General features: G+C 51.6%; 3 protein-coding genes across 4 annotated transcripts; 2 read left to right on the top strand and 1 right to left on the bottom strand.

Annotated features, from left to right (window-relative positions):
- Nucleotides 1-2,443: 2,443 nt before the first annotated feature.
- On the bottom strand, nucleotides 2,444-13,121 carry CFAP410 (cilia and flagella associated protein 410). Of its 2 annotated transcripts, none has more exons than XM_084639338.1 (7): nucleotides 12,894-13,121; nucleotides 10,536-10,554; nucleotides 9,483-9,529; nucleotides 6,160-6,389; nucleotides 5,125-5,296; nucleotides 4,529-4,556; nucleotides 2,444-3,680 (listed from the first exon to the last, which is right to left on the bottom strand). In XM_084639338.1, the coding sequence occupies exons 1-7, from the start codon at nucleotides 13,055-13,057 to the stop codon at nucleotides 3,552-3,554; spliced, it is 789 nt and encodes a 262-aa protein (XP_084495464.1). In that variant the 5' UTR covers nucleotides 13,058-13,121; the 3' UTR covers nucleotides 2,444-3,551. The 2 variants fall into 2 exon arrangements, with proteins under 2 accessions (XP_084495464.1, XP_084495463.1); XM_084639337.1 differs by having other exon boundaries at nucleotides 4,529-4,622; nucleotides 12,894-13,120.
- A 14,740-nt stretch (nucleotides 13,122-27,861) lies between these two features.
- On the top strand, nucleotides 27,862-85,818 carry TRPM2 (transient receptor potential cation channel subfamily M member 2). Its single transcript, XM_084639846.1, has 33 exons — nucleotides 27,862-27,909; nucleotides 36,747-36,996; nucleotides 37,894-37,979; nucleotides 40,739-40,907; nucleotides 41,678-41,858; nucleotides 47,105-47,271; nucleotides 48,645-48,825; nucleotides 49,623-49,684; nucleotides 50,104-50,304; nucleotides 51,061-51,163; nucleotides 53,135-53,256; nucleotides 57,332-57,682; nucleotides 58,815-58,952; nucleotides 60,317-60,446; nucleotides 61,393-61,538; nucleotides 62,279-62,391; nucleotides 63,532-63,745; nucleotides 68,079-68,197; nucleotides 68,561-68,693; nucleotides 68,869-69,040; nucleotides 70,661-70,841; nucleotides 71,732-71,913; nucleotides 72,202-72,334; nucleotides 75,140-75,227; nucleotides 75,859-75,946; nucleotides 76,887-77,038; nucleotides 77,616-77,692; nucleotides 77,934-78,035; nucleotides 79,719-79,805; nucleotides 80,543-80,648; nucleotides 81,349-81,450; nucleotides 82,166-82,282; nucleotides 84,008-85,818. Exons 2-33 carry the CDS (start codon nucleotides 36,832-36,834, stop codon nucleotides 84,131-84,133), a joined length of 4,494 nt encoding a protein of 1,497 aa, XP_084495972.1. The 5' UTR covers nucleotides 27,862-27,909; nucleotides 36,747-36,831; the 3' UTR covers nucleotides 84,134-85,818.
- Nucleotides 85,819-93,634: 7,816 nt separating this feature from the next.
- Nucleotides 93,635-97,669, top strand: LRRC3 (leucine rich repeat containing 3). Its single transcript, XM_084638082.1, has 2 exons — nucleotides 93,635-93,659; nucleotides 96,715-97,669. Exon 2 carries the CDS (start codon nucleotides 96,856-96,858, stop codon nucleotides 97,636-97,638), a length of 783 nt encoding a protein of 260 aa, XP_084494208.1. The 5' UTR covers nucleotides 93,635-93,659; nucleotides 96,715-96,855; the 3' UTR covers nucleotides 97,639-97,669.
- Nucleotides 97,670-112,188: the final 14,519 nt, after the last annotated feature.

Below are 112,188 nucleotides of genomic sequence, written 5' to 3'. Positions count from 1 at the left end.
CCATATGATTGACCTGTCCTTGTCATCATTTCACTCCCCCAATCTTTATATCATTTGCAAACTCTATCAGTGATGAGCTTGTTTTCTTCCAGGCCATTGACAAAAAAGTTAACATAGGATAGGGCCAAGAACAGGGCTCTATGAGACCTCACAAGAAACATACCCACCTGATTCCCCATTTAGAGTTATATTTTGAGACCGAGCAGTTAGACAGTCTTTAACCCACTTAATGTGTGTCATGTTGATTCTGTATTACTTATTTTTTTAAATTAAAATGTCTTACCATCCAAGTCAAATGCTTTACAGAAGTCTAAGCACATTACATCAATACTATTACCTTTATCAACCAAACTTGTAATCTCATCAAAAAGTTAGTTCGACAGCATCTATTTTTCATAAACCCATATTGATTGGCATTATATTAGCCTCCTTTAATTCTTTATTTATTGATTCTTGTATCAGCCACTCCATTATATTGCCCAGGATCTATGTCAGAGTGACAGACCTATAGTTACCCAGGTCATCCTGTTTACAATTTTTTAAATATTGGCCCAACTTTAGTTCTCCTCCAGTTTTCTAGAACTTCTTTAGTGTTCCAAAAGTTATTAAAATCAACCTTAATAATCCAGCAAGCTCCTTGGCCAGCTCTTTTAAAACTCATATGGAAATTATCGGGACCTGACAAGACAAACTCGGGCTGGGGAAAAACAGAGGCACAGAGAAGCAAAGTGATTTGCCCAAGCAGAGCTAGGAATAGACCCCGTCTCCAGACTTGCCCTGTACATTACTGCTCAGGGCTATTTGCTGTCAGAGTTCATTGGGGAGGAAAATAGGTGGAGATAAGCAAAGCTAGATCATCATTCCACTTACTCTCATCACCCAATTGCTAAGACAGGTAGAATAGATTGGCCTGAGGAGAAAGGTCAGTGCATTAATCCCCATACACCATTCAACCCCATGGCACAAAGGACTCCTCTTTGAAAATTGTTCCTAAACCAGATGGAAAAATGCCACTGCCTTTTGAACACAGTGCATGCCATAGTAAGAGTTTTGTCAAATTCTGCAGAGCACTGGGCAATTTCATTAAAGTACAGCATTCTGCACAGTAAGGCCCTTCTGGGCTTCCAGTATCCCATGCACACATGCCCCAATTCAGCAGTATCATCTGCCAAAGCAGCTGAGCAGTAAGCCGCACAGAGCAGTGAGCTGGAAAGGGGTGGGTGACACTGGCTTACTGGAAAGTTTTTATTGCAGAGCTGTGGACTTTCTTTTTTGAAAAGCACCATTAACACTAGGCTCCACAGAACAGGCAATTATATATTTATGAACAGCAGTAATTAGAAAAGAGAATTTAATCTTTTTGGCTACTTAGAGAATTACAAAAAAGACAATAGCATCATTTTATGGCTCAGGAGCTCTGACCCGTAGCTATTTCAGACTCCCCTAGTGCTGGGAGAGAAATAACAGAACTAATTTCAGTTGCATAGATTACAGGACAGTTGTGAAGTAGATTGAGAAATGCTGTTCAGCTCTGCAGGAAAAAGCACAGAAAAAAAGGAAATGAGGGATTGGAGCCTTTGGAATGGACCCTGAGAACAGAGTGCAGGAGTGTGGACTAAAGACCTAGATCCTTGAAGGCATTTAGGGGCCTAACCTCCACTGAAATCTAAATTAGCAAAGTCAAATGCTATTCTCCTATTCAAAGGCCAGGTTAATGGGCCATGTGCAAGGGACCTCCCAACGCTGGGCACCAGAATCCTCCCCTGAGGCCTGGCAATGACAGGGAAGGACATCCGTGCTACATCTCCTGTGGTAACGTCTGGCCAGTGGAACAATGCAGTATGTAGACCCCCAACCCTGCTGTGGAGAGGGGCACTGAGGAGCAGAGTGGTATTAGTGAAGCCCGCACTGCAGGTGTTGTGCTAGTCTGTAATCAATTCAGCATTCAGCGCCCTGCGCTGTGTATCCCACAGAGTGGGTACCCATGTGGCACCAGGGCTGACATCGCACTTGGAAGAACATATGTTTATATTAAGTCAGCCCCTCACTCCATTGGGTGGCATCCCTGGCACAATGTAGAAGAACACAACTGCTGCCTTGAGCTCTGTGTTAGAGGAGACGAAGAGCCTCAGCTTTTTTCCAGCCAGACAATTAGAGTGAGTTGCAGCACTTGGTTTTAAAGCAGGATTCTCTGCTCCAACCCTGAGAACGGATCAAAGCAGCTCAGCACTATAAAGATGTAATAGGTGCATGCGATATTTGCAACAACAGGGTTAGCTATTTATATAGTCAAGTTAATAGGGCAGAGCTGAAGCTGCCTGGATCCTCTCCCCTTCACAGGTGCAGAGTGAGGTTAGTAAGTGTGATGCTTAACAGAATCACTTTGATCACCTCTATTCCAAGTACCCTTAATAGCACCAGACATGATTTGACAGACTCCATCTAATAGGGACAGCATTTTATTTAGCATTTAACAGTTCTGTACACTTTTAAGAAGTTCAGTCTTGTCAGTAAAGAACAGTTCCACCCTCCTATCTAAGCAGATCTCCCAGCAAACATCCCCAGCTTGTTTCTGTCTCAATTGCTACCACCTGGGCTATCTTTCTCTGCACTTGTTGTAAATTTTTCTTAGCTGCTTTGAAGACTGAAGGAGTGAGTGGTGATGGAAAGCAGAGAAATTTCAGCATACAGGAGAGAGTCATTTACCACCCGGAATCTTGAATTTAGGCTCAGTTGCAACAAGATAATATTTGGAGTTACCCCTTTGACTGGGTAAGAAGCTGCTGACTAAGAAATGGTAGGAGTTGAAAATAAACTAACACTTTGACACTGAGCTTCAAAAACTGCACCAAAAATTTAAGAGTTAGTGATTCTTTTTAGCACGTCTGTTCAGAAGTCTGTTTTTGTGAAACCTCATCTTTATTGGCAGAAGTTGCCTTCAAGAGTGGGAGGAGACGGAAAGCATGGCATAAACGCTTGCTGCGATACTACACTCCCAGAGAGGCAGAGGAAAGGAACTATAGGGCTTTGCCCAAGCATTACTCTGATTAAAGCCACTCTTGGAACAAACCTAATAGCAATGGTATTTGTAGCTGCTGGGCAGGTCTCTCCTCCACTCCATTTCATCAGCACAAGCAGAGTTATCTTTCTCCTCCCTTCTTCACCGGTTGCTTTACCCCCGCTCACCTTTGTTTTCTGACTCCCTTGTGAGTCCTAGGGGAGCACCGAGTTAGACTGCATGGATTCAGCTATGTGAGTTATGAGCATAATAGAACCTGTCGTGTGGGATGAAAGCATGCTGCAAGATTTGCTTGGCAGCTCCCAACACAGGCCTGGCATGCACAGCCAAGGGGGATGTCATGTGTTGCAAGAGTTAGTTTCTTCCTATGGTCAGTACTGCCCGCTCCCAGTCCACCCCAGGTAAAGTGCGCAGGCTATAGAGAGGATTTTACTGTCGCCTGAAGTGCGTGTGGGCAGAACTGGTGCTGCCAGTCTGGTTCCATTTCTGTGAGCCCAGAAAGTGGCTGCTTTGGAGAATTCTGCAATGGGCACTATCGCTCTTCCAGAAGCTCCTTCTTCTGTAAGGCTTGGAGTCTCTTCCCCACTGTTTGGTGGATGATTTCCAGGCCCTCTGTGTCCAGCTCTTTCATGAGCAGCAGGATAGCGTTGAGGATGTTGTTCTGTCAAGACATGACAGACGTTATTTCTACTATAGATGTACGGACTCTGACCCAGCAAGGTGATGGGTCATTTAGGGGCTGGTTTTCAAAGGTTACTAGATAGTGTTTTTCACCCTTCTAGATTCTCTACTCCTCTGCCTGATTATAGGAAGACAGTGCCCTTCTACTGAGAAGGCCACTCCCTATGGGTGCCGAATCCAAGGCCTGCGGAATAGACACCTGCAGCTCTGTGGACAAGTACCGCAGCTGGCTGCAGGGGGAGAAACAAAATAGACCAAGACTGGTCTAGACCACATTCTGACCTTCCTTTATTTACTGAGGTGATGGCGGTGGGCCCAAGCCACACTCCAAGTCCCATCCAGGCCAGATACACGTTCTGTGAAACTTACTCCCATAGAGTAGCATTGCCACACACTGGCCACAGCTGCTGAGAGGAGAATCAAGACCATATTTTCTATAGGAAAGATGGCTATTAAATTGGTAGTAGAGATTAACCTATGATTATCTGATGGGATCAATCCTGACCCCTTTTCTTATTAAAGGCAATACAGTATCATAGATTCACAGGCTAATCTCCACTGTATGCTCCCCAACACCTAAGGATGGATCTCAGGGACTAACTAGCCACTTAGCTCAACAGTGCTTCTGCCACAAATAAACAGCCTGCAAGACACTTACCCCAAAGGCACGTAACCAGCACCCACTTCCCACCTGGAAAGTTCTATGCAGCTTTGGGTGCACCCAAATCTGGTAGTATAAAGTTGTACATTTTCTGGATCCAGAGATTTATTCTTTAAACTTGCCTGACACATTAGAAGGTAGCAACTTTAGCCTTTAAATACACTCACCCTCTTCTTCCTGCTGCCATCAGTCTCCCTGGGCAAAAAGGAGGAAAATTTATCTCTGGGAACAGGCTTCATGCCAAGTTGCTCTCGAATCTTGCTGTGGGGGGGTGGGGGGGGAGAAAGGCAGTACACAAAATGAGAGCACCCAACGCCAGAAGGAGCCTGCTCCCAGCACTGTCTGAAATGACAGAATCCAATTCTCAGTGCTGGAACTACAGGAGTGATGCTAACTGGGACCACAGAGCTGAGTCTACATCGCACATTTGGATAACAGGTGGCACATTTAAAAAGGATAAGTGAGAAGAACCATAATTCAATATGAAGATCCCTTCCCTTTCACGCACACACATAGCTGTTGTACTGCAAAATAGGAAGCAACCTATGGAAGGACCTACTCTGTATGCACAAGGCCAGGTTCTCAGCTGGTGTAAAATCAGCATAGCTCCATTGTCTTCAGTGGTGCTATGTGGATTTGATCAGCTGCGGCTGTGGCCCATGGTATGTTGGGGTTGGTTGTCAGGAGTATTTTTGGTAGGATCCCCCCATGTGACATACAAGTTTAGCAAAGGAATCCCAACAATTAATAACCGAGCCCTCACTTTGTCTCCTCCAGGGTGAAATTCAGATGTTCACTCTTTGGCTCCATTGTGCACTCAGTGGTACTCGATTCATTGGCCTCTGGACAGCCGTTCTCCAGATTTCGCTTAGCTGGAGGTGCAGTGATCTCTTCCCCATCTACCAGGGCCTGTGACAATTCTTCTTCTGTCACAGCTTCCAAAAACATACAAACACATGTTAGGAGCCCAGTCTGATGCTCTAGGGAATTCTGTCAACATGGAATACAGACCATCGTTCTAATTTGGAATATATTACTGCAACAAGTAGTGTAACAAACTACAGACGAGACAGCAGGTACAGTCAGCTTGTACGAGAGCAGGGACATAAGGGATACCCCCTAACTATCAGCGGTCCTCATATCCCACTTTGTTCTGCAGCAAAGCCTAAGGGGGAAGTCTCTGGCAGCCCTACCTCCTCCAAATAAAGAGGGATACTAAAGGAGAGGTTTCACAGAGGTCTCTTGGAGCCCTCCTCCTTTTTCCCAGCAGCAGGATCTGCAGATACTGTGGGATACATAAGCTCTTGTTTTGACAGCAGAAAATCCTTTTACCAAACAGAACGACATGTCCTACTTTCTTTGACAGTAGGAGCAGAGCCAGTTACAGCATCTGCGTTTTGCAAGAACAAACAAGAGTCCCGTAACAAACTAACTGGTGGCACAGTATCTGAGATAATGACTGTGAAGATATTGGTCATACATTCCCTGTGTGGTATTGTTAACTACTGCTGTACGGAGAGGGTAAAGGATAGGACAGTTTGAAAACACTGGCTGACAACATAGGCAGATCTACCTGCACCATTCTGCACAGAGCACAGCTGAGTGGGTTACTGTTGTGCTGTCTTAGCCCACACAAGAGCCAAGAGAGAGAGTTTTATTACGTAAAGTATTCAGCTGTTCTAGGGTGTGTACGTTGAATTTCCAACAAACCCAAACAAGACTCCCTAAGGGTCGGGGCAGTTCAGAACCCTGGTTTTTCTGAAGCTTTCTGCCACTGACTCTATTCTCAGATTCCCACCTTGGTTGTCAAGCTTCTGAAGGTTGGGGAGGTTGCGCAGCACAGTCTTTCTGTACCGGTGGGGGTCTGGACCACAACAGGGATTCTCAGACAACCACAGGACCCTCAGCCGGGGCAGGTTTTTCAGATGAAAGAGCTCGTTCAGACTCGGGATGCTGTTCTTCCTCAGATAGAGCTCACTCAGGTTCTGGCACTGACTCATTGGCTCCAGGCTGGAGATACTGTTCACACTGGACAGAGATTACACGGACATCAGAAATGAGTCTCTGGCCCTAAAAATTACCAGCTCCACCCTCAATATGACTTTCAGGCAGAAGCAGGACCCCTGCAACACTGCAGCTCTTCAGTCCCAGTTTCTGTATCGTTCCTATAGTGGGAGCCTGAAAGCCTCCTCCAAGATGGTGCAGTGCATTCTGGGTGCCCAGCTGCCAAACACAAATAGGTTGAGATAGCATTTGGTAACAAAAAACACTGACCAGAGAGAGGCCAATTGTGCTACTTTTAGGGCCCTAAAAATACTATCCAGCAGTCAGCTGGCAGAAACAGGTTTACATAAACACAGCCAGCTTGCTTTGCCCTTCTGAATGCTCCACTTCATCACACTGCCTCTGGAACTCCTCCCCTCCTCTCCATCCAGTATTTTTCTTTTAATTTTAGCACTGTCACTCACATCTCTTGGTCTTGAAAAGACATTTTTGCTGAGACAGCACTCCTGGGCATGGAGGCTCAGATGGGCCCCACAGGCTCCTGCTGCCAAGGGACAGCTCAGTGGGAAAGAGAAAAGCAGTTTCCAAGAAGGATCTATATTCATCCTGCTCTTATTTCTCTTTATAACTTCTCCCCTGAGCCATGGCAGCAGGCATCTTCAATGCATGGAATGCTTCAGGACCCAAGCACTAACTGGGGTGGCTATGGAGCTATGCAGACACTCCAAAGCAGTAGTGGGCACCGTGTGGCCCTTCAGGGTAATCTACTGGTGGGCTGTGAGACAGTGTGTTTACACTGACTGTCTACAGGCATGGCCACCCGCAGCTCCCAGTGGCCATGGTTTGCCGTTCCCAGCCAATGGGAGCTGCAGGAAGCAGCATGGGCCACAGGGACATGCTGGCCGCCGCCGCTTCCCGCAGCTCCCATTGGCCGGGAACGGCAAACCATGGCCACTGGGAGCTGCGGGCAGCCGTGCCTGCGGATGGTCAGTGTAAATAAACGGTCTTGCCGCCCACCAGTGAATTACCCTGATGGGCCACGTGCGGCCCATGGGCTACAGGTTGCCCACCACTGCTCCAAGGTATGGCTGAGACCCAAAGGCAGGGGCTAATTTGGCAGGAGCCAGAGACCTGTTTTGCAGGAGAAGGCAGGTATGTCAGTGGGAGAGGGGGAAAGCAACAATAAGCAGCTAATGTTAACGACACACTTTGAATTAAAATGCCAAGAGGTTTTTCTTTTTTAAATAGCGAAAGGGGCTCAGGGTTACAGAGATGAGCAGATTCCTGGCTCTTTGCTAATTCTGTAAACAGCTCTTGCTCACTACAACCATTTATTGGCTGTTATATCCTCTTTCTGCAGATGCTCCTCATACACACCCAAGAGCAGGTCTTGCATGCTCCACAAACCAAATGGCTTTAAGGTTAAGATTTTAGAAGCTTCACAGATTTTTCAGTATAGTTTGCAAGATCTATATTCCAAGATGCCATAAGAAGCTAAGAAAGAATCCAGAAGAACTTCAACACAAACATTCTCCAACCTGATACAAGTTTCATGACACTGTGTGGGGCCAGCAGACCTACAGAACCCAGTCAGGAACATGGAATAGCATTTATGTATAAGGGAGAATGTGACGTTGCACTCCATATGTTTATGGAAATATCCTTATGAATGTGAATATAACGTAACTGGAATATGCTTTATGCAAAAGGTCTCTTGTAAGGTATCATTACAAAGCTTATAATCTACTGAGTGTGTTCAACCTATTTGTATGAATGTATCATTCCTGTATCTGAAGCTAGAAATATGAAGTATTACTCTGAAGTCCTATTGTAATTATGCAAAGTGTGGGCCATTAATGGTGGCTTGGAATCTTGATGGCTCCCATGGACTAGGACAATTGGTTGTGAATGGCTCTGTTTACTCGCAAACCTTCCTGGGGACTTGCAGGCCAGCCCTGGAAGAATGATGGCTAGGGTCTCACAGGACATGTGACCATGTCACATGCTACTGGATTCCATCTTAAATCTGGTGCTTTTTCATTTAGGAGGGGTGGGAACCCAGAGAGAGACAAAAGATTCCTGCCTTGGGCCAAAGATATAAAACGGGGTGGAACAGAACAAAAGTGGCTGCCAGTCATGAGAAATCCCCTAGTTACCACCAGAGCTGGAAATAACAAGGACTGTACCGGGAAAAGGACTGGGCCCAGACTAGGAAGGAGTCTAGCCTGTGAAAGAAGCTTATTGGAATATCTCTGAAGGTGAGATATTACTTGTATCAGTTTCTTAATGTATTAGGCTTAGACTTGCATGTTTTTGCTTTGTTTTACTTGGTGACTTACTTTGTTCTGTCTGTTATTACTTGAAACCACTTAAATCCTACTTTTTATACTTAATAAAATCATTTTTGTTTATTAATTAACCCAGAGTAAGTGATTAATACCTGGGGGAGCAAACAGCTGGTCATATCTTTCTATCAGTGTTATAGGGGGCGGACAATTTGAGTTTACCCTGTATAAGCTTTATACTGAATAAAACGGATTTATTTGGGGTTTAGAACCCATTGGGAGCTGGGTGTCTGGGTGCTGGAGATAGGTGACTTGCTAAGCAGTTTTTGGTTAAAGTCTCCAGCTTTGGGGCGTGGACCAGACCTGGGTGTGTGTTGCAGAAGGCTAGCGTGTCGGGCTCAACAAGGTAGGGTTCTGAAGTCCCAAGTTGGCAGGGAAAACTGGCTCAAAGGTAATCTCAGCACATCAGGTGACAGTCCAAGGGGGTCTCTGTGACCGAACCCGTCACAGAGAATATGAAGTTTTACACTGCACCTCAGAGTTATTTCTCCCCCAAAATGAACACCCCCCATTCCCCACCAATACAGAATGCAGGTTTACATAATGCCAGGAGAGACTCAGATAGCCTTGGAAATAAATGCACTCTGCATCTCTGCCCCCAAGGGAACACAGCCTGACTCAGTACTGGAGATCAGGCAGACAGAGGCACGGTGACAAGGTCAGTAAGGAGTAAAGTACCAAAAGCATAGTGCTAGATTGTAGTCATCTGCCCGACACAGGATTTCCTCTGTTCTATCAGCTGCTGCTCTCAGGCTGCTAGTTTGACACCCACCTGAATGTGATCACTTCAATGTTTGGTAGTTCACGGCATATTGAAATCTAGACAGAGAAAGATGCAATAAAGAACTGTACTTTTTCTAAAGATATCTGTCTATAATCAGGTGCTTATTCAGATAAACCCATTAGAATATCAAATCAACTAGCACGTTAGTGGGGCTAAGTCAATGTCAGTCTAACCTGACTGTACACAGGGGGAGTTTCCTGGACCCAGCCACTCCCCTTTTTCAGTCCCCAAGCACAGTGTAGCCAGTATCTATTCCATTTTCTTCCACCATGCCCAGAAACACAGATAATCAGACACTCATTGTGCATGGAAAATAAGACCTGGTTCTGTTCCTCTCCTCCAAATGCTCAGAACATGTGACAAGTGCTCACTGTACTGGTACACTTTTGGTGCTGTAAGATCCCCAACCAATACACATACAAAGGGCTCAGCTCTCCTCACACATGACCTTCCCAACTAAGAAGAGGATCTGTACCCTCAGAGTATGTCAGGTGGGAGGTTCTCCTGTAGACAGACACGCACTAGCTCTGCTCAAGCTAGCATGCTAAAAATAGCAATGTGGCTCTGCTGGCCTGGGCTAGCCACCCAAAGGCAACCCAGCACATTGGATGGGTTTGTACTCGGGCTGCTAGCTTGAGTCACTGTGGCCACACTGCTATTTTTAGTGAGCTAGCTCAAGCAGAGCTAACACATGTGTGTCTACCCATGCTAGGAAGCATGCTCCCAGCTGCAGTGTAGATGTACCCTAAATCAGTCCCCAAGATCTCACAGCCGCAGAGAGGTGTAAGACTAGCGAGCTTTCTTACTCCCAAGCACTCCAAAGGGATACTTGGCTCCCTCTATTCCCAAGTGAGGCAGCAATTTGCTATGCACTGTATCAATGGCCAGTGCTCTACCGTTGGGACTAACTGCCAACAAAAGGGGCCTAGATCTCAAGGAACGTGTCTTAATCATACCTGGCTTTAGGGAAACGTTAGATATTTGTTTGGGAAAGGGGTCCTGGAAAAGGCTGATTTTAAGAATTGCAAGAATAGTACTTACATCTGTGAGGCAGCTGCCCCTGCAAGAGAAAAATAAACCACTTTGAATAGTGACAAGAAAGCAGAGAATTAATTTAGAAATATTTTAAAAAGAGGACTTACACCGAGTGAAAAGATGCAATGTATGGAAAAAGCCATGGCTGAGGTCAATAGTGTGTTTTTAAAAATCTACGTTATCTTAAAGAACTGGATTCTCAGAAGTGTCTTTTCATTTTTTTGAGCGACAGGGGTTGCCAGGTATCAGAGCATGTCCTGTCCCTCCTCCCAACTCTGACCCTTAAGGAACCTTTGCCACCCCAACTGCCCTTCAACCACATAGGATGTAAGCTCAAATGGTGCTTTCTTCCATAAGGCACTAATTAAAGATTCTGCAACAGCCCAAATGGGGCATGACAGTTTTATGCAGCTGAGACTACAGGGGAAAGTGGAAGCAATAAAACTATGATTTCCCACACTCAGTAGATACTCCATCTCCTTATGAGCATACCACGTGGCTGGAAGGTAAATGCACTCCTTCTCAACTGCTAAGACAATTCAGAACCATCTGTCATGTCAGCAAGTGTGAACCCTGCCTGCTCTGACCATACAGCCATGTTTAAACTGTTTTCTGTAGATCATTTTGTAATACAGTTTGATCAGCTGATGTGGATAGGACCAAGCTGCATTCATCATGATTTGGTCCTATCCTCAGCAGCTGGCCAGAGTTCAGTGGGGACTGTGTTTAATTACTGTTAGGAGATCAATGTAGGAGGCACTTTTCCCCTCCTCCCCCACATACAATAACAACTGGGCAGCATGCATTGAACCGAGTATGAGTTTCATTTCATGTGTGGGATAATTGCACCAGCTAAGGCAACACTAAATACAGACATAGAAACCCAAGAATTCTAAATGCAAAACTCCATGTTTAACTCTTAATCTTTAAAAATTGTATTAAATACCCAAAGTCAGGAAAATTTAAAGTTAAGGTTTAATTCTCTCAGCAATGTTGATTCAGCCACATTGTCAGCCAAAGGTAGCATTTCTTGATTACTCACTGTGCTGTTATGCTGGGAATTTAATACATTTAAAAAACCTCAAAGGCAATTTGTCCAAGGAAAATCTGGGTCTCAGATTTGAGAGTCTGACAAACTATGATTGTCCCAAATAAGACCTGCCCTCATATGTAATTCTGCACTTTCAGGAGAACACATGCACTCTCTCCACAGTACAGAATAGGATGCAATTGGTCTAGTAGAGCCAGAGGAGAATTTTCACTGCCCTGCTCACATTTTGCTAAAGATTAATTTTTCTGTCATTGGTTGAATTTAAACAAAAATAAGCAACACACACCTCATCCTCTGTTTTAACTTACCAGGCGGTCAATGCACCCAGGATTATTTAATTACAGAACAGCAGTTAGTTTCAGTGACAGTAAATCCTTTCATTTCACATATTTGATTTGAGCTTTTGCTCATCCGGCACTGGTAAGCAACAGTTTCCCTAGACTGACCGTTGTGTGTCTCTTTAGACAGCATGGGAACATGGCTAACATTGCTATGGAATTTTTTTTAATTCACATCTTCCTAATTCCAAGGCCAGAAGTGACCAGTGTGATCCGCTACTCTGACCTCCTGTATAACACAGGTCACTGAACTTCACCCCAAAAATTCCTAGACCACAATTCTTTTACTCGCAAGCAATGACATACTCAAGCTTAAGACTGAATATATATAATCTATGGTGACAGAAGAGTATGATGCATTTATTGAACTATTCTATTGAAGATAAATAAGAATGCCAGTGTGAGCGAACGAAATGTGTATATCCTCCTGGGTCTGTACCCTATGAGGAAATAAATGCCAAACTGGGCTCAGTAACTACTGGTAGCCAGCCAAGCAAGCATGATCATTCCCATAATACCGATTGTATTACACATGTTTATCTTCAACATGTTTTATAAACATTGCCGGGTAAATGTTAGCCTCTTGGGTGCAAGGTCGCCCTGGGGAGAGAGGCTGGCTGGTGCATGGGAGGGGTTTGACAGCACTGGCAAGCGCGGGTTCTGAATGAGACCCCATTTGGTCAGGACACCGAATCACCCGCACCCCGGCAGAGAGCGCGCGTGGGGGGCTGGGGTTGCTGCGGGGCCTCTCCAATGCCCCACAGTAACCAGCCAGAGACACCCACCTAATGGAGTCCGCTGGCTTCAGGGTCAGCCAACACACCACGAGGGGCAACGAACGGCCCTCGGGCCCGGGCCCGGGCCCTCCCGCAGCCTGGTACCCCACCCCCCGCTCAGTCTATTGTCCCCATCCCATGGGCCCCTTCCCGAGTTACCCCGCTCCCCACAGCGGGGCCGAGCCGCCCGGCCCCTCACCAGCAGTTGAGCTTGCGGACGTTGTCCAGCTCGGCGGCCTTGGCGCGGGCCAGCACCGCCTTGCGCGTCAGCTTCATGGCCCCGGCCCGGCCGCGCCGCGTCTCCAGGGGCGGGGGCAACGCGGCGGACGCGTCTCCAGGGGCGGGGCCCGGCGCGGCCGCCATCCCAACACCTCCCCGCTTCCGGCTCCAGGACGAGCGGCCGCCGTGCGGCCTGTGGTGCCCCGCCCCTGACGGGGGCCGCAGAGGATCATACGGAACGCGGGCCAGAACCAGCGTCTCCAGGGGCGGGGCCAACGCTGCTAATCTCTAGGGGCGGGGCTACGGCTGCCTCCAAGGGGGGGGCTGCTGCGAGGCAGGGGTAGCAGTGTATGGGGTGCCCCCTCGTATAGCGGGGAGGGGCTGCCCGGTGCAGGGGGTGTTGGGGTGCCCCCTGTGAAGTTCCCCTGGTGTTATGAGTGATCTGCTAGGTCTCTCCAGTCCTCCACTCTGGGAGCCAGCCTTACCCTGCTGTGCTGTGAGAGCCCCCACTCCCGGGCTGCTCACGCACAGCCTCTGGCATGTAAGCTGCTCCCAGGTATGTGGATGAGCACTTTTGGCCAGCCGCTGCTTGGATCGTGCAACTGAATGACACTAGCCAATATCTCTGGTACCAGACTCAACCCTAGGAACCTCCATCTTGCCATGGTCAGTGATCCCCTCTGGATGCTGCAAGCTTATATGAGTTCGTCAATTTAACAAAGAAATTGATACGTTCTAGGCTTGTTATCCCAAGGGGAGTCTCTGACACACTTCAAACCAAACACACTGCTTCAGGTAGAATAAACAGACAGATTTATTAACTCCAAAAGATAGATTTTAAGTCAAAACACAAGTCTGATTTGGTCAAATGAAATAAAAGCAAAACGCATTCTAAGCTGATCTTAATACTTTTAGTGCCCTTACAAATTTAGATGCTTCTCACCACAGGCTGGCTGGTTGCCCTTCAGCCAGGCTCTCCCCTTTGATCAGCGCTTCAGTTGCTTGGTGGTGGTGTCTGTAGATGCAGGTGGAAGAGAGAGAGCATGGAAAACGTCTCTCCCTTTTATCATGTTCTTTCTTCCCTCTTTGCTTTGCCCCCTAACCCTTTCTGAGTCATGTGAGCATTACCTCATTGTAGTCCTAAACTGACCAAGGGAAGGGGGGTGACTCACTTGAGAGTCCAACAGATCCTTTGTTGCTACCTTGGCCTTTGTTCCTGTGAGGCTGAGCTGGGTTTCATAGAATCATAGAATATCAGGGTTGGAAGAGACCTCTGGAGGTCATCTCGTCCAACCCCCTGCTCAAAGCAGGACCAATCCCCAGTTTTTGCCCCAGATCCCTAAATGGCCCCCTCAAGGATTGAACTCACAACCCTGGGTTTAGCAGGCCAATGCTCAAACCACTGAGCTATCCCTCCCCCCACACATACATGCCCTGATGAGATGTGAACTGCCCCTCTGCTTCTGGAGAGTTTTGCCTGTGCTTGTTTTAAGCCATGTGGAGGCAGTTTCAGCCTCATACCTATATACATGAAATTACAACCTATAACATTACTATAACAGCAATGCTCAGTGCACCATGAGCCTTCCGAAGACATCCAACATGACAAACTTTTGCATGGATACCACAGAACCATTTTATAAAGATGAACAAGGGGGTGCAGGGTGTTTCCCCGAGGTACAGAATGTCACACTCCCATTATGGGGGGAGGGATTGCCTGGTGCAGGGGATGGAGGTGTTGGGGTGCCCCCATTATAGGGGAAAGGGGTGGCCCCAGTGCAGGGGATGGGGGTGTTTGGGTGCCCCTAGTACAGCAGGGAGGGGCTGCCCAGTGCAAAGGTGGTGGTGTATGGGATGCCCCCAGTACAGTGTGGAGGGGCTGCCTGGTTCAGGGTATGGAGGACCCCCACTATGTCCCTCCCCCCACTGTAGGGGGTGCTCCCCAGAAGCCTCGAGTTTGGAAAAATGAAGGTCACTGCTCAGTTCTGTATGAGAGTTTAGCAAAAGCAATTGTCAAACATCAGTGCAATTCTCACTGCTGTCAGCTGGCGTAAACAATGTTTACTGCAGGGCCTCACATCATATCTAAGCACTTAGCTAACTTCTATTCTGCTTCGTTTAACAGGGTGCAAGTGGACATCACAATTAACTGTAGCAGCAGTAGATGAATCTAATTATCTGGGATCATATATCTCCAGCCAAGGAGGCTGTTTGAAGGAAATCAGAAGACTAGGGATTGCTCACTCAGCTGTGACCTTCCTTAACAAATGTGGGGAAACTGTGGCATCTTATAATATGTGAAGGTGTGACTGATGCAAAGCCTAGTTTTTTCCATAGCTATTTATGGATGTGAATCACCAGAAGTTAGTGCTGCTGGCAAAAAGAAAATTGAAGCTTTTGAAATATGGTGCTGGTGAAGACTCTTGCATATTTCCTGGATGGAAGAAAAGACCAATGCCTATGTTGGAAATATTACTGGAGAGAAGCAGCTCCTGATGTCAGAAATCAAAAGATGCAAACTTACATACTTTAGTCATATTAGGCATAAAGCTGGAAATAATTTTAAGAAAGTTATTATTGAAGGAATGGTGAAGCAACATAGTAGAGGACAACCGGCAAGGAGATGATGGATGGTGTGCAGCAAGGTCATTGCAAAGTTAGCTGTTGAGCGTTTGAAGTTAGCGATGGCTTGCAAAGGCTTCAGAAAATTGTGTTATGGTGTCACTGATATTCAGCCATGAATAAATGGATTTCACTTTGTTTCTCCCTGCTTGCCTAGTATATGATGTGTAAACTATAAAATAGCTATATTTCTCATATCTTAACTGCAATTCTTATTTTAGTGTCCCGTGCAAATGTAATAATTTGTACATATTGTATTTGTTTATAAAGCATTGATCAATATAATTTAAAATACCACTCCCAGCAGAAAGCGCCAAGACACTCCACTCGCTAGCTGCCATGAATAGCACCTACCCTAATTCTAACCCTCTTCTTTCTACCTACGAGCCCTTTTATTTGTCCAGGTTTTTAAGGTCAGGCTTGACAAAGCCCTGGCTGGGATGATTTAGTTGAGGATTGGTCCTGCTTTGAGCAGGGGATTGGACTAGATGACCTCCTGAGGTCCCTTCCAACCCTGATATTCTATGATTCTATTATCTCAATTTACTACCTAAAACATGTTGAGGGAGTTTGTCGTAACTCCATGAAGCTGTAAGCTTCACACAGAATGGGGGGGCTGGCTTGACAGCCCTGTAGGCTGAAGTTTTCTGTTGATCTATAGAACAACGACAGCACAAGCAGCAGCAGTGTTGCAAGCTTCGCACAGAATGGGAAGGGAAAGCTGATCAGAGGAAAGTCCTGCTGGTAGCAGCGTACAGAGAGTTCTGATGGGTGGGAGAGGGTTTCTTTGGGAGCACAGGAAAAGCCAGCAAATTCAATTCCACTTTTCCCTTCAAAAAATGCAAGAACTTTTGAAATCTGCATATTCCTGTTTATTGAAGCAGTGCAGTCGCATGACCTCACAGCTCAGCCTGGAGGAGATGACTAGACCAGACACTCACTGCTAGCCCTGATAAAAGAAGATAATTAATATAAGACTCAGGCAGAAATAAGATTTGCCAAAGTGATCGTTTTCCAAATGCACTCTACAGATTCTGAGCTGAGCTGAGGGCTGTTCCTCCCAACTTTGTGCTTGATACCAAACTCTTCGTGTTGCTTTCTTTCGTTAGGACCCTGGATAACGCCCTTTCGGTTCTGGTATCTCTCATAATAGCCAACAGAGGCAGATTACTGATCACTTTGACCTTGGCTTTGCGTGACTTGGGTGTTTAGGAATAATGTACTTTCCATTTTTTCTAAAGTATGTTAAAAATAATTACACTTACATTTTCCTGTCCCTGAGCTGTAACGACTTCTCAAAACAATCTTATTGATGTTCACGTAGGGTCTGACCCAAAGTTAATTAAAGTCAGTGGAAAAACTCCTATGGGTATCAGTGATGTTTGGCTCAAACCTGTGGTGTTTCTGTTGTAGCTATTTTCTACATTTGAGGAGTGTGTTGATAACATGAGCAGACAAGTTCCTAGTTGTTCCTATTCTCTGCTAGTTTTTTCTTCAGGAACATATCAGGACTTCACTTCCCTAGGGTGAAGGAGACCTGTAGGCTAGTTTAGGACTGGGTTGCCTCTTGTCAGAGCGCGCGAGATTTTGGTGGGAGAGTTTGGGCTGAGCACTCTCAGACTCAGTTGTTCCCTTTAGATTAGGTCTGTGGTTTTAATGGGCACCCTTGTAAGGTCTGCCCAGCTTGCATGTGGCTGTTAATTGCACTGTTCTTCTGTTACTGTTAATCTTATAAAATATTTACATGATGCAATATACCAGAACTTCAGTCAGAGACGACTCCCATGCCATCAGTGACCACACAGAACAGAGTGCTGCCAGGGAAGGGCCTTTAAATGGAAGAATGCGAAGGAGCGCTGTGGGGGACAGAGTCCATTCTAAGCATATTGAAATCTTTCAAGAAATTAAATCCTAGCCTGTAGCTCTCAGCCACTGAGAAGAATGGAAAAACACAGAAAAGAATGGAAAGCTTTCTATCCTGTGGGAAAGTATGACAGAGTCTACAAGTGGGTAGGGTCTGCTCTCCCTCTGATACTGGACTCCTACTGTCACAAACCAGGGAGTGGGCGGTCAGGCCTGGAGTCAGGTTCCCTCCCCACTCTGAACTCTAGGGTACAGATGTGGGGACCCGCATGAAAGACCCCCTAAGCTTATTTTTACCAGCTTAGGTTAAAAACTTTCCCAAGGTACAAAATTTCGCCTTGTCCAGGAACAGTATGCTACCATCACCAAGCGATTTAGACAAAGAACAGGGAAAGGACCACTTGGAGTTCCTATTTCCCCAAAATATCCCCCCAAGCCCTTACTCCCCCTTTCCTGGGGAGGCTTGAGAATAAACAAGATGAGCAAAAACCAGCCTTGGATTTTTAAGACCCAAAAAATCCAATCAGATTCCTAAAAAAACAGAACTTTATTAGAAGAACAAAAAAAGATAAGAGAACAACTCTGTAAAATCAGAATGGAAGATAATCTTACGGGCAGTCAGATTAAAAAAATAGAGAATCCCTGTAGGCAAAACCTTAAGTTACAAAAAGACACAGAACCAGGAATACACATTTCCTCCAGCACAGCAACTTTCACAAGCCAAAACGAAGAAACCTAACACATTTTCTAGCTAGATTACTTACTAACTTTCCAGGAGTTGGAGGGCTTGCATCCTTGATCTGTTCCCGGCAAAGGTATCACACAGACAGACAAAAGCCTTTCCCCCCCTCCAGATTTGAAAGTATCTTGTCCCCTCATTGGTCATTTTGGGTCAGGTGCCAGCCAGGTTACCTGAGTTTCTTCACCCTTTACAGGTAAAAGGACTTTGCCTCTGGCCAGGAGGGATTTTACAGCACTATATACAGAAAGGTGGTTACCCTTCCCTTTATATTTATGACACCTGGTGACTGGGACAGGAGGAAGTCAAAGCCAGAGTCAGGAACCAGGAGTCAGGCCAAGGATCAGGCAAGGGAACAGGACAGGAACAAGGAAGGTACAGGAGCAATCACAGCTAGGGGAAATAAGCATTGAACAGCCACTGACCTAGTGCTGAGGCTGGGTTTAAAAGCACATGAGGTGATGCCTCTCAGTCAGTCAGGGAGTCTGGTTGATCAGGGTGTTGAGCTGCAGCTCACCGAGCAGGTCCCAGGATCACCTGCAGGCCCTGATTCCACCCTGGCTTCCAGCTCCTCAGAAGCCATACTAAACATGCTGCACAGTGTGGTGTAATGACAGCTGTGTAAAAATTGTGATCTATCTTGTTAAATTCAATGGGGATTTCCTCGTCCTGCTAGTAGGCAGGGGACTTAGCAGGGACCTGTGAAACTGGAGTCAGTTTGCAGCCAGCCTAGGGTAAGCTGGGGAGAGTTGTGCCTCTGTTTTAGGGAGCAGCCTTTGTTTCTATTTTTGGGTCTTTTGTGTTATCTGAATTCAATGTAACAAAATAGTGTTATGGTGCAACCTTCCAGCGAGAGTATTTATGTTTCTATCTAACTTCTCCGTGTGTGTGCTGTGAACATAGCACAGTGCTCTCCTCTCACTCTACTCTGAACTCATATGTGTCCTCACACCTCTCCCCAGGCTTCCTTTGAATTAGTTTATTGACACAGGAATAAGAACAGCCACACTGGGTCAGACCTGTGGTCCATCTAGCCCAGTATCTTGTCTTCTGACAATGGCCAGTGCCAATGCTTCAGAGAGAATGAACAGAATAGGGCAATTATTGAGTGATCCATCCCTGCCATCCAGTCCCAGCTTCTGGCATTTCGAAGTTCAGGAACACTAGAGCATGGGGTTTCATCCCTTGACCATCTTAGCTGACAGCCATTGATATCCACCATGAACTTATCTAACTCTTTTTTGAACTCAGTTATACTTTTGGCCATCACAACATGCCCTGGCAACGAGTTGCAAAGGTTAATCGTTGCATTGTATGAAAAATATTTCCTTTTGTTTTTATTAAACCTGCTGCCTATTAATTTCATTGGGTGACCCCTGGTTCTTGTATTGTGGGAAAAGGTAAATAACACTTTTTTTCTACACCATTCATGATTTTACAGATCTTTAGCATATCCCTCTTAATCATCTCTTTTCTAAGCTCAACAGCCCTAATCTTTTTAGTCTCTCCTTGTATGGAAGCCATTCCATCCCCTTGATCATGTTTGTTGCCCTTCTCTGAACCTTTTTGAGATGGGGCAATTAGACCCGTATGAAGTATTCCAGATGTGGGCGTGTCATGGATTTATATAGTGGCATTATGATATTTTCTGTCTTATTATCTATCACTTTCCTAACGGTTCCTAACATTCTGTTAGCTTTTTTGACTGCCGCTGCGCATTGAGCTGAAGTTTTCAGAGAACTATTCATGGTGACTCCAAGATCTCTTCCTTGAGTGGTAACAGCTAATTTAAACCCCATCATTTTGTATGTATTATTTAGTGAGATCTCTTTGTAACTCTTCATGGTCAGCTTTGGATTTAACTATCTTGAATAATTCTGTATCATCTGCAGACTTTGTCACTTCAATATTCACCTGCTTTTCCAGGTCATTAATGAACAGCACAGGTCCCAGTTCAGATTTTTGGAGGACCCCATTGTTTACCTCTCTCCATTGTGAAAACTAACCATTTATTCCTACTCTTTGTTTCCTATCTTTTAATCCATTACTGATCCATGAGAATTCAACCACTCTATATCATCTGAAACACCCTTGTCCACATGCTTGTTGACCCTCTGAAAGAAATTGACTAGACTGGTGAGGCATGACTTCCTTTTATAAAAGCTGTGCTGATGCTTCCCCAACAATAGGTTCATCTATGTGTCTGATCATTCTGTTCTTTTCTATAATTTCAACCGATTTGCCAGGTACTGAATTTAGGGTCATTGGTCTATAATTGCCAGGATCATATCTAGAGCCCTTTTTAAAAATCGGTGTTACATTAGCTATCCTCCAGTCATCTGGTACAGAGTATAGTTTCAGTAATAGCTTACATACAACACGTAGTAGTTTTGCAATTTCATATCTGAATTCCTTCAGAACTCTTGAGTGAATATCATCTGGTCCTGGTGACTTATTACTGTTTAATTTATCAATTTGTTCTAAAACCTCCTCTATTGGCACATCAATGTAGGAAAATACTTGGGATTTGTCACCGGAAGAGAATAGCTTTGATGTGGGGACCTCCCCCACATCCTCTGCAGTGAAGACTGATGCAAATAATTAATTTAGTTTCTCAGCAATGGCCTTCCCTTCCCTAAGTGCTCCTTTAGCACCTTTGTTGTCTAGTGCCCCCACTGTCTGTCTGGCAGGCTTCCTGCTTCTGATGTACTTAAAAAATTCTTACAGTTAGTTTTTGCATCTTTAGCAAGTTGCTTCTTAAATTCTTTCTTATTGTTATTTCTTATTCTTCCTTATTTCACTTTAACACTTCACCTGCCAGAGTTTGTGCTCCTTGCTATTAGCCTTACTAGGTTTTGAATTCCAGTTTCTTTCTGGTAATGATTATTATTGATATTATTGTTTTATTAAGTCAGGGGTCTCACATTTCATAGCTTGTGTAGCTGAGCCCATTGCATATACCAGGGCTCCTTGTATCCCCGCCCCGCAACTCCCCCCAACATTCCTCTTGCCTGGGGATCTAGGGTTGCCAACTTTCTAATTTCTGAAAACTGGACACTGCAGCACGAGTGCTGGAACCTCCCCCCTCCCAGCCTCTTCCCCTGAGGCCCTGCCCCCAGCTCGGTCCTCTCCACCCCTCCCCTGACACTTGCTGCTCTCCCCTCTCCTCCTTCTTTGTTGCTCCCTGTCTCCACCTCTCTCCCACCACCAGCTGGCCTCCCTCTGCTCTGGGGCTGGGATGGGAACTGCAGCCACTGACATGGAGCCTCCCTGCCCATGAGATGCAGGTAGGAGGTGGTCCCGGCTGAGCAGGGGCTGGTGCGGGTTGATGACTCACATCTTCTCCTCCCCACACACACAACAGTAACCAGACTTTTGGTGTCCGGTCAGTACATCTGTACAGGTTCCTGTTTGACTGGACTTTCTGGTCAAAAACTGGACACCTGGCAATCCTAGTCTGTGTGTCTCCTCATTCCCTCCTCTCCCGCCCACACTGAGGTCCTTCATTCTCCCTCCCTGCCTAGGCCAGGGGCTGTGTGCATTCACCCTTTGCTCCCCAACCTGGGTGATAAATCATTCAGAGTATTAATGTAATAAATGCTACTAGGAGGATGAAACTCTATTCGGAATATTGTTATGCTGGAAGGTGTCAATTGGTGCCATTAGTTTATCTATAGACAATTGCAGAGGTGTTTGTAGCTGTGACTATGCTAATCAGATGGCAGGGGCCCCATTTCCCCCCCCTTTTGTTTTTCTGATTTCCCCCCAGATCAGTTGGATTCTGCCCAGTTATGCCTAGAACATTCTCTGAAATTTTGGCATTGATTGGATGTGGTGTTCCAAAGTTACCACATTATAGATGGACGCCCAGATAGAGAAATGCCGTCAAGTTGTGAGTAAGGCCTTCACCAGATCGGCCAGAGAGATGCACAGAACCATGATAACAATAAACTCTCAGTTCTTATGCTTCATGAGAGCTAAGAAAGGAACCGAATATTCCCAATGCAATTGCACCAGAACCGTTTACAGCCGGAGCCAATGTTTATTGGACTCAGTGGAAAGATTCCTCATAGAAGAACTATTACTCCCCTGCTCTATGATGTGACGCTTCTCCACAGACACAGCTCTTAACTATTGGCTGTACATACTGTATTGCCAACACATGGCCATTTTGTTGTCCACTGCTATCCATGGCCCAACTTGATGATCACTTTAGATAAGCTATTACCAGCAGGACAGTGGGGTGGGAGGAGGTATTGTTTCATATTCTCTGTGTGTATATAAAGTCTGCTGCAGTTTCCACGGTATGCATCTGATGAAGTGAGCTGTAGCTCACGAAAGCTCATGCTCAAATAAATTGGTTAGTCTCTAAGGTGCCACAAGTACTCCTTTTCTTTTTGCCATCCATTGGTCTCCTTTAGCAGTACTGGCTCAGCTTTCTCCCTTGTGGTGAGTAGCTGTGTTTTGGAGTTTGCAGGTGTCCAAGATGAATTGCTCTGCATTATGTCTCTGCTCTCTCTGGTCAGGAGGAGGAATGGGCAGGCTGGGGAGGGGCCATGATGCCAGGGCCAGCGTAGAGGCAAAGGTGGTTCTAACTTCCAAGGGAACCTCCAGGTTTGGGCCAAGGCCTTGTGGCCAAGTCCATGCTAGGGCGACGGGTGAGAAACCTCACCCATGGACAAAATAATCCATTGCTGGTGGAGGCTGTCAATACCTCCCGCCAGAGGAGGGGAGCAGCTGTCCTAAGGAACTGCTGGGATCCACTGCCTAAGAACCACCTCCGTGCTGATGAAGCTGATCTCCTTGCCCTGCTGCTCCCTGTCCTGGCACACTGCCATGGGTTGCGGTATCGTGGGATAGGGAGGGAGGCAGTACATTTGATACGTCTGAACCACACTCTGGCACCCCAAGCCCTAACCCTGCTCTGCCCCAAATGCCCCTGAAAGGAGGCAGACTCTGAAACCTGCCAGGAAGGGTAGCTATCGAGGGGGCTATGATGGGCCAAGGGAAACGAGTTCTGGGGTCACAGATGCAGGTATGACTCTGCCTCAATAACTCTTTCCCACAACCCACACGTCCCCCCATTCCTCTAGAGTGAGGGCCATAAACCACTCGCTTGCACCAATGCCCCAGCTTTGTACCGTCCCTGGCTAATTACTGCCCCAGCACTGGCTGGGTCTGACATGAGCAGGATGTCACGATGCTGAGTACCCTGCAGCCTGCGACTCGGCACTAGCTCTCAAAGCCATAGATTCCCATGAAATAGGAAGGGTGAAGGCAGAGATCTCTGCAGGATTCCCCAAGAGGGCCCCAGGGTAGGAGAGCAACTGCTTCAAACTCCCCTTTGCTACGAAGGATTGGACACACTTATGAGTAGTTCAGTGTCCCCTGCTAATGATGACCTAACTCCTGCCCACAAAACTCTGTGCTAACTGTGTTGGATGCAGCTGATGAATCTAAAAAAAAAACAGCATGGATGCTTTGTGGGAGAAAATCGGGCCAGCAAGACCAGCACAGTGTCTGCCCCGCGCCCATGTTTACAGCCTCGCTGACAGGCTGAAGGAAATCCATGTCTGAGGTTACAAAGGTGACAGAGGAGCTGCCAGATGATCTTGTCTGCCTTGTTGAGGGGTACCTTCACCACGGCGGAGCCCCTTAGAACGAACAAGATGCGGGGGATCAGGAAGGTGTTCAAGGCATTTATCTTCTGCCACGGTGCTAGCAGGGAGGCGTTGATCTTGGCGGCATCCTGCAAGATCTCCTGGATGGTGTCCTCGGGTGTCTGCCGGACATGGAAACCCATCGGTGTGCCGAGGTGCCGGTACGCCTGCCCCTCTGCCAGGGGGATGATGAGCTCGCCCTGGATCTGGAACCCTGTCGTCTACACCGAGTCCCTTTTGCTGCCTTCGATGTGGAGAGATGCGCACTTCTTTGCATTGAAGCGGAGCCCCATCCAATCGGAAGCTCGACTGGTGGCATCTAGCATACATTGGAGGTTCTCTGGGTCATCCGCAGTCAGGCCCAGGTCATCCGCGTAAGCCAGGACGCTCACCCTCTTACTGTGGAGGTTGAAGCCATCTGATCGCTCGCAGCAACGGCTCCATGGCGAGGTTAAAGATGATGGGGTTGAGGGGACAGCCCTGCTTAACTCCGCTCTGGATTGGGATCTCGGCGGTCTCCCCTTCGACCGAGCGAATGGTGGTGCTGCATCCCTCGTACACCTCTCAGATCACACAGAGGAAGTTCTCTGGCATCCCAAACTCTTGGAGCATGGCAAAGATGTGGTGGTGGGGCATGGACCCAAAGGTGTTAGCCAGGTCGAGCCATGCTACCGTGCACTGCCTCCATGCCCTTCTGGCCGTTTCGATGATGGTTTGGAGGACAAAGTTGTGTTCATAGTAGCCCCCGCAGGACATGAAGCCTTATCGGTCAGCAGCACCGAATGTCTTTTAGGGCTAACCTAGTTTGACCGTGGAAATCTCTGCTTTCTGTTTTCTAGCTCTAGCCCTGAGAGTCTGAACAGCAAAAGAGATGAACAATTTTCTTGTCAACTATTTTTATATCTGTCTTTCAGAATTCAAGCTGATGGGTCGAGCCCGTTTGCACACAGCCTCTTCCTGGGTGTGAAGGAGCAATTAACAAAGTCTTTGTATTGTGATGTCCCACAATGGCCCATTTAGTTTTGATAACTGTCCTGATGAGGAGCAGACAATCCCTCCTGACAGGTTCATGGTTCCAGACCAAACATTTGTTACAGTTGCAAAGCAAAAACTTAACTATAAAGATATTATAAGTGAGATTAATGCTTGCAGCAATTTAGAAGCATTTTGTAAAGGCGAAACCCATTGTTATACGTCCAATACCCATCTTAGCCATACTGCAGAGGTGAGCTGGTCCGGTTTCCAGCAATGAATTTCTCAGTGCTCAGCTGAGGCCTAAAGCTTTGGCAAGAGCTGGCCCCTTGTTTGCCAGCATCACGCATGGGAGTACTGGGGGGGTTTAGGGAGGGGAGTGGTGAGAAAAGAACAGGTTGGGCTGCTACATTATGCATGAGAGGACTTGTCTACACTACCAAGTTTTGTTGACAAAACTTACGTCGACACCCAAAAGGCGACAAAACAAAAATCGCCAAAGGGTGTTCACACTTGCTCCCTCTGTTGACAGATGACGTCCACATTGGGGACACCATCATCGACAGGCTGAGCAATGCACAGTGGGTATGTATCCCACAGTGCAATGTTGTGGGAAGGAAGAGCTGATTGCTGCACATAGAATCATAGAATATAGGGTTGGAAGGGACCTCAGGAGGTCATCTAGTCCAACCCCCTGCTCAAAGCAGGACCAATCCCCAAATTTTGCCCCTAAGTGGCCCCCTTAAGGATTGAACTCACAACACTGGGTTTATCAGGCCAAAGCTCAAACCACTGAGCTAGCCCTCCCCCCCGCAACATCTTGGGATTCTCTCCGAGTTCTCCCACAGCCCCCTCAGCTGCCGAGCGCAACATCATGAGTAGCTCTGTGAGCTCTCCCTGCTGGGGAACTGCTGTGTTCCTAGTGCAGGGCAGAACAGGAGCATTCCAATGATTTGCTCTTTGTTTGTTCCCCAATACTTCCCGGACTTGTTCACAGATACTTCCGGGGAGCTTTGGAAGGGGAGGGGCGCATGCCTGCAGGGCAGCATATCTATGAATCTATGAATCTATGAATCACCGAGCAGAGCAATCAGGGCAGGCATTGTGGGATACTGGCAGAAGCCAGTGCTGTCGACAAAACAATCAGCAGCGTCTATACTGGCTCTTTGCCCACAATCAAGGGAGGGGAAAAGACAAAAGTCTCTCATAGGGGTGGAAGTTTTTTGTTGCCAAAAGTGGGCGTTTTTCGCGACAAAAGTCACATTGTAGTGTGTACGCTCTTGCTGTTTTGTTGCCAAAAGGCTGTTTTTGGTGACAAAACTTGCCAGTGTAGACAAGCCCGGAGGGTGGGGAAGAAGGGACAGCAGGCTCTAAGCTGTGGGTCTCTTTGCGTTGGGGGGCTCCACTCCCTGCTCCCTGCTGTAGAACATGGACTGGCCCAGCCCCAGGATCTACCCACTGCCCATGTGTTAATGTGCTCCCTCCCTCTCCCCCTGGCGTGGGAGAGAAGTGCTATTGCATCCATGGTACAGAGGTGCAGAGGGCCTGATCCTCCACTGAGGGCCTATCCCCAACAGCAAGGTAAACGGTCACTCTGCAACGAGATGTTTCTCTTCCCAGCTCTGTTCTGTAGGGACACATGAGCTTTCACCAGCCACCTTCGCTAGGGTTGCCAGGTGTCCGGTTTTCGACTGAAAAGCCCGGTCGAAAAGGGACCCTGGCGGCTCCGGTCAGTACTGCTGACTGGGCCGCTAAAAGTCCAGGTGGCGGTGCTGCAGGGCTAAGGCGGGCTAGTCCCTACCTGGCCTGGCACCGCGCTGCACCCCAGAAGTCGCCAGCAGGTCGGACTCCAAGGGGGGTGTCACGGGGCTCCGCGTGCTGCCCCTGCCCCACGCACTGGCTCTGCACTCCCATGGGAGCTGTGGGGGGCGGTGCCCGTGGGCGAGAGCAGCGTGTGGAGCCTCCTTGCCCCCCCGACTAGGAGCCGGACCTGCCGGATGCTTCTGGGGCGCAATGCTGTGCCAGGCCAGCCAGGGAGCCTGCCTTAGACCCGCAGCACTGCCAACCGGGAGCCGCCCAAGGTAAGCCTGCACCCCAACCATGAGCCCCAACCCTCTGCGCCAGCCCTAAGGCCCCCCAAACCCAGACCCCCCTCCTACACCCCAAACCCCTCATCCTCAGCCTCACCCCAGAGCCCACAACCCTAGCCCAGAGCCCTCACCCCTCTTCACCCCAAATCCCAGCCCAGAGCCCCCTCCCACACCCTGAACCCCTCGTCCCCACCCCCCAGCCTGGAGCCCCCTCCTGCACTCCAAACCCCTCATCCCTGGCTGCACCCCAGAGCCCTCACCCCCAGCCCAGAGCCCATACCCTCTCCTGCACCCCAATCCCCTGCCTCAACCTGCAGCCCCCTCCCGCACTCTAAATCCCTCAGCCCCACCCCCCAGACTGGAGTCCCCTCCTGCACCTCAACTGCATAATAGGAGAGAGAATGTATGTGAAATGTGACTTTATTTCCATGAACAGTAATTTAAGGTTTAGAGTGTTTACTGCATATAATGCTAAGTATAGTGAGATTTGTTATCTACTCTGGACTTGACAGGCTTGGAAATAAATGGACCCAAGTTTCCATCTAAGCAGTGGATATGCTATTCTTTTCAGCAAGTATTCTTGCAAATGGGGCCCTCATACATAACAAAGCAGCCACTGATTAAGAGTTGTGAAGAGTGGTTCAGATTTTGGACTATCATTTGCATTGTTAAGATGAAGCTACTCAGGAGAAAGAAAGTGCCTTGTCAGGCTGTGGAATGGAAAGGGTTCCTCTGCAGTTTACAAAGGGTATGTGACTCACCAAGGTCTAGCAAACTCTGGATTGTCCTTATGCCTAAAGCTCCCTAGCAGGTCTAGGGACTGCTTCTGCAGTCTGATTTGCTGGAAGGCTGCCAGCAGCAGCCCCGTCTCCTCCTCCTAACTGCAGTCAGTCAGTTCAGAGATGCCTCAGCTGATTCTTCTCTCATCACCTGGGTCTCAGCTAGTCAACTGACCTGCCTGGAGGGGGAGTCGAAGGGACATTCCCCATGTCTGGCACCGAACGTCTGAGCAGGAGATGCAGGAGGAGGCTGCACAGCAGGTGCAGGCAGGTACATTGTTTGGAATGTACAGTTTCTGTGTCGGGTCTTAGCAGATTTTCAGGAACTTCAGTCAGGGCCTGGAAGCTGCAAAGCCTGGGAATGGCTGTCCCAGACAATGTCAGTAGCAACCAGTGCCCTGCAGAAGGACAGAATCTGACAGAAATGCCCCTGAGGGCTGTCCAAAATTGCTCAGGAATCAGGCTATCTGCAACTATGCTGTAGGGCAGGGCTGCAAGAACCCTTTAATCCATTTAAAACCACTTTGGGGTCCTCACCACGCCATGCACATGTATGCATGTGACATGTGAGAGCTCCTGTGTGCATGTGCTCCCTGTAAGATAGGCTGTGTGCGTGTCCACCTTGGAAGATGTGCGTGTGTCCCCCTTGTGGAATCCTTTGTGCCTCTGCTTTCTCTTAGAGGGTTCCTGTGTATGCAGTGCCCAGCGGAGGGCCCTGTGTGAACGCCCGTCAGCGAGCGCTGTGCGTGCTAGGCACTGCTGGCTAGTTTAGAGTGTACCACAGGCCTGAGTTTTATCCTGGTCTCTATATAAGCAGATACCAGAGAGGGTGAGATGGGATTGCCTTCTGCAGTTTGATGGAGGTATTGAGCAAAATACAATATTAAATAACTGTGATTTTGTTCAGCCATCTCTAGTGCATGTTGAGGATTTCTTTGGTGTAGGCCAAGGCCCTCTTTAGCCAAGATACTGTTTTTTCCCCCCAAAAAAGTCCCTGCCTCATTCCATGCAGAGGGTGGCTACATGGGCACCAGGTTTGTATAATTTTTGGTGGTGCCCAGAATGGGTCCAAGCAGAGCCATCCCATCCATAGGACAGACCAGGGCAACCGCCCCCCAGCCCTGCACTTTGGAGGGCCCTGTGCTTCAGGGGGACACGGGATCCAGGGCAGCCTGGAGGGGTTAGCAGTGGGCCTGGTGCCAGCAGCAGCAAGTGATGCCGCCCCAGCCCTCTCTGCTCTGCCCCGCTGGCTCCTGGCGACGCTCATGGGGAAGCTGGAAAGAGGCAGGTGGGGACTGGGGCTTGGGGTGGAATGGGGGCAGGGAGGGGGCAGAGCAGGGGCGGGAAGAGGCAGGATGGGGGCTTGGAGGAAGGGGTGGAGTGTGGGCAGAGTGGGAAGAGGAGGTGTGGGGTGGAGCGGAGCAGAGGGGGCTGGGGCCGGGTCGCTCACGGCTGCCAAGTCAGGCCCCTTGCTAACCCCCCAGGCCACCGTGGACCCCATGTCCCCCTGAAGCGCAGGACCTCCCAAAGCATGGGGCCTGGGGCAATTGCCCCGGTCCATCCCATGGACAGGACAGCTCTGAAAATATAAGCCCAAATATTGGTGGAGCCGGGCCCCAGTTCTTGAATATTGGTGGAGCATGGGCACCCCAGGCCCATATAACTCGCTGCCTATGGGTGGCTAGTACTCTGGGAACGTGGAAGCTTCTCAGTATTTCTCTCTCTCCACTCATCATTCAGTGTGTAACCCCCCGAGGCCTTATTTACTGCAAACCATCCCAAATAGCCACTAAATACAGAATTATCAGACTCTGGGCTTGCTTATCACTATGAGGCACTTGCTCATCATGAGTGCCTCATTCCCAAATATTAGTGATTTTGTCTTTATGACTCCCTTGTGAGATAGCAGTTTTTGAAAATTTTACCCATGGGGGCCCAGCTTGAGACACCAATCAGTGAGGTCCCCAAAAGGTAGTGTACATTTTTTCCAGCTTTTGATCTTGGCAGCCCCCTTGGACACATGGAGATAATAATATGCAGCTAAATGATTTAGGAGCCTTTGTTCCATTTTCTAAAGAACGCTAGCACGGCCGTCCTTAGGATTTATGGGGCCCTACGCAGTATTATTAAACTGGTGCCCCTATACCCGACGGCAGCCCAGCAGGGGGGCGAGGGGGAAGGGATGAGGCAGCAAAGGATAGCGAGACGCCTGGCCCACCTCACGGCAGCGGAGAGTCACAGTTCCCCACAGACACCCCCGTATGCGCTCCCTCACCGCAGAATGGGCATGCAGAAGGTACCTAATTAAAAGCTCTAAGCTTGGGAATAAAAAAAAATGTCAGTCACAGGTTTTTTGAGCTGCCCTGAAGTTTGTCAGACATTTATTTGCAAAAACTTCGTAGTAAGGGCAAGTCAGCTGTCTTGCTGAATACAACATTAAATATTATCGGATGCATCATCACAAAAGCTTATGCTCAAATAAATTGGTTAGTCGCTAAGGTGCCACAAGTACTCCCTTTCTTTTTACGAATACAGACTAACACGGCTGCTACTCTGAAACCTGTCATTAAATATTATGGAATACATGATGCAGCTCTTCTCTGTTTTACATTTTCTTAATTGGCATTTCTAAGCTGATTTTATATTTTAAATGTACTCTTAAGCCTTCATAAAAGTAATAAGAACATAAGAATGACCCTACTGGGTCAGACCAAAGGTCCATCTAGCCCAGTATCCTGTCTTCTGACAGTGGCCAGTGCCAGGTGCCCCAGAGGGAATGAACAGAACAGGTAATCATCAAGTGATCCATCCCCTGTCGCTCATTCTCAGCTTCTGGCAAACAGAGGCTAGGGACACCATCCCTGCCCACCCTGGCTAATAGCCATTGATGGACCTACGCTCCATGAATTTATCTAGTTCTTTTTTGAACCCTCTTATGGTCTTGGCCTTCACAACATTCTCTGGCAAGGAGTTCCACAGGTTGACTGTGCGCAGTGTGAAGAAATACTTCCTTTTATTTGTTTTAAACCTGCTGCCTATTAATTTCATTTGGTGACCCCTAGTTCTTGTGTTATGAGAAGTAGTAAACAACACTTCATCTACTTTCTCTACAGCAGTCATGATTTTATAGACTTCAAATGATATCTCCCCTTAGCCGTCTCTTTTCCAAGCTGAAAAGTCTCAGTCTTATCAATCTCTCCTCATACGGAAGCCATTCCATACCTCTATGAAGAGAGAGATTAATAAGACTAAAAGAAAAGGAGTACTTGTGGCACCTTAGAGACTAACCAATTTATTAGAGTATAAGCTTTCGTGAGCTACTGTAGCTCATGAAAGCTTATACTCTAATAAATTGGTTAGTCTCTAAGGTGCCACAAGTACTCCTTTTCTTTTTGCGAATACAGACTAACACGGCTGTTACTCTGAAACCTGTCATTAATAAGACTGAGACTTTTCATCTTGGAAAAGAGATGGGTAGGGGGAGACATGATTCCTGATCAATCATTCCAGATTACTATATATTTAACTCAGTGAAACAAAGACATTATTTTAAATTAATCAGTCACAAAGGTTTAGTGTGTTCATAACATGTTCATTGCTTTTAGAAAAAGGGAACACTAATTTACTTTGTGTTATCTCCATAACAATAAATATGTTGAACAATAGGCAATGAAATTTGTTATCTCCATAACAGACAATGACATTTCAACAACTTTAAAAAAAAAATGTTTCCAAAGATTTTAGGCACAACAAAGGATTTTATATTTTACTAAGGTACTGATTTTGCTGGAGGGTTCTCTTAAAACTAGTTCATCAGATAGTCAGAAGTAAAGAAAGGGAAACTCTTTGTCCAGCGATCTCGAAAGAAAGGGGTGTTTTCCCTTTAAGGGCTCTCTTTGGGGTGGGGGTGAGGGGGTTGTGTGTGTGAAGGGAGAAAGGGATGGACAGAAAGGACAGGAAGACTTTGGAAGCAAGGTGTTTTTTTTTTACTATAGTAATTAAAATGTGTATTTTAGATAAGGGTGGTCTTTTGAAGGATTTATTTAAAAAACTATGTCTGAAGATCCAAGCATTTAACGCTAAAGATCATTGTACATCTAAAAATCTATGCAAGGATTTTTTAGAGATGTGATTTTATAATCTTCAACTCACTAATGAAATATTTTTAAAGCAAATTTTAAACTAAGGTCCTGTAGACTAACATGTTCTGAGTAAATATTACAGTGATACACAATGTTTTTGTCAGTAAATTCAGAAACTGACAGTATAATACCTGGGGCTTGGCAAATGACTGTTAAATGGAATCATTACCACTTGAATGGCTCTAACAGTTTCAATGTTGTGCTAATAGGTCTGGCAGGCTAGAAGCTTTTTCACTTTTAACTATTCAATCCCCTCCCGAGGAAGACTCACCAGGCTGCAGCAGCCAGCTGTGGGAGTCTGCAGGAAGTGTCAGAACAGGGATAGGAAGAGCCGGGAGGGTGGACACTAACACCCACTGGTGCCCCAAATTTTCAGGGGCCCTACGCAGCCGCGTTGTCTGCGTATGCCAAAGGACGGCAATGAATGCTAGGCACACAGGGCTAAGATGCTCAAAGGCACTTAGGTACCTAGCTCCCATTGACATCCATGGGAGCAATGGGAGTTAGGTACCTAAAAGCCTTTGAGGCTCTGGGCGGAAGAAGCCCACGTCTCCCTGCAAGTCAATGGGATTTCAGCTCCTGCATGCCCCTGAGTCACTTTTGAAAGTGGGATGTAAGTTGCTAAATTATTTCAATGGTTTTGAAATTTTTCATAGGGGCCGAGCACCCACACAACCTATTGACTTCAGTCCCATGTGTGGATATTCAGCCCTTAAATGAGGTATCTCAAGTTAGACTCACAGAAAATGAGAAGTACAGAACTGGAGGCCACCTGTGGAAACATTTGGTGTGATGATCTAGCCAACATCTGCATGTAGGAGAGCAAAGGCCAGAACCTAGGTCTCCTTGGTTGCAGTCAGCTGCCTTAACCACATGCCCATTCTTGTTCCTCCTGTAGTTTTCTGCCTCATTCCTGACACACTTTCCAACCTTTGCAGTGAAAAAGCTAGGGATTCTACCAACAGTAGCTTCATTTCCTGTTTAACTCCAATGCATTCAGGGAGCACCATCCAGCCTGTGCACTGAATGAGGCAGTGGTTCTGTTGGGGGGGGGAGATACAGTGTGTGATCGTTAAATTAAAGACAGCATCATAATGCATGAGAGAGCTGAAGTAAGGTTGCATAGGTTTGTCTTCATTTTGGTGTTTCCTAACTTTTCAGTGCTTGACTTTGCAAGCTGATTAAAAGAATGTTAATCTAGTTTATTGTATGTAATTTCCCAGGTTATTTTAAAAGAAAGATACACAATCTATCCATTTCAACAGTGAGATAACCAACCAGGCATCAACAGGGCCATCAGTCCATGGTCTTCACCCCCATAGCACAGCCCTCCACCATTTGAGCAAAGGGCTAACTCCATTAGCTACCAGTGGCAGAAGGGTGTGAGCTCTTCTGTAGACCAGCCACTAAAGGGGGATGCAAGACATATGTGCCTAGATCCTAAATACCTTTTAAAATCTGGGCTATAGAAACTGTGGGCAACCTATGCAGGAGTAGCCCCATTTCACAGGCACATAGCTAAGTACATAGAGTAGTTCCCTTTCCCTTCCTTCTTCCGCCTGAGAAGTGTGGGGCTAAGCAGCTGAGAACTGGGGGTAAGATAGTGGAGACTTGGATTCTATTCCCAGCTGTGACAGAAATGACTGAACTCTTCCCAAAGATCATTCAGCCTGAGGCAGAGAGCAAACATAGACAATTGCAGCCTGAACAACTGGCAAAGCAATTCAACCTGGGGTTATAATTAGCCATGCTGGGCAAGCTTAGTCGTAGGAGTTGCTACTATCAAGGTAGAATACCATCAAGGATTAGCGGTCTTTGCCTCTCGATGTCCAGCCTGTTTCCTTTGAGATCATCAGACACATAACCACAGAGGACACACTTCTCCCGGGGTGAATTGCAGCTACCTCTGGGATGGAATACTGCACCTGTACAACTGTTCATAGCAAGGCTATGCACCACTTTAGGATACAAGGTGCAGTTTGAAAATGCATGGGGAGCGTAAGTACAATAGGCAGAATGCAGTGTGATCAGGACTCTGAGGTTAATAAGGTAGCTACTTCTACTCAAAGACTGGGGGAGTGGTAAATAGAGAGGGCAGGTCCCTGGTACAGAGCAACCTAGGCACAAGCGAACATGCATTTTAATACGATCAAATACAAAGCCATACATTTAGGTCCAAAGAATGGAGAACATGCAGGATGAGGGACTATCCTGGGAAGCAGTGAGTCTGAGAAAGACTAGGCAGTCATGGTATATAGTCAGCTGAATCCAAGCTCCCAGTGCAACTCTCTGACCGAAAGGGCTAAAGCAACCCTTCATGAACAGGGGAATCCCGAGTGGGAGTTGAGAAGTTATTTTACTTCTGTATTTGGCACTGGTGCAACTGTTACCAGAACATGTCCAGTTCTGGTGCCCACAATTCAAGAAGGATGTTGTTAAGTTGGAGAGGGTTCAATGAAGAACCACGAGAATGATTAAAGGATTAAAAAACCTGCCTTATAGTGATAGGCTGTCAGGATCCTATCCAGGGTAGTCAGGACCAAAGGTCAGAGCTGGGTCAAACCTGAGGCTGAGAGCAGCAGAGGAGTCTATAGTCAGGTTCCAGGCTAGGGTCAATACCAAAGGTCAGGAGGTAAGGTCCAAATCAAGCCCAGTAATAGTAGCTATTGGAGATCCACACTGTTGCCTGGAGACTTCCTGGAGTACCCCTGGGGTTTATATATGGCAGGGAGCCAATCAGGAGCCATGAGGTTGCTGCCTGTCTGTCCCCTTGAGGCGGGACTTCCTAGGGGCTGTGTCCACAGCTGGTTGTAGGTAGTGGAGCTGGAGCTGGTTACAGCTGCTGCTTGGTGGTAGCATGGTGCTGTTTGCTGCCTAGCAGCTCTGCAGGGCTAGGTTTAAGACCCACTGGGCTTTACATAGACTTAAGGAACTCAATATGTTTAGCTTAACCAAGAGAAGGTTGTGGGGCAACTTTTCAAGTGCCTCCATGAGGAACAGAAATTGGAAGCTCTTGAGTCTAGCAGACAAAGGTGTAACAAGCTTCCAAGGGCTGGAAGCTAGGTAAATTCAGGCTAGAAATAAGGTGTGCATTTGTAACCGTGAAAGTAAGTAACCATTAGCACAATTTCCCCACAGCTGTGGTAGATGCTCCATCACTGGCCATTTTAAAATCAAGATTGGATGGTTGGTTGTTTTTCTAGAAGATCCGCTCTAGTTCAAACAGGAGTTAATTCAGGGCTGTCCTATGGCTTGTGTTACACAGGAGGGCAGACTAGATGATCACAGTGGTCCCTTCTGGTCTGAAATCTATGGAAAGTGCCAGAGAGGATGGCAATGAGCAAAAGAGGACAGGAACTTATTTTTACAAAAATATTTTTATGTGAAATGTGGCATTTGCAGCATGGTTACACCAGCTAGTGCCATACTGGGGCATTGGTCTCATACTGTGCAACCTACTGAATTAGCCGTAGCATCTCAGGGACCTTAATGGGGGAGACAAAAAAATTAGCACTTCCAAGAAAACAACTGTACATCAAGACTACAACATTTCATCCTATCCCATTGCTGGAAAACTGGCTTATTTGCTCATGACCCAGCCAGACTGTGATGTGGTGGAGGCTGAATCGTTCTGCAGGTGTATGAATAAATAATAATCATAACACATTGCCTTTTTATAGCACGTTCCAGCTGAAGATCTTAAAGTGCTCCGCAGACATAAATGAAATTTAGCCTCATGACACTGAGGGCGCAGTTGTGGCTTTAGACCACAGCTACAGGTAGAGTCTGTCAGTCCAGCAGGGCTCCCACAGGCAGTGTGCCTAGACCTCACCCTGGGGATCTGGGAGTGAGGGTGAGCTTGGAGGGTGCTACACCCTTTGAAAGGAGGGAGCATGCACTCTGGCTGCCTGACATTCTAAAGACAGGGCAAGTAACATACTAGCTGGGTGTGGTGCAGGGGGTAGCTGAGGGTTTGATCTGTATGCACAGAGCAACCTGGATGAAGGTGGATAGCTGGTGTTTAGCCAGAAGGTCCTTGACTCACCCTAGCAGGGTGAATAGGGAAGACACATGGGATTTCTAATCTATAGAGAGAGGGTGGATTGGATAGATTGGGTATTTTCCCATTTGGTGGAATAATGGCTTCGGGTGGGCAAGGTATCATTTCTGGGCTGTGTGTGGGAGATGTGATGTGTTGAGCTGAGTGAGGAGTTGAATCTCTGCTCTGTGTATGGAGGGTAACAGAAGATGGCGGTGTCTATGGTTATTAATGAGTGGCTGATTTGGAGAATGGTCTGTGGTTGTGTCTCTGGGTCATATGCCATGGGTTATAGACAAAAAATTAACAACTCAGCTGTCGGTGATATAGATATGAGCCTACAACTAGTCATACATATTAATATGAACACATAAATATAGATGCAGTGTATGTTACTATTTAGTTTTATTTTTTTAGTTAAAATCTTCCCTATTTCATCATTTAATTGGTTTAATTTGCAGCAAGGGAGATTTAGGTTAGATATTAGGAAGAACTTTCTAATTATAAGAATAGTGAAACACTGAACCAAGTTGCTGAAAGAGGTTGTGGAATCCCCCTCATTGGAGGTTTTAAAGAACAGGTTGGACAAACACCTCTCAAGGATGGTCTAGGTTTACTTGGTCCTGCCTCCATGCAGGTGGATGGGCTAGATGACGGCTCGAGGTCCTGTCCAGCCTTACATTTCTACGATTCTGTGATCATTCATTCGGGGCCTGTTGTAGGAAAACAGCAGATTAATTTAGAAGTCTGTGCTGTCTAGCTCATAGCATAACTGGTCTAGCTCACATCTGAAACAAACCCCAAAGAATGTTGGGATTGGAGGGAGAGGATTCATGGTGAGGGGTGTTCTCCTAGCAGCAAGCACCAGCTAGAGTTTCCTTGTGTTTCTGATGCATGTTTACTATTTTCTGTTTCATTGCATTTCAGGACTTCTCAGTGTAACAAATTCGAGAGGCTGTGTTGAGGGTGACGAGAGACCTGCCCCGTAGCTGGGAGTGGCCGGCAAGCCAGAATGCTACCCCTAGAGCTGAATGGAGTCTGCCCTGATGAGGGAGACAGCTACGTTGTGCATCCCAAGATCTGCGACCTCAAAATGGTTCCCAACCTCAGACGCAGCAATAGTGGCTTCTGTAAGAGCAAGAGGAAGGCTCACTTTGCCACTGGCAATAATGAAAAGGCAAGTTTAGACAATGCCAAGGTTAGGGGGAGGCCAGCAAATACACTGACCATGTGTAAGAGTCAGGGGCATAACCAGGAGATGCTCCAAGCCCAGGGGTGGGTTGGTGGGAGTAGGCTGAAAGGGGCTCTCAGTCCAGGGACAGAGTATCATTTGGAGGAGGTAGTAGTTAGGGTCATTATATGCTTTTCTCCAATAGCCAGGGAGACAGACAAAGTGCCCTGGGAGAAGTGGACACATGGAAGAGAACCGTTCTGACAATCCCATTCACACAAGGTGAAAACAAACCCACTAACAGCATCACCCTCAGTCCCAGAGCTGTTCTGATGCTTGTGGAGTGAGAGCGGGCAGGGCATTCACATACCTTAATCCTTGTCTGCAGGGGCCAGTGGCGCACCTGAGCCCCTCTGGCCAATCCCCTGCTCAGGTGATGCCCCCTTCCCTCTGCCCACTTTCCAACCCTAAGGAGGGGGGATTCCTTAAAGGAGCCACAACTCCTTTCTTCCTGTGTGACCAGACAAAGCCCCCACCAATTTAACATGAAATAACTCAAGTTAACCTGTAACAAATTCAAAGTGTGAATAAGCTGTTAGACTCAGCCCTCGCTGCTCCTTCATGTCTTGTCATCCTCAGCTTTGGGCACACGTCTATCTCTCTGGTACACAGTGTGCTGGCAGAGTCCTCACTCTGCTAGCTGTCTAACTGAAAGTGTCAAATTCCCCTGGGGTTTCTTGCAGTTGTGAACTTTGTTTCTCTATGTACTGGCTGAGAGCCCTTGCACACTGCATCTGTGATGTGCCCCTTTTTCTGTGGATCAGTTGTAGGAACCTATGTAATCTGGTCTTTGTCTGAAACTGTGTAGGCCTACTGTTCCCCTTATTCTCTCCCCCACCATAGGAGAATCTCAGCGCGTGGATTTCTGAAAACATCAGGAAGAAGGAGTGTGTGTACTTTGTTGAAAGTTCCCAAATGTCAGATACTGGGTAAGCCAAATGCATGGATGTTTTCCCCCTTCCGTCTGCTTCTTACTTTCCACCCACATTGCAGGAAAGTAGAATCAACATCCAGTGTTAAGCCCATTTCTGCTACGAGGAGAGGAGTGCAGTAATGGTCTGGGAGCCGCAGAAAGAGAATACAGGAAAAGATTTCCTGGAGAAGAAATGTTGTGTTTCTTCAGCTGATTCCACAATGCTAAGCACAGCTGGTTGAAAAATGTTGTTCTTATTCCTGTGGAAAACTTTGATGGAAACAAAACCAAAAAAATGTAGTTTTTGTTTAAATTTTCTACAGAAAATTTGGATTTTTTTGGTGGAAATTTGAAAATGGATATATTTTGATTTGCAAATGCAGCCATGATACCTCATGGGAGTTGTAGTTCTGGTGCCACATGCTCCCATCAGGCAGGCCATTCAGCTGGGTGCAAGGTCACACTGGTGGGGGTGGAGTGGCATGCTCTTCCAAATGGTGTCCTCCAAGTGGTGTGACCTTACACTTACTATGAGTGCAGGGTCATGCCAGTGGGGGTGGGTCCATGCCATTCCCAGAAGTACCACATTTTCTGGGAATGCATGAGTGGCCACCCTCGCTCCTTTTCTTTATACTGACAATGTATACTTACATAATAATGTATACTTATGACAGTTACCACCCTTTGAAAAGTGCTTTGAGATCTTCTGATGGCAAGCACTGTATAAACAGCTAAGCATTATAGGAATTATTATTTATAGGCTGAGCTGTCTGCTTGGATATTTCCCCTGATGCATCACAGTCTCCTCTCTTGGAGAGGGAAGGTGGTGCAGCATGAGAGTCCCTGGTGACGGTGCATCATGGGAGGGGTAGTCCAGCTGGGGAGCCCTGCCCATAGAAGTGAATGGAGATATAAAGAAACTGAACTACAATTTCCATGAGGCTCTGCAGCAGTATTTCCAGATGGAAATATTTGGGGTTTTGGCCAAAACATTTCAGTTTTTTGTGTGTTCTGTTTTTGAACAGAAAACTGAATTTTTTTGCAGAAGGCAGATGCTTTCACAAAAACATTATTTTAGTCAAAAATCCAACAAAATTGTTGATCAGCTCTAATGTAATGTCAGGATCAAAATCTGGGGAACTACTCTCCCAGGCAAAGTTGCAAACATGGGTAATCCTCATAAAATCTCCAGTGTTGTCACTGCACGTTGCTGATGACTGTAGTGAGGTTGCATTTACTTCAGGAAAATATATTACAGTAATGTATTACTATTGCAGCATTTAGAGTCCCCACTGAGATCAAGGGTCCATTGTGCTAGGCAGTGCACACAGTAGGAGACAGCCCCTTCCCCAAAGAGCTGACAAACCAATAGACAGACGCCGGAAGAACCGTTATCCTCTTTTAGCAGTTGGAGAGCTGAGATCCACAGAGTTGAGGCCTGAGCTCACACAGGGAATCGGTCCAATGCTTAACTACAAGTCTTGGCTTGTTACATTGTTATGAAGTACTGTCATCTATAATAATAGGAAACACGCTTGCCAGACTAAGAGAACTGGGTTCCTTCTGCAATGCAGGTGCCTTGATGTGGCTCCTGATTGCTTGTTCACCTACTGACTAGTTCACAGCACTGAGCAGTGTGCATCAGGTCTCCTGGACACTGGTGCAGATTAGTGAGCTTCTACCACACTTAACAGGTCAGTGGTGCAAAGCACTCTGCCCTACAGCTGGTTGGGAATTTTCAATCAAAACGACTTGTTGATGGAAAATGCAGTTTCTGCAAAGTTAAAATTTTCTATTTTGCCTAAATTTTTGAATATTCCAATGGAAAAATATTTCATGAACTATTTCATTTTGGGTCCATTCACCATTGGATTGTTTTTCCCTTTGGTGGTGCATTGCCTCATGGGAGTTGTAGTTCCAGGTGATTCTCCCCCATGGGCTGAGCTCCAGGGCTGGACTACATGTCCCATGGTGCAGCATGTGGTGTCCCTTCAGACTGACCTGTGTGGTGCATCATGGGAGCTGACTATAGTGCATCACAGGAGATGTAGTCTTGCCATGGAGACCTGCCATTGGGGGCATTAGGACATGAAGCACCCAGAACTACACCTCCCAAGAGACAATGCAAGGCACTACTGGGATGTGTAACTTAACATTGAACTGACTCAGAACAAAATGATTTTCCATTTCTGAATCAATATTTTCCAGAACTTTTTGTTCCACAATTTTTAAAATATATTTTGGCTTAATTTGGGGTGAAAACAATGTCCAGATATCGGAATGTCCTGCAGAATGGAAATGCTGATTTTTGCTGCGTTCTACCATGCACAGTGATCTCTTCCTCACAGTGATTTCTCCTCCATAGCCAATAGCTGATGGGCAAGCTGGGCAGGAGATATAAGCTCCCTAGGGGCTGGTGTCGGGAATTTTCAAAGTAAGCCATTGCCACTGCTTCCAGTCTCATACTCATAGACTCAACAGACTCATAGAATCATAGAATATCAGGGTTGGAAGGGACCCTCAGGACGTCATCTAGTCCAACCCCCTGCTCAAAGCAGGACCAATGCCCAACTAAATCATCCCAGCCAGGGCTTTGTCAAGCCTGACCTTAAAAACTTCTAAGGAAGGAGATTCCACCACCTCCCTAGGTAACGCATTCCAGTGTTTCACCACCCTCCTAGTGAAAAAGTTTTTCCTAATATCCACTCATCCGCCTGTAACTGCCAGAGACTCCCCTTTTGAGTTCAGGGAGTTGCTGATGCTGTTTTCTTGCAGGAGGGTCATGTGTGAGTGTGGTTACCCCAGGGAACAGCACCTGGAAGAGGCTACAAAGCCATCTGTTTTCCTGGGGAAAGAATGGGACCCCAAGAGGCACATCCAAGAAATGCCGACGGACGCATTTGGTGATATCAGCTTTGTAGGTCTGGGACCAAAGGTGGGAAAGGTGGGTCAGTCCCTAGTGTCTAGGGGACAGGGATCCCATACTGAAACCCTGCTGCTCGGCACTTGCAGCTGATAGAATGGGCCTATTTGCCTGCTTTTGATGGTAGATGAGGAGAGGCTCCAAAGGCAGCCCTGGTCCCAGCAGAGAAAGGGAGGGGGCAGGTGGGGTCACCTCCTTCACCCTGCCAACCGCCGGAGCAGGTCTGGGGAGAGGGAAGGAGGCCCAGGGCCAGGACAAGTAAATCTAAGGTCTCCTCTTAAGCCATTTGGTGGGCCAAGATTCAGTGTGCGACCTCCTCCACTCCTCCTGCCTTAGACTCCTTGGGGTCTGAATCCCATGGAGGTGGGAGGGAACAGGTACAGCATCCAGCTCTGAGTCAACCTCACACTCCCCAGGGCCTGGCACTAGAACAGCAGCAGCATCCGTCACTCTGTCATCTCAGCCTCTCCTTAGAGGGGGGAATCTGTCACCTCGGGGGTGCTGTGCAGTGACAGATCCAGCTGCCAGCCTGGACTGGCCCTGAGGTGATGCATGGGGCAGTGGAGGGAGATGTTCCTCTCCACGCAGCCCTGGTCCTTTACAGGAAGGTGAGGAACTGAGGTGGGGAGAGAAGGGAGCTGCCTGGACTTGATTGCCTAGAGGAAAGGAGTTTGATTCTTGCTGTGTTGGCTAGGATGAGTTCCTGGCTGTCTTTGCTCTCTGGGTAGGTGCAGTGGGTTTTACTCCGTCCCTTCCCTGTGTTTTGCACACCCCCCCCCCCCCACCCTCAGTATGTGCGCGTCTCGGCGGACACCCCTCCATGCATCATCTACCAGCTGATGACTCAGCACTGGGGCCTCGACTTGCCCAACCTGCTCATCTCTGTGACCGGGGGAGCTAAGAATTTCAACATGATGCCGAGGCTGAAGAACATCTTCCGACGGGGGCTGGTCAAGGTGGCCCAGACAACAGGTAACACCTGCTGGTGGTACATAGTCCCTGAGGGCGGGCAGAGCATTCCTGGGGCTGCGCTAGAGGAGAGCCCTGTTTGCGTCCCTGGGGGAAAGCGCTAAGGGGTTCCCAATGGGGGATAATGTGCTAGGGAAGGAGCTCAGCTAATACGGTGGTGAGGGTGGTGTCAGAATGGGAATAGAATAGAAGGTGTCAAATCCTTGTGGAACAGCATCCCTGGCCTACGAGTTCATCAGTGCTGGAATGACGGGCAGTGACGTTGGCCCACAGCTCTCCAGACAGCAGTCCGATAGATCAGCCTCTGCAGGGGCTCTGGAGACAGGCAAGTTCAGACAGTTACCAGAGCTCTGCAGAGTCAGTGAGCAGCTTTGGTAAGTGACCTTCCATGAGTCCTTGGACTCCTGATCCCTTGGGGCCAGCGTTTTCCTCCGCCTGACTCACACCTGCCTGCCCTCTGCTTATACCATGTGCTCCAGGGGAAAAGCCTTTAGCTTTCCTGCAGGATCTGCTGTATGGTCTCATAGTGATTGGGGTGGGGTACAGGGGCCCAGAGTGCCTATCTCTGGGTGTGGCCCACAGATCTGAAATGTTGCTTTCAGACCGAGAAACCTCTTGCACTGTCATCTCAGCTCACTGCAGCCCTGTGAATATTTCTCACTTCTACCAGCCTCTCCTACCCACCACCCGCACACTGGTCTCTCATATACATTCCACAGGGCACTAACCCCTTCCTGCGTTCCAGCCCCAGCATTGCCCCGTATCTCACCAGGACCCTTGCACCAGCCTTTCCTCGTAAACGCTTCCATTGCTGAGCAGCCGCCAGTCACTCGCTGTCCTCTTTCAGTAATGCTGGCACCGCAAGCCTCTCATTAGCATGCTGCCTGGCTCGGCATCTCTGAGAATACAGTGTCAGTTGCACACCAGCAGAGATGCCTCAGACAGAAAATTAATGCAATCCCAGGAATCACCTAGTGAGTGATAGAGTCCAATGCTAAGACCAGAAGGGGCCATTACGATCCTCTAATGCAGGCCAGCATGACTCCTGTATGGAGCCCGTTCTGCCTCTTTGAGCAACAGTGCATCATTTACGAAGACATCCAGTCCTGATGTACTGACTTCAAGGGGTGAAGAATCTACTGTCTTGCTCAGTAAGCTCTCACTGTTAAAAATGGGCACTTTGTTTCTAGTCTGAATTTATCTAGCTTCAGCTTCAGCCATTGGATCTTGTTTTAGATTAGAGTCTAGTTTATAGACCCCTGTGCCATCAGAAGTCTTCTTGCTAGGTACTTATAGACTCTGATCAAATCACCTCTTAGCCTTCTCTGAATCATGAACAGAAATATCCTGAGCCAAATTCTGCCCTTACTGATATTACCAAGGGGTCCTCATGGGAAATAACACTGTGCTGGGATCTGGGCATGGTCCTTGCTTGGGGTAGCTCATACTCTGTGAGCCTGGTGTTCTCCCACATGGTGGGGAAAGGCCAGCCCAAATGTCGACTGGTGCAGGAGACCACGGGATCTGTGTTGGGATTCTGCTGCAAGAAGTGACAAATAAAAGCTTCAGCAGAGGCTATCCATACAGCCATTTCAATGAACTACAGAGAAAGTAGCCAATTCGTCAGTTCTTATTTCAAAGAGCTACTGCTGGGAAAGGAACAGCCAGAGTAAATATGGAGCAAAGAATCCGCATTCTGAACATTTGAATGAGGTGGGAGTAGAGCTGGGAGAACTAGTGATATTTTTTCAGGTTGTTTGCAGTTCCAGGGAAAAAAAATTAAAAATAGTTTCAGTTTGACCCAAAGCAAAATTTTCAGGGAATCAAAAAGTAGTAAAAAAAACCAAAATTGTTTTCAGTTGGATGCAATGTTGAGTTTGACCCAAAACAAAATGTTTCAATTTTGAACTAAAAAAAAAAAAAAATTAATGAAGCTGCAGGAAATTTCTAAATGACATTTTGTCTTGAATCAAAAAATTGAAACGTTCTGGTTGGAAAATGTTGTTACAAAACAATTAGATGTTTCCAGAGTTTTGTTTTTTTGTTTTTTTTTTCCCAATGGAAACAATTTGGTGAATTCATAAAATGTTTCTGTCGACCCAAATGTGCTTTTTTTGGCGACACAGAGTTTTGGCCAAAAAATTTCACCCACCTCTAGATGGGAATGAATCCAGACCTCATGCCAGAATTCCTCAGACTTTGAAAAAATTCAGATCAGGATCCAAACTTGGTGTTTCGGGCCCATCTTGGACAAGCAGAAAGAAGACAATCCAGACAAACCCATTGGCCCTTGGGAACTCTTCAGGTCTCACATGACTCTTAGGCACTGGGACTGATTCCTCACTGCCTTGCCCCTGGTGCAGTTATTATTGTCTGTATTAGGGAAGATTCTAGAGACCTCAACCACCCTCAGGGCTCCGTTCTACTTGGTGCTGTACACACACACAGGCCTTGTCTAGACTAGGATTTAAGATGTAATGTTAGAGCAAATTAGCTGACGTGGTAACTAACACATTATAAAAACCGGGCTAAGAACTGGAAATCATTGCAGAGGAAAAAAAGCTGTTAGGATCAAGCAGATTATGCAATGTATGGTCACCACCTTAGGCATTTGAATAACTAGACAGACAATGGGAGGAGATTGACCAAACACAAACAAGCCTTCTAAAGCTGACAAATACAGGAGAATAAGCAGACGTGGGGCAGGGCAAATGATTCCCTATTGATCAGCTGGTTTGATTGTCATGGACCCACAGGATTGGTGTTACACCCCCAGTTTTGGAACAGTCTCCAGGAGGCGCCCCTTCAATGTGCCAGACCCCCACAGGGTCTCACTCTTCCTCCAGGGTAAGCCATGCTACCTCACTGCCTCCTTGACTGAACCTCTGGGGCTCCAGCACTCCTACTTCACACCATGAGATCTGCTCAGAGAGTCCAACTGAGCTAGACTCTTGGTAGAGACTTGTCCCCTCTTCAGAGATTAATGCACCCCAGCATACACAGTGACACTCCCACAGCACTGTCAAAACAGTTGGGGTTATTAGTCATAGAATCATAGAAGATTAGGGTTGGAAGAGACCTCAGGTGGTCATCTAGTCCAATCCCCTGCTCAAAGCAGGACCAACACCAACTAAATCATCCCAGCCAGGGCTTTTTCAAGCCAGGCCTTAAAAACCTCTAAGGATGGAGGTTCCACCACCTCCCTAGGTAACCCATTCCAGTGCTTCACCACCCTCCTAGTGAAATAGTTTTTCCTAATATCCAACCTAGACCTCCCCCACTGCAACTTGAGACCATTGCTTCTTGTTCTGTCATTTGCCACCACTGAGAACAGCCGAGCTCCATCCTCTTTGGAACCCCCCTTCAGGTAGTTGAAGGCTGCTGTCAAATCCCCTCTCACTCTTCTCTTCTGCAGACTAAATAACCCCAGGTCCGTCAGCCTCTCCTGTGTTAACTTGACACAGTATAGGAAGTCCTTAGATTAGCACAGAGAAATGAAAATTAGCCCAGAGACCCTGCTGGTTAGCCCAGAGCCCAGCCAAGCTGTAGTGAATCCCCATGTTTAGGCTCTGTCTGGGGTCTTAGTCTGACCTCCTTGGTCGCTTCCCAGGTCAGAGCCCTGACTCCTTCCAGCAGCCATCACTTATCCTGCACCACACACCTCCCCAGTCCTTTGTTCTCAAGCTGGGGGATTGTGCTCAGCTTCCCTGCTGAGAGTGGGCGGAAATCCATCTCCCTCTGGGTTGCTGTCAATGTCCTAGCAATTGACTTTGCCTTTGTCTTCTTGGCTCCTCCATTGATATGGGGTTGGCCTTGGTCAGTCCTTTTTTGTGACCCATCCAGGCTCAGACAGCTGGGCAACATTCATACCTATGTCTCCCAGCCTGCCCTAAGAGCAAACAGTCCTCCTCTCACCTCATCTGGGTAGCCATGCAAATTATAGGGGAAACTGAGGCACAAATAGGCTTCATAAAAATACTGCAGAAAATTGCCACTTTCTCTCCAAGGAAAAGCAATAGAAGAAGAGGGAAAATGGCTGGAGGTTGGAAAAACTTTTGGTGAACACGTGCTGCGGCTATAGAGTAGACCTTCTAAACAAGTATTGGTTTGTTACTATTCTGAAACCCTTTTGATTCTTTGCAGATTAAATAGGGTGGCATCAGGAGGTGATATATGTGGCTATTTGTAAAATTGGAAGGATGAGATTTCATATGCATTAATAATGTTGATGGGTTTTTTTAAAAGGTCTCCAGACAAGTGTGTGCCTTTTAAGCTTTAACCGGGACCTTTACCATGTGCTAAAGGCAGAATGCCTTGCCTAGACTAGACTTTTAAAAGGTGTTTGTTATCACGTTAGCCTCATGCTTTTAAATCTTCGACTGTGTCTTCACTGCCAAAACAGGTGTGTGTTTACAGCAAAAGAATGAGTGCAAATTAGCGCTCTCGCTGCAAAATCCTAGTGTAGACAAGGCGCAGGTAGTTTTTAGCTAAGACAGGTCTGCCCTATACCCCACACCTGTGGTTAACTTCACCTACCTCCAGCAAAAGCTACAGAGCCTTGTCTTCACTAGGATTTTACAAAGAGGTGGTTAATGCCTGATAGTTATCCCACTGTAAAACACACCTTTTTGGCAGTGAAGACCTGGCCATTAAGGCCATGGTGAGAGACAGTCCCCTGCCCTGAAGAGTTCAGTCTGAATAGCCCAACAGAGGAAGAAGAAGGGTTATTAGTTGGGGATTGGTCCTGCTTTGAGCAGGGGGTTGGACTAGGTGACCTCCTGAGGTCCCTTCCAACCCTGATGTTCTATGATTCTATGATTATCCCCACCTTATAGAAACACACAGGTCCACAAGGTCAGAGAGGAAGTCTGCGGGAGAGCAGGGAACCAAATCCAGATCTTCTACATCCCAGTCCTGACCCACAAGACAATCTGTCTGCCCCTGCACAAAGCATGGTCCACTTGCAATAGTGGCATTCTCCTCACCTAGGGCCTGCACAAAGTGCAGGGCAAGGAGGCATGAAGCCCAGCGAGGTCCCAGACCTGTGTGTCAAAGAGGGTGGGCTCAGTGCACGGAGGGCTTTGACACCCCAAGGTACTGATGGGGCAGAATGCAGGATGGGTACTCCACAGGCCTCAGAGTCTCCAAAACCTGGGTGGAAGGGGGACTTCTGTAGGTCTCTGATAGGCTAGGATATCAGCCACTGTACGTGGCGCATTCACCTTGCCAACCCCTGCTCTGTCTGCCAGGTGCCTGGATCATAACGGGTGGGTCCCACGCCGGTGTGATGAAGCAGGTGGGAGAAGCTGTGAGAGACTTCAGCATGAGCAGCAGCTGCAAAGAGGGCAAAATTGTTACCATCGGCATAGCCACCTGGGGGACCGTGTACAACCGAGGCAGCCTCATCTGCCCCATGGTGAGTGTCCAGCCTCTGTGGGGTATGGGGGCTGTGTGTTTGATTGCTGCGGGGTGAGGGTGGGGGGCTTTGTGTTTGTAGACATGTCCTGAATCTCACACACTCTCAGCGGATTAGAAACATAAAGGCCAACACTTATCCCCCAACCTCTTTGAAAACCTTGCATCAGAAAGGAAAAAGGAGAAGGAATTCATGATTGCTTGTTAATACCATGTATTTAAAATACCAAGCATGCAAATGGAACTCCTGACCTTGCCCGTTTCATGTTAGATATTTTCACACAATCTCAGCAGCGATAAGAGAAAAATAGACAGCCGAGAAAGACAGAAGAGGCCATATTATGACAAGGGTGAGGAAAATATGTCCTCCCCCTTGCAAACACATTTTAGGGCACTTTTGGTTCTAAAATAATGTAGATTCCCTACCCCCCCCCCCCACTCCCAACCTCTCAGAAGTTAACCAAATCTGTGACACATTTGCTTTTGTTTCAGGGAAATATACTGGAGAATGCCTGCCATATCTGCAGAACTCCAGCTTGAGTCTGTAGTTACAGTGATAGGCCCCTCAGGAATACTTAAGGCAGACAGATTCGAGTCTAATGAGCCAGTGTGACGTTATTAGGTGCCTAAATAAGTAGTCTGCCTTTCAGAAGGGCTGAGCATCCACAACTCCCATTGATTTCACTGAGAGCTGCTGAGAACTTGACGCTTTGGACAATCAGATCATTTATTTTGGAACTTGGGAGCCTAACTCCAGGCACCCCTACCCCTGTTTCAGACTCTTGGCCTCTATGCTGTGCAGTGTCCACCTTCGAATCACTGAGCTAACTGAGCTGGTAGCAATTTCAAATCCCTCCTTTGTGTATTTCTGAGCGGAAGATTCTCCCCTCTCGATTCCGTAAAGCATCAGGAGGGGCCCGGAAAGAGGGGGCCCCAGGCAGGTGGTGCAGGGAGCACTGCACAAGCTGCTGAGCTGAGAGGATTAAGTAACAGTCACTGTGAGAAACCGCTTGGGAGGGGCCGGGATGGCTATTTGTCAAAGATTGCTGCCCAGTCCTGATCCCGCCCTCTTCTGCTTTCTGGCTTTGCCTCTGTCACTACACTGGGCCATCTTGTCCATCATTCATTGATCCAAGTCAGGACTGTCCCCGTCTCTCCTCTCCCACCCCCCTGTGCAGACTCCCTCTCACACACCTGCTGTTTTCACCACACCTGCTGGCCACCACCCTGCGCTCTTGTCTGCTTCCCTGGGGCCGTTCCTACGGGGTTCAGCCAGGGGACCCCCTCCTGCTCTGCTAATAGAGCTCTCCAAGCGAGAAGGGCCCAGCGAAATACCCCTTTTGGTCTGTCTCTCTTTCCTCTGGCCGTTTGCAGGGCGGCTTCCCGGCTGAATACGTGCTGGATGAGGAGAGCCAGGGGAACCTCTCCTGCCTGGACAGCAACCACTCCCACTTCATCCTGGTGGATGACGGGACCCATGGCAGATACGGTGTGGAGATCTCCCTGAGGACCAGACTGGAGAAGTTCATTTCCGAGCAGACTAAGGTGAAAGAAGGTAATGGCAGCACAGGTCAGCCCTGCTCCGGAGCGGAGGGAGTGAAAGACGTGAGATCCGACAGACATTGGCACCAGGGCATGGGCAAGCCCCTAGATCTCTCTGGCGTCTGGCAAGGAGGAGGTCACGTGTTAGCATCAGTGCATTCACTGTTGGCGGGTGGTGTCAGAGAGTCCAGGGAGCAGAGGCTTTGGAGAAGGAGCTCTGTTAGTGGATAACGTCTTTCCTGCCAGGCTTTGTCAGTGGCATGGGAGGTGAATATCGTAGGCTGGGGGAGGATGTGCCTCCTCAAACAGCCAGGCATGGCCCCTCCCATGCTCTGCCCCCAGGCCCACCCCACCTCCAGCTTCCTGCTCTGCGGATCCCCCTATGCAATTCTCTGGGGCTGGGGAGGCTGGAGCCGTGCCATCCACCCTCCCAGGGCTGGGGGCGCTAGCCTGGGGTGGGGGCTGGTGGTTGCGGTGGGGGGCTCTGGGCTGGAAGGAAGGGGCGGTGCTGGGTTCTAGCCTCCTGCAGCCGGCAGATCACATGCCACCCATGGTCAGTGGCGCAAGTCGAGGCAGTATTTCTGCTGGTGAAGTGACTAAAAAACCATCCCTGCCCTTCTGGCCAGTGCCTCCTGCTAGCTGATCTCTGGGAGCAGCTCTGCAAGCTGGCATGGGTTGGAAATACCTGTGGCTTGTCTTTTACTTGTAGCTATTTGAGGGAGATCCATGCTGGCCTGTCTTAGCAGGGCGGCTGATCTGTGAGAGGTCTGCGTCCAAATGGAGCTGACTTGAGTCCCTGCTTCCTTGCAGGAGTCGCCATCAAGATCCCAATCGTCTGCGTAGTGCTAGAGGGGGGACCTGGGACGCTCAATGTAAGTACACGGGAGAGAAGGGGACAAACGCAGCTTCCTCCTCCCAGACAGGTCAGACAGGAAGTCAGAACTGCTGGGCCTGGAAAAGCTAAAACCATGACTGCACCCAATGACTTCCAAATAACAAAGGAGCAAACACTGTGGGGATGGCTCCCCCTGGAAATCCCCAGTGCAGAGACAAGCTGAGAGAGCCATGTGTTAGGGAGCCTTCACTTAGCCTGAGTGGAGGAGGACTGCGGGGGGGGGGGGGGCGAAGCCCATCAGTGGTGACAGATGCAGAGACACCACCAATGGGGGACTGTGTGTAAGCTGTGGGTGCCTCGGGCCTGATGCAAAGCTCACTGGAGTTAACGAGAAGGCTCCCCTTGATTCAAGTGGATTTGGGTCAGCCCTTCTAGCTCTGCATCTCTGTGTTGCAGACAATCTACAATGCGATCACCAATGGCACCCCATGCGTGATAGTGGAGGGGTCCGGGCGTGTAGCTGATGTCATTGCACAGGTGGCCAATCGGCCTCTCCCAGAGATAACCATCTCCCTGATTCAGAAGGAACTGAGCATCCTCTTCCGGGACACCTATGAGCTCTTCACTGAGGGCAAGATCGTGGAGTGGACCAAAAAGGTGAGATGCTCACACCCCATCTGCTACTCTGGCTGACATCCCCCCGAGCACTCGGATAACAGGGGAGGGCAATGCGTCACCCCTCCTGGGATCTGCAGTTACCACACAAGCCACTGAGGAATGGGACCCCATGTGTGATGCTGGGGAAGTGTTCCAGACCTTAGCTATGCACCCCACTGTTGGGAGGGAGGGAGCCTGTGTCCTGTACTCACCGCTCACCCTGGATGCACCTACAAACCCCATCATTTGTGTGTGCAAGCGGACATCTGTGTGAGCAAAGTGACTATGTGCACTGTGCAAATTGTCCAGAGGATGAAAGGTGAGTGTGCCTAGAGAGGGCAGGAGCGTTTCTGGGGACAAGAACACACGGGGTGAAATCCTGGTCCCACTGCAGCCAGGGGAAGTTTTGCCATCAACTCCAATGGGGCCACGATTTAACCTGCAGTCTTCTAGCAAGCAGCGGGCTATCTGTGCATTCCAAGGACAGGGACTCGGTCTGCAGTTTGGTGGCTGGGACAGAAGTCATAGAATTAACCTCCAATGGGCTGGGAGGGGTAACAGGTGTCCAGGGCAGATGGGGATTTAACGTCAAATGGGCCATAAGGGGCCACAGATCACAAGGCAGGAGCAGGGTATTAACTGAACTGGGTGGTCCAGCCAGGATCTTCAGGAAGAGCATTAACCTCACGTGAGCTGGGTGGCACGGCAAGGGATGCTGCTGCTGCAGGACATCTGATCCTCTGCCATTCCTTGCAGATCCAAGACATAGTGCGGAGCAGGCAGCTCCTGACCATCTTCCGGGAGGGCAAAGATGGCCAGCAAGATGTGGACGTGGCCATTCTTCAGGCACTGCTCAAAGGTGAGGGGCGGGGAAGGTGTTACCTGGCTCTGCTCTGGAGACTGGTGGGCATGTGCCTGCCACCAGGCGTCAGGATGCTGCCAGTTCACACCAGAGCTGGCCATGGGCTCACCAGTGCTTGAGCTGCTCCTTAGTGGCCGCGGTACTGAGTGCACCGGTTGTCACTCCCTGGTGCAGTGTCTCTGGGCTGTGTGGGGGAGAGTGAGGTATATGCAGAGGAAAGGGATGTGTGGACAGATGTTGGCTGCGTGTGTGTTCTCCCTGCGTGCAGTCCCAGCTCTGCGCAGAAAGCTGGCACAGCAGAACTCGAGCCAACCGCCCAATGACCACAAAATCCATTAAGGTACGAAGGCACCAGGCCAAGTTTATTATCAACAAGCACAGTACTAGTATCCCGCAGACTCTACTGGACCACTAATACATGTATGCCTGTAACAATGGACCAGCTCAGTGAACAGCGGGACTTTCCATTCCTCCCTGGGCTAAACAAAAACATTCCCTCTAAAATACATCTTTATATCCTAATACAAACAAGTTAGTACTGCCCCCTAATGTGGCTAGTTATTACCCATCACCTTTTACATGTTGCTTCAATAAAAACATCTCTATTACGTGCTATCATCCTGACCGTATCTTTTAAAAGGGGACAGTGTGTTCCTGTTTTCCTTGGGGAACGTTTTTGTACCATCCTTAATATTGGGATGTTCTGGTACCACCCTTCTGGAATGTGTCTGAGTGAGTGCTCTGTGCCTAGCACCTCTTAGGAATGTGTGTTTTTGTAATATCAGCCTTGTTCTTGCCAAATTCTGTGAGCAGGGCCGGCTTCTAGCTCACAGTCTAATTTTTGCTTTATATCAGCAAAGTTTTGACTGCTACTATAGCCCAGGCCTCATACCAGGCCTCTAATACAAGAGATTGTGTCTCAGGCTCTCTTCCTACTACAGGATGGAGCAGGGATGTTGTCAATTAATTTCCCAAGTGTTTTCACTGAGCATGACCAAAGAGCATCTGTCCCTGTGGGGTGCTGCTGCGTCTTGCCCCATATGAGGCGCTGTTTCACCATTTCACCAGAGGAAGGCTGTGAGGTGCTTTGAGATGCTTTGGCACTGTCTGAATGGAAGACATTTGCCTGGTAGTTATCTAGTGCCATGCACAGATCATCCAGCCCTCGCTCTCTGCCTTTTGCTCACTCAGACCCAGGGGAACGTGTGACCCTGCTTTTGGAGGGATCACTGTTAAAACAACCACTGATCTATCACGAGACAATCGACACTCTTTCATGCTCTTCTGCTGGTCAGAAGAGTCCCCCCTGTGTATCCCACATGAGGGCAGAGTCAACCAATGTCCTTGCCCTTTCCCTTTTGGCTCATCATCGTTGGTTACTTCACTGGCAGGGGGACATCCTGCTCCAGTGTCTGTGGGGATCCAAGCAGCTCCTTCTCAGGCCAGTTCCCATAATGCTCTTCCAGTTGGTCTCTACTGTTTCTTAAGCTGGTAGCTCTTCAGGGCAGGGATAAGGAGAGAGCTCCTGGCACATTGTCACAGGCCATAGTGCTCTACCAGTCCCCGCCGCTCAGAACAAAGCAACTGTGCTGTTTCTGCTCTGCACGTGCACTGGATTCCCATCCAGAAATCCCACACCCATAGGATGTGTGGGGCAGGCAAAGAGACGTAGCGGCTTGGCGAATGGCTCACAACAGACCAAGAGGGCAGGAGCCCAGGAGCTGTGGTAATGGAAGGGCCAATATGGGATGTCTTCTGGTGTCTTTCTCCCAGGGTTCATTGGCCTCCCTTGCCCCTGGCCCATTGTGCTCACTGGGGTGTGCTATGGGCAGGCTGCTCTGCTCAGTTGGCTGGTTCTCCATCAAGGGGCCTGGCTCTGGATATTGCTTTTCTGGGGGTGGTAAGAATGATGTGGCCATCCCGGCCCAGCCTTGGAGTTCACTCTGTTGTATGTGCCTTTGGCTGCAGCCTCCCGAAACCGCGATCACTTTGGCCACGAGAACTGGGACCACCAGCTGAAGCTGGCAGTGGCCTGGAACAGGGTGGACATTGCTCGCAGTGAAATCTTCACAGATGACCATGAATGGAAGGTGAGACGCACTTGGCCGTGCCTGTCCTTCAGCAGCAAGTGGGGAGCGGAGGGTCTGATTTTCAGGTACTCTCCTAGACTTTAAGGCCAGAAGGGATCATCATGACCATCTAGTGTGACCTCCTGCACATCGCAGGCCACACGATCTCTCCCTCCCACTCCTATAGTAGGCCCGAAACCTCTGGCTGAGTTACTGACGTCCTTAAATCTTGATTTAAAGGCTTCAAGTTACAGAGACTCCCACATTTACACTAGTTCAAACCAGCAAGTGACCTATACCCCAGGCTGCAGAAGGCAAAAAGCCCCCAAGGTCTCTGCCCTGGTGCAGGGATGGAGGGGTGGGATCTAAGGGGGGCTTTATGTCACCTTTGCCTCCCTCCTGTTCTGGAGCCAAGGCCGGTCAGGATGCTGGTGCAGGGCTGCCTGCTCTAATGTACGCTCTGCTTTTCCTATCTCCTGACTGCTCTGAAGCGCAGAGACTAGCCCTACTGCAATACGTGCCAGCCACACCTCCAGAGCAGGGCTACTACAGGGCCTTGTATGCTGGCCAAGGAGCCCCCTGCATAGGGAGCATTCTCAGGGGGTCAATTTCTACCTGCTTTAAGGCCTTCTTATGTTGTCAGAAGCAGCTACTCTGTTTAAACCTTGTAGATGTGAGTCTGAACTACAGATGGGGAACCCAGGATTCAGTACTTGGTAATGCCCTGTTTTTCCATAGATAAGCCCCTTCGTTTTCAGTTTAAACCGATTTTTACAGAAAAAAATCCTGGGTTTTACAAAAAGTATTATTTGTTTTTTCCAATTTGCACCCTACTTTTGTATCATTCAAATATATAAAAAATAACTTGTTTTATTAGGAAAATACCAGTACATTGCATGAGATATATGTATTACAAGAATACATTATTCTGTGTGTATATGCAAAGCTGCCCATTGAAGTAAGTCTATGTGTTGGTCTACAAGATACACACAATAAACGGTCACGCACACAAGCTCTGAAGTACGCGTGCGCGCATCTGAACGTACGGATGAAACACACGCCCACCACAAACACATGTCAAGCTGTTAGTAGACAACGGTTTAAAGATCTGATACACAACAACGGGAAGAAAATGAAAATCTGTATCAGACTACGTTTCGGAACACAAGGAAGGATTCGAACGTTTTAAAAAAACAAAAACAGGAAAAAAGGATGAAGTTGAGCGTATGCGCTGCAAATGGTTTGGCCCAATTATTAAATGTAAGTCTTTATAGGCTAATAGTTCTAAGTCTACAATAGTAAACTGTTTACCCAAATGAAAAGTTTTATTTGGGGATTATAGGTAAGGCTAAGAAAAATTCACAGAAGCCCGTGACCTGTCTCTGACTTTTACTAAAAATTTCCATGATAAAATGGAAAGGGTCTGGGCAGCTGTGGGGTGGCTGGGAGCTCTCCCCCTTGCCCCTCCACCACTGGTGGGGGCTCAGAGCTCCAGGGTCCCCCTGCCACCAGCGGTGGAGGGAAGCTGCAGCGTCCTCCTGCCCCCTCCCCAGGGAGCTGTGGGAATCCCCCTGCCCTGCCATGGCGGCCAGGGAGCAGCCGGGGTCCTCCTGCCCTGTGGCGGTGACGGGGTGCTGCGGGGGTCCCTTTGCCTCATGGCGATGGCTGGGAGCTGCAGGGTACCCCCCTGCCTGCAGTGGCAGTTGGGAGCTGCAGGGTACCCCCTCTGTCCATGGCTGAGAGCTTGGGGGCCCTGCCGCCTCAGGCAGTGGGGGTACCTCACAGCTTCCTGCCGCTGTGGGAAGCGGCAGTACCCTGCAGCTCCCAGCCGCCAGGGCTGAAGTCACGGAGGTCTGTGGAAGTCATGGATTCCATGAATTCCACGACCTCCGGGACAAAACCGTAGCCTTAATTAGAGATATATTGTTTTCTTAAACTCAGAGGTGGCATTGTGTTTTGAGTTCTGTTTTAGTTCTGCAGCAAACCACATTGAATTCCATTCGTCAAAGCATTAATCTATGGATTATTTTTCTCCCCGTCCTTCTGCCCACCAAAATAAACCCCAGTATTTACCCAGAAAAAGTATCAATAGTTTTTTCCACCGATTTTCACCTGTTTTTGTTGTTGTAGTAATAAACACTGATAAATTCCCAGGAAAAAGAAAACGAAGGGCCCTATCCATAGATCTAATAGCAACCTGCTCAGGCCAAAAATTTGACCGGCCTTTAAATGCTGACTGGGCAGGGAATGTATTCTAGAGTCTGAATAGCTGTCTTTTAGAAATAAGTTACCACTCCACTGCCAAGAAATCTGTTGCAGATGCTGCCGTCCTTTTGCGCACTCAGTTATTATGTGCATCACAAGCCTGCTGGATGCATGGCTCCGCTCCCTGAGCTGTGCATTTTCCCGCTGACGTACTCAGCAGTGTCACAACATTCATGTGGAGAGAAGTGGGGCCGGAAAAGCAAAGCCAGCTCCACTCTCACGCACCTGTTTTTCAATCTGATTGCACAGAAGCTAAGGGTGGGAAAAATTGCATCTTCCCTTTAATTTATCTGACTCCACTGGAACTTTGAAGTAGTTTACAGAAGTTGACGTGTTGGCAAATATTTTGTCAGAAGGCTTCAGCTGCCCGGTGGGACCCAAGAGATGGGAGCAGGGCTGGCCAGGAATTCAGAATTCCGTTCTGCAAAAATGTTGAGGTTTTGAAATCTGTTTTCATTCCGCATTGGAACAAACCCAAGACCTTTTGACATTTTTCATGAAAAAACATGAGACAGAGAGCGACCAAGTGCCCAGAATAGTTAAGACATGGGATATTGGAGATCCAGATTCAAGTCCCTGCTCTGAATAAGGCAGAGGAGGGACTTAAATTTGGATCTCCTACATCCCAGATGAGTGCCCTACTCACCAGGTTTTCTGGGTTGAACCAGAAATTCCATCCTAGCTGTGAGGAACCTCCCTTACGCAAGTTCCGTCGAAACCCATACGTTCCTGCAAAAAAATTTGATTTTGATGCTTTGGCATTTCCTGATGAGAAACCCATCAAACAGAAATTCCTGACCAGCTGTAGGTGTACGTACCACTCCACGTGGTCTGGAGACAAGCAGTAGTTAAACAGAGGACACACACACACATACCTGAAAACAAAACGTGAGGGTGGCATGAGTTTCTCCATGGAAACATCCAAAGTTGCATGACAAGACGCATCAGAGAATTACAGGGACTCCCATCTCAGCCACTGAAGAACCAAAAGCCAGGAAAGCAGAGTTCCAGAGTGCCAAACCTTCTGACCACAGAAGCATGGCCACTTGTAGGTCTAATGTCCTGCCAGGGTGGATGGCCACTACAGAGCCCCTATAGCTAGAGGATGCCATGCTCTACCAAAAGCACCACAGCCTGCAACCCCTGTGCACGCTACCTCACAGCACGTACTGACCTGAGGAGTCCCATTGAATTTGGCGGGTTTGCACATGGGAGGGGTATTACTTGGCGTGAGTAAGGCTGAAAGGATCTGGTCCCGAGGAGGGGAAATACCTGGCCAGGTGTAATACCCAGTACAGATGGGATCAGGGCTGGGTCACACAGGCAGCTGATCCTGCCAGGGCCCCAGGTCGGGAAAGACGGGCAGAAAGAAAGTACTCCTCTCCTAGGGGGAGGGGAGGAAGACCGGAGGGAGCTGGTCAGCCCCACACCACTGGATTCTGGGCAGGGAAGGGGATGAGAGCGCTGCCTAGCTGCTGTCCGAGTGGGGCAGAGCAGCCGCAGAGCCACGGCTCCTCTGAGAGGAGGGGAGAGGAGCAGGTGGCCAGTGACCCAGGGCAGAGGAGGAGCAGAGCTCTGCCCAAGGGGGCAAAACTACTTTGCTTTACTGCGGGCAGTGGAGACGTGAGCTGTGCATGGCTTGTGTCGGCCTGTCCATGCCCTCCCCTGTCTTGCTGCCTCCCCTGCTGGCTGCTTCCTCTGCTCCAGCGACCCCTGCCCAGGCTTGCTGTGGTGCCCCATGCCCGCTGCCGGCTTTGGCACCCTGCCCTTCCCCTGGGACTAATCGGCAGAGCGGCGTCACTCAATGACAGCGCTGTCTCTGGCCTGCCAGCCTGCAGATCTGCACCCCGTGATGGCCGCCGCCCTGATCGCCAACAAGCCAGACTTCGTGAAGCTGTTCCTGGAGCAGGGCGTGCACCTGAAGGAGTTCGTCACCTGGGACACCCTGATCTACCTCTACGAAAACATGGCGCCCTCCAGCCTCTTCCACAGCAAGCTGCAGAAGGTGCTGGTGGAGGAAAAGGAGCGCTCGGCCTTCTCCAAGGTGCCAAAGATCCAACTGCACCACGTGTCCCAGGTGCTGAGGGAGCTGCTGGGCAACTCCACGCAGCCGCTGTACCCGAAGCCCAAGCATGCTGAGCGGCACCGGCTCTCCATCGCCGTCCCACATATCAAGCTCAACGTACGAGTCTCCCTGCGCTGGGGCAGGGAGCGAGGGGAGGGGGAGCTGAGGGGGGTATACCTGCTGGGAGAGGACACCAGCTGGCGAGGCCAGAACTGCGGCCAGGTTTCAAACCGGGCACCTGAGCAATCCCTGCACTGGCCAGCATCTGAGAAACCCCAGCTGTGGGACATCCAACTGAAGGCTCAGGGAGATCTGCACTGGTGGGAGTGTATCAATGTGCCTCCAACCAGGGCTGACCCCTAATGCCACACTGGTGCAAAGGAGGGCTCGTGATGGCACAGCTCTCCGATCCATTATCAGGTTGGCATGGTATAACTATGCCTACCTGGACCCGGGGCCATGTATGGCCCACAGGAGCTGGCCCTGGGATAGGTACATTGGTGTAGCTCCACTGGTGTAAACTGCCCTGCTCTAGACAAGCCCTTGTATTTGTTTGGTTGTTCCTCTCCAGGTAAACGCAGGTTTAAATTCCTGTAAAAGTCCAACCCCTCCTCAGCTCAAGTGGGTTCCTCTGAGTCCCCACCGGAATCACCTGAAAGCCAAACATGGCCGTTGTAGGCAGATCATTGACAGGCCCTTTTCTGGGGCCTGATTCCCATGGCTTTCCTCCTTGCACAGCGGGTTAATCATGACACACCCTTCTGTAGCAGTAGCATGTCCCACCCACATGGCACTGCTGTCCCCGTCCCAACAAGGGGCAGGGCAGGGGAGACCCTCTAAGTCAGGTGTTCCTGGCTCCACGCACTTGGGAAACCCCAGGTGTTTACAGGACAAGTACGGGCTGGGGAGGGGAGACCCTGGTAGCTACGGAGGAAACTTGCCAGCAGATTTCCTCACGTCGTTTCCCCGGATGCCTGGCTCCCCTGCTTCTACATGTATTAGTGCAGGGCCTCACGGTGTGAGCTGGGAGTTGCACAGAGCAGCTGCCACAAACTGAGAGAGCAAGTTAGCTAGCTGCCCCTGCAGTGACACCAGATCACTGGTCCCTGTCACCAGGTCTCTCCTTTCTCCATGGCCTGCAGCCTTACTGCCCCCTTACCAGGGCTCTGGTTTGCTGTTCCAGTGGGGTGCTCCTGAGCGAGCGTCAGTTCTTTGCAAAGTCTTGGTCTAACTCTGCCGTCCTCCCCAGGTGCAGGGCGTGAGTCTCCGCTCCCTCTACAAGCGCTCAGCTGGCCGGGTCACCTTCACCATGGACCCGGTCAGGGACCTCCTCATTTGGGCTATTGTCCAGAGTCGCAAGGAGCTGGCTGAAATCATCTGGGCCCAGGTACGAGGTCCCTTCCCAACAACTCCCCGAGGTCACTGTTAACAACAATAGAGTTGAACCCAGGTCCTTCAGTGCTGACCACCTGTGTCTGCCACATCACCCCTTGGACTCCCAGCTCCAGCAACACCGCTTCCCTCCTGTGCAAGTTTGGGGCCCATTGCTACTCATCCCACACTGTCGTCACCACCCCATGCTTGTGACCTAGTGCAGAAGGGCCGGGGTCTGTAGGGGAGGGCAGAATCAGCTGGGCTCATGCCTCCTTCTTGTAAGAGCAAGGGCAAAAGGCTGTCTCTGAACCCACCACCATCTGCAGCTTTGGCAGAGGCATGCCAGGATCACGTTGCCTCCATCAAACCAAGTAGCTGTCGGTCCCCGTTAGGACGAGGGGGACCCGTATCTTCCGGCGCTGGGTGGTTACAGCTCATCAGCTTGGGTCTGGCCAGGAAATTAATGTCCTGGGCCTAGACCTTTTCCACCCACAGTCCACAGGAGGGACAGCCAGGTTGTCCCACGATGCCCCATGAAAGCGAGCACAGAGCCGCACAGTGAGTTGGGGTGCTAGGACCCATAGGATATGTGCCCAGATGTCTCTCCAGTGGGCCCAGCGCCAGTGCAGGGAGTAATGGCAGCATGCGGCCGTGCCTGCTGCTCGGCACTGTGCCCAGGCTCTCTTGAGCTAGGCCAAGCACAAGATAGCTTAGCTCGAGAACCCACAGCAGTGGAGGCCCTTACCTGAGAGCTGTAGCAAGGGCAAGTCTCGTACCCGGAGCAGCCACTAGAAGGGGACAGCGCCCCCCTCTCCCAGCCTGGGTTGTGTTACTAGTGCAGCAGCTGCACGTAGAACTGGCCAAGGCCATCGGGAACAGCGAGCTGTAGGCCTTAGGGAGAGATCCCTTCCCAGCAGGCAGCGTGGGTGGTTGTGCCATGTCCTGGGCCAGCTCAGGGTGCTCCCAGTTCCCTGGGCAGGAAGGGAGGAGGTTCTGGGATGCTCTCGGACAGGGCAAGGGGTGTGTGGAGGGTTTCCTGTGCTGAAGAAGCTCTGGCCAGGAAAGAGCATCCCTTTAAACGACAAACCACTGCAGCATTCCCCAGCAATGGTCCAAAGACCTGGGCAGCTCTAGGGCATGGCAGCACCTGGCCCCAGTGTGGGGGGTACACTGCAGCCTGGGCAGGGGCTGGAATTACCTGTCTAGCCAGGAGCCCCATTTGCCATCACTTCCAGCCCTGCTTTGTAATGCTGGCCTTTCTCTGTGGCGCTCAGCCTGGGACTGCCCACTCCTCTCCCTCCAGCAGACACATGGGGCTCTACTGGCTTCCAGGATGGGAGTTCCCTGTTCTTGCTAATCTGTCCCCTGCTTTCTCAGAGCCAGGACTGCATTGCGGGGGCTCTGGCCTGCAGCAAGATCCTGAAGGAGCTGTCCAAGGAGGAGGACGACACGGACAGCATGGAGGAAATGCTGACCCTGGCAGAGGAGTATGAGCACCGAGCCATTGGTGAGCGTTGTTACCATATGCCATGCCTGCTCCATGCGGTGATCTGTTCCCCGCTAGTGGGGGGTCCTTTAGCTCAGGCAGCTGCAGCTCATGTATCTAGATCCAGAGATCCCAGGGTCAATCTCTGCTCCCAACAACTCACCAGCAACAACAACGTCGCACTATCGGCCCCTCCTTCTGTCTGGAGCCACTGCTCTTTTTCCTGAGTCCGTTCCTGGTCCCTCCCTGGTTCCGACTGGCGTCAGGCACCGCCCCTCCCTCTGGCTGGGGACAATGGCTGGTGATTTCCGACGACAAATGTCGCTCCACAGTCCAGATGCCAGGCAGGGCAAGGTGGGATCTGGTGGGCCTTGACTATTCCAGTGCCGTGTACTGGTGCCAGATACCCCCTGGCTAGGAGCGTCGGTACACAGAGGTGGATAGTTATTTCCTGGGCGTCTGCGAGACAAAGCCATGCTTGGCTGGCTGGCCTTAGGGACATGGTGGGTGCTGTACCTGGACCAGGGTGTTTGGTACACACATATGGGGCTCGGGCCATTTGTTTGGAAAGTTGTTGCTTGGGGGCTGGGAAATGTGTCTGGTGCTGGGTAGGAGAGGCTGGAGCGGAGGCCACAATGCAACATAATGGCTGGGCCTGTGAAGAGTGCTGGGCTCAGAGGTCAGCAGGAATCTGGTCAGAGCACAGCTGGACATGCCATGACAGAGTAGACTAACTCCAGAGATGGATCTCCAGCCTAGCAGGTGCACAAAGCCTGCATCTGAAGCTTGGGCCAACGCAGGGCCCTGAAAAGGACAGGAAGCTCTGGGGCCGGGCTGAATGGCGCTGCCTCTGGCCCCATCCCCAGGAACGGCCTGTCTCCTCCGCGGCGCAGGACTCGATCCACGCTGGGCACTAGCCTCTCTTTGGCCCATTGCCCACGTGTGGCTCTGCTCTCTGCCCTGCTAGGCGTGTTCACAGAGTGTTACCGCAAGGACGAGGAGAGAGCCCAGAAGCTCCTTATCCGAGTCTCGGAAGCCTGGGGCAAAGCCACCTGCTTACAGCTGGCGCTGGAAGCCAAGAACATGAATTTTGTGTCCCACGGAGGCATCCAGGTGTGTTTCCAGGCTGGGAGGAGGCACCCACCTCTTCCCTGTCCCATGCTAGGGCCCAGTATCCTACTTCCTAGGTGTGGGGCTCAAAGGAGGGCACGCCACTGCCAGGGCTTTGTGTTGGCTCCCCCAGCACTGTCTCCCGCTGCCTGAGCTTGGCCAGGGGAGCATGTCTGGCAGCTCAGGCTCCACCAGATGTCCTGTTCCCATGGCACCCTGTTGCTCTGAGAGTGCCTGCACCCATTGTCTGCATCGATCCTGTGCCATGCTGCCTGGAAAGGGCAGAGCCCATGAACCTGTTCTCGAAGAGAGAGGGGACGTGCTGTGGCATATGGGCTCCCTGCACACCAGTGCTTCCCCACAGGAGCTCGCACACGCTCTCGGATTGCCCTGAATGCCCCGCCCCGGCACTCACTGGCTGCCCACATTGTTTCATTGCCCGCAGTCCATTTCCTCTGCTCTTTGGTGGCCACTCACTGATCCTCGGCCACACGGGGTCCCTGTGCACCATCCAGACTAGTGAACTACTCAGCAAACCAACCTCTGCCAGCTTCCATCTGGCACAGCTGTGGGCAGGCCCTGGGTTGTTCACTGAGCCCTCTATGTGAGGGGTGTGGATCTGGCCAGGGGTGGGACGGGACATGGCAACATTTCTGTTTGGGATCAGCAAGGCTGGAGCTAGGGGTGAAGGGGGGCGCTCTGGGCTCCATATGAGCTTGATTTCCTTCCTCTGCCGCACCCAGGCCTTTCTGACCAAAGTCTGGTGGGGGAAGCTGTGCGTGGACAACGGGCTCTGGAGGGTGATCCTGTGCATGGTGTTCTTCCCCCTCATCTACACCAGCTTCATCACCTTCAGGTACCACCAGGGCTCCCAGGATGGAGCTGGCACGTGGCCCTGGCCCTAGGTGCCGTGTGCTGCTGGGAGTCGGACTGTAGGACTCGCATTCCCTGACTGCAGAGTGCTTGCCTCCCTCCTTTGCCTCTCCCCTGTGCCACTGCAGCATCCTCGGGCTGGCCACTGGTGTAAATAGTTCTCCCACTGCCATGGGTGGCGCGTGAACTGCCCATTCAGGGAGGCTAGCCCTGGCCCTGCCCCTTCTGCCTGCGGTCCCGCCCTCCACCACACCCTTCCCCTGCGAGAGCCCCCCACCATGGCCACTGCCCCCCCCTCCCCCCGCTGCAGCTCAAGGCTGCCTGAGCACCCCCAGCCCCAGAGTTCCGGGCAGGCTGGCTCAGCACCCACAGCCCCAGCATGCCAGGCAGGCTGCCCCAGTGCCAGGCAGCCCGAGCACTGGCCCCAGCTGCCTTGAGTCCTGGGCCACAGGCCGGCCCACCCTAGCCCCAGCCCAGGCCAGGGGGAAGAGCGGGAAGCAGGAGGGGGTCTCAGGGTGGAGCGAGGGCAGGGCCACACCTGGCTTTTTGGGGAGGCTCAGCCTCCTGTGGCCTGCGATACCCACCACCCATGCCCGCTGCCATCCCACACTGCACTGCTCGTGCCCCGGCAGCCTGGCTGATCTACTCCGTGGGAGAAATGGCCCAGCCCTTGGAGCTCACCGAGCGCTGTTGTGCCAGCTAGCAGGAGCAATCCTGTCCTGCTGTCAGCTTCAGCCAGCTTACCCGGGAACGTGATCCCAGCCGGCCAGCACAGGCCTGTGGGCACTGGTGAGCCTTGGGGGCAGCCAGGACACTCTGTCAGAGCTGGGCTCTTTCCTCGCAGCAGCTGCCCCAACATCTTCCTGGGCATGGCATTGCTTGGCCTAGCAAGCTGCGATGGGAGAATATGAGGGGTCTTAAAGCACAGTATAATGAAAGTAATAGCAGTCCTGGGCCAGGCAAACCTTCCCGTCCCCGAGGGGCTGGGGAGAGTCCCAGGGTTCCCTAGCTGCACTATAACTGCTCAGAGCAAGGCCTCTCCCGGTTGGTCCTACTCAGCTGCGTCCAGCTCCCCTCTAACAGCTGAGTCAGCTGTTCCTTCCTGCTTCCTTCCCCCATGCAGGGAGAAGAGGCTGCAGCCCATGAGCTGCCTGACACGCACCCACGCCTTCTTCACGGCCCCCGTCGTCATCTTCCACCTGAACATCCTCTCCTACTTCAGCTTCCTCTGGCTCTTCGCCTACATCCTGATGATCGACTTCCAGGCGACGCCGTCTTGGCGGGAGTACATCATCTATTTTTGGCTCTTTTCCCTGGTGTGCGAGGAGACCCGCCAGGTACGGGGTGGGCTCAGCAAAGGCGTGGGGGGGCAGGGGATATGGTGGTGATGCTGCAATCCAGGCTCTGCTGGGCCTCTCTCCCAGTCAGCGAGGGCTGCCCACCCAAGGGTCTCTCGGAAGGGCAGCAGGCAGCAGCTGTTCCTGTTTTTTCACTGCTGTGTGTGCTCCCACAACAGTCCCATCACCTATGCCAGCCAAATGGTGCTGTCACACCTGTCAGTTGGCCACACACTCACTCGCGCGCTCTCACATGCCACGCTCACAGGGTTCACGCCAGATGGGCCCTTCGGACCATCTAGTCTGGCAGGGCCGGCCTTAGGGAAATTGTCACCCTGGGTGAACTTGTATTTTGGCACCTCTGACCCCTGTGGATGCAGTGCCCTCCATCCCCTCTGGCTCCTGTGGGTGCCCCCCCGCCATTGCCCCTGGCCTCCACGTGCTCTCCAGACTCCCCAGTCCCCTGCGCCCCAACCCCTGCGCCCACATGGGGAAAGTGACCTGGATGCACAGAGCGGCTGGCATTGATGCTCGCTCCCCCCTTGAACGCTGCTTCTCCGCGCACCCCTCGGGGGCTGTGAGTGGGGAGTGACGTCAGGGGTTGTTCCCCACCTGGGCTGTGTAAAGGGAGGGCAGGAGAGCAGCAGCTCCTGATGCCTCACAGCACAGCCTGGGTGGGGAAAGTGACTTGGATGCAGGGAGCCCTGCCGTTGCTCCTCGCTCCCCGCCTTGCAGCCCCCTGGAACATGGGGAGGGCGAGCAGCATGTGTGTCACTGCTGTCCCCCCCCACGTTCCTCTGATGGGAGGAAGCAGGGAGACATCTGGGCACCTCCCCTGAGCCGTGTTCCCCTGCCAGCCAGGAGCAGTTTCTGACACTACACTGGCAGCGCACATCTCTGCACTCCCGCACGGCGCCCTCTGCACCATGGCGCCCCTGGGCAGTCACCCGGGTGGCCCACCCCTAAGGCTGGCCCTGTAGTCTGGCCTACTGTACGTCATATACCAGAGAATTTCACCCAGCCACACCAGTGTCAAGCTCAGTCACTTGGGTCTGCACGCCTTTCGGGAAGATGTGCTTTAGTCAATCCGAGACAGCGAATCCACCACTTCCCATGGTAGTTTGTTCCCGCTTGGCCCTCTGGTGTTCTTCAGACATCATTCTGCCCTGGCGACTAATCTTCATTTAAAGTTACAGAGGTGCTCGGTGTTGGCAACACTTGGCTGTTTTATGTCCCGGCTGAAACCTCTGAAGAAGGTGGCAGAGCAGAAATATCAGCAGTACGGTCCGGTGCTTAGATGTCTTGGGCTAGCAAGCTGCGATGGGAAAAGATGAAGGGCCTGAAAGCACCATATAATGAGAGGCAAGAGCATCAGAAGCTCCCTAAAAGTGGCGGGGTCACCAGCACCCGAACCGTGGCCCTGCCTCCTGCACCCGCCCCTTCCCCCTGAGGCCCTGCCCCTTCTCCCCCGTCCTCGCATCACACCTTGCCCCAAGATCCCGCTCCTGCGCTGCCTCTTCCCCCGATACCTCTCCACCCCCTCACCCCCATCCCTCACCCTTTTGGCCAGTGTAAAGTGATGGGGCCATGGCCCCCTAGTCCCCCTCCCCCGATAAGAGTAACAGCAGCCCTAAACCAGAAAAAGCTGCCCCTCCTCAAGGGGCTGGGGAGAGTTTCCAGGGTTGGCACTGCAGCCCTAGCAGTGGCCACAGGCCTGTGCTGGCGGGCTGGGATCACATACCCAGGTAAGCTGGCTGAAGGTGGCATGGGTTCACCCTCCCTGTTCAAAACATGGGCCTTAGTTCCAATATGAATCAGTCTGGCTTCTGCTTCCAGCCATTGGTTCTTGTTCTGCCTTTTCCCCAAGATTAAAGAGCTCTTTAGCACCAAATATTTTCTCCCATGCTTACTAGAAAGCATTGAGGGCATAGGCCTAATCCAAGTTGGGGGAGAAAATTTTGGTATCTCCGGCGTTTCGTAGTCTGCCTCCACCTGTCGGCCCTATTTACCCTTCCAAATCCATGACATAGCGTGAGGGACTAACAGGGGTCCTTTGGCGATTTGTAGCGATTACAGAGAGAGTCACTGATATTCTGGGCTGATTGAACTGGAGGGATAGTTCAGGAGACCCCAGTACCCACAGAGAAAGTTGGTGGCATTCCCAAGGTTTTGTTTGAACTGCTCTTGTAGATACTTTTGGGCTGAGTCAGGGGAAGGAGGAGAAGTGCCCAAGATACTGAGACCTTCTTAAATGAAGGCACTAAGGCTCAGTACTGAAATAAGGAACTGGCAGCTTTATGGACCCAGGGGTATCTCCCAACAGCCTGTCCCACTGTGCTTTGAGTCCCCTGTAAAACCAAGCGTGGATATATTGGGGTGGTTCCAAGAGACCTGATCAGGAGCCTGGAGGGGATCTTCTCAGCACATGTGTGGATGGAATATTGCATCTTCCCGCAGAAACTGTCCCATAACTGTAGCATAGATGAGAAGATGGGAAGACAGGGATTGTTTCTGTGGGAAGAGCTGTCCTTGTGTGTTTGTCCCAGAGCTAAGGTGAACCCAAGATCTGTTCTGTAACCCCGTGGGACGACAAAGAGCCATCGTCACCAGCAAGGATTCATAAGTCACTGAGATGGAATCACAGAAAATGCTAGGTCTTTAGCTGGTGTCGATAGCACAAGTGCCCCTGACTTCTAGAGAGGTGGTCTATGTGACTTGAGTGGAGCTATGAGCCAGCTGAGAATCTGGCCCACTTCTCACAGCTAAGCAGTCAAGCCATGTTAGAAAGTGGGTTAGCAGAGCTCCAAAGTGCTCCAAGATGTGATACTGGAGATTCATTGCCCTTTCGTTCCTCAGATCACTGAGAAATGATCTCAGGGTTTGGCCAAAAGGAAAACAGTAAGAATGAATCAGCCATGGGGGTGTATGCAAGGATGGTGTGGATTGCACTCTCAGCAAATTTGCGGATGATACTAAACTGGGAGGAGTGGTAGATACGCTGGAGGGGAGGGATAGGATACAGAAGGACCTAGACAAATTGGAGGATTGGGCCAAAAGAAATCTGATGAGGTTCAATAAGGATAAGTGCAGGGTCCTGCACTTAGGAGGGAAGAACCCAATGCACAGCTACAGACTAGGGACCGAATGGCTAGGCAGCAGTTCTGTGGAAAAGGACCTAGGGGTGACAGTGGATGAGAAGCTGGATATGAGTCAGCAGTGTGCCCTTGTTGCCAAGAAGGCCAATGGCATTTTGGGATGTATAAGTAGGGGCATAGCGAGCAGATCGAGGGATGTGATCGTTCCCCTCTATTCAACATTGGTGAGGCCTCATCTGGAGTACTGTGTCCAGTTTTGGGCCCCACACTTCAAGAAGGATGTGGATAAATTGGAGAGAGTCCAGCGAAGGGCAACAAAAATGATTAGGGGACTGGAACACATGAGTTATGAGGAGAGGCTGAGGGAGCTGGGCTTGTTTAGCCTGCAGAAGAGAAGAATGAGGGGGGATTTGATAGCTGCTTTCAACTACCTGAAAGGGGGTTCCAAAGAGGATGGCTCTAGACTGTTCTCAATGGCAGCAGATGACAGAACGAGGAGTAATGGTCTCAAGTTGCAGTGGGGGAGGTTTAGATTGGATATTAGGAAAAACTTTTTCACTAAGAGGGTGGTGAAACACTGGAATGCGTTACCTAGGGAGGTGGTAGAATCTCCTTCCTTAGAGGTTTTTAAGGTCAGGCTTGACAAAGCCCTGGCTGGGATGATTTAACTGGGAATTGGTCCTGCTTTGAGCAGGGGGTTGGACTAGATGACCTTCTGGGGTCCCTTCCAACCCTGATATTCTATGATTCTATGATTCTATGATCCTACCGGTCCCTTTGGAAATAACCGCAGTCAGATTCCCAGCCTCACTCCATTATACAAAAGAAGAGTTCTAGGTCAGCCTCTCAAATGCACTCGCAAATATTTTACAGGACATCTAAGAACAGAACCTGCCACCTTCTTCAGAGGTTTAGGCCGGAACATAAAACAGCTAAGTGCTGCCAACACCAAGCACCTCAGTAACTTTAAATGAAGTTTGGTCACCGGGGTAGAATGATGTCTGAAGAACACCAGAGGGCCCAGTCTCAGGGATTGTTGAGTATTCTCCTGGTGCCAAAATCACCATGGCAGGGAAATTCATTATCAATTGAAGCCCACTCCCCCATTTCCTCCCACCCCCTTGAAATCCAGCTCAGATTCCTGTTGGGGACCCAGCGCCACAATTGCTGTCTCAAGTGCATAGAAGCAGCCTATGTTCTGTTTATTGACATACCGAAACCACTTCTTTTCCTAACAGCTGTTCTATGACCCCGATGGCTTTGGGTTACTGAAAATGGCTTCCTTGTACTTCAGTGATTTCTGGAATAAACTGGATGTTTGCGCCATCTTGATCTTTATAACAGGGCTGACCTGCCGGTGAGTACGTGGGATTCTGTAGGACGGTATAAAACTGCTTCTTTGCTGGAGCTGCTGGAAAACCAGGGAGGGGAATTTGCAAAAGAGGTGGTTGGAATTTTTTCAATGTAACATCTACATTCAAAATTGGGATGAAACTTTTCATGGAAACAGGGATCATTTTGCCCAGCTCCGCGCTGTCCCCAGGTGCTGTGTCACTCTGTCGGATAGGTTTTGAGCTGTATCTCTCTCTCAAGTGGGACTCTCGGGGTAGACTTATTTGTTCCCCAGGAAAGCAGGCTGTGAATTTTTCTGTTATAAAAAGGCAGTAACATTGGTTAAGCCAATGCACTGATATGTCTTCCTTTCCCCTGTCTGTGTCAGATGGATCCCATCCACTTTATATCCAGGACGGATCATATTGTCTCTGGCTTTTATTATTTTCTGCTTGCGGCTGATGCATATTTTCACAGTCAGTAAAACTCTGGGGCCCAAGATCATCATAGTGAAGAGAATGGTAAGAGCTACTCCCCCCTGCAGATGGCATGATGTCAGTAGGAGCAGAGTGGGGCCTACATGTGATCCGGGTATCGGAGCTGTGCATGCCTTCGTTCTGGGAGAGGGTGTAATTCTCTGCACCTGATCTGTGGAGAGGAACCTTTTCACTCCTGCGTTGTCTCATGACTTTGCAGATGAAGGACGTCTTCTTCTTCCTCTTCCTCTTGGCTGTCTGGGTTGTGTCCTTTGGCGTAGCCAAGCAAGCTATCCTGATCCATAACGAGGAGCGTGTGGACTGGATCTTCCGGGGCGTCGTCTACCATTCCTACCTGACCATTTTTGGGCAGATCCCTTCCTACATCGATGGTACGGAACCTAGGGTTTCTCGCAGGCTCCTGGCTGGGCCATGAGATTTCCAAAGCCTTTGTTACAGTGCAGAGACACCCCTGTGCTGTTCTCGTATGGCTGAAACAGCTAGTCTCGTCCTGCCAGTGCGCAGGGGCTCCACGCAGCTCCGCGGCTTCCCAGCAGGAGTCCAGTAGCAGCTCGGCTCTGAGATTTTGATCCAGAACAGCAGGAAATGAGGCTCAGAGTGAAAGAATGAAATTGAAATAAAACATGAAAGACAGAGAGAGCGAGAAGGGCAGAGAGGAGTGAATCTGGGGCTGTGCCCAGAGCTGGTTTGCTGTGTCCTTTACCATGCACACCCTAGTTCAGACCAGCGTCACAGAAGGACATGAGCCCCTTCCCTACTTTCACACCACTCTGAGGAAGGAATTTTGTAGAAATAAACACAACGGGCCAGCGCATCCCTTCCGGGACACCTGCTTGATGCAGAGGCAACTCCCTCAAAGTCAATGGGCCAGATCGCGAGCTGGTATCAATTGGTCTAGACCCACTGAAGCCAGTGGATCATTACACCCATCAAACTGATGTCATGGAGTGGAGACTTGGGCTCAGTGCTTGTGTCGAAGAGGGTGGCATGAGGGGTCACCAGAGACAGGAGAAACTAAAACTAAAGTGACCCTAAGAGCCTGATCCTGTGAGATGCTGAGCTCTCTCAGCTCTTGTTGCTGTCAGAGCATTGAGGGTGCTCAGCATCTTTAAGGATCAGGACCAACAGCAGCAGGGACCCTTGCCTGACTGTCTCTCTCCCAGCATTCTCCACGTCCTTCACAAATGCATCCCAAATAGTGTCTCCACCCACAGCTCTGCTGGCATGGGTGTGGTGGTGCCATTCATTAGTCATGCAGTCACATGACCATCACTGGTTTCCATGGAAATATTTGCGACTCCTGAAGGGGTTGCACATTTGCAGGGGAAGTGCCGGGTTTGCTATTAGTCATGTCTCTCCTCTTAAAGAGTTACTCTGACCCAGTCAGGCAGCAGAAACAACACAATGTGGCCAATCGCATGCTGTAAATGACAGCTAGAATAAAGCAGTGGGAGCCAGTCTGAGGATGGGAACTATGATTCCAAACGTACATGCACATGCAAAGGACAGTCTCCGGAATCGGGAATCGGTGTGAATGACTCACCATTCTGAGAGAGGCCTGAATTCCGCTCATTGCCGGGTCAGCTCAGCGCTGTTCTCCCAAGTCTAGTGGGTAACTCATCACTGATGAGTGACTGCACCTGGCAACCTTGGGAGCGGAGCAGAGAAAAAAGCTCCAGCCGCTTTCCTACCCATGAGTAGCTGCTAAGAAACAACCAGTCAGTTACAAGTGTCTCTTGCTCCAGCGTCCTAGAGGCAGCTGGGTGCAGCTGCGCCATGCAGGGACTGAGTTTGAGTTCCCTACGGAACTCCCTGGCCTGGACGGGCAGGAACAAACTAGTGTTTGCTATTAAGATGGCTGCTATTAAGCCAGTCTGTTTAAGATGGGCTGCTGGGTCCATGCAGAGCTGCCCAGAACAGCAGCAATGTAACACACAGCTGGGACAATGACAGAGCCTGCCAATGTGAAACTCTGGTCTCTTCTCTCGCAGGGGTGAACTTCAATCTGGATCAGTGCAGCCCGAATGGAACAGACCCCTACAAGCCCAAGTGCCCCGAGAGCAATAAGGATAAGCGGCCTGTCTTCCCCGAATGGCTGACAGTCATCTTGCTCTGCCTGTATCTGCTCTTCACAAACATCCTCCTCCTCAACCTGCTCATCGCCATGTTCAAGTGAGTCCGACCCAGCACCGCCACCCCCTGCTCACTGCACTTCTGGGGGGCCATCGGGCGAAGAAAGGGTGAATTAATGCTATAGTAAATGGGGGGGGGTTGCTCAGTGCTGGAATAAGTGGGTGTGAGGGGGACAGCATGCCAGGCATACCACTGCTCGGGGGCAAGCAATATAGGGGCTTCAGCAGCGAGGCATTGCAGGCGCTAGCCCGGGTGGGTCCCAGGAACTGCTCAGACACACGGCTCAAGGCACTTGTCTATGTGGAGGGGGGTGGATTGGGGCCCCAAGTGCCCTGACCTGCCTGGGGGGTGGATGGACGGTCCCAGCTGCACTGGCGTTCCTGGGGAGGTGGATTGGGGATTCCCAGGTGCCCTGACCTGTCTGGGGGTGGATTGGGGGCGCCAGGTGACCTGACCTGCCTGGGGGTGTGTGGATTGGGGGTCGTGGGTGCCCTGACCAGCTTGAGAGGTGAATGTGGGGTCCCAGCTGCACTGGCCAGCATGCAGGCTAGCTCCCAGGCACACTGGCTCAGATGTCAGGTGACCTGCTCTAGATGCAAGCCTGAGGTACCAGCCAAAAGCCTGAGGAACCTGGTGCTGGTGAACTGGTTGGGTGCTGTGGTGCAGACACATTGGCAGGCCCCCAGGCAAGGGTCCACCTGCCCCTCCTTTGGGAGCCCGTCCACCCCTCTGTGCTGGGGCCAACCCCTGTGCTCTGCAGAGCAGCAGGAAGGGAGGCCAGGAATGAAAGGAAAATCAAGGCTGGAAGCCAGCGAGAAGGGCAAAGCGCTGTGCCTGGGGCGGTGCCCAGTGCCGGCTTGCAGAGCCCCTGCCTGGCACTAGCTGGTATGAGCGTAGCTAACCCCTCGCCCCCTGGGCCCTCCTCCCAGCTACACGTTCCAGCAAGTGCAGGAGCACACCGACCAGATCTGGAAGTTCCAGCGGCACGACCTGATTGAGGAATATCACGGCCGGCCTGCTGCTCCCCCGCCCTTCATCCTCTTCAACCACCTGCAGCTCTTCATCAAGAGGGTCCTGCTCCGGCAGCCAGCGAAGCGGCACAAACAGCTCAGTAAGGAGCTCCTTCCCAGGCCAGGCCAGGCCAGGCCGGGCGTGACACGGTGGGGCCTCGCTTCCGCTAGGCTGGGCCAGAGCGACGGTGCATCGCGGGCCACAGGGGTTTGCAGCATTGCAATGCCATGGCTCAAAGGGCCATGGGGAAGTGATGACGTTCTCCAGGCCCTACTGGGATCTGGAGGAGACATAGTACCACTGGGGTCTGAGTGGCCTGGAGTAGGGCCTGGGTCTGAGGGACCTGGGGGTTCTCCTCTGGTGCTCAGCTCTTCGGTTTCTCCTGCAGAAGAAAAGCTGGAGAAGAACGAGGAAGTGGCCCTTCTTTCCTGGGAGACGTACCTGAAGGAGAACTACCTGCAGCACCAGCAGAGCCAGGAGAAGCAGAACATGGAGCAAAATATCCGAGACGTCGTGCAGAGGTACCGGCCCATCTCGCCCACGTTCCCCTAGGAAAGACTCGTGGGTGTCAGTGCTCTCTGCCGTCACGAAGGGAGCTCTGAGTGGGGAGCCTTGGGCGGCTATCCCCAGGGCCCCCTTCCTAGTCCCCCTGAAGCCGGTGAGAAAAACAACCACGTCTACATGCATATCTCTCCTACTTAAAGCCCCGGCATCCCAGGCAGGCCTGGCTTCTTCACACGACCCAGCAGGGGCTGTCTCAGTCTGGCGCCCCCAAACAGCTACTCCCCTCTCTTGAGAGAGAGGCCCCCTTTTTAGACCCCACTATAGTTCTTTGGCTCTCCAGTGTTCCTGGGCCTTCCCCGTCCTGGCGTTGTCCCTTAACAGCCCTTAAGTGTTTGTGAAGAAGTGGCTTATCCTTTTCTGCTTGTTTCTCCTGACAGCCCCCATTAAACTAAACTCAAGCAGTTTTCACGGTAACATGCCAACAACCAGGTTGACACAGAGTATTCGTGCATTATTACCAACCCATCACACCCTGCCCCCAGCGCATGGAGCTGTGATAGCCCTGGGGCATTCCCATCCAGTGCTTCCGGCTCAGGTGTGACAGAATCTGTGCGGGGACTCATCGCACTGCTGGGACGATAGATCAGCAATACTTTGTTTCCCTTTCGCAGCCTCTTTCCTTATAACCCAGCTGTTTCGCTCCCATTCCCATTGCCCCCAGCACGCTAACAGGCTGCTGGAGCTCCCTCCAGAACCTGTCTCCTCAGTCGGGGGGCCACTGCAGAGTGAGACATGCTTCTCTCTTCCCTTGGGGGCTGCGTGGGTGGCTCTGCAGTGCTCCAAGCACTAGACCAAGGGATCGATGACTAGTGGTTTTGGGGCTTATAGTGCAAACTCAGCCCAATGTAAGCCAAGCACTTGGTGTATCTACCCGGAAAGAGCCACTGGAATGGCCATTGAGCCCTGCCGAGGGTGCATTGCAATGCACTTGGCTTCTCTCCCTGGGACCCTGGCTGGCACTGGCTGGGGATGCTGCAGGGGCAGTGCACTCAGTGGTTTGGGAAAGCGAGCATCCCTCTGCAGTGACTCCTTCTGTCGACCCGATGGGCTCAAGTGAAGTCCGGAGCGGAGGGATAGGTCAGTGGAGAAGAGCAGTCGGATTATTAGGGCTCAGGTGCACTGGAGACAAGGAAAGAATCACTGTTAGTTAGTTCTCTGGCCCCAGCGACAGGGGGCCCGCCGAGGCCAATGGAAGCCCCTATCCCGCAGCCAGCGGAGATATAGGGCATATGTGTGGGAGTGATTTGGAGCCCTTGCATGTCCAGAGGGTACGTTTGGAGTGTCAAGGAGCAGCTTGGACCTGGAGGCTCCATGAAGAGCCCTGTTCACTCTATCAGTTACTTCTGGCATAATGGCTCCTGGACAGTCCTGGGCTGGCACAGGTGTCAATGAGAGCAGGATGTGGCCCATTCTCTGCAGGGCTATAGGCATAGGCACCAACTTCTCCTGGTGCCGGTGGGTGCTTGACCCCACCCAGCCCCTGGCCCCTCCCCAACTCCACCCCTGCCCCGTCCCCATTCCAACCCCTTCCCAAAAGTCCCTGCCCCAACTTTGCCCCCTCCCTGCCCCTATTGAACTCATTCCCCAAATCCCCGCCCCGGCCCTGCCTTTTCCCCGCCTCCTCCCCTGAGCGCGCCGCGTTCCTGCTTCTCCCCGCTCCCTCCCAGAGCTCATTATGTCGCGAAACAGCTGTTTTGTGGCAGCAAGAGCTGGGAGAAGTGGGGAAGCGGCGTGCTCGGGGAGGAGGCAGAGGTGAGGTGAGGTGAGCTGGAGTGGGGGGCCGGGGCGGGGAGCTTGGCTGCCGGTGGGTGCAGAGCACCCACCAATTTTTCCCTGTGGGTGTTCCAGCCCTGGAGCGCCCACAGAGTCAGCGCCTATGGCTGTAGGGCCATGCTAAGCCTGCTGTCTGCTGTGGCAGAGCCACTGGCAGGGGAGATGGTGGTTGTGGGTGAGACACGCAATGCAGCTTGTGAGGAGATTTAGTGCACACGAAAGTTGCCTGGTGGCATTGGGCAGAGCCAAGTAGAAGGCAGTGAGGGCAGTGGCAGGTGTGTGCCAGCCCTTGCCCAGGCCACATCGCACCTCGGGGTGAGCTTGCAGGACACTGTGGCCTCCACTGTCTATGTGATCTGCAGAAATGGGACTCAGGGGCAAACCAAAGGCTACAGCTCTAGCCAGATGCAGCAGCGAGCGAGCAGGGCCTGAGCAGCAGTTATGCATGGCTAGTGGTGTGTCATTCACGTGTGCTGAACCTCTCACTTAGTATGGGCCAGACTGGCCCTGCTGCCAACGCAGAGAGGGCAAGGAGCTGGCCCACCTCCATGCACTCTGCACCAGCCTGTGCACATGGGCAGGGAGGAGCAGCCCCCAGCATGGCCGCTGAGGAGCGGGCCTCTCTGCCTTGCCAAGGGATGTGCCACGTGCACACTCAGCTGTGCTCCAGGGAGCGGGGGACACTGAGGCACAACCCTCCGCAGAGCTGCCCAGGGGCAGTTCCATCCTGCCTCCTCTCAGGGCTGGGTCTGACCAGCATCCACCAGGGACGATGAACAGTGGGGGGCGCTGGGAATGCAAAGGCGGGAATTCGGCACTTTGAGCTGGCAGGCTGCGTGAGGGGCAGGAGGTCTGTGGGCAGCGCTGTGTGAAGGCACGCAGGCTGCCCTGACCCCGGAGCAGTGTCTCGCTGGCTGTATGTCGCTGCGTGGGACGCCTGCTCAGCGCCTCGTTCCCCAAGGCCCCTGTCTCCTCTCACCCGCTCGCAGGGTGGCTGTGTTGGCGGAGTTGCTGGATTTGGATCAGGTGAAGAGGACCGGACTGGTGGAGCAGAGGCTGACTGGTCTGGAAGATCAGGTGAGACAGAGCTCGAGGCGCGTGGAGAGGACAGATGTTGTCACAGATGGCCTTGCGTGGAGTGGGTGACATTTGGGATTGGGAGGGGGGACTGGGCTGGGGCCTGGGCAGCCAGCCATGTTCAGGATCGGGAGGTCATGGGGGAGGGAGGCCCAGGGAGTGGGTCAGAGGCTGGGGAGTGGGTTGTACTCAGGATCAGGCAGCCAAGACATCTCATCCAAGCTACTCTGGGAAAACTTGCGCTATTTGAGGGGCAATATAGTCCCATCCCACCGCTGAGCCTCTGCTCCTCTTCCATTTGAGTCCCTTCAGCAGAGGAAGCCCAGCAGAACTGGGCACTGATTTCAGTCCCAAGGTCAGAGGAATTACACGGAGGGTTACGCCCCCTGAGACCGTCTCCTGCGAGGGGCGCTCCAACCACTGTCCTGACAAAGCGGGGCCACGCCCCTTCTGGCTCTCACAATCACAGTAAAATTGAACTAAACCGAAACCCAACCACATCCCTGAGCCTGGAAATGGGGCATCCACACCCGCCCCTCTCTCCCCACCTCCCCCGCCCATGTCCGAGCTGGGCCCTGGGTGGGAGCTCTGGGAGGTGGCTTTCCCTGACGGTCTGCTCTGCTCTGGATAGATGTCCCAGACCGCCAAGACCCTGGCCTGGATCGTGCGGGCCCTGCGTGGGAATGGATTTGGTTCAGAGGAGGACGCACCCACCGTGGGTAAGTCCAGCCAGTCTCTGACTGACAGCATGTGAGAGGAAAGACCAGCCTTTGTCTTCTAGGACCCATTTCTCCTCTCACTTCTCCAGGGTTCCCACCAGCGTCACTCCGCAGGCTCCAGCGCAGGCCTGATTGGCGCCACTGCAGCTGCCAGGCCTGAGAGCAGGACAGGGCAAGGGGCTCCTAGGTGAGCTGGGTAGCAGGCCCTGCCCCACTGCAGAAGGAGCACAGAGAGTCTTGGATGCCCTGAGCTGGGGGAAGGGAGGAGGGGTTGCGCCTGTTCCCATGGCAGGCAGGGGGCATTGTGCCCAGGCTGGGAGGCTCGCTGCCAGCTTCCGCATACCCCGTGTGGGTTGTGCCGTGGCGGCTGGATGCTACACAGCGCAGCAGGCTCCTACTAATTCCCCTCCCTGCCTCCAGCCCCACTGTATTGGAGATCGTCCTTCCCACCCCTTCCCCAGCAGCTTCCCACCTCCACTTGCCCCACAGCTCCCTCCCATGCTGGATTCCTTCTCCGGGCCCTCGGGGTCCATGCAGGGAGAGCAGGGCTGTGGGACGGGAAGGTGGCAGGGGCATATGTGTAACTGTGCTGGGGAAGAGAGGGGAGGCAGACTCACTTCTATGGGGGCAATGCAACAAATAGCAAGTTCTAGGCCGAAATCTTCAATAGTCAGTGTCCTGTGCAGACAATGCCCGCCACTTGGGGGCGGCCAGGGGCACAGGGCCTGAAGCCTACTGGACCCAGCAGGAGACTGTCCAGTGATCCCAGTGGGCTTTGGGTCAGGCCCAGAGAGTGGTGAAGGAAAGCCGTTCTTATGGGGAAACCCAGCTAACCCTGGCTGCAGGCAGCAGGAACTCCATTGCTTTCACCCTAACCCTTCTCAGAGGTCACGTTCCTCTGCTCCATGGGGGTCTCAGCTCTTTTGTGTTTGTCTCCCAGTCCCCAGCAAAGCCCCAGAGCTGAAGGAATATGGCTTGGAGGAGAAGCCCGAGGAGACGACGGCTCTGTACCATGTGAGCGCCCGCAACCTCCTCTATCCCAGCTCCTCCACAGTCCGTTTCCCAGTGCCGGACGAGAAGGTGCCCTGGGAGGTAGGAGAGCGCCACTGTAGAGAGCAGGGCCTGTGGCTGGGAGATCTGCCCGGAGCAGAGGGGCCGTAGCCTGTGATGCTTGGGGCATGTTGATGGAGGCAGGCAGGGCCAGTGGGCAGAGCACTGAGCCAGGAGCCAGGAACCCCTGCCCCCCGGCTCTGACGCTGCCTCACTCAGTGACCCTAGGCCCAAGATGTCAAGCGTGGGGGCCTCCAGCCATGGTTCGACCTGGAGCCACGTGGCCTGGGGAGGGGAGGGAGCTCAGCAGCTCAGTGCAGCAGGCCGAGGGGAGTACGGACCTACCTGTGGAATTAAACGCTGCACCTTGGGCACTTCCCACTGAGGATGCTGGGCTTCCCCTTGTTGTGCCTGTGCTGACCTGAGTCCCGTTTCCAGCAGAGAGTTGGGTACTCATTGCAGGTCAGTGGGAAGTGTATCCCTCGGAGGGTAGTTCCTCTGGGCCACCTTGGGGTCCACCAGCTCTCTGGAGGGGGCTATGCCGTCCTGGAGCCGCTGGCGGAAGGGCTGTGCCTCTGGGCCGGAGGGATGCGTGTGAAGTGGTTTGTGTGCTCTGCAGGTGGAGTTCCAGATCTATGACCCTCCCTTCTACGTGGCAGACAGGAAGGAGATTGCTGCGTGCGATCCTCTCAGAGAGTGAGTGTGGGATCAGGTAGTCTCTCTCTCTCTCTCTCATATTCTGTCAACCCCCGACCTCTCTTCCAGCCCCCGGCTTTTGTGTATCCATCTCCTCCACTGGCTGGCTATCTGCCAGCAGCGCTCTCCTGCCCTCTGCCCAGCCCTGGCTCTCTCCAGCCGGCTGGCTCCGCCGGTGTTTGTGGCTGCTGGCCAGCACTGTGCATGCTGAAGAGGACAGGGGCTCTGTTCTGTCTTCCAGCTCCCTGGAGGCTCTTTCGAAGATAAACTACAATGCGATGGATGGACTGATCAACCGGCAGAGCTTCCACGGCACGTATACCATCCAGAACAGGCTGCCGCTGTGAGTGAGCCGGGCGGGGGGTTTCTCACACAAACACTGCCCAAGCAAACTGGCTCTGTTGCCTTGGCGCTTTGGCTCCGGCTCAGTGGTACCATGTCTCCCAGGGGCGGGAAGGAAGAGGGCAGCCCAACGTCAGGCCAGTCACAAGCCCGATGTGCTCCCTGCGGTCTCACAGTGCAGTGCAGTGACTCAGATCTCATGGGCAGTGTGTGGACACCCCCTTTGGGGAGCCTAGCCCCCAGCCCTGCCCCTTCTGCCCAAGGCCCCGCCCCCTCACCCACAGGAGCCCTGAGCTCCCCTCCCCCTCACGGCCAGAGGAGCCCCAGCCGAACCACTCAGACCCCCAGGCTGCGGCTGGCCCGAGCACCAGCCCAACCCCTGGGCCGCCAGCCAGCCCGAGCCACCCTGGCCACTGGCCAGCCTAAGTTTTCCCTGGCCACCAGCTGGCCCAGTCTGCCAGCTGGCCCAAGCCGCCGGCTGGCTGAGCCCTGGCTCCAGACTGCTGCCCAAGCTGAGGCCCTGCCGGCTTCGGGGGGAGGGGAAGCGAGGGCGGGGCTTCTGAGCGGAGCGTGGGCAGGGCCACGGCCTAGGTTTGGGGAGAGCTGGCGTATTATACCTGCCGCCCATGTCTGATCTTAACGCAGAAGGAGGCCTGGTGCAGCAGTGGGTTGCTCACTTGTGATCAGAGTGGTTAGTTCTCCACTCGCACTGTCTGGGATCACTCCTAAATCCAGGGGAGTTGTTCCTGACATACACCCACAGGTGGGAGGCGGAATCAGGTCCCTAATCTCCATCCGCATCTCCCTCAGATTAGCAGCAAGAGGGGCTGCTACCTGCTCCATGTTATGTGAACCTGAGCAGTGCTTGGAAAACACAAGGAAGCTCAGGAGGTGCCCAGCTCCACTCACCAGGTCTTGGGTTTCCTGAAACAGCCTGAAATGTTGCAGCTGCCCTGCCTGACTCCCCCACTCCTTTCCAATCTGCCCAGCAGTTTCAAGGGAAGAGGCAAGCTGTTCACTTGGAGGGTGGGGAAAGGGAAAGAAACCCTAACGTGTCAAAGCAAGTTCTACAGGGGCAAACATTTCTACCCAACTTCACTCTGCAAACTTCTCTCCATGGACGGGGACCAGGCTGTGTGTCTGATGGTGCCTCTGGCACTGTGGAAAATAGTGCCCTTGATCCTAAACCAACCAAAGCTCCATGCAATTGTCACCTAGAAGCCTCATGACATAGCAAAATGGCAATGGCTGATGGCTCCCGGATGGTGAACAAGAACCAAGAGACATGGCCCTTTCTACCCTGGTGGAAGCATTCCCACCTTCCAATGCACCCCCCACTGCTCTGGGTAACCCCACTGTGCACTCGTAACTAGAAGCCACCATAACGTCTCCCGTCCTGGTGAAGACATCTGGAATGTTTGTTTACGTTCATTTCCTGAAATTGGGTTGAGCAATTATCCTTTGATGATTGGAATTTTCCAAAGCTCTAAAAAGCGAAAATGGGAGTGGAAATGTGTATTCCTCCAGTGCTGTGCTGAAACATTTCCAGTGCCTTTGTTGTTTGAACAAACACAGCGTCACCCCATGGCATTGGCTGTTGAGTTCCATGAGCGACGGCGTGATTGAACAAGCCAGTAATCCTGGCGAAGGGATACCAACGCCTCTCTGGCTCTTTCTGTGCTAGGAATCCTATGGGCAGGACGGGGTTACGAGGCCGAGGAAGCCTACGCTGCTTTGGACCGAACCATGCACTGCATCCCATAGTGACGCGGTGAGTACAGCAAGTAAGATCTTGGCTTGCACGTCTGGACACCGTTCTACTGGCATGTGGCAGTTCCTTGACTAGAGCAGCACCCTCGACTGGCTGAGCTAGGAACATTACATCTGTAACACACGGGGCAGAGGCCTCTGTCATACAGAAGGAAATGTATTGCTAAAACGATTCCCGTTCTTTGTTTTAAATAAAGAACAGCCTGTTCTTATTTCATAGACCATGGTGCTATTGTGTAGCAATTGGATCTTTGATAATCTTCTGTTATTGCTTAGCACTTACAGTAAACACCACTTAACTCTTTCAAAGCACTTTACAGTCATTAGCTAACTGATGCTCACTGCACTCATATAGGTAAGTATTAGATCCCCCCAGTAGGTAAATGACTAGCCCAAGGCCACGTGATGAATTGGGAGCAGAGAAAGGATTAGACTTCAAATGTCCCTGGTGTCTGTCTGGCTCCACAACCACGCTTAACCTCTTATCTCAGGAGCCGTGCTTTCCTCTTGTTATCCTGCAAACAGGGCTGGGGGATCTTGGGAAACTGGCTTGTTTTCTAACAGATGTAAAAGCTAACAGCGTGTAATCTCTTTGATGATGTTCGTGAGAGCTCGGGGTCTCCAGCAAAGTCCATCACCGCCCTCCCTGAGCACTGAAACTGATCTTCACTGCCACGCCACAGGGAGGGACGGGAGGAGCCAGCTCCCCGGGCAGCATGACACATTTCTCTTTTGTAGCTGGAGAAGGAATATGGATGGATCCATTTATAGAAAGAGCCTAAAGAAAATGCTGGAGGTCTTAGTTGTCAAGTCTCCTGTGTCAGATCACTGGGCTCTGCCAGGGGTAAGTGCTAAGGAGCCCATCGACCTGACCTAGCTTTGAAAGGCTCAGAAAACGTAGGCAGATCAGTCAGTGCAGAGAGACGTTATTGGCATCACAAGCTACACCCATGTTACCAAAACATAAAACATAGGCCCTGTGGGTCTCTGCAGGAGGGAGATACAATCTGCCCCCAGCTGGGATTCAGGGCATCTTATCCCCCATGCCCAGAGGTCTCATAATTCTGCCAGAACAGCCCAGTTGTCCATCTGGCTGTAGCCTGTCCAGTGCAGGATGCACCTTATAACGCAATACAGTACTACAAGTGGCATTTCATTGTCCCCTGGCCCAGCAGGTGATTAATAGTCCGTATCATTTTCCTCCTTGCTAGTTTAACAGTCAGTTCTGACTCAGGAGTGTCTGCTCAAAGCCTGGCCTCAGAATCACCATGTGGCAGTAAGTTCCAGAGGTGAATTAAGTTATGTGCAAAACCATATTTCCATGCACACCTGAGGAGTTTCTGCCATGGGCATCCCTTCACTCCTTGCCCAGAGCAGACAGTGGGATGCTCCATGCTTGTCCCCCCATCTGGGGCAGTGCATGGTTTGGGAACTCCTGCTTCCTTAGTAGCAAGCATTGGGCCTGCTCTCTTTGTTGTAGTCAGGGAGGAGTCCCAGCTGTCTGTTCAGACAGTGCCCTGTTGTGATGGTCTGGTTCTGTGCAGGGGTCACTGGAGCCAGGGGAATCGCTGCCATTGAAGCTGAAGAGGGTCCTGAGGAGGGAGTTCTGGCCACAGTTCCAGAACCTGCTGAACCAAGGTGCAGAGGTATGCTGGGCACGCCGCATGGCACCATGCTGAGGAAGCAGGACAAGAATCAGACACCCATTCCCATGATGATAACATGCCAATTCCTTCCATGCAGGACAGAGTGGCCCCCAGAATGAGTCTGGGCTGCAGATCTGTGTACATGACCCTGGTGTGGTCTGCGGAAGTGAGGACGGAGGAATGGTAGAACAGGCCAGGATTGTCCTGCAGGGCACAACAACCACTGCATGGGACTTGCTGTGGTTAAGCAGAGCTCCCAGGCAATGTGCCAGAGTTCCCTTGGGACACCTCTGGCTGCAGGACCGTCCCATGAGAGGGATGCTGTATGTGAAAGCAGGACTTTCCCACAGCCCACACTCTGTCACAGTTCCTTACAAGTGGGCGGGGCCACCAGTACCCAAACCCTGTCCCTGTCCCCATGCTGCCCCTTCTCCCAGAAGCCCCGCCCCTGCACCACCCCTACTCCTAGAGGCCCCACCCTCGCACCACCCCTTCCCTGAGGCCCCACCCCCATGCCTTCTCTTCCCCCCAACAGCCCGCCTCCCACTCACTCCTCTCCACGCCCTCCCCTTCTCGCTCGCCCTTACGGCAGGTAAAAAGTGGGGGGGGCATGGCCCCCCCGTTCCAGCACTCCTGAGCCAGGTCACAGCTGACCTTCTGCTAGCACACTGAAACCCAAGGGGAACCCTTCCCAGCTGCCTCCTCTGTCCCTCAGGTATACAAAGGCTACGTCGATGACCCCAGGAACATGGACAATGCCTGGATCGAGACAGTGGCCATCAACGTGCACTTTGAAGATAAGAACGACGTGCAGATGAAGCAGCTGAACTCGGTAAATGCCTTTTGCCTTCTGTCTCACAAAGCACTAGCTTCTGTACAGAAAGGCCTCGCCCCCAGGACAGGGCTGAGCAGACGTTCACTGAAGTCAATGAAGAGCCTCATGCCAACTTGGGTGGGTGTGGGATCAAGCCGCAGAGCTCGGGGAATGGCCCAGATCTCAGCAGCGCGGTGGTGGTGTGCCCACAAGTCTTGTGGTCCCATTCCATCCTGCTTCTCTGCCTGCAGGTGGGAGGGACCCAGCCTGGACAATGCAGAGAAGGAGCAGGTGAGAGAGGGCTCCTGGATAGCAATGGGAGTGGTGGAGAAATGGAGCCAGGCAGGGGGGAGAAGGAGTAAAAGGGTCTGCAAGAGGAGAGCAATAGGCGGGAGGGAGGAGAGACCACGGTAGGGTTGCTAACCCTCCCGATTTGGCCGGGAGTTTCCTGGAATCAGGCTCAATCTCCTGGAGACTACTGAAGTCAATCCAGGAGATTTTAGGCTGCAAAAATTCCAGTGGCTCAGAGGGACTAAGGCAGGCTCCCTATCTGCCCTGGCTCTGCACCACTCCCAGAAGCAGCGACATGTCTGGCAGCAGCTCCTAGGAGGAGGCGCAGCAAGTGGGGGGTCTCTGCGTGCTGCCCCTGTCCTAAGCATCAACTCCGCAGCTCCCATTGGCCGGGAATGGGGAACTGCAGCCAATAGGAGCTGCAGGGGTGGTGCTTGCAGGCAGGGACAGCATGCAGAGCCGCCTGGCCACCTGTGAGCACAGGAGCCGTTGCCAGACATGCCGCCACTTCCGAGGTAAGCACTGCCCAGCCGGAGCCTGCACCCTGAACCCCTACCGCACCACAACCCTCTGCCTCAGTCCCCTTCCACACCCAAACTCCCTCCCAAAGCCCACACCCCGAACCTCCTGACGCACCCCAATCCTCTGCCCCAGCCCTGAGCCCCCTCCCGCACCCAAACTCCATCCCAGAGCCCGCACCCCAAACCCTCTCCTGCATATCAGCCCCCTGCCCCAGGCTCAGCTTGGAGCCCCCTCCCATACTCTGAACCCCTCAGCCCCACCCCCTAGCCCAGAGCCTGCACCCCATCCCCCTGCTCCAGCCTGGTGAAAGCAAGTGAGGGTGGGGGAGAGCGAGCGATGGAGGCAGGGGGGCTGGAGTGAGCGGGGGAAAGGGGCCTCGGAGAAGGGGTGGGGCAGGCGTGGGGCCTTGGGAAAGGGGCGGGGCTAGGGTGTTTGGGTTTGTGCCATTAGACAGTTGGCAACCCTAGACCAGGGAGAAGCGCAGTGGTGGAGCAGGGCATGCTGTTAAGTTTGTTGTGTAAGGACCGTACATGCAGCAGCAGGCACCATGAGACCAGATCCCAGGAAAGTTAGATGACTTCCTTCATTCAAAATCTATTACCTGCCTGACTCTCGCCTTCGTTCAGCATTGAGGGAGGGCAGCCGGGCCATTGCTGTGTCCTGGGGGAAGGAACGGCATCTCATTGGTGGCGAGGACATAGCCCCAGGAACTGGCTTTTATCCAACACTGTTGGCGTTCCCTTGTTAAAACACCAATGGTCCGTGCTTATGCTAGTCCTGGGTAATCAAGGCTTGGGAAAAACAGCTCGTCCACACCTGAGCCATCCCGTCTCAGGCTTTGCTGTGCCAGCCACGTGCCGAGTGCAGCTGGAAATATGCATTCTGTGGCAATGTGAGCCTGCGTGTAACGTCTTTGATTTCCTCTCCCAGTTTCTCCAGGGCAGCGACCCAGAGGCGTGCGTCCGGTGGCAGCTGGTGGACAAGAGAATTCCACTGTACGCAAACCACAAGGAACTGCTGCAGAAGGTGACTGCTCTTTTGGGGGCCTATTACTGATGTTACGGCCGCCACCTGGGATGGATTTTTCCGAAGCTGGGAGAAGTGTCATGGAGATCTGCCTGCCTGGTCCCCTTGTCTCCTGTTGCTCTAGACTGGGGCTTTGGGTGTGTAGCTTGGCTTAACCCTCCAGGATCAGTGGGACTGTGGGTAACATGCCATGCTGCATGACTCTCCTTCTCACTCTCTTGTATCATTACTTGCGAGTGAATGCAGCACTCTCGTGAGACACAGATGGCAGCAGCTTGTGCCAGGCTGTCGTCCTTGCAGGAGTTGCCCCACACAGCTCTGCCAATGCACTACAAATTTAGCTGGCAACTTCCCCTGTTGTTGTGGTCTTGGCTTTCTCCTGGGCGGAGCCTGACGCTTTGGCTAAGTTAGCAGTGGGTTTGGGATGTGCACATGTGGGACCTGGAAAGAGACTTAACTCATGGGCCAGTTTTCCCACCCATATCTCTAGAGGTGAAAGGCTTCTGATGTGTGGTTCCACCTAGTACCGGGCCAGGACACCTGCGTTCAGTTCCTAGCTCTGCCACAGACTCCCTGGGGGAGCTTGGGCCCGTCACTTGGGGAGGGACTCACAAAAGTTCTAAGTCCCATGGGCAGAGGAGTCCCGCTCTTGTGTATCAGCACCTCCCCTTGGCTGGCTTAGGCAGTCCCACCTAGCATGCTGGCTTTGTGGGCACATTCTCAGGTGCAAGTCTCTCCCCATGCATTTTATAGGGACCCTAGGCACTGAACGCAGCTTTATGGATCCCAGTGTGAGCCTGTGATTTGGTAGGCTCCGCAACGCCCAACGTCACATCGCCTAAGTCCCTTTGTAACTCTGGGCCCGAGTTTCTTTAGGCCTCAGTTCCCTGTCTGTACCATGGCTCCTCTGGCTCACCTGTGGAGATTGTAGGCTCTGCACAGCAGGGGCTGTCTCTCCCTGTGTTATGTACAGCGCCTGGCACAATGAGTGCCTCGTCCTTGCTGGGGCCCCCAGTCCCTACTGTCATGGTGTATGCTAACACTAATGGGGACGGGCAGCAGATCCCACGGCCTGCCCTCACTCTGCTGCTGACGCACCTGGGCTACCGTACATCCTCTTTCTAAGGGACATTGCTCCATCCACCACACTCGCCCCACTCCTAGGGGCACCTGAGCATGGATTTAGGCCAGCACCTCCCTCCTAGGCCAGTCCATATGGGGTCTTCCCACTGCCCCCTCCCTTTCATTCCAGGTACCCTCTGTTTTTTTCTTGATGCCTACTCTGAACCTTGGCTGCTCCTGTGTATGTCAGCCATGGTCATGCTCTCCTGGGGCTTGGAGAACAGCAGGGATCTTTGTCTAGGCTGGCACTGGTACTGCTTCACGGAATACAAAGCAGGTGTCTCCCTTCCCCCCCCATCAGCCAGTTGCTATGTCTCACTCGTAGCCCTGAGCTCAGACATCCTGGAAGGCACGTGCTTGGAAGACACTCCGGAGCCCAGGGTTTCACAGAGCTCATGTCACTTCTCTACCTCTGTCAGAGGCACCGTCCTGGATATCAGACCTCTCCCTTGCACCTGATCACACTCACATCACTCACCTTGGACCCGGAGGATGCTGAATGTTGTGGCTCCTCTACAGACTTATTTGTAAAGTGCTTTGGGATCTCTTGGCCTGGAAGTGTCTCTATTGTGTGTAAAAAGAAAAGGAGGACTTGTGGCACCTTAGAGACTAACCAATTTATTTGAGCATAAGCTTTCGTGAGCTACAGCTCACTTCATCGGATGCATTCAGTGGAAAATACAGTGAGGAGATTTATAGACACACAGAACATGAAAAAATGGGTGTTTATCATGCACACTGTAAGGAGAGTGATCACTTAAGATGAGCTATTACCAGCAGGAGAGTGGGGTGGGGGGGGGAGAGAAAACCTTTTGTAGTGATAATCAAGGTGGGCCATTTCCAGCAGTTAACAAGAACGTCTGAGGAACTGGGGGGGAGGGGGGAATAAACAAGGGGAAATAGTTTTACTTTGTGTAATGACTCAACCACTTCCAATCTCTATTCAAGCCTAAGTTAATTGTATCCAATTTGCAAATTAATTCCAATTCAGCAGTCTCTCCTTGGAGTCTGTTTCTGAAGTCTTTTTGTTGAAGAATTCCCACTTTTAGGTCAGAAATCGAGTGACCGGAGAGGTTGAAGTGTTCTCCGACTGGTTTATGGATGTTATAAATCTTGACATCTGATTTGTGTCCATTTATTCTTTTACGTGGAGACTGTCCAGTTTGACCAGTGTACATGGCAGAGGGGCATTGCTGGCACATGATGGCATATATCACATTGGTAGATGTGCAGGTGAACGAGCCTCTGATAGTGTGGCTGATGTGATTAGGCCCTATGATGGTGTCCCCTGAATAGATATGTGGACACAGTTGGCAATGGGCTTTGTTGCAAGGCTAGGTTCCTGGGTTAGTGGTTCTGTTGTGTGGTGTGTGGTTGCTGGTGAGTATTCGCTTCAGGTTGGGGGGCTGTCTGTAGGCAAGGACTGGCCTGTCTCCCAAGATTTGGGAGAGCGATGGGTCGTCCTTCAGGATAGGTTGTAGATCCTTGATGATGCGTTGGAGAGGTTTTAGTTGGGGGCTGAAGGTGACGGCTAGTGGCGTTCTGTTATTTTCTTTGTTGGGCCTGTCCTGTAGTAGGTGACTTCTGGGAACTCTTCTGGCTCTGTCAATCTGTTTCTTCACTTCAGCAGGTGGGTATTGTAGTTGTAAGAATGCTTGATAGAGATCTTGTAGATCATGGTAGAATTCCTCAAGGGCTTCTTTTCCATGGGTCTAGATGATGAAGATGTCATAAATATAGCGCATATAGACATCTTCATCATCTGGACCCATGGAAAAGAAGCCCTTGAGGAATTCCACCATGATTTCAACAATTTCCATCCCACTATCAACCTCAGCCTGGGCCAGTTCACATAAGAGATCCACTTCCTGGACACTACGGTGCTAATAAGTGATGGTCACATAAACACCACCCTATACCGGAAACCTACTGACCGCTATTCCTACCTACATGCCTCCAGCTTTCACCCAGACCACACCACACGATCCATTGTCTACAGCCAAGCTCTACAATACAACCGCATTTGCTCCAGCCCCTCAGACAGAGACAAACGCCTACAAATCAGATGTCAAGATTTATAACATTCATAAACCAGTCGGAGAACACTTCAATCTCTCTGGTCACTCGATTTCTGACCTAAAAGTGGGAATTCTTCAACAAAAAGACTTCAAAAACAGACTCCAACGAGAGACTGCTGAATTGGAATTAATTTGCAAATTGGATATAGTTAACTTAGGCTTGAATAGAGACTGGGAGTGGTTGAGTCATTACACAAAGTAAAACTATTTCCCCTTGTTTATTCCCCCCCTCCCCCCCGCACTGTTCCTCAGATGTTCTTGTTAACTGCTGGAAATGGCTCACCTTGATTATCACTACAAAAGGTTTTCTCCCTCCCCCCTCTGCTGGTAATAGCTCATCTTAAGTGATCACTCTCCTTACAGTGTGCATGATAAACACCCATTTTTTCATGTTCTGTGTGTCTATAAATCTCCTCACTGTATTTTCCACTGAATGCATCCAATGAAGTGAGCTGTAGCTCACGAAAGCTTATGCTCAAATAAATTGGTTAGTCTCTAAGGTGCCACAAGTACTCCTTTTCTTTTTGCGAATACAGACTAACACGGCTGCTATTCTGAAACCTGTCTGTGCGAGCTACTCGGTCTTGTTGTCATCTCACTGGTTTTGACACAAAATGTTGACTCCCAAGTGGGGTTATGGGGCAGCACGTTATAAAGGAATTAACCCCAATCTAGGTTGAGCAGCTACTGCTATTATTTCTTGCTCTGTTCCTTAGGTTGGGGTCCCTGGCACCCCTGTTAAAGCCCAGCATCCTCATATTTGGCCCTGAACATGCTTGGAACTGCATTGTATCTGAGTTTATTCCTTGAACCAGCTCTAGTCGCCTTCCTTAGATGCTAGCATGCCAGCAGCCAGGGCAGAAAGCATCCAGCAGTCAGGGCCTAAATTGTGCCCCCAGCCGTTGACATCCCCCCGCAGTGCCGGAGCAGTCAAACGTGGCTGGCGAGTGGTTCTAGAGGACAAGGGGGGGTTGACTCGGGAAAGCCAGGTTATGGAGACAAGGTGGGTGAGGGTGCATATTTGGGTTTGAATTTGAAATAGCTGCTGTTAAAGTGTCTGTGTCGTAAATAGGCACACGTATGGACCAGGCATTTTGAGGGCAGTAGCACCATGGGAGATAGACTGCAGTCCCATTATTCTTCCTTTGGATTCCTGTGCAGCCCCCAAACATCCACTTTGAGATTCCCATTCCTTATGAAGTCGCTGGACACTGATCTTTGATTTCCCACCCTGCCACAATTCATCGCTAGAAATGAATGATGTGGTCACATCCTTTCGCCAGCCAGTCACATGTAACTCCCAGGCTAGCCGACCAGGATCTCCAGATCAAAACTAGTTCAAAACAGGCTGTGAAAGCGTTTGCATATAAACCTGCTTAGCAAGAACATCTGTCAAGCCCTCTCAGCCCATTAGCTAGCAGTGGATCAGGAAGAGGTCCGGAGTGTAGCACTTTGGCCTCGGTTCACAAAGGGATTTAGGCATCTAAGTTGCATGTGGGGCTGAATCCGTTAGGTGCGCCCTGAGCATGCTTACTGGATCGGGCTCCACATGTGAGCTCACACAAAACAGCTGAGGGAGGAGGACAGGGAGGAGGAGCTCCCTCCTATGTTTTAGTCCAGTGATTTGGAGACTCATCTGGGAGACTGCCATACGTGTCCACCCTCCACCCAATGAAAAGAAGGGATGTGAACAGGGATCTAGTGGAGTGCTCTAACCACTGGGCTATTCTGCAGTGGCCTTCTTCCCTCAGTCTCTCCAGTTGAAGCTGTTGAATTGTGGATAAATAATTAGTGTCACTGGAGCAGGGGGACTGGCGCCTGGGAGTCCCAGCTCCTGGATAAGTGCTCTAACCAGCAGGCTGTACAGTCATTCTCATGCTCTCTTTCCTTACATCTCCGCCGTAGGACAGCTTTAACCAGAGAGGCTGAGGGAACGCCACAGCCCTGCACCTGTGAGGTGACAGATCGCTGTTCAGAACCCTCCTCCTCCTCTGGCATAGGGGAAACATGACACAAGGGCCCTCCCCATCCCCGATGAGTGCTGTAACAATCAGTGGCCCAGCGCCTAAGGCCCTTTGTGCAGCTAGACCTTGATGACCGTAGCTGGTCTTGATGGGATTTTTTGCTGTCATTTAGTCAGTCTTTGCTCAATCAAACTATTCCTTCCACAACGATATACTGAGCAGTGTATGCAGAACAACAGCATCTCGCCTGCAATGATGCACCAAAGTAGGCTTCAGCGTTTGCATAAGGGGACAGAATGATGTTTTATTTAATGCTTCTCTTAACTCAATAAATCTAACAATTAAGATCAATTGCATATGATGTCCTTTTAGTAAATGGTCACTACTGAACTTAACTCCCTCTGTGCATGGAGCTACTGTGTGTAATTCGCCACTCAAAATGTTGGAATTCATTGATTTAGACAGCCACACCGAATAAAAATACAACGTGAGAGTGCTGGATTCTAATGGGATTGGAGATGAAGGGCTGCAGCTTCCAAAATAAACAGCTTTGCTTCGCTTCCGCGTCTGCATGGCAGTGACTAGGCTAGCATTAATGGCATTACTTGCATTAGGGCCAGTCACATTGTCTCTGTATAGTTGTTATGCTAGGAGCTGATTTTCCACTATAAGCCTAATTTAGTCATAAACAGAAGTTCCCCAATACCCAAACAATTTGTGTACAAATTCCTAGGCCATAGCTTACTCCAGTACAGAGATGGTTGGGCAAGTTTGCAGCAGATCTGAGTCCTTATTTAGACAAGATTAGCATTGCCAGACTGCTGCATTTCCCATTTTTAGTATTTAGCTTGCTACCTTTCTGGAATGGCTTTCCCTACAAATGCCATTTGATCTTATTTCTTCCCTTCTGCCTGGAGCGGGGCCTTTCCACATCGGGCTGGGATTTCATGGCATTTGAGGAGATACCAGCACACTTAACAAGGACATAGAGAATTAATTCAGTAAGTGTCCTCTCATGCCATTGATACATTTGTGATAAATACCTGTGTCCGGGGGGGGAAATTAGTCCTTAGTAGCCACCAGGCCACTGAGAGCTCAAGGGATGGCTTTACCCATGCAATATGCTTTAGGCTAGATCCTCAGCTGGTAGAAATTGGCATAGCCAGTGGTCATTTCTGCCAGTTCAGGATCTGGCCCGTTATCTGCCATGTGTACAGAGGGGACTGATTCTGCTTGCACATACACAGGTTTTGCACAGGTGTAATTCCATGGCTCTCCATGGAGCTACTCCTGATTTACATCATTATAAATGAGAGGGAACTCACCCCCAGCCTCCCTGGCATGAATTCATGCTCTGAAACATAGGCCTTGCTCCTCTGCTGGCCCGTCTCCTTCTCTGTGTCTGGGCTGACGGCCTGCAGGCCATGTGGGGAGGTACACTGTCTGTACAGCATTCCCCCTAGAAGTGGTGCCACCATCCTCTGCTTGACCTTTGGACTCCTCTGCCTGCATGTGGGGTGTTGACTGGGAAATAATGTCCAGCTTAGGCTAAAAAGACAGAAATGTGGGTCTGAGCCTATAGCAGAGGTGTCCCAGAGCCAGCCCAGCTGAGGCATTTGAATGGATCCCAAGAATCTCAGCTTTTGTGTGAAACAAACAAGTCCGTTTCTAGCACTGGCACTTGTAAAGAAAAACATCTGAACATGGATCGAGTATAAACCACTGCAGTGCTGTCTGCCTGAGTCTGCAGAGAGCCTAAAACAACAGCTCTGAGCTGTGAACTGTCCAACCTGCTAGTCATCTAATTGGAGTGAGATCCCTACAGCCCAGTGATGACATTTCCCCTGTCATTAACTACTTCATCACTGTATCTGAGGGGGTGTTGCTGGAGGGGAGGAACAGCAGATGGAGGAAGAGAGAGGAACAGACAGGGAAGGGAGAGAGAACAGAGGCAGAAATAGTGCTGAAAACCTTACGAGCATATCTCCCCCTGAATGTGATGTGAAGGTACTGAACAACTAAGGGATAATAACTAGATGTTTAGTTGCTACGTAACTGCCACATTCCACCCTTGATCTTTGGGGGTTCTGCAGGTTGAGGGGAGTGTTTAGTCCTAAATTAATAACTGGAATTAGCCCTCTGGCCATCCCAGGGCTAGCGCATTCCTATGTCGAAGCTGTTAATGTTCCCATGAGTGTCAGCAGCTCCCAGTGAAGTAACTGTATTCTCTGTATCTGCCCATAACCCAGCCACCCTGCCAGCCTGAAGCTCCTGAGACAGGGCCATGGCATTGGGACTGGGGCAGGTAGGATCACAGATGCTAAGCCTGTACTGTCCCCACAGGGAAGCTGAATGGCTGGGGGTGTCCTTGAAGGCACATGGGTTTGTGTGGGGGGGGTGCAGTCACACGGCTCGCTGGGCACATCAGCAATGCAGTTATTAATCCCCCGAACGTGCCCTGGAGAGATCGTACAATGCCATGGGGACAGCAGTTGGCCAGTCCCTGCGCTGGTCCCAAACACTTGCCAAGATTTCAGTGCCAGGAGCCTCCGAGCAGTTGTGACGGGGACCAGCGCAGCCCCGATGGGTTTGACTCTCCACATCCCCTCAGAGGGAGTCGATGGTGCAGCTTTAAACTGATGAGCATGACGGGTCCTATGCGAAAGCCACGGAGCTGCTGGCAGGCCGGGGCCCCTGCTTGCAGGGGACAATTTGGCTGTGCATCCCTGAGACCTGGCCTCCTCCACTGCATGCTCTTCTGGCAGGGCTCGTGCTGGGGGGGCTGAGTTTGCCCCAAGTGAGCGTGGCCTCAGCAGGGAGAGCACAAGGGCTTTGGCATGTGCTGGGTTAATGAGGCAGTGCTGTGCAATGGCCAGCCGGGAGCCTGTCAGTACCAGGGCAGAGCCCATCCGCTTCGCCATGGCTCCTGAGTAGCTGGGTGACAGCTCCAGGGCCGGCCCTAGTGTGACCACAACCCTTCCTGGGCCATGCTTCCCTTGGCGAAGGCTGCTCCGCTGGCACAGGTGCAACGTGGCCAGCCTGGGCAGGAAGAGGCAGGGCAGAGGCAGCGTGCATCACCCTGCTGTCGACAGAATGGTTTCCCTCGTGCAATCTGCTGGACTATTTGGGGCAAAGATGTCACCCTGGCCCCTGCTCCCTGAGTGGCTGCTAGTGGGTCAGGGCTGATAGGAGGCCCAGAAAACAATGTGATTATCCAGTAGGGAAGCACCTTGAGGCTCCACCCAAGATCAGAGCCCCTGAGAGACAGCCCCTGCCCCACAGAGCCTGGAACTGGTCGCTCAGGAGCAGGGGAATGGGGAGACACCCTGTATGCAGCCACAGGACAGGAGCAGTCACAGCATAGGTTTCCCCAGGGAAGCACTCTAGGCAAGCTGAGGGCTCAATCTGCAGGGCACATTAGAGGGGGCGCCCAGGGTCAGATGCAAGCAGTGCCAATGTCCTGTGGAGGAGAGAGCTAACCTCGCCCAGCCAGCATGGCACTTGGGGAGCTCTCCCTTTGTGGGGGACAAGGAGAGGTAGGGAAGGGTGTTCCACCCAAAGAGAGTCCATGACTCACCCCCGCAGGTGACGGTGGAGCTGAGACTAGACCCCAGATCTCCTGAGTGCCAGCCAGGGCCAGCCCACCCCAACCCTGCCCCAACTCTCACCGTACACCGTACGCCCTTCTGTGAGGCTGCTGGATTCATTTCAGTGCCAGACTCGCCCTCTCACCCCTCAGGGACAGAACCCAAAGCAGCCAGCCACTGAGACTCCAGCAGGAAGGGCTGGCCCATCCCTGGGACAAGGGGAGCCACAGCCAATGCCAGTGGCAGGTAAGATCCAGTCTCTTGGGAGCAGTTTAAAACCCTCCTGTCAATAGGAGAAGACACTGCACTGAAGACAGAAATTTGGAGGGAATTTGAAAGCACTCGTGAGAGAGCTACGACTCTACCTCTTCCCATCTATTGCCTGGTAATCATGCCCAGAACCTACTGCGATGTACACACCTGCCAGCATGACACAGGGACGTGTGGGAAAGAGATTGAGGTTGTTTATGTGGTTGAGTTATTACTAGGCTGTCCCTTTAAAAAATCCAAGGATGCGCAGCGAGGATGTCAGTGACAGGCAGATGCTGTCCAATTACAGCCCATCTGCATGGTGTGTGGCTTGTGTGTATGCCGAGGCAAAGGAAAGCACCACAGAGATGGAGACATGAGGACTGAACAGACAGCAACAAGTGGTGGACGGGGTTTAAACTCTGCTAGCCCTGCTGGATCTCACCCAGACTCAGGCATACCGGGCTGGAGGGACAGCACTGGCTACATGCTTGGCAGCTGAAGGAGGAGAATGACAAAACCTGAACGGCAGCCAAATGGTTTTACCTCAACTCAGGTAAGGTGCCTTTTCATTGCGGATTTAGCAAACGAGAAGTGCCATTAGCAGGTCAGGTTCCTAGTGATCTCCCACCCTACGGAAGCAGCAGGATTGTATTCAGGGAGAGGAGAGCGGGCTCTTAGGAAATATGTCCTTTCGCTAGTTATTAGCTACAAAGTACCCCTGCCCAGCCTAGGTGACTGAGCATATTGTAGATGGGTCCAATTGGAAGCTGTACCACACTGGCATTCGCTGTAACGAAAGAACCCTCTTGCCAAACCTTGCCAGGCAGCCGAGGAAGATGCAGACAGGCTGGTAGTAAAATTGTGCTTCCCAGTGAAATGAAGCTGGGCGTACTCATTGTTCTCTGTCGCCTGGCATGGACACGACCCCTCTGGATAATCAAACTTTCAGCTCAGTGCCTAGCTTCAGCTTTTGAAAGCCAGTTTAATATGGATTTATCAGGCTAAATTCTGCACCGATCTTACACCTGTGCAACCCCATTCATAGATATGGCTTCTGGATTGAATTGAAGGAGTTGGCTTTGACCTATAAAGCTGGAAGACCTTGATTCAGCATAATGCTTTAACTTCAAGCATGTGCTTAATCCATCCCTATTTAGGAGAGTATTTAAGCACATGCTTAAGTGCTTGGCTGAACTGGGACCTCAATGCTTTGGGACCTTCTGAGTGGAGACCCTGCCTCTCTTGCCATGCCGGGATGGCCAGATCTGGGTTCAACAGAGGAATTCCATGAGGGTCTTACAGTGCTGGAACAAGCTCCTCCGCAGGTCTGCACACGCTGCATTATGTGTGGGGGCTGCTGCAGAAAGTGTGGGGTTAGATCTGGCTGGCCAGGGCAGGCTGGAGAGTGGCTGGGGTTGAGCTCTGCTAGATCTGGGGGGAAGCTGTTGTTTGTTCTTGTCATTTGTGGCAGGGGTGCCCATAGCCTGGGGCAGGTAACCCTTCTAATTACTGTATTAATCCAACTCACTTAAAGCCCCTGCACTGAGGCAGGACCACGTAAACTTAGACCAGCCCTGGCGGGTGTTTGTCCAACCTGTTCTTAGCAACCTCCAGTGATGGGGATTCCACAGCCTTTGTTTGGAAGCCTGTTCCGGAGTTAACTCCCCTGAGAGTTAGACAACATTTCCTAATCTCTAACCGAAACCTCCCTTGCTGCAGTTAAACCCAGTACTTCCTGTTCGACCCTCAATGGACACGGAGAACCATTGATCACAGTCATAGGTGGCACGTGAGTCTTCTCTTTCGGACGGCTCACACACATGTGCCAGAAGCTCCCTAGAAGTTGGGGGGGGCCCACCTGCACCTGGACCGTGGCCCTGCCACCGAGGTCCCGTGCCCAGTCATTCTCTCCCCCAAAAAGAAAAGGAGTACTTGTGGCACCTTAGAGACTAGGAGACTCCTTTTCTTTTTGCGAATACAGACTAACACGGCTGTTACTCTGAAACCATTCTCTCCCCCGAGGCCCTGCCCTCGCACTGGCTCTTACCGCCCCCTACTGCGAGGCTCTGCCCGCCTGCTGCTCACTCCTCTCTGCCTCTTCCCCCGAGACCCCCCCTCCGGCCCCTTGCTCCCCTCTGATTCTTCCCCCGAGACTCCCCTCACTAGCTGCTTGCTCCTCTCCACCCCTTTCACTGAAGGGCGGGCCACCAAGGGGGCTATGGGGCCATGCCCCCATCACTTTTTTCTGCCTTAGGTGAGCAGAGGGTGGGGGGTCCTCAGGGAAGGAGGAGGAGCAGGGACAGGAAGGGGGCGGGGCCTCAGGGGAAAAGGCCAAACGGAGTTGGTAAGAGGCAGAGTGAGAGCCGGGAATCGGGGGAAGAGATGGAGCAGAGCGTGGGCGGTGCTCCCCAATTCTATGGGGCTTTGCTTCTGGTGCCCAAAGGTGGCAGCGGGCCGGTGCGCCGCTGGAGGGGTGACCCGTGCCACGTCTGCCGCATTTCTCCCCCCTGCATCACTGGCCCTTTTGGGGGAGGCTCAGCCTCCCCTGGCCTCTTATACCTGACACCCATGATCACCGTCCTCTCTGTAACAGCCCTTCACAGATTTGAAGATGGTTCTCAGGTCCCCCCACCAGTCTCCTTTTCTCAAGACTAACCATGCCCTGTTTTTTTGTCTTTCCACACAGGGCAGGTTTTCTAAACCATTTATCATTTTTGTTGCTCTCCTCAGGACTCTCTCCAGTTTGTCCTCATCTTTCCTAATATTAGGCTTTATTTTGTTTTCAAATTAGTGTACCTCCCACCCCCAAGCTCCCATACTGATGAAATCACCATTTGTTTGGAGAACAGGCATGTAAATGTACATGTGTGTGTGTGTGTTAATTTCAGTGTTGCCATCTCTCTCCATTCTATGTGATATTTAGTGTTTTTTCTTAAAGCTCCAGCTCCTGGAGTCATGTTATCCCATCATAATCTCAGTGTTCTTTTGTTTTAAAATAACTTCCTAATTGTCTTGGTTGCAAAGAAAAGCTTGAAATAGTGACCTCTAAAGGTTTACACACTAGAGGACAATAAAACAACCCTGCTTTGATTATTTGTTACAATCTCATAATTTGTAAGCCAATCTTACAAATTTGGATGGTCTGGTTCAGGTGTTTTTTTAACACTTGAGGTTGGCAAGACTGTCCCAGCAACAGATTATAAGAACCTTGTGCAATATCAACTCTGTGTTGGGGCTCCGCCCATCCCATTCACTACTCAACGGCAACACCCTTGCACCTGTGCACCTGGTCCCCAGGGCTGGGAAGTCTCCACAGCTGTGCATGGAGTTGGGAATTACTTCCCTGTGCCAGGGTGTATCCGTGTCACACCATGGCCCTCAATAACTGACCCTTTCATTTAAAAATCTGAAAAATGCAGAGAAATAACTTTCATCTGAATGGAGCCTATCTGAGATGATGGTAGATGACCTTGTTAGGGATGGGGCACAGGTTTAGCAGATTAACCCAGCGCTTGCTTTGCTAATGTAGATCAGACACCGAGAGATCTAAGTGTTTCATAGTGTCAAGAAAAATAATGTCAATTTCCCCTCCCTCTTTTTGCTGTCAGAAACAAAAGAGCCCACTTTGAAAGACAAGAAAAGAGAGTATGTGAATGCCTCCAGCTAGTCCCTTTGCACACCTGGAGAGGTTAGCTGGCAAAGACTAACATTTCCCAAGCAGCCATGCAGAAGTGTGCCCCGTTGAGACGATGATCAGAATGTTCCTGGCACACCCGGCATCCTCACTGGCACAGCTGTCCTCTGCACGCGTCTTCTTCTGCCTCCTCCTGTGCTTCCCTCCTGTGTGGACCTCCTGCCCCCAGCCCTGCCAGTGCACAGATCACTCGGGAGCCATGGCTGTGCTGTGCAGCTCAAAGCATTTGGACGCAATCCCAAAGGACATTCCCCAAGATGCTGTGTTTGTGAAGCTCGATGCAAATAAAATCACCCAGATCCCCAACAACGCGTTCAAACACCTGAACCACTTGGAAGAGCTGGATCTCTCCAGAAATGCCATTGAGAAGATAGACATGGCAGCTTTCAGAGGGGTGGCAGATGGGCTGCGGACGCTGGATCTTTCCAATAACCTTATTCAGAGTATTCCCAAGGAAGCCTTGGTCAAATTGAATGCTAAGATCCGCTTGTCCAATAACCCGTGGCACTGCGAGTGCGCTTTGCAGGAGGTGCTCTGGGAAGTGAAGCTAGATCCCGAGTCGGTGAACGAGATCACCTGCCAAACCTCTGTGAGGGAAGAATATGTCGGGAAACCTTTGATCCAGGTCCTGGACTCTGGCGTCAATTTCTGTAACATCCATCAAAAGACCACGGATGTTGCTATGTTCATCACCATGTTCGGCTGGTTCACCATGGTCATCACCTACGTGGTGTATTATGTTCGACACAACCAGGAAGATGCTAGGAAGCACCTGGAGTACCTTAAATCACTGCCTAGCACCCAGGTCCCTAAAGAGACCATCAGCACAGTCCTGTAATGCCAAGCACAGAGCACTGTGTCAAGAAATGCCTCGGGGGAAGCAATCTGCTTCTGACCTGCTTGCACAAGGTTTTCTATGAGGGTTTTATGTGACACTTGATAGAAACATGAAAACGTATTTTGTTATTAACCGAACTGTGGCCACAAGCTTGTAGGGGAACAGCAGTGCCCCTGTTTACGTCACATCCCTTGCCATGGCAGGTTACTCATTGCTAACTAAGACACCACAGGATACGTCCTGGCCTCTACAGAAGGTTAGAGAGCAGAACCCCATAGTCCTGCCTGCCTCTGTCACTCCAGAGCGTGGTGTTCCGGACAGCAGAATGTGCAGCCAGATATCAACGGTCTCCAGCATCTGGAGGGAGTGCGGGGATCCTAAGTTGTGCCGCTAAGCAGTCAGGATCTGCTCACCACCATCAGCATGAGACCAACACACAGGGCCTGTGCCTGCAACTGACACAGCCGTGTGATCCTGGAGCCTAAGAAACCAATAACTGCCCCAAGCTGCATTTCCCCGGCCCCACCCCAAGTTCCCTGCTAGGGGGAGCCCTCCGCACTGATAGAGGGGTCAGCCACCATTACAGCACCGGCCCCTCCTCGCCCCACATGGGCGAGAACGGCTTCGGGGGCAGGCCAGGGATCTGCCTGCTCATGCTATGTACTGGTTGGGCTCTGCACACGAGCATGCTGGCAGCTCTGTGTGGAAGGCCCTGCTCTGGGTCCCTGCGCGGGGAGCATCCACAGCCAGGTAGCTAGATGGGCACACAAGCCAAACCAGCGCGTGTTGGTACCTTCAGCCGGGGAGAACGCCCCAGAAGTGGGAGATTAGTGGGTCACCGTCAGCTTCTGTCATGCCAGAGAGACTCACGCTCAGCCCTGGGGCCTCCTACCTGGGTCGCCGTTCAATGGGGTCGACTCACCCTCTCCTGCCCCCTTCTGGGTCCTGGGCAACGTTCCCTGATGAGAGGAGAAAAATGAGCTGTTTGCCCAGGCCCTCCCCAGTACCGCCCACCCCAGTCATGTGTCAGACCCCACCAATCATGAGATCGGCCCCCAAATCAGGAGGGTTTTGGTTTAAAGAGTGCAAGGATGGGTTTGGGCTAGTTTTGGATTTTTGAAAAAAAAAATTGTGACAATCAGTGCTGCCAGCTCTTCCCCGTGTGTGTGTGATAGTTGCCATGCTGCCAGCTCTCCCCAGCAGACAGAGTCGGGGACTCTGTCCCCTGCAGAGGCTCTCACTGCTGCTCCGTGGGGCAGCACTTCCAGCTTCTCCCCAAACCCCAACATTCTAACTCATTAATTCTGAGTCCTGCCCCCCCAGCCCACATCTGCACCCCCCGCCCCCAGGCAATAATTAACTATACGACCTCAGCCCCCACATCAGTGCTGATCCCCCATTGGCCCTTTCCCCAGCCCTGCATCTGCTCCTCCTGCAGGGGGTGTGTGTGTGTGTGCAGGGGGATGCAGCCCCTTCCCTACCACAAGACTCCTCCGGCTCCTAAGGGGATGGGGGCAGAGCCCTGCCTGCCTCCTGCAGCAGCTCTCAGCACTGCGCCCCACCTCCTGCCCCGGGGCCGCTGCAGCCAGGGGATGCTACCAGGAATGGGGCCAGACTCCATGCAACGGCACAGCAACACCGGCAGGCCCTGGGAATCTGCTGAGTCTGAGGGCGGGGCCTGTAAAGGAGAAAGCCCCGCCCCAACGGGCAATGGGAGGAGCTCCATGACAGGAGCCTTGTGAGAGTCCTTCTCCTAGAGCCCCCTCTTGGGGCACTGGTCATGGGAGGGGATGAGCCAGCACTGCTGGGCGATTAGCTAGGTACTGGCTGGGCGGGTTAGCTAGTTACTGACTGTCTGTCTGCTGGGATAGCAAGTTACTGGCCAGCTCTCTGTCTGGGCAGTTTAGCTAGTTACTGCCTGCCTGTCTTGGGGGAGGGTAGCTAGTTACTGTCTGTCTGTCGGGGTGGGTTAGCTAGTTACTGTCTGTCTGTCTGGGGGTGGGGGGTTAGCTAATTTCTGTCTGTCTGGGAGTGTTAGCTAGTTTCTGTCTGGGTGGGTTAGCTAGTTTCTTTCTGTCTGTCTGTGTGTTGGGGGGGCAGTTAGCTAGTTAATGTCTATCTGGGAGTGTTAGCTAGTTACTGTCTGTCTGTCTGGGGGATGGGGGTTAGCTAGTTTCTGTCTGTCTGGGAGTGTAAGCTAGTTTCTGTCTGTCTGGGTGGGTTAGCTAGTTTCTGTCTGTCTGTCTGGGAGTGTTAGCTAGTTACTGTCCGTCTGGGGGTGGTGGTTAGCTAGTTAGTGTCTTTCTGGGAGTGTTAGCTAGTTTCTGTCTCTCTGGGTGGGTTAGCTAGTTTCTGTCTGTCTGGGAGTGTTAGCTAGTTACTGTCTGTCTGTCTGCGGGGATAGCAAGTTACTGACCAGCTGTCTGTCTGGGCAGTTTAGCTAGTTTCTGTCTGTCTGGGTGGGTTAGCTAGTTTCTGTCTGTCTGTTTGGGAGTGATAGCTAGTTACTGTTTGTCTGTCTGTCTGTCTGGGGGTGGTGGTTAGCTAGTTAATGTCTTTCTGGGAGTGTTAGCTAGTTTCTGTCTCTCTGGGTGGGTTAGCTAGTTTCTGTCTGTCTGGGAGTGTTAGCTAGTTACTGTCTGTCTGTCTGTCTGTCTGTCTGGGGGTGGTGGTTAGCTAGTTAATGTCTTTCTGGGCGTGTTAGCTAGTTTCTGTCCATCTGTCTAGGGGGTTAGCTAGTTACTGTCTGTCTTGGGGTGGGGGGTTAGCTAGTTACTGTCTGTACAGGCTTTCTGGATGTAAAGTACCATAGGGGACCTGTATCGTTGTTGTTTGGTTTCACTCTGGGTGTGCATGTTCCTTTTTCCACACGTGCAGTTTTCTTCTGCCCCCAGCAGTGCTGTGTGTGGGGAGCCAGTGCAGGAGGCCGGCTCATACCCTCCCATGGACAGTGTCCCTGAAGAGGTCTGGGAGAAGGACTCTCCCCATGGGCACTGTGGATAATGAGAGATGGTTGGGCTACAAAGGGAGTAGCCGGCCCTCACGCCTGCCTACAGCTTTACTAGCTTCTCAGTTATGTCCCCAGTGAAGTAACGATGGAAGGAACTAACAATGGGCGTGCGTGCTGCAGAAATAGGGCGTGACCCTGATCCTCTTCCATTGCCTTTGCTGAGGGAAAGGTGGCTATTCTGACGGTGTTCATGCTCCACTACAGCGGCGGATGGCTTTGGTTAGCGAGCGGACCAGGCGGAAAAGGGGCTGTTCTCCCACTTTCCCACCCAAGTGCCTCCTCTGCTCTGCATACGGCACCTCAGGTTGGCACCAAAATGCTGCTGCTTTTCTAACCTTCCCTTTCTCAATAAAGTCACACAGAATTGCCAAGCTGCTCGGGTCTTGTCGTGTCACATCCTGTGTAGGAATGAGGATGGGCCGTGTGGGACCTGGAAGGGACAGGGGCACAGTGGCCAAGAGCAGAGTAAAAGCAAAAAAGCCTGACGTTTGCTGTGCCGTGTCTTTTAAAGTGTTCCAGACACTGGGCTGTAGTTGGCTCAATGCAGCAGAGGCAAAAGAGTGCAATTTCTTCAGTCTAAGACACATGCTCGTCCTGGAAATGATCCCTGGGAAAGGGAACCACGAAGTGCTCATGAAGGAGTTTTTCTGTAGAATGGTGTGCATTTGTAATCTAGGCAACGGCTGCTTGTAGCAATATTTAGCACCAGGTTAGCATGCACAGAGAGCTTTCGGCATCAGGCAGCTGGCGTTCAGGTGCCGTGGTTTCAAATATAAATGACGATGGTGTTTGTTAAATTTTATGAAGCCACGCGGTGAGAGAGTCTCTTGTTTCAACAAGGGTGACCAGGAAAGGCGCGTAAAGATAGAGCTGGCCTTGCCAGCCAACACGCCCGGTTGAGAGAGAGGAAAGAAGAGCTGGTGATGCAAGAGAAAGGAATAAAAGCAAGAGGAAGCGAGAATAAGAAAAAAGTTAGAAAGAAAAGAATGCAAAGAAAAATGGAAGGTAAAATAAAGTCCTTTAATAATGGGGATTAGCCACGCAAAGCATTAGAACTTCACTAGTTTGTATGCACACCTAAGACCCCCTTACTTATTTGTAAATATTATTACTGTAGGAGACCCTAGTGGCCCCAGCCTGGGTCAAGACCCCATCGTGCCAGGCACTGTACAAACACATAGAAGAGACACTCCCAGCTTCAGTGAGCTTACTGTCTAAATGAGTAAAGAAACACACATAGCTAATGACTGCTGCCTCGCGCCCTAGGCTTCATTCATTCCCCAGCTGGCGTTTAGTTGCACTGAGAGCACTTCCGTGCCTCCATTGTGTGTGAATAGCACTACCAGAAAAAACTAGCACCAAATCATCAGCAGCTGAGCAGAGCAGCATGTTGTTCAGACTTTATTTTGCTACTGTGATTAAGACTTTGTAATCTCAGATCTCCTTATGGGGCTGATCCAAAACTCATTGGCGTCTTTCCATTCACCTCAGTGGGCTTTGGATCTGGAGCTAAAAATCAGATGGCTATTAAATGCTTTGTGCTGAGCAGCTGGCTGGATACTGATTATGGGACAGGCCAGTACTGAAGCATGAAAAAAGAAGGTTCTGTGGAAGTGGAAGCAGCACTGCCAATTTTTAAGGTTGCCTGATACTTCCCATTACAAGACCCTGTTTTCACTTCTTTATGATGTAAGCAGAGTCAGGGTGAGCTCTACCCTGACATCTGGTGGCGAGTCATGGTGAGTTGTGGAAAAGAACTTCAGGGGCTGATCTCATTTGCATAGGCACACACACCCTGCCTAAATGGTCACTTTGGCTGCAGTAGGAGCCCCAGTTTCACTGTTATTGGGGCAGGAATAAACTGTTATTATCCTGATTATGTGAATCAAGGACACTGTACTCAACCTTTTGTTATGATGGAGGTACTCACCATCAACTAAGCAGCACTCGCTAGGCAAGGGTCATGGGTTCCAAAACCCAGTGAAGGGAGCCAGGCTGGGGGTAGGCATTAATACTTGGTAGTATGGGCCCCCTGGTGAGGGTCTTACATGCTAATTGCATTTCCTTATCTCTTCACTGTGGAATATCAAAACTAATTTTGATTCTATTAGGAGTCTAGTTATAGGTTGCTGAGCTGAATTCGCTTTGGGCTAATAGTGCATCAGTACTGAGGCTCCCCTACTACAAGCTGAAATCACGAAAGAGCTGAACTTTCTAAGTGAAATCACTGAGTGTTGTGTTAAGTAGTGGGGGAGCCTGAAGATATATGGCAGAGCAGTTTGCAGGATGGTGAGCAGAGCGGCTGGTGGAGCAGAGCAGTTTGTCAGATGTCTGGAGCAGCTCATGGGGGCTGCTGGCAGAGCGCAGCCCCATGGAGAGGTGGGGCAATCAGCTTTAGACCAGGTAAGGTGCCCCTTAACCCCCCCCACCACCACCACACACACACACCTCCACCCAGGTTGGGAGGTAAAACTCTGCAGATAAACTTTCAAACTCTGGGGCTGCCCTGACCAGGGATGGAGACTTTTGGGACTTTGGGTGATTTGGAGTTGCTGGACTCAAGAACCAAAGGGAAAGGACACACCCCAATTTGCTTGGGGTGGGTTTTTTTGCTCATGGGTTGTGTTATGAATCCTGTTGGTGGTGTTTCCCCAACATAATGCCACATTGTTTTTCTCTGTTGTTGAAAGGATTTTTGTTACACTCAGACTCTGTTCTTGCGAGAGGGGAAGTATTGCCTCTTGGAGGCGCCCAGCGTGGGTGGTATATATTTGTCCCAGGTCACTGGGTGGAGGCTCGAGCCGGTTTTGCATTGTGTTATTGGAATGGAACCCCTAGATACTGAACCCGGCCCTTGTTGCTGCCAACTCTGACGGGCAGAAGGGTTACAATAACTTTTCCAAACTTCAGCTGTGAGGCCTGAAATCTTCCTTGCCAAGGAAATTTGGAAAATTTCAGCCAAAACAGTTCAGCCATTCCCAAGAAGGAGTTTTGGGGAAAAAATGTGTTGTTTTGCCCATATTAAAAGCAATCAGGTGATCTTTTCTTGGAACTGCTAGAGCATTTCCAAGTGCTGACCACACACTGTGTGCACCAGCCTCACAGAGTGACTGAACATGCTTCAGCCCACAGCTACAGGGCCAATAGGCCTTTTCCTGTAATTGCTGCTTCCAGCTGCGGCAGAATGGGGCCAGGCATAGGAACTGAGGGCAGGGAGCCTCTCAGTGAACCCCCCGCCCCCCAGGCAATGTGGAGGAAGCCATCTGATTCGAATGCAGAAAGGACAAAAGCCAGATCAGGGGCAGGGAGAAGAGTAGCTTGGGACAAGAAGTCTGGTGAGACTGGGACTGATTGCACAAGGAGACTGGGAGTTTGACTATTAACACCCAGTCACAGCTGCTTTCCTTATTCTTACTGTACAGTAGGTATAAAGGGGTCAGGGCTTCGAATATGGGGTCACCAAGAGGAGACATTTGAGACACCCAGAGCTAGGGGCTAGGGCACTGGACAGGTCTACTGCTGGCCCAGCCAGTTCTGGGCATTGCTTTATAGCTCCAGACACATTCCCTTGCCTCTCCCCGATCCCAGCAAGCCGTGGCTCAGTGCAGCACCCCTGGCTGGGAATACACAAAGCAGGCCAACCACCAACCCCGCCCCCCCGCTCTCCCCACATGTCAGCAAGCCACTAACCCCTCAATCGGACTATTTCTCTGGCAGCTCGGTGTTGCTAGGCAATGCTTTAGCCCCTCCTTCTTCTTCTGGTTTGGGCCAGTGATCATCTTGGCTCACCTCTTATACTATCTAGCTGCGTAGGTCCTGCTATGGCCCCTCTCTGAAGTGTGTGAGCATCTCATACGCATTGAGGGATTCATCAGCACAAACCCCCTTCTCATTTCACTGCAAGATTCAAAGGCTTGTTGAGAGGCTAGCAGGATCCTGCCTTCAGAAGGCCATTAACCCAGGCTATGTGGGGGGGCACGGCGCTCTAGAGGGAATTTTCAAGATAGCAAGGTCAGGGGAGAAGGAGCGGAATATGTTAGACTAACAGCAGCACGAGTACTGAGCAGGACGCAAATGTAGTTGATTAATCAGTTTATTAACTATAGTTCCATTACATTGCAGCTTCTGCAGTCTTCTGTCCATCCCTCCAGCCGAGATTTTAGTGCCCAGCTTACCACGGGGAATAACCAATACATCCTGGATCGGGCACAGTTTTCTCTGCGAGTCAAACCGTATTTCCCTATCTCACAGCACAGGCTGTTACCCAGCAGTTGTCTGGTTTCCTTATCTTGCCTTTCCGTCTACTTGGGGCCGATTTAGGGCTGTTGTTCTTGGCGCGTAGTAATGGAGAGAAGATCAAATTGTCTGTTTCCACCAAGAGCAGGAAATTAAATGGAGGAATCAGTGAACTCCTGCCGCTGAACCCACTTTACACACCAGCTATGGCTTTGCTAAGGGAATTTGTTCTCCAACAAATTGCATGAAGTAAGCAAACTCTGTCCCGGTAAGACAGCGTCAAGAGCTGCAGCCCCGTACGAAACGGAGGCGAAGATACATTGTTTCTGCCAGTGAGGTGGAAATGTTTTGTATTTCTAACAGCGAGGGAACTGGTGTTTTCATGGATTTCCAAAAGGTCCCCCGCACAGACGGTTATCACTGCGGCAGTACCTTCCCGGGGGCTGGAAGTTTTGTAAGACTCCAGCTTCATTCAGAAGTTGTGCGAAATAGGCTTGCTGGAGGAGTTGTTTTCCTTACAGCAGTGCCTAGGTTCATTATACTTTTCATTACATCCGTGCCTTGGCTAAGATCCAGTTCCCATTGTGCTAAGGGCGGCATGGATACCTAGTGAGAGATGGTCCCTGCAGAGAGGCAGGACGTACTTGGCCCAAGGTCCACACAGCAGATCTGCAGCTGTAGACTTCCCCGGTACCCTGACTACCAGGTCAGTGCCATATGCCCTAGGACAGGGGTGGGCAAACTTTTTGACGCAAGGGCCACATCGGGGTTGCGAAACTATATGGAGGGCCAGATAGGGAAGCCTGTGCCTCTGCAAACAGCCTGGCCCCCACCCCCTATCTGCCCCCTCCCACTTCCCATCCCCCTAAGACCCATCCAACTGCCCCCCACTCCTTGTCCCCTGATCACCCCCTCCTGGGACCCCCCCGTCCCTAATGTCCCCCTCATGGGACCCTACCCCCATCCAACCCCCCCCCCCGCTCCCTGTCCCCTGACTGCCCCGACCCCTATCCACACCCCTGCCCCCTGACAGGTCCCCTGGGACTCCCATGCCCTATCCAACTGCCCCCTGTTCCCAGTCCCCTGACCACCCCCCCCCCCAGAACCTCTGCTCCCTGTCCCCTGACTGCCCCCCAGGATCCCCTGTCCCTTATCCAACCCCTCCCCCCGCTCCCTTACCATGCTGCTCAGAGCAGCAGGAGCTCGCAGCCACTCCGCTGCACTGCCCGGCAGGAGCAGTGGACCAGAGCACTGGCTGCAGGGGAGGGGGCCGTGGGCTAGCATCCCCTGCCGGGAGCTCAGGGGCCTGGTAGGACGGTCTCGTGGGCTGTAGTTTGCCCACCTCTGCCCTAGGATCTAGACCATGCTGTGTGTGTCAAGTATGTACATAACCCTCAGTCCAGCAGAGGACTCTGGGTGTGCGAGTACTCCTAGGCCTGGAAAGGAAGAACCAGTTCCCCCATGGGGGAAGAGATGGTGTCCTATGTGGGCGTGGTGATGGGGACACTAAGCTGTTTTGCTGAGCAGTGTTCAGTGAGAGCCCTCTCACAGATCACCCAGCAGCTGCAGGAAATACAGCACAGGATGGAGACAAAAGATGGTCGGCTTCCCTCAGACTCTGCTTGGGAGAGACAGACCAGGGTACTGTGAAGGGGGGTCAGAGCCATTTGAGGGTCATTCCCTGGGATGTGCTGAGAACTGTTCCACTGGAGAGTTGCCAATTCTGAGCAATGAGCTAAGCCTGGCCCCGCAGTTGAGACAGCAAGGGTGGAGCAGCTATCCCTGGGCTCCCACCCACTACAGAGGTGCCAGGAACCCTTATGTCACCACAGCATCCGACTGAAGGGTGAAACTGGCAGAACTGTGCAATGACACCCCCTGGCATGCATCCTGTGTTCGGAAGGACCATGGGACCTCCAGGTCTAAGCCTAGACTGCCTGAGCCAAAGGTCAGTTAGTTTACTCAGAAACCTCTCTATGCAGCCACACCCCTAGAGTGGGCCAGAAATTCATGCCATGTTATACACTCAAGGCAGCTTGTCCTGAGCATCGGAGACCCACAGCAGTTCAACTCCCTGTCCAGGCCACTACTCATAAGGACAGCCCTGGGGGGCCACCTGCAGGGGTTGAACCTCTGGCCTCAGCATCTCAACCCACTGCTGCTCAAGGGGGCGGGGGGTGCCTCTGAAACAGGGTGCTCACAGGGCCTGTTACCACCCTGTATCAGCTCTCCCTGGTGGACGCTCACCAGACTGCTGTACCCAGACCTACCTGCTGATCCCACATGTTCTGGGTTGCAGGGTCGGGCAAACCAAGAGCCTTGCTTATTTCCTCCAAATTGAGGAGCCCCCATGCAGCTCATAACTCATGCACCTCTCCCGCTTTGGGCACGCATGTGAGCCCTGGCAGCTACGAGCCCTGACTAATAAAATGGAACAAGTGCTGCTGATGTGTCTAACAAAAATTGTGAGCAAGAGATTCCACCACTTTCCAGCTCACATGAATGAAGCATAGTTGGACGCTCAGCTAAATAGTAGACCAGTCGCCCTGCCTCCTGGGGCCGTAATCTGCACTCAGGGCCCTATTGCACCAGGTGCAGGACAGTCTCTGCTCCAGACAGCTGCCGATCGACCTAAACAAGAGAGCCAAAGGATAGATGGATTGTTGCTCCCCACTGTGCGGCTGGGGAACTGATGCCAAAAGGACAGGTGAGTAGCCCCAGGCCCCACGGGCAGACTGGGGCAGCCTTGCCGAAGAGATAATGGCAGGGCTTAGGCACCAGTTGGGCTGGCAGGAACTGGGTGGGGTGAAGGCGTGGCGGGACAGTGCTGGGTCACCCTGCGCCACTATGGCATGGCTTTCGTCTTCAGCAACCGGGAATCCCCGCTCGGCCTGAAGATTGTTCCCACATTAAAACCAGCCGCGTTCCCACGGCTGAGTGACAGGCGCTGAGAGTTCCCGGCCTCTCCTGGGTCTGGAGGTGAGGGGGCTGCGGTGTGGAGGGGGCTCAGGGCTGGGGGTGTGGGCTCAGGGCTGGGGCTCAGGGCTGGGGGGTGGGGGGTGAGGGCTCTGGCTGGGACTGGGAATAAGGTGTTTGGGGTGTTGGAGGGGCTAAGAGCTAGGGTAGAGGGTGTGGGGGGGGGTGAAAGCTCTGGCTGGGGCGTGTGGGCTCAGGGCTGGGGCTGGGGGGTGGGGGCTCTGGCTGGGACTAGGGATAAGGAGTTTGGGGTGTTGGAGGAGCTAAGAGCTAGGGTAGAGGGTGTGGGGGGGGTGAAAGCTCTGGCTGGGGGGTGTGGGCTCTGGGGTGGGGCAGGGCTGGGGATAAGGAGTTTGGGGTGCAGGCAGGCTGCTCCGGGACAGGGGCCAGAGAGGAGAACTCCCCCCAGCCCTTTCCCTACCAGCAGCAGCGAGCTCTGGGGGAGGAGCCCCCCTTTCCTGCCCCCCGAGCAGCCCACTCACCCCCGCCGCTGTCACTGCATGTGCTCCGTGGGCCCCTCTAAGGTCCAGGAATCTCCCTCACCTCTCCCACGGTGGGTGCCGGGGGGTGCTACGTGCGCCTCCTCCCCTCCTGCTGCCCCTCACTGTAGCCAGCATGGGGCAGGAGTGGTGACTGCAGGTGGGGGGGGCCCCCTGTGCTGTTGGAGGGTCCTGCCGGGAAAGGGAAGGCTCTGAGGTGGAAGGGCAGGCTCAGTCAGTTTGTCCTGGCAGTGGAGATGGGGGGCACTAGGGAGGCAGCATGGAGCTGCTCGGAAGAGGCAGCCAGGCATGCTCTGCTCTGGGGCCGGGGAGGCGTGGGGGCGGGGGCAGCAAGAGGGGGCTGGGGGATGTGGGGGGGACACCCGGCCCCAAATATTGGTGGAGCTGGGCCCCTGAGCTCTGAATATTGCTGGTGCCAAGGCACCACGTGGAGATATAACTCGCCGCCCCTGCACACCTCGGGTCCGGGCCCCTTTGGCTCGCCTAGCTGGCTGGGGTCCACAAGCACCACGGGCTCCTGGACGCACAGCCGCTCTGCGTGGCACTGAAAGAGTTACACTGGTTTGTAATACCCACGGTGCTCCACAGCCGCTCAGTCTCCTTCATCCAAGCAGCCATCCCCACGGTCTGTGTAAGAAGCTTGCATTGAGGCAGTCGGCGCCGGCGGCCACTGGGGCACGTCCCTCGAGCAGCCGGGCTGTGATACTCACACGGGCTCTGTCACAGAGCGGCGGGCACCTGGGATGCAGCCAAACCTGTCTCCTCATTAGTAGAGCAGCTGTTTTAGAGACGCATGCTGCAGCCAGGGGCTCCAGGCTGCTCACTGGTCCGTACCAAACACGCCAGGTTTCTGCTCAGAACAGGACCAGGAACTTCACCACACTCAGTCCTGGCAGCCAAGCCTTGGCCACCCACTGGTCATTGGCTTGTTCCCGCTCAGGAGTGAGGATGGTAATGAGCGCACCAGGCACCATTCTGTGCCATTCACACTTGCCATTCACAGCCCCAGGGGAGGTGCTAGCCCAATAACTCCCTTTGGCTGCGGGCTGGAGGCAGCCTTGCACATGCTCTGTTAGCAGAGGCCTCCATCTGCCAGCTGAGTGAACCATGTAGGCAGCCTGCCTCTTAAAGCAACTCTTTCCCCAGTGCCCAGGCAGCTCCCACAGCTCATCTCTGGCCTCTTGTACTTGAAGTCCCTGACATTTCTGCTCGTCTCTCACCCTAGCTGGTGCCACTTGTCTTCTGAGAGCTTGATCGTACGTGGGCCCAGCATGTTCCCTGCACCTGCATTGCCACCTGCTGGGCACGGTGCAGAATATGCCCAGTTGATGCCTGGGCGGGAACATGTGGCAGCTCATTGGAGGGTACCCTGAACTGCACTGAGCTCCATACACCCATACCATATGACCCCGCCGGCCAAGCAAAACAGGAAAAAAGAAAACCTCCGCCAGCCAATCATCAGCAGAGCTCAAACAGCCAGCCAATCAGAGAGAGCCGAGGAAAAACATGGACCAGTTGAGTGCCCCCTGCAAGTTGGCAGGCACCCAGGGCAAGCGCCTTGCTTGCCCACCCCTGGCTAGTGCCCTGCGCACCGGGGGCTTTGCTGGGGAGGACCACAGTCAGAGTGCATCAGGGGATGGGTGTGTGTGTGTCTGGCTAGTCTGGTTTGACACACGTGGAACCCAGCCCCCCAATCCAGAGCGCTCTCCGGTCTGCTCCTCACCAGCATGGAGGAGGGTTTGCCCACCTGGCCACTGGCTAGGACTTAATAGCATTGTCCCATCACACTCACAGGGCAGAACACGCCAGAGCCAGGCACATAAGACTTGCAAATCAGCTTAGGCTGAGGGCCCCCTAGACCAGTGTCCCATCTGTGCTGGTGGCCAGCACCAGTTACGTTTGAGGAAGGCACAAGAACCACTTTAACAGGCAGCTGGGGACTAACCTAAGCAGTGAACAAGCGTCTTGCTGAACTCAGGCAGCGCGGGGCTGGTTTCTGGCCTGGTCCCAGGCCTGGATTAATCAAGGGGCACTCACTGCCCATGCTCAGGGCTCCGATCTGAGGTCCCCGGACTGCTGGGGAAAAACAGTAACCTGAGTGGTGCTGCTACCCCAGTGCCTCACTCTCTCCGATTTGGCCCAGACGCCCATGAGTGGTGCGGGGCTCTGTGGGTGCAGGGCCGTGGGCATGTGGGACAGGCTGTGGGCGCTAGTGGAGCTGCTGGGGGGCCAGGACTGGGAGGAGCAGCCCCAGTCTGGGACAGAAGCAGAGAGCTAAGGCGGGGCAGGGGCGGTGGTGAGTGGCCAGGAGTGGGGGGGGTGAATGGGGGATACTGGGGGGCTGTAGCATGAGCGGTTGGAGGAGTAATGGGGTGGGGGACATTGGGGAGCTGTGGAGTGGTGGGGTTGGAGGTGTGAGGGGGTGATGGAGTGGTGGGGGAGAGTGGGGGATGTTGGGAGGCTGTGGAGGGATAGGGTGAGGGATGTTGGGGGGCTGTGGAGTGGGGATTTGGGGGAGCTGTGGAGTGGGGTTGAGGGTGCAAGAGGGCTGGTGGAGTGGTGGGGTGGGGGACCTTGGGGGGCTGTGGAGTGTGGGGTTGAGGTGTGAGAAGGGTGATGGGGTGAGTTCTGGGGGCTGTGGGGAGAATTGGGATGTTGGAGCAGGTGGGGGGCTGTGGGAGCAATGGAAGAGGTTGTTGGGGGCTGGGGGACTGAGGCTGCAGGGTTGTGTTGGGGGGCTGTCAGGGCAAATGGGGCTGAGGGAAGTTGTGGGGATATATGGGCTGAAGGGGCATGCAGAAGTGTGAGAGAGGGGTGGCCGGGCCAAACCTGAGTGGTGCTGTGCCTTGGTGCTTGCCCTCCCCCCCACCCCGCCCTGCTCCACTTCGACCATACCCACTAATCATCCAAAGGTCTACGCTGGCTGGTAGGGGGCTGGCACAGGCATCCCAATGACATTCTGCCTAGACATTCCCTGTGGGGCCCCCAATTTTCATAGCACACAGAGTCCCACATTTCTTTACCCTGGGCCTGCCTGCAGCAGGAGGGGTTCTCGCTCTTATACATTCAGCCCTAGCAACGTAACTGTGCTGGCTCTCGGTCTACGTGGACATGGCCCCCCCTGCGTGCTACGCTCTAGGCCAAATCCTCCCAGGTGGCACTGAGATGGCAGGAACAGCTGGTCGCAGCTACATGCCAAAACCACCCTGGGGAGAGGCAGTCTGGCCTAGTGCTGAGGGCACAGGATGGAGCCTGGAGGGCTGTGCTCTAATCTGAGCTGTGCCGCTCCCCTGGGGCAGATCACCCACCTGTCCATCTCGCTGCATTTGCCACCCTGGGGACAGCTCGACCGTCAGCTCCTGGGGCTGGAGGGCATTCATGAGGGACAGCTGCAGTTCAGGGGAGGGCTTGAGGTTCTGGGGAAGGATAGCTCAGTGGTTTGAGCATTGGCCTGCTAAACCCAGGGTTGTGAGTTCAATCCTTGAGGGGGCCATTTAGGGATCTGGGGCAAAAATTGGGGATGGGTCCTGCTTTGAGCAGGGGGTTGGACTAGATGACCTCCTGAGGTCCCTTCCAACCCTGATATTCTATGAGTCTATCCCACATCATCCCATATAGATTCTGGACAGGGGTGCGACCAGAAGGCTCCTGCAGAGCGGGCCCAGGACTCTCCCTCCCCTGCCATGGCCCAGCTCTTGCCCCACTCTCTCCCCCAGACCCTTGCCTCACCCCCTGCTGTCCTCGCACCCTGACCGGGACTCTCCCCCTGCCCTCAGAGCCAAAACCACTCCCCTCCTGCTGCCCCACACCCAGCTCTGAGCTCCACCC

Source organism: Lepidochelys olivacea, assembly GCF_965140295.1.
Source record: "Lepidochelys olivacea isolate rLepOli2 genome assembly, chromosome: 9".
Classification (NCBI taxonomy): domain Eukaryota; kingdom Metazoa; phylum Chordata; order Testudines; family Cheloniidae; genus Lepidochelys; species Lepidochelys olivacea.
The sequence above is the reverse complement of the archived record's forward strand: the minus strand, read 5'-3'. Positions and strand labels throughout refer to the sequence as shown.

What these genes read in the sequence shown, in the direction of transcription:
- CFAP410 (XM_084639337.1), bottom strand. Translation starts at nt 13,057, where the DNA reads ATGGCGGCCGCGCCGGGCCCCGCCCCTGGAGACGCGTCCGCCGCGTTG. An exon ending in TCAGAAGCTTGACAACCAAG is followed by an intron (nt 5,297 to 6,159) that starts GTGGGAATCTGA and finishes TGTTTTTGGAAG; the next exon opens with CTGTGACAGAAGAAGAATTG. An exon ending in ATGGCAGCAGGAAGAAGAGG is followed by an intron (nt 3,681 to 4,528) that starts GTGAGTGTATTT and finishes ATGTCTTGACAG; the next exon opens with AACAACATCCTCAACGCTAT.
- TRPM2 (XM_084639846.1), top strand. Translation starts at nt 36,832, where the DNA reads ATGCTACCCCTAGAGCTGAATGGAGTCTGCCCTGATGAGGGAGACAGC. An exon ending in TGTGCGAGGAGACCCGCCAG is followed by an intron (nt 63,746 to 68,078) that starts GTACGGGGTGGG and finishes TTTTCCTAACAG; the next exon opens with CTGTTCTATGACCCCGATGG. An exon ending in ATAACAGGGCTGACCTGCCG is followed by an intron (nt 68,198 to 68,560) that starts GTGAGTACGTGG and finishes TGTCTGTGTCAG; the next exon opens with ATGGATCCCATCCACTTTAT.
- LRRC3 (XM_084638082.1), top strand. Translation starts at nt 96,856, where the DNA reads ATGATCAGAATGTTCCTGGCACACCCGGCATCCTCACTGGCACAGCTG.